Below are 108,898 nucleotides of genomic sequence, written 5' to 3'. Positions count from 1 at the left end.
AAGAACTGTTTACAGCTGTGGGCACTCTGTCCACAGCTGTCCCCTTCCCAAATGCTAAAGAAGTTGAAAAACCAACAGTTTCAATTCACACTGAACAGTGATCTTCTTACAAAGTTTTGGAAAGTCAGGTGAGATTCCCCCACTGCTGAAATTTTGTCAAGTGCCTTCCATTACTACCAGTTTAAGATCTACCCTTTGTCTCTTGCAGTGTGAACAGGGAATTGCCTCAGGTTGGAAAAATACTGGGTAGAGGAAAAGGGATGGAGAACAGGAAATCTTTAGACCAGTTTTGCCAATAAAGGCCCTATAGGACCTGTAGAAAGGGCCTAATAGAAAATTATCTATGGAGTTTGTGCACCTCTCATTTTATGGGGCTTGAGCAGTGAAGGTCTGGGTCTTACTCATATTGATATAAATCAGAAGAAAATTCCTTGAAATTAAATGAGTATGATAGAGTCATAGAGGGTGATGGATATAGACACAGATTGGTGAAGATCATTTACTTCAGTGCTTGTTTAGTGTGCAATGACAGCCCTGGAGGCAGCTGGCTACTAGAAGGATTTGGTCACCAACTGCATGTATAACCACAGGGGTGGGATTTCATAACCTATCCCAAAGTGGAAATTCCCCACTGTTATGTACACAAAAGTCTTGTGGATTGCAATGTCTTTTTCTGTCCTTGGAGAAGTTGAGACTGGGTTTGGGTGGAGCAAATATCGAAATTCCATTTCTTCTTTCAACTAAGTGACTTTCATCTCTACTGGAAGACCCATGTCCTGGTTGCCTTTAACCATCTGTACTGATGAGGAGGTTCGCTGAGCTGGAGAGCACTGATCTGATGGGTATGTACTGCAACTGCAGGAAGGAAAAGTGCACAGTGCAAACAGAAGCTGAGGAGAGTTTGTTAGAGGGGGAATCTGGTAATTACAATGTTACTGAATCATTTCTGCTTGATCTTCACACAACTAGTTTACATTATTTGCACTGAAATGGAGCCTGCTACCTCTCCACTCCGGTCATTGACAGTATTTTGTGTGCAATACTGAATCTACACAAATTCAATGTGCATTTAATGCATCTATCTACATGTTACTGTGAAAAGACAAATACCCCAGAACCCAAATAAACCAGGCTTTGTAAGCAGATCAGTAGTTCTAGTGCAAGGAAAAGTAGCTTGTTTTTACTGAATATGATAGATAGACTCCTTCAGAGATGATGACTTTATGTGAAAAGTTCTACAAATATTTCATGACCAGGTTACTGTACATTTTTTACTGTAACATGCAATTCACTTGATGTTCTTGTGCACTTTTTGATTTTTTATTTCATTTTATATGAAAGCTTTTTCATCCACCTCTCCCTTCCCCTTATTTATATAAGGTATTGTGGTTTTAACAGTTTAAATTTTGCATTGTTGTAGTAAATAACAGCTTTTGAATGTTATGTTTCCATCTTTCAAACAAAGTATGAATAAATAAATCGATTCTGAAGGACTATCAGCTGTCCTGAATAGCAACATTGAACAACGAAACACAAAAATAGCCAGGAAAAGTCTGAATCAGTCCAAGCTTGAACACTTAATAATTTTGATGTTTATCTCAGGGATAAGAGAACAGTAAGTATTGCTAGAGAGCAGACAGAGTTGATATGCTTTGCAAACCTTTTGGAAAATCTCACACATCCCCATTCAATAATCTTGAATATACTTAACAATTGTCTTCTGTTCATTTGTGTTTTACTCCATTGCTGCTTCAGTTCAGAGCCCCAGCAAGGGCCACTGCCTGCCCTGGGCTGGGAAGTTCCATGTCACAAAGGATTTTAAAAGCAATATCAGTTTAAACCTGAGGATAAGTGCATAAATATCTCTGTGTCAGAGGTCATTTGGAACAGTCTGGTTCAATGCTTCATCATAACTTAAAAACATGCTATTCTATTACATGGAAAATGTACAGCAACACACATTCAAATAAGAGACAGTTTAAAAGAAGAAAAAAATAAAAGAATTTAATATCTGAAATGTAGAAATTTGACTTTAACTCTCTTATTTCTATGAATTTCTTCAGAAATAAAATTTCTACAGAGGCTATCCATTTTGCCAAGTATTTTAATTTTGATAGAAATCTATATTCTGGTGCAATATGCAGCACTTTCAAATTTCCCTTCTGAATTCGAGCAGGAACATTTGCCTACAGCAGTCACTGCAATACTCGTGGTTCTTTCCACCAATTTCTCTGGTCATCCAGATGGAAATCCAGATCAACACCAAGAAGGCTCCTCTACATTGACAGCATTGAGACAGAGTTCAGCATCTGACTTCATCTGGATTACAACAGTGACAGAGGACTAATGGTGTGAGAAAGCACCCATATTTCTATGTAAAAGCATTTCCTTGTCTTCAATCCTGCAAATTCAGAAATAGTTCTCCCATTAACTTAAACGAGGGTACTGCCTCTGGTTTCTGTTAGAAAGCCTCACGGAGAGAGGCAGTTTCTTCATGGATTTTTTTTCCCAAACAGAATAAAAGGGAAAGACATCTAAGTGTATTCATATCTTCCTTTCTGGACCAAAAGCTCACCTGATGTCTTGAACCCTTAGATCAGCTCTTTGGCACCTTGCATGCAGTTGCAGGTATGTGCTGCCATTTCCTGCTCTCTCTCCTATAGGAGTAATCTATACAAGCTTGGTACATATATTAAGTGCTGGTGGTAGGCAGAAAGCAATGAAAGCCATATCTATTTCTGCTTTTTACCTGCTGCACTAACACGTTACAGCCATTTTTTTATGTAATTAAACACTAGTGGGTTATACTGTAAGGTTTGCAAAAAGAATTAGCTATTTTTAGCCTAAGAACAGTTCATATCCTAACAGAAGTTGCAACCTGGTTATATAACACCAAGACCCATCAGAAGATCAAAAATTATACTCTACAATTGCTGAAGATGATAAATTTTTCATTACTGCAATGCACTTAAAGGAAGCATTGACTGGTTTTCCCCTTACAGAGATACCAAGGGTCACAGGGAGCTAAATTAGCCAGAGACCAAGCCAAATGAGGCCACTTTTTATTGAATCCTGGGAGAAGTTTCCATTAACTTCAATAAGAGCAGGCCCTCGGAGATCACAGGTGTCCATTTTTTCCCTCTCCCTCCTCCTCCAACCCTGCAATACACTTCTCTTGACCTCAGTGATTTACCCCAGTATAACTGAATAAATACATAAGGCTGCAATATTAAACCTTTCAGAGCTCATGTTCTGTGCCTTAGCTCCACTTACCCCAGAGTTGAAGAGAAATCTAAGTTTAAAAATATCTCCTATTAACTTCTTTAATGCCAACTTGTTAAAATAATTTGGAAATTACTGGGCAAATAATTTGTAGATAGGTCTTGTGATAGCTTCTTAAAGTCAGGCAAAATAAAAGACATCTGTGAGCCAGAAATCAGAGCAGTGTATTCTATATGCTTTTTTATGCCTTTCATATTTTATGGGTTTGTAATCAAGTAATACAATTTTTCATTTGTTCTGTTGATGCAGAACAAACCCTGATGTGAAAATTCATCCTGCTTCCATTTGCACCAGCTTAACACTAGCTAATTACCCAGCCCTAGAAAAATTGCTTTTGATTTATATCACTCTAATAGACAGAGATTTCAGCCCTCTTATCTACCCACCAGTTGCAAATCAAACCTGTGTCCTACCCCGTGGGGCAAAAATAAACACACTGCATCAGCAGAATCTCCAAAATAAAATTACCTCCTTTCTTCCCATATTTTTTTCTTTTAATTCTCTCAATATTTAAGTGCAAGAAGAGCTTAAATCAATTCACAAGTGTGGTTTCTACATTAAATACCGTCCTTCCAGTGTCTTGCATGCAAAAGGAATTGACCTGAATATCTTGACTTCTCTGGAATTATTTCAAAGTATGAAAACTCTTTGAATGGGTTTAATTCATTTCATTTCACTGCTGTTGCTGCAGGGCAAACGTGGAAAGATCTTCCCACATGGAGGAGGTCTCCTAGGTGTTACAAGTGTGGCTATGAATGACCCACAGCCCTGCTCTCTGCAGCACAGACAATGCCCGTTGATGAAAGAGCTCTGGTTTGCCTCATGTTCCAAGCCACCAGCTTTGTAAGGCTTATTTTCAGTTTACACCTGTATACTGAGAGGAGAGTGGAGCCTGAGTAGCTTTCCAACAGTTACTAATTCACTCCAGCCTGACCACAAGGAAGAGGGTGTGATTGCCAGCCTCCTTCCCCCTGCTGCTTCACACTGCCAGCAGCTCATGCCTGGTGCCCAGCCAGATGTTTCAATCCACTCTCAGGAGCTGTGGTGCTCAGCGTGACTCCAACACCCCTGGCTAAAGATAGCTGAAAACATTGAAGATGGGTGGGGGTACAGCAGGCTTGGTGGGGATGGGTTTCAAAACCACCGGCCTGTAGAGTTTCTGTCCCATGCCATCGGCCTCCTTGCAGAAATGCGGCACCTCCGCCGACAGTGTGGCGGCACTCTTCCTCCACAGCCCCAGCCCCAGGAAGGGCGACTGGGACAGTGTGCCAGGGAGCTGGTACACCCCTGGCCCAGGGCAGGGGAAGGGGCAGCAGGTCCAGGCACCCACCCGACCTGACAGGACGCCAGCAGGGTCCTTGTCCCCAGCATGTGGGGTAGGCTCAGGGGGGCTCTCTGGACCACCAGTGTCAGGGCTCCGTTTGCTTTTCTTCCCCTCAGAGGGAGGAGGCTCTCCGGGGGCTCGGAGCCCCTCGGGGCTGGTGGGATAGGCCCTGGCCAGCAGGCTCTGGGCCGGCTGTGGCTCTTCCCAGAAGGAGGCAGGGAGTTGTCGCTTCCTCATGGGCACCTGGTCTGGTCTGGTGGCTTCAGGGTTTTGCTCCTGCAAAATCCGTTCCTCAGGGAGGCTGTCCTTCCCCGCTGCTGTCTGCAGCACCCTCTCTGCAGCAGCCCCACCATGGGGGCTGGGGTCAGGTGCCTCGGGTGGAGGTCTATGGCCCCGGTCCTCTGCCCCCCTGCGCCAGCCACACTCGGTGGGTTTGCTGGGGTGGCACCGAGGGATCCGGGAGTACTTCTGAGAAAATCGCTTGAGCTGCTTCTGCAAGTATTTCCTGTGGTCAACTGACCGGCGACAGGGAGCCGATTTATCCAGAGCCGCTTTGATGTCACTGGAGGCCAGGTTGACAAAGTTCAGTAGGGTTTTAACCTCGCTGTCTGATGCCATCTCACTGGATGTGCCCTGTAAAGCTTCCCATGAAACGTTCACCTTCAGGCAAACCTTGGCAAACCTGTGAAACACGACGGGCAGACTTAAGAGATCTCGGTTCAAACAGCACCAAACAAACGAAGGGAGGGTGGGGGAACATGTCAAGCTTCTCAGCCGCGCAAAGTTGTCCATCATCAAGCTCCCACTGGAGCCTCCTCATGCCTGCAGCCCACCACCCCACACGGCTGCCCCAGAACACACCAGCATGGGATCTAGCTCACAAATGCCTTCCAGCCCGGTGCCTAATCTTGTTAGATAGCGTCTAGGTGGAAAGAAGCTGGGCGGCCACTCCCGCCTCCCTGTAAGCAAGTGTGGACACTCACCCAGCCCGCAGCAGTTTTTCTCACCGGTGCTGGCAGCTGCAGTGTTGCTGCAGAGAAGAGCCCCTTCCCCTTTCCCACTAATCTCGTTAGGCAGGTTACCCACTCCAACCTCGGCAGAGGCAGCCAGGGCCTGCCAGTGTTTGGATGCAGTTTAGCAAGCACTTGAGCAAGCTGAATGAATATCGACTCCGTTGAGTTCAGGGCTCTCCCAGGCCAATCAGAAGCCACTTTGCCAAATACAAAGCATCCCAATCAGGCATCAGCCTCCCCTCCTCGCATTCTTTGCCATCACAAATTGTCACCATGGGGACAGCCACAGAAAGACAGCTAATAAATACAATCATTTCCCTGAGGTTTCTACCATTCTCCCTATCCTCTTCACCCCTACCAAGGCCTTTCTTTTTAAAAAATGACACAATCCAAAGGGAAAATGTTGCGGATGAGTTAGGAAAGTTTAGGCACCCTTTTCTCTGCACTCCCCAAAGCTGTCTGGGGGCTGATACTAACCATGCTTCATTGGCACAGGACAATGTAATACGGGGGACTGGGCTAGCCTACTTTTAAGCATTCCCCATCACAGCCCTTTTTTTTTTTTTTTTCAAGGGGAGGATGATGTCAGAAAAAGGTAGGGAAGGAACAAATCTCTAAAGAGATGTGCAGATATCCATGGAAAGGGAGCTTGAGCGCTCAAGAATCTTGTCTTTATGTTTGCCCCCTCAATTGAGTTACACAAAAGCTGAATTACCCATTCAAACTACCCGGACAAAAGGATGGAGTTGGATAGTACTCTTGCATCTGTAGTCAAACAGTTAGAGACTTAAATCGAGTCGTCATGATGGAGAAAGAGTTAGACAAAGCCCATAGAATTGCCATCAGCAAACATTTTCCTGTGTCATATTAGTGGGTCTCCATGACTCCCCCTGGCCTGGGGACAATAGCACAAGTTTGCACACTCGACTACTGTCACCCTGCCAACGCTGGCAAGGAGCAGAAACAGGACAATCCTTTAAGGGGAAAGCATGCCCGCTGCAGGGAAGGTAAGAAGAGAGGGAAGAAAAGGCGTGTGAAATGCTAATTGAGCTGCTTCCTTTACTGATACAGAGTTACGTGAGCCCTCCGCCTTCTTGCAGGCTTATCCCTAAGGGGTGGCAATAACTTAATAGCACAGTAAAACTAAGAGCTGGAGGAAGAGGAGAGCAGAAGGGCTGCCCTCAGTGTGCACCAGACATGCTGACTGCCTGTGTGCCAGCCTGGGACCTGCTGCCTCCCATGACTGCAGCATTGCTACTCCTGCTCTTCAGACTGCAGCCCCCTGTGGATGGGAACAGTGGAGAGAGTACAGACCTGTACATGCACTGTCAGGGTGATGCTGGACCAAACATGCATGCCCTAGAGAAAGCAAGGACTGAAGTCCTAGCCATTTTGCAAGTCAAATCCACCTTACTGATATGAGGCATCAAAGACCTGAGGACTGAGGATTGAAAACAGCTACATTTTATGGTTATTTTGCTGTATTTATATTATTCTGATTTTCCTTGGAGAAGGACAAAATCCAGACTGTGCCATTATACCAAACTCTGGGCAAAGGCCTCAAGTATGACTCTTCAGTGTCCCCGTGCTGGTGCACCCAGTGCAGCCATCCCTCTCCTCATAGTTTCTCCCAGTCTTGCCAGAGCCACATGTGCTGGTGCCCAGGCTCAGGTGTTTCAGATCTAGGAAGACCCTGGGGCCAGGACGTCCTGCAGCAGAATGCGCTACAGAGTCTTTGACACCATGGTGGGCTGTAACATGGTGGCTGATTTGCTACCATAGACATGCCTCTCTCTTCCTAGTTTCTACTCCAGAAGCAGTTCATTCCCTAGGAGACCTGGAGCAGCTAGCCCTGCCTGCACACTCTATCATCCACCTCACACCAGCATTCACATTTCTGTGCAAGCTTCTCCTTTTGGATGATTTGGGAAAGGTGGAGTGGCAATTTCTAGTCACCTACTTGAACATATATTTCAGGATGCACTAGCTGAGATTTGGCCTTTCTGTGACACAGCACAGATCCTTCTGTGCAGCTGAGGCTAAAGGAGAGGTTTTGTTTAGCTCATTGAAAGAGATGCACACCAGAAGATCACATCTCTGTTTGCAGGAACAAACTGCCTGCTGTGCCTGAGCTTTTGAACCCAACCTGGACACCATGTTGCACAGTTCAGTCTCCCAGTAGAGCTAGCTGGTTGTCCAAGGGATAAGGGGAAAGCGGAGAAACATAGGACAGGCGCCAGGGACCAAAGGATTGTCTCAGGATGTTAATGACCTGTGCTCTCAGAGGCCTGGGAAACTCGTGCCATGTATGTATATATACATATATGCATACCTCCAGTCACAGGGGCTCAAGACCCCTGGACTGCGCTCTGAAAATGAGGGCTAGTGGGTCAGTTAGACTGAGCAGAGAATATATGTCTTGCCTGCCTACTGGAGATTAAGTAAAACCCAGCACACCTCTAATACGCCCATTGCAGAAACTGTTTCCAAGCCCCCAAACTCCAGCCTTGCCTGTTCCCTCCTGGAGGAATGCTCACTGAGGCCATGGCTCCTTGGGCACCACATGAGAGTGGTAGAGGGGCTCCCCATGCCCCTCTGTGTTCACTGCTCCAGCAGCCCATTCCCCTGCAACTGGGTAACGGTTGGGAGCCAGAGGGGAATGAATCAGCAAGCAGGATTTAAAAACCAGAGCAGCCCACCCTTTCAAGGTCAGACTCAGGTTGAGCTGCACCGTGTTTCTCTAAGAGGCCACCGGAGCCCTTTTGTTCCTCGCTGCTATCTCCATGTTCATCCCAATGTACATGTGAAAGGAACAATTAACAATAGGGCACTCCTCTCCAAGGATCCAATGCACTTTGAAGTGTCCACTAACCAAAGGCTCAAGAATGATACATCATTTTCAACTGTGAACATGTCAAACTAGTACAGCGATTGAAAAAATGTCTCCACATGCCTTCCCAGCATGCAGACAGGGACCAGCTGGAGAGCCACTTCATATCTGACATGTCACCCCCTGACAGCTGTCTTCTTGGGAATTTTTGGTATGTAAAGTTTTCTAACTCCTGCTTTTTTAAACAAAACACAGGAATAAATCCTTTCACTTCAGAGTTGCATCCAGGCCACTCCTAAACACGCAGTATTTCCTTCAAGACTGAAAAAAAGGAGAGAGAAAAGATTTTTCTTGCACAAAAATACCTGGGAAGTGTTTTTAAAGTGTCACTCATTGAAAGTGATGTCACTCTTTAGATGCTTGCACACCAAGACATCACACAGCTTATTTACAGGCTAAGGGGGTCATTCAGCAAAGGTATTTCAACACCAGACTGGCCTGGAGTATGCAAGCAGACCCACTAACCATAATGCACACCATTAACTGGGAAACGGATCCCTCCACTCTAAGTGCTCTGAGCAGTTCAAATAGCATGAACACCCACATCACTGCTGTTATTTTAATTGTCTGTAAAGCAAAGAGCAACTCAATGAATAGCTGAGTGGTGCAGAGATGGTACAGAGGTCACTGTTTTGACATTAGTTTACTTAAAATTATTTTTCCTCACCTGAAATGGAACTTCTTTTTCATCCTAGCTCGAGCTACAGGTGTCACAGGGTTCATCCTGCTGTCAAGTTATCTACTGTACGTCTTACATGGTACACTTTCTGGGCAGGCCTGGACTGAAATCAGCTCTCAGGGGCTTCTTGTCCACCTTGATTTGGGGTATCTTTTTGTCTGAGGTGCAAATCTGTATGGTAAACACTGTTATCCTCATCTTTTCCTCATGGGTGTTAAAACCAGGCAATCTCCGTTAATTTAAAACAAACAAACAAAAACCCAACAGAGAACGTTTCAAACTTTTACTTGAAAAACAAGACTTCTCAACAATGGTAAAAAGAGGGGAGGGGAGGAGAGACCAAATTACCATTATTTTTTGGAAAATTTCAACTATTTTTCCCCATTTGGGTTACAATCCTGCAACTCCTTGTTAAGCCTAATGAATATGCACTTTGAAGGAAAGAGAAAATGGGGCTCCAATCGCTTTGAAACAAGGTAAGAAAATAAGGTGGAAAATTCCCAGATGGACCATCTGTGAATCATTCCTTTTCTTTACCCATTAAGGGCAGATAAAAGCAAAAGTATTTCAGTTGCACTTTATCTTTTCACTCATCTGCTGTTTCCTAAGCCCCTGCTCTGCCTTCACACTCAGAAAAAGAGGAAGGCTTTTGAGAAGTGCCAGGAGCCTGAAGGGAGGTGATGATGGCTCATGGTGAAACCAGAAGTATTGTTCTAGAAAGGAGAACCACTGGGATGGAGGAAGACTACTAAAGCTCTTCCTCAGGGGTCCTGATTTTTTATTTCTTGTTGACAACAATTGAAGTGGAAGGATGTTAATGATGCCCTGATGGCGTAAAAATGGAAGATGTTATTTAGCATCATATCACAAGAACTGGGTGACCTTAGGAGTGAATGCAATGGCAAAGGAAAGGATTGTAGTAACCATGCCTTGTAGGAGCCACACACCTCCAGCACTGATAGCAGGATTTTCTGCCACAGTAAAGATGTGTCTGGAAATGAGAAGGAAAAACAAGTGGTAGGATGAAAATGAATCCTTGTCCATCCAGTATGACCTTGAAAGGGGGGACACTGAGTTGTTCAGGCCTCCAAACAGGTTGTCAGAATCTGGCCCTAGCCTGGGATGTGAGCCTGTCTATCACAGGACCTGCAGCTCATTTTGAAGGGAAAAAAAACCTCTGTGATACCTTAATAAATATTTCTGGGAATTAAATTAATCTTTGAGAAAACTGATGTGGGAAAAGCTAGCAGCCTGGCTCCCAATCAAAGGACCTGGAAGGTATCCAGGAAGGGCAAATGGTGACCAGGGCTGCAGGCCTGTGGTCCTTGCCGCCACGGATGCCTGACAGTGTGTGCACAAGGGTGCAGCAAAAGCCCTCAGCATCCCTTCCCTCACCCCAGCACACAGGCACTGCACACAACAGCATGGTCATCTCACCCTGGCACTAACCCTCACACAACCTGGTCCTGCCCTTGAGCTGAGTCCTCTAAGCTCAGGGAGGGAGGAGGAAGGGACCATATGGGATTTGTCCACAGACTCATGCTGTCCAGTCATCCCCTTTGCTCTCCTTCCTCATATCCTTGTTGAAGCCAACACCTCTGCTCCCAGGAGAAAAGCAACCTGGCACTCCCACCAGATGAAGCTTTGACTCATTCCACTTCCCCCCCCCCTTTTTTTTTTCCTCTTGACAGTCTGCTTTGACCTAACTGACATCCTCTCCTTGCTTTCAATCCCCGATTTTCTGCACTTGGGGACGGATTTTGAGCAGGCACTAAGTGTTGAGGCCGTGCAGAGGCAGCGAGGGGGGGCTGCTGCTACCCCACAGCCTGCCATTCAGGCAGATGGTGGAGGGGGCTGATATGAATAGCTCCTGTCAGTCTCATAGAGCGAACTTTACAACTGTGCTACGTGTTGGACTGCACGTGACTAATGCCATTCTTCTGCAGGCTGCAGGCAGGACACAGCTGTTTCTTTAAGGAGAATTTTGGTTTTTTTGCACCAAAAAAAAGCCACCCATGGCAATATCGTATCTATGTACCCAATATTACACTCCATAATTAGGTGTGATCAAAGCCCATCCTGCCTTGCACTGCCTTTCTTTCTGGTAAATCAGATCATGTTTTAAAATGAGCCTGGTGTTGCTTTGGTCCTTCTGGAAATTTAAATCCTGCCTACCCACACAGCAGGTATGCACTGAGAAGCAGCAGGGCCAAAGATAGGTTTCTTTACATAATTCTGCAGTAATTAAGTATTTCAAGATCAGTGATGAATTCAGTGCCAAATGCTACCTGGAACTTCTGTTTATGAGAAATAATGCTGCAAAAAGTATTTGAACAATACAGATATGAATACGAGCATGTGAAAAGGAGAATACTTCTTCAAAGCTGCAAAAGAAGAAATGCACAGTGTGCTCTCAACAGGGCATGAGTCTGGATCTTGATCCTACAGTACAGAAGAGCCATGCCAGAGCAGAAGGGTAGTGCTCCTCCTGCCCATGTTCTGGCCATACTCATAGCCCTGTTCCCTGCTCCACTCTCTTGGACAGGGCTTCTCCACATCAGTGTTTCTGCAGTGAAAACTGAGATGCTCTCCACCTGGCGTGCAGTCAGAAACATATTCCTCTACCTCCTGCACCTGCACTTCCTTACCAGGGGGCATGCCCCTGTCTCACGGCAGGAGGGCAGCCGTTGGCAGTGGGACAAGGTGCAAGCAGGGCCAGGCAGTGCTGCCTTCAGCTGGCCCCTCTGCAGCTATCTGGCCATGAAGCTGCAGGCAGGAAGATATCTAGCAAGGCACTGTGTGTGGTTATATCCCTAACATTTCCTTCTGCCTACCCCACCTTCTGCATTTCCAGGCTGCCCATGAGAATTGCTGAAACTCAGAGCAGAGCAAGAGTTTTGGTTTGACTGGTGAATTTAGCCATCTTTGCTGCAGGCAGCAGTTTCTTGAGGAAGTAGAGCCTGTACCAAGTTCAGTGTCATCCCACCATCACAGTTTTGGAAATATCCTTCTCTGAAGTTGTCTTTATGCTTCAAAGGAGTGTGGAAAGCTGACAAGAGCTGCAGCTGAGGGTTACCCTGAGAGCCCCTAGAAGGGTCCCTGGGAGATGAGTGCTGGGAAATATATTTAAAACAGCATGTTGCACTTGCCAAGCCACTTGAGGATGAGGAGCCTTGCTTTTCTGTAAGGTGGGTGGAGGGAGAAACTTCCTTAGAAGAATCAATGGTTATCATATGACTAGAGAAACAGGCACTTGTCTGCAGTGCTGGCTGCTGCCATCATCTTTGCCCTGATGATGCCCAAACACGTGGCCTTCTGCTGAGCATCTTGAGGCTTAGCCAGTATGCCAGGGTCTCCCCTTCAGTGTGGTGGATTTGATTCACAGGCTGTGCTGACACAGGTAAGTGACCATCACCCTGGGAAAAATACCTGTCCATCACATACCTCTGCTCCAGAGAATAGCCTCCTCTGTCCATGCGCCTTTCTACGTGGTGCTCTGACAGTATTTGTACCATGGAGCCGCAGAGCAGGAGGGAGGACGCTCGCGACGGCAAGATCACGCCGTTCCAGGAAGAGAAGGTAGCACTGATTCCCAGCCCGGTTTCACACACCGGCGCCGAGGCCACTGCTGCGGTGCCGAGACCTGGCAGTGCCGCGGCACTGCCGCTAGAGTGCACTGCGGGGCCCGGCAGGACGGCCCTGCTCTCGCGGCAAGGCACTGCTGCTTGAACGGTGCAGGGTCAGAAAGGCCATTGAGGACAAAAGAATGATCCTCTGCGCTCAGGACACCCTGTCTTGAACGAGCTAAAAGGTTCAAAGGTGCCTGAGCAAAGCCCTGAGCAGCCTCAAAGTGCCCTCAGTTACATGATGCCCGAGTGCGCTCAGCTCCTTCCAGGTGCTCAAGTCCAGCTCTCCAGGACCAATCCTGCATTCATAAAGCATCAGGAAGAGTTTCAGAGGAAATTGGGATCTGCAGTACATATTGCCATGAAGAAACTGAACAACTCACAAAGCCAATATTAAGCAAAGCATCAGTGATCAGAATCAGTCTCTGCTGGAACTCAGGTGTTCACTACAGCAGTTCTGGACTTGTTACTCCTACTGAAGCCAAATTTGAGCTGGACATGGTTTTCTACAGGTGCCAAATTAGGTTGCCCCACAGGTTTTCTGTTAAGAATACAAGGGCTGGGTACTTGGAGCAGATGAGCACTCTGCTTGTCTGGGATATCACAGTGTTTGTGTCCACTGGGATTCTATACGTGGGTGTTGATGGAAGGCAGCAGGGTTTGGTATGTGCTCCTGCAGAATGTAAAGGACTTAGAATAGGATACCAATATGCTGAAGTAAAAAAAAAAAAAAAAGAAAGAAAGAAGGGTGTTTATTGGCCCTAACACAGTCTCTTCAGCCATCTTTTGCAGAGAGAATACTGATAAAGAAACAAAATTAATATTTTATTGTTTATGACAAATACCAATAAGAAAATTTTGTCAAGTTGGGTAGGCAAACCAATATTTGCAAGTCTGATGCCAAGTCTATCGTTTTCTTCCTGCCCCCAGTGGATCTGGTACATAGGAAAGTCTGTCACTGTTGCATAAGCGTGATCTGTGCATCAAGCTGCCATGCATGTGCAGAGCTCTACATGAGAGACAAGTGGTATTAGGGAGCCCAGCCTGATCCATCATGGGGACCACAGAAACTAATCCAGATAAATGATATTTTAAAGTAGCACTTCACTTACAAAATTCTATAATCAGTGGCTTATGGTGAATGAAAAGTATTTGTAGCTGTTTCTAATAGTAGCATAATGTCTATTATTTGCAGTGCAATTTGCACCTTAGCAACAAAATCTAATAGGCTTTTGTATCTGATGAGGCTTTTGTATTATACTTCAAATACTTAGGCAGAATTTGTATTATTTTCTTCATGAGGTATATTGTGGAGCCAGGCTGCAAGGACAGCAGAGAGCGGTACAAGAAATACTTTGTCTCAGCTGTGGCAACCCTCAATTTAGTAATAAGTAAACTAAAAGAAACCAGTGGATTACCAGTTTGCCAGCCCGGCTGGAGCAAAGCTTCGCATCTGCTTATCAGAGAAAGACTCATAGACCATAGAGCCGCCTGCACTGAAAGTAAACGGGAAAAGGAAGAGTCAAAACACAGGTTGCTGTCCTGCTGAAGTTACCTTCCCCACTACAAGTATAACCTTATGTGTGTTGCTATAGGTCCCAGTTCAGGGGAATACATGAGCACAAGCTTATGTGCAACTCTACAGATGTCAATACTGAACTAAAGAGACATTTCATCTCATTCACTAGAGCATTTGTTATCTGAAGGAATGGGAAAATACATCCCTGGTAAGATTGTGCAGTGTGAGGCAAGAAGAGGGTGTACTAGAACTGTGTGAAAACAAAGTACCATTTCCTCCCATCTGCTATTTACAACTTTGTTTGGGGCTATTCTGCATGCATAGCAATTTTATTTTGGTGCTAACAAAAGGAAGTCTGCAACTCAGAAAGATCTAGTTGTAATGCTTTCTTAGAAGAGATGAGGTTGATCTGAGGGAGGTAACATAATTCAAAGTGTCATCCATCATGAAAAAATGTTATTTTGTTGAGAAGAATTTGTTTACATTGCTGTTATAGTCACAGCATCTTTTCTTTAAGCCTGAATATATAGTACTGAGCCCATCAAAACAAATGCCCCAGTCCAGTTCTGAAAGCAGCCCGCTTACCTCTGAAGTCTCTCTCCACTGTGGCTGGAAGTCAGGGTGGCCAATTCATTTCGGTGCACTTGAGTACATATGTGCTTGCAGATCTGGGGCCCAGGAGAAAATTCAAGCCAGAGGAAGACACATATAAAATTATATTCTCTCTTGTTTGCTGGTTTGCAGATCACATCAAGTGTTCAGATGCTCTAGTTAGTGCCACGGTGTCTCCATCCAGGGCTGACTATGGGGTCTAAAGCAGAAACAAAGTAGGCAGCTGTTAAGGGCAACACACAGCTGACTGCAGCCAGATGTGGGCCTGGCAGCAGGATCAGCCAAGGTACATGTTTGTGGGGCAGTACAAATTTGATTTTGCTCAGCTTGCTCTTGAATCTCCAGCTGCTCTGCCTGGTTTGCAAACAGAGGCGAGGCATGTTCCCGCTGGAGCTAGAAAACATTGCAATAGGGCTGTTCCTGCTGTCCCATTTTGTTCACACATTTGATACATAGACAAAAGCCAAGGATTTAGAGATTTCCCAGGAGTGAGACAAATACTCATCCTCAGCCCCCTGAGCCTTCAGATACTGCAATGAAGCTTTTGGTACAAAAACTTTGGTTGCTTTCTCCTCCAAACAGCTCGGCTTTGATAAATGCAGCAAGACTGATCTGTGCTGTGCATCCCTTAACTGAGTTATGATGTATAATCCTCCCTGGAACAGAACATTTACATTCCACTGACCTAGTTGAAAAAATCCATTCATTTTAATTTATGAAAAAATTCTCCCAATAGAAGTGTGGGAGGAGAGATGCTCTGGCTTATTTGCTGTCTTTGCCTGCTTGGAACTAGAAGTGAAGTCCACCTCCTCAATCAGGATTTTTGAAAATGCTGAAGCTTTTCAATGAGTGTCTTGTTCATGTAAATCCAGCTACAGCTTCATTACCTCCCATTTTCGCTCACAGGATCACAAACAAAAAATATACCATCAACCTGCCCTCAGGGCAGTGGTTCAATTTAACACAAGAGAGAAAGCAAAGATTTCACTCAGACACCTCATTTCAATTCCCCCTGTTTCACACCTCTGTGGAGGCTGATGCTACAGAGCATGGGGATTGGGGAACTTTGTTGCTCATGGAGGAGGTTAGTGATGCATCTTCCGACATCAGCTGGCCTGAAGAGCACAGAGAGCATTGTTAGCCCGTATGCCAGCCCCAGTCCTGCAGTGCCCACAAAGGGAAAACAGCCAGTAACCTTTGTGAGAGCTGGTTGTGTAGCCCAAAGTTTGGCTGTAGGTCACTCCATCTGTCTCACTGAGCCAAACATCACATGTACATTTACAAAAGGGACTGAGTGGAGGGTGGTTTTGTATTTCTTCAGCATGGAAAAACAGATGGAAAGATATGATTCTATGATTCTATGTGTCATGTTAGAATTCCCTTTAGTAAAAAATAAATGGTCTCAACTCAGCAATGCTGTTCCTACTCCAGCCAGCCAACCACGTGGGAGGCTGTCAGAGCAAGGAAGTAGTAGGAGCCACCATTATTTTCTCAGCAGACTCTTCAGTTGCTACCAATGTTACTGTAGCCAATGGCACATAAAGCCAGTTCAGGAGGTTTTTGTACCGCAACAGCCTAGGATCAGGGGAGCACAATAATGTCCAAGTCATCTTTTTGTTCCTTTCTTAACTCCTGCAGAAAGAGTAAATTTGGGGCAGGTGGGCATGGGGTCCTTGCCCTGTTCTTGGATACTGAAACCCATCCAGCCTTATTCATGCTGGTAGCCCTGCTGTGGCCTAGGGGACTTCTCTTTCCCTGACCAAAGCAGGAGCTCCATGAGCCTCAGCAACGCCACAGTTCTCTACAGGAGCCTGTATGCAACCGGAGGGGAGATGTTCATATCCAGACTCTGCCATGAGCCCTGGTCTCAGAAACATCATATGCAGCCTATGTTCACACAGTGTTGCTGCACAGCATGTTGTCTCCTGCAGTCCTTCCCAAAAGTTGCCATGTAAACACAGGAACCAGAATTTCAGCAAGCAAGAGATTAAAATAAAAAATAAAACAAACATATGACATACAAAAAAAAAAAGCACACAACAACTGTGTAATTCTTACCTGTCCATATCATACATACCATGTAGTACTCCTGCTTTTTATGGTCTTACACCACTCTCTGGTTCAAAATCATTCCTGTATCAACTCCAGGAATGAAAAACTTCCCTTGTAGGTGCAAGTAAGCATCTGTGTCTAATGGAGATATCACAGGAATAAATTTGATTGCTAATGTGTAAGGGCAAGAACCACTGTGCTTTGAGGAGACCAGTGCCTTTCTCAGTTGTTGGTATTTTTAGCTTACAGTGAAACTCATTTTAGATGGAAAGTATTGTAGGTGTTTTCTTCATTACCAATGGAAATGCAGTGGTGTGTTCTCAGTAAGGCTCTGAATGTGCTTATCTCCAGCTGTTTAAGGACACTTTCATCTTGCTGAAGAAGGGCAATCCCTACACTAGACTGCAGATGCTGAGAGAGATACAGTATTGTAAAATGCAGGTGGCGATTTGTGGCAATAGAGAAATTTTTCTTTTTCTCCTGGAAAAAAAAAGCAGTCATTTTGCACTTTACCTTATGCAACATGAAAAAGCTATTATGGAAAGTAACCTTTCCGTGTTTTCTAATAAATGGATACCAGGAACATCAGGGGCACAATATCAGGCATTATAAACAATGGAAGGCAAGGAAAGGAGGAGGAATATTGTTCACAAAAAGAATTACCCCATCAGCTCCCCAAACATTTAAAAAAATTTATTTAGCAGTGAAACCAGCAATATTCACTTCAAATATTAGAACACAATTGTCAGCTTTTCAGGCCTAGACAACTCACAAGCTGTCAGATCTCCTTCCAGACACACAAACACCCCCACAGATTTGTCTTTTCCTGCAGCTGGACTATGGCAAGGTATTACAGCAAATGTTGAGAGAGAGATAAATGGCTATGTAATGATACAACTTTTTTTAAGAAGATAGAAAAGAGAAATAAATAAGAAATAACAATGAAACAATGTGCATCTTTGTGCAATTTAAGATTTGGAGGACTGTGGAAGAACAGAAGGAATTTTATATACCATTCTTCCAGGTATGGAAGTGTTGAGAAGAGAGCAGAGTTGTTCACTAGCATGAGGAGCCAACGCGTGGTAAAAGCAGTCAGCAGGTGGGAATATCTTTTCAGCAGAATCTTTATTTTCCATGGAATTTCTCATGATTTTCAGGAATTGATTTACTTGTAGTTTGTAGGGATTTGCTACTATTAGCCTAGTTTGTTTTCAGAATCAGCAACATGTTAAAGACTGTCATTCTGCAGTGGCACTCGAAGGGCTAAACTGACAAAAGGATTTCTGACAGAGAAGGCTGTTCCAAGATTTTAAACACACCTGGTATTTTGTGCAATCTAGTGGCCGTGGTGTCAAGATACTCACTAAGAAAAGCAGCACAGATACCTGAGTGTCTCACCTCTATGACCATGTAAGATTGATCCAAATAGAGGTCCACTGTGTCATACCCCAGACTAGATCCTGCTCTCTGTGCAGGGTCTCTACCAGTGTGAGCAACTCAGCATACCAAACTGGAGATGCTGCTAAATGTGTTTTGAATGAACAAACGATAGATCTATCAAGAGTCTGCAAGGCTTAGTATATTAGGTGAATTGGCATGGTATGACCCCAGGACATGTAGGAACAAAAACTGTCCTTGAACAATTTTTGTTGCTTAACATTTACGTGCCACCTTTAGGACAGGCTTGGTTGAATTCTACCACGGATTTCTGGCACAGTAGCCTCATCGTCTTGATGCAGATAGATTAGTTTCTTCCTTCTTTTCCTGCTCTTACTTTAGTTCATATTTATGCAATCATACTGGTCATTCTGGACCGTTTTGGTAACCCTGTTCCAGCTAATGGGTAATTACTGTCAGTTCAGCTGTGTCACATTGTGTCATTTTTGTTTCTTGATTGGGTGAATGAGACCTTTAAATGGGACGTAGCAAGTAATGAATACCCTGTTCATACAGTAGTGTAACTCTTGGTTTTGTGTGTAACTGGCTATGCAAACAAGATTACATCCAGGACAGTGCAGCCAGCCACCATGGGGTGAATGCAGCACACCAGCTGCATGGGGGAAAAGTGAAGTTTGAAAATGTCATTGCAGACCTCATCCAAATGCTCTGAATGAAACACCATCCTTTTAAAAAATGTTTGGAGGAAAACAATCTAACTGGCCCTACAAAATGATTAGCACTATTATCTGTGGGGTTTTTTTTTCCTAACAATGACTTTTTAAAACCTTTTAAACAGCTGTTGTCACCACTGGACTGAGTCTATTTTTGTTGTCTGCATGCCTTTCCCAGGAATAGTTGTTACCAAAAAATGAGTAAAAATAAAGAAAAAAACAAACAAAAAAATTTAATTGAACAAATTTAACAATTTCAGAAGTTTGGTTGGTTGGTTGGATTTATTTTTTTTTTCTAAAGTTTCTTTTGTGTTGTAATCCACAAGCGTGCATATCAACAACTCAGCATTTTTTTTGCAACTGTAGCACACAGAAGCCTTAACATACCAGGACCTCATTGTCCTTTGCTTTAGTCTTTTGTATTGATTGAGCTTCAATCATGAAAATCTGTTTCTCCAGCAGTTATAAAGTAGAGGGTAAATTTTCTAGATGTATCTGAAAAAGTAAGTAAGTAGTGTATGGATCACGAACATGGATGAATCCAGCAGCTTTTGGGGGCTTTCATAAATATTTACAAATGCTCTTTGCAGTGTTCAGGCAGCTGTAATCACCAGTAAAAAAGCTGTATCAGCCTGGTGTTTAGCAACTGTGGTAAGCATTAAGAGTCTGAATGCTTGTTGGCTCTGGAGAGATTGCTTGGTAGTGGGTTAATGATTTGCAGGCAGAAGATTTAGATAATCCATTTCCAAGAAAGCTTGTAGAAAAAATAAGTTCTAATTGTTGTGTATTTGGCAAGAAAGAAGGCTGCACTTTGTTTAGTTTCATCTGCATTTTGCACATCAGAAACTGAATAGCTTTCCCTTAAAAACTGCCATTTGCCAGACTTCACACTGTTCTGCTTCAGGCTGATGTAAGCAAGGCAGGAGGGTGTAGAAATTAATTTTGTCAGTGCAACTGATAGAGCTGGAAAAAGCAGGTAAGCTTTTGAACATGCAGATCATACTTTAGTCTGGAACAGGCAACAAGCTTCAAGCTGAGTTTAATTTAGTTGTGATAATCAATTAAACAACAATGCTGCCTACGTGCAAAGGCTGGTTGGTACCCATGGAGAAGGTGAAGAGTGAGAGGAGACATGATGAAGTCCTTCAGCCCAGAAAGAAACAGCTAACCCCAGAGCAGCTTTCTAAGGGGAAGAGGGGAGATTATTATATACCACAAAACATGTCTTTGCTGAGTTAGTAATATCTAATCTCCAGCAGAGATATAGGTAGTGATAGAGACAGGTAGGTGAACTAACCTGTTAAGTACATGTTATCTGCCAGTGACAAGGAAAATGGAACAGATCCTTCACAGTGTTATATCAACGCTGTTATATCAGATTATATTAAGTGCATCTGGTCAATGAAATACATCCAAGATGCCTGACATGTCTCTCAAATGCCAAGATGTTTATTCAGGATTGCAGGACAGAATGAAAGTGGGAATATATGTGACTGATATTGATTCAGTTAGGATCTTGCTATAAAGCTAAACACAATAAGCTTCCAGTGAGTTCAACTGTCTGTCTCTGTGTCCCAGGCCTTCAGTGCTGCTGTCCATTAGCAAGTCTTTTAACTTGGGGTGAGTTGCTAAAAAGGCTTGAACTACTCTGGGTCAGAGCTCCAGGTCCCTCTTCCTGATCTTCCTCTGCTTTTCTGCACCAGACTGCTTTCTGTATGGGTCCTTCTCTTTGTATTTTTGTTTGTCACCAACTGATATTATTTCTATCATTATCTTGCTACCAGCTCTTATTTAGAAGTAGAGGAAAATAGAATCTCTCACCCATATGTTTATCTTGCTAATGGGAATTATCCAAGTAGAAAATGAGTGCAAGGAACACTCATTTACCATGAAAAAAAGCAAGCTGGAAAGCATCAGATGCAATGAATGAACTCGCAGTGAATGAACTCCTCTTGCTAATGGCTGACTGGCCTTGTTATTAATATAGATATAATAATGTTAAGCTTCTCTATTAAGTCAGCAGACCAGGGCTATTGGTTACACTTCATTTCAAAGAAACAGGCTCATTTTTCAATTACGTTGTAATTCACAGTGTCTTTAAATGCCTGGAAAATGCAAGAAGTTCTTGCATCTCACTGAGGATGCTGAAAAGTTTCACTAAAACAAAAAATTCAGTACAGAAAGACCACATTTACTGGCTTGTGATACACTCTTTCCCTATTCCCAGATGCAGGGAAGAAAGTGATCACATCCATGCAGATTGGGAACCTAAGTCCATAATATGTAAAGCTCAAAGTAAGTAAAGATCATCCTGAGGACATGATTGAAGTTGCTTGCTTAAAACCCTCTGCCAGCATCCTCCAAACTCTGAGTTACCTGAGCATGCACAGCAGTCACATACTGGTGTGCAGCTGCAATTTTTGAGTGCCTGGTGGGGTGAGGTTAGGGCATCTTTATCTCTTCCTTGTGCTTCTGCGCCCCTGGTGCAAGCACTGGGTCCATTTTCAGTCCCTGCTTATTGATGGGGCATAGACAAGCTGCAGCCCATCCTGGGGCTGCTGTCCCTTGAGCCTCTGAGTGTGCTGGGAAACAGTGTTACCCCAAGAATGCTCTTAGTAATGAAAGCAAAATACAGCCCCTATTGTTAGTACCTGGATCACTATACACAAATGTACATATCTGAACCCCTCATCTTGCCCAGGTCTCGGCAGCACTCTTGCCTTTTCCTGCTGTGAACACAACTGCAGGGTCTGGCTTTCAGATACAGCCTGTCTCACTACGCCTGTTCAGGAGGGAAGCAGAATCTTCTTCCTTTGCAGTGTCCTTGTTTTTGTCTGTTCAATTTAGTGATGTTTTGACATCTGGGAGCTGAGAATCCCAGGGCATGCTGTATTCTCTCAGCTGGAAATCTTGTGCAAAGGAAATAGTTAATGGTTGTCCAGGAGGGTTAAGCATGACTGTGGACAGAACTGTTGGATCCAGCTTAAGCAGCAAAGACAAATGTAGTGGTAGTTGGCATCAGGAGAGCATTTCCCTTGCCAGCATACTCCCTTTGCCATAGCTTGGGGCACCAGACCACACGAGGCCTTGCTGAGCCTCCTCAGACCTCTTGGATATGTGTATTACCAGGGTGTTAAGGGATGCCTTCCTCTCACTATTGCTGGCAGAGGAGCTTGGCCCAGATCCTCAGAGCTACTGCCTTACCCTCATTTAATTTCAGTAGCCGCAGCTTCCCATGTGCCTTTCCTCTTTTCTATCAGCTGAAACTGGGGCCACGCTAAACTGCTGAAAACCCCTTAGGTGCCTTTGGGGTCTCAGCCTCTGGGCACAGTTCTGCAAGATGTAAACCAATACTAATAATACAACTAATAATATATGAGGAGACAGTGTGTGCTTTCTCATAATGTGGCAGTGGAGTCAAATCCACCCATTTTTCTGCTTTCGATGTCTCCTGTGTATAGCTGCACATTGCCTACTTCTCTAAGACACACACTAACCCCTGCGAGAGGAGAAGTTGCTTTTGCCTCCCAGCCAGGAAACAACAAAGATCTATTCCCTAGTTCCCACTGAGATAAACCCTCCTCCAAGGGCCTGTTGGAGGTACCAAGCAGTAAGGAATGGCCTCATGGTGGTACAGAACAAACAAGCTCTGCTAATTAAGACAAGGGGCTCTGTGGAAGATCCCATCTCTCAGTCCAAGGAGCAGAAAGCAATCAGCTGTTCTCTAACTCCCTTTTTCTGATTCTCCTGAGTCCCACCCAGTTGCACAAATAAGCTTTTTCCTTATACTCATCCCTGTATTTCCAAGATAGCTAAATCCTTTCTAAAGCTGAAGCTGTGGTTACTCCTCCAGCACACAGGAGGAAGAGACCAAACTTTGAGAAACTGTTGGACAAGCCACAGGTTGAAACCTGAAATTGATCCAGTTGCACAGCCTGTCCATCAAGCAAACATCCACTGCAAGTACAACAATTAAATATCTGCTCTACATTATTTGGAAGACCCAAGTGGTGGGTTTTTGTCAATCCTTGGCTGCTGACCAAAAGCACTTCAGTTTCTCTCTAACACGTTCTTGCTCACTTTGTATTGCACCAGTGAGACATCTCAACTTCTGCCAGCATGGCAGTAGTGATTTACTACTCACATTTTGAGTAGGGACAGGGCCTGAGTTATGTCCCTTATTCCCCCATCTCTTGGTCTTTCGTCTTCACAGACAGATACTGCACTGTGGACATGATCACGCCCTTGCCTGGTGTCCAGCTCAGTGGGACTTATTGTAAGAGACCTAGTTCCAGGCAGTGGGGACTTTGGTCTGCCAGTGATCCCCTTTCATTTGGTGATGTGGGGGTGCCTATTGTAACACTGAGCATCTCTGACACTCAGAGAAAGCACTAGCTGCAGAGAACAGCCAGTGACATTTCACCTCCCTGATTAGGAAGAAGCAGCCTTTTGAATTTGAGAGTGACTGATATTCATGACCTTTTCCTCTTAGAAGTGAAGGACTGTCTTTAAAACATGCTCTGCCTGCATCTGGGGATGTGCAGCGAGCTGAGCTGCTCTTGAAAACAGGACTTGAAGGGACTTCACTTCCCAGGGTCTTGGACTGGGACCAAGAACTTACCCTGTGAAGGGAGAGGAGTTGGGGATTTTGCTCAGTCAGGGCTGGAAATAACATGTGACGGATCACGGGTAGGCAGTTGCACATTCTATCTTGCTCAGCTGTGCTAAACATCAGGGCAGCCCACAACACAGGCTGGTGGTGGCAAGAGGGATGGCTGGCTGGAGGAGAGCTGCCAGAGCCCAAGTGCAGGTCCCACCCACTCCAGGACTGCAGGGCAGGACCTGACCCACTGCCAGCTGAGTGCCAGTAGCATGTAGCTTGCTGTCCTCCCAGTGTGCCTTGTGCTGCCATTGTGTGGTAAGAAGTGTTTCACCCACTGGGAGAGTTTGAGAGCTAATGCTGCCACCAGCTTGTCCCAGTAAAAGACTTGAAACCCCCATAGCTGTCACGAGCGTTTGGGTGGCTGGAGCCACATTGTGCAGATCCACCAATCTGTTGCAGTCTGCAACATGTGTGCTGCATGAGGAGCATGTGTGCTCTGTGCAGAAAACGCTTCCTTAGCACAGATGAAAAATCAGATGAAGATAAAAGTTATCTCCATGCACAAACTTATAAGGACAGCATGCAATTGAGCAAGGGGGTGGAGATTTTTAACCACAGCTACAGGGCTCTTTCTTAGTTTCCTACATACTTGTACATAAACAAATATTTGACAGACTGGGATGTGATTCTGGTTCCTTGTCAGAAATTGCAATGCCAGGATTGTTGCCTGCAGCCTTATCAAAATTACAGCAAGATATAATTCTTGATTAAATGAAGAATTAAATGATTGAAAAAAAAAACACAAAAAACTAAGAGCCAGAGGTGATCATAGAAATCTTATGATCAGAGTGAAACTTTTAAGCTTCAAAATGATGATGCTATAGAAAGGTTGGTAATTTCTGTGCAACATAAAAATGCCTACTCATTGTTACAGCATTATTATAATCATTGTCACTAGTAATGCCTAAACCAATGCAGAGTTTGTTTCCTGTCTACATAGTGGAGGGGAAGTCCTGAAAATTGCAGACCCACAGCTGAGAGTTAAATTAGGCTGAAGATATTTCTTACAGCTTTTGGCTCCTTTTAGTGTACCTCCTTTTGTGTGGATGTTCTTTTCAAAGCTGGAGCTCTGCAGCTGGAAGTAGTCACTGGGAAAGATCCAAGGAAACTTTGTCAAATACATGCATTAGCAACTAGTCCTGAGGCTCATTTGAGGCTGTTCTACCTACTTAGGCAGTGTTTGAAGAGCTTTCGGATAATAATGAATTTATGCACCCTACTTCATTTAAATACACAGAGATGCCATTTTTCAGTGCATAATCCTGAACTCTCCCATTTTGTTTTCCCACCAAACAGGAAGGTACTAAGATTCAGTCTGACCCCTTTCACACTGCTAATATGAGAGAATATAAGCTCCTACTTTGATGAACTCCCACAGGGATGACACCTCAGGATGGATTGTTTGGTGCAGTGAGCAGCATCTGAGGGATTAATCCAGGGACCCTTGTGCCCAGCCATGCTGGGGGGAGCACAGCAGAGGGGGCAGTGTGTGGCTCTGCCTTTGAGACCCCACCCCAGTCTGGGCTGCAGCTACCCAGGGGGCTAAACCCTGCGCTAGGGCAGGAGGCTTTCTGAGCTGACAGATGACAGTCTAGTCTAGTGCAAATAATGTAGATAATATAGATAGATAGATAGATAGATAGATAGATAGATAGATAGATAGATGTAATATTTATAATATAGACAATATAAGTCTAAGAAGATGGGGTTATGGTGAGGACTTTTTCAAGCATGGAGGAGGGTGTGTGTATTGATAAACACATCAGTTGCTGACATTCACAACAAATAATGGCTCTTACTTCCAACAGGCTTCCCATTTAGCTTCTTTTTAAGGGGAGTAAGTCTTTCCACTCCGTCACCTCCTTGTCCCAGTGGTGGACCTTAACATGCTCCCATACAGCTTTTGGGCACACACTGCTCTATGGCTTACATGTCAAGAAAACTGTTCCTGCCTGTGCAGAGGAGCCTTATGTGAAGGCAGAAAGTTACACACCGTGTACACATTCTGTGCTTACTTATAGCTTGACCTAAGGTTTTTATCTCCCTTTAGTTAATACAAGGGCACCTCCACATGGGGTGATGTGCACTCCTGGCTTGCAACACAGGGCTGTCTGCAATATAAAACTTTTCTCCTTCATGGCAGCCTATAAAGATGCATGAAGTTTCCTGTGCCAATGGCCAGGGCTTGGTTTGGCACAAGAAGTTCTGATTACTAGTTATATGACCCCAGAGATCTTCCCTCCTCCCTCACTTTGAATCTGGCCCAATCCAGACCTCTCCTCAGTAGGGAAAGTACTAAAAAGAATGAAAGAAACACAAGGAGAAAAAATGCCTCATTAAGAGGAGTCGCAGATGGCTATAGTGTATAGCAGAGAGCTGTCTGCAAACGTAGAATGAGCCCTGGACTGGGCTAACACTGCTCCCATCACTGGCAGGGAGTGATGAGAGTTGATAGACCACAGTCCACCCTCAGTCCCAAGTGCCAAGCTCCTTACCTCCAAAATGCTTTTGATGTTCAAAGTGCTTTTAACCAGTCCTAATTGCTGTGACAACTCCAGCCACTTCATACCCACCTATTGCTTCTGTACATCTGCCAGATGTCAGCTCCAGTATACCAGCACAGCACATTCCATGACCACCTCCTCACCAGGACCCTGTCTCTAGCACACTAGCCCTTCTCCTGCCTCAGACAGGCTTGCCAGTCATTGTTCTGGGAACACAAACTCTGTTCCAGGGTGCTTCAGAAACAGGAAAAGGGGGAAAGCCTGCTGCTGTGCAAAAGGTACTTGAGCAGGTCCAGCAGGCACCTCAATGGCTTTTTGTGGCTTCCCTCTGTGCAGTAGCTAATCCACAATGTGGATAAGTAGTTGTGGGTCATGAAGAGCTGACAGTACTGCCCTCTCCTGTGCTGGGGGGATCATGAATGGTGAACTTGCTAGGAGAGGTGGCTCTAGAGTAGCGTCTAGGGCCTGTGCACAATGCTGCCAGTGAGACCTCTTCCAATAACACACAGCCTGTGGCTCTTTTGCAAGAATAAGCACAGTGGGTGCACCCTGGCACATGAATATACCTTCCCATGTAATTTTAGCAGCCATAAATCCTGAGTCACAACCAGATGTGCCAAGTATTGAGTTCTGTGCAAGCCCCCAGACAGTGTCCACACCTGGAAGACCCAAGTTCTGGAGCATTTTGAACGCAGTCTCTAAGCCATGTTGTCCATAGCATGGTCTTTTACCCTCAGCAACCTGCTTGAAGAGGTTTTCTCAAGCACAGCAGATCTCCTGTTCTACATGTGCCCTATTGCTCTTCTTTTGAGCTAGCAGCATCCAAGCCTTCCCAGTGTCTTTCAACACCCTTTTTCACATCACCAGGATGAAGGATGGGAAGAAGGCTCTGCTATTTTTCTACACATTGACCAAAACATGTGCATCTCTCAGATTCAGGCAGACTAAAGTCACCATGTACTTCAGGAGCCACAGCCCCTCTCATGGACAGATGGATGCAGATGAAGCCTTGCCCATGCAGCTGAGGCTGACACCTGCCCTGTGATGTGAAGGACAAACAGCCAGGAGATCTCCTGCATCAGTGGCACTAGGACCTGGCAAAGCAGCAGTAAAACCAATTTGCTCAGAGGTCCATGTGGTGACAAACTTGCCCCAGCAAGCTGGTTAAAGAAACCTTGTATACCCCTGGCAGGCATGCCAGGATCCTTCAGCCTCTCTTGAAAGCACAGTGGCCTCCCAAAACTTTCCCCTCAGTGGATGGTTTGGTTGCTCCCTGTCTAAAGGAGAAAGTCCTTCCACAGCCCCCTGCTCCCCTCCCTGCCACTGCAACTTGCCTATAATTAAATAATAATGGATAAATGGAACATAGCTTGATGGTAAGTGCTTAAAAGATTTATCTTTGTGGTTTAATTTAAGACATTTTAGTATCAGCTAGCAGTTTCCAGCCATGATGGTAATTTATTTAAATGATTTATGTGGAAAAACAAGACATTCCACAGTGCCTCTAAGATGGCTCCTGGAGTGTGGCTGTTGCTGGCCTCTGTGAGCCAAGATACTCATTTACACCTTGTACTTTGCATCTCTGTGGGGGGATGATTAACCCTGATAACAATACCTCTTGCCAGGGATTTTAAGCCTTTCTGCTTGAACAAATATGAAGCTGCATGGAATAATTTAAAAAGCGGAGTGCACAGGAACAACACGGGAAAGAATTATTTCAACAGTGTTCAACACAGCAAAATGAAATTACCCGAAAAGAAACAAACTCTGGAAAAAGATTTCCGAGAAGTAAAACCAAAAAGTATTTAGGGACTTCAGAACAAAAATTGGGGAGAGGGAGCCTGGTTAATCCATACAAATATTCAGACATTAGATGCTACCCCATTAAAACTTTCAGAAGCATTGACTGAGAGCAGCTGCAGAAAGTACTTCCTTTTCTATGAAACAGCGGTGAGCCTAGATGTACTCTAGGTTACCCTGCTCTTGCAGGAGGGTTGGACTAGATGATCTTTTGAGGTCCCTTCCAACCCTTAGGATTCTGTGATTCTGTGATTCTACAAAAACAAACAACCAATTTAAAGGATCGCTGTTGCCTTTAGAACTGCTTGGTTTATCCATTTGCAGAGAAATATTACCATTTAAACAAGACTGCAGTGTACTAAAGGCTGACATCCCCTTTTTTGATCCTCTCAGTCCAGCCTATATTACTCATATTAGCTCTTGCAAGAAAGGAAAGCTCTCAACAAGCTCTACATTCTCTTGCAGGGACTCTGTGGTTGCAGTTAGGCTTCAGTGTCACTTGAGACAAGTCGGCAAAGTACCATCAAAGCATAGAAGATGAAGTACTAAGATAGCAGAGGTATTTGACATCTCAGGACCATTCTCCTCTAGTATCTTAGTGAACACCATAGGCATGAACGAGCAAGAAAACTCTGCACCCTGTATCTAGCTAAGCTCATGCCCAATAAAGAAGTCAGGATTTGCCTGCAATTTATCAAACTATGATAGTGACAGGCAATGCTTGTCACCAGGCATTGGTATTTTTGTTAATGACCTCTTCTGCATGAGTGATTACCCCTAGTCTAGAAATAGGGAGGATGAACACTATGAGGTGACGTGATTCATACAAATTATCTCAGATATTATGAAAAGAAACAGCGAATGAAAACCACACCATTTAGCTCCCAGGCTCAGTGTGTCCGCAAGTCTGTGCTCTCTGTTATTGTTTAAGTACAGGAAAAGGGAAGGTGTTTGAGGTAGGAAGATCTACATTCATTTTTTCTTATGTTCCTTCTAATAAGAAGGGAGGTTTATCATGGAAAGAAAATTTTATCCCTGATTATTGCTCAAAAAAACAATATAAAAGACTGAGCATATATATTTCTTCTAAGAAGTGTTGTGCTGTTCTCCAGTGCATGAAGAGAGCTGAGAGGGAAAAAAAAACAAACGTGTTTCTCTTTGTGCAAGGCATGGAGGAAGACTTATAAATTGGTCAGAGACAGCAAGTAAAACTGTACCTGGCCTCCTATAGCATGGCTGCTGCACAGGGAGCTGGCCAGCCCCCACAGCACCTTTGCTTTCTTCCAACTTCCTCCTACTCCCAAGATATTCTATGGAGACATTTTCATTATATGCTTGAGAAAGACATTTATGACAATTTTCAAGTCTTCATATGCATCAGTCATTCTTCTTGAGGTAGGAAAGGACTTTTGTTACTGATTTAGGGCTTAGTACTTAAAAATTTTTATATGGCAGTGCTAGGTGTATTAAAAACAGTTATATGTTTAGCACATGGAACCAAAATGTTGGTGTGTGTGGTTGAAAGCCAATAATAAAAGAAACTACAGACTGAAAATAAAGACTGGGGGGAGTGGGAGGAAGGAGAAAATAAATAAAAAGAGAGAAAAAAAAAAGCCCACACATCACTGTCTATACTTTCAAATGTCCCACAAGGAAATCCACAAATCCACTTAGTGGCCTCTTTTTCCTTCTGGATTCTGATTCTCCTCTCATTTACACAACTGTAAATACAGATTAGTTCCTTTGAAGTCAGAGGAGTCTGAGGCATTCAGACAGATGAAATAGGAGAATAATTGGTCCTTCTATAAACAGAGACTCCCCATCTGGCTAGATCCTGATCCTATTGATTTAGTGAGTATTTCCCATTGAGTTTAACAAGAGCGGGAGGAGCCATTTCATTCAGTTAAATTACACTTTCAGCCAGGTCTTCTGCTAACTCTGTGGAAGTTGCATTTGTCTGCAGTGCCAGAAAACTGGGGGTTTGATATTGCATGTGCTGGCGTAACTCAGCAACACTCTGAACAAGCAGGTGAAAACCAAGTTAGGTCCATTATTTGCAATGATAAATACCTGTATTATTTGTCATGAAAACACAGATTGCTGTTTTATAGCTTGAATTAGGCAAATCACTAGCAATAAAGTATCATCAGGCCTCCAGCTGAAAGTCTGATAGCTGATAGCCAGTTTGGAATATTAATTGGTGCAATTAAAAGGTAAAGAATACTTCAAGGAGATATCCTAAGGACAACTCTGGCCAGGCACCAGAACAAAGTCAATAAATAAGCGTCAAATGAGTACTAAGCAGAAAAGGCAATGGGTCTTGAATCATATTGATTCAGATGAAGGAATAAAATGACAGTGTCAAGAGGCTGGATAAAAACCTAAAATTCTGAAAAAGAGTATCAGCTATCAGAAGGGTTTGTTGAATCCTGTAAGTATCATATTTGTCTGTAAAATCTACCATCTTTACATTGTTATGTTTTTTTAACAAACACAAAGGCTTCTTTACCCTTTTCAGCAGAATTAATCTTTTGTCTTTAAAGACTATAGCTGGTGGAAACCTCAGTGATCTATTGGAATATGGGCTGTAGAGGGTGCAGAATTTGAAACCAAACACATGATTTATGGAGCTGAAAGTGCTAAATGTTGTTCTTCTGCTTGCACGCATTGCAGAAACTGACTTAATAGTCCTTTAATTCACCCAGCCTAGAGGTACAGCTCTTTCCTCTCACAATGCTATCTCCTGAGCATAGATAATACCTGATATTAGGACTTTTAAACATGGTCTAAATGCTGTAGCATATTGTGTTTGCTTGACCAAACCAGGCAGAAATCAGGAATGAAGCAAGCTGGCATATTGAGCTGAGATGGGGTGTTTCTGCTGGTGGAGTTTGGACTAATAGGACCACTGAATGAAAGCCCAGCTAGGAGGCATATGGTAAATTCATACTTACAAAATCAGTATATGAGAACATCAGCACTGACATATCGTCCACTTTGGAAGAAAACCATATAACCACAGATTTGATTGAGCTTCTCCTGGGAAGTCAATGTAATCATCACTTCCAAAACCAGGTCTGTTGCCTGTAACATACAGACATATTAAGATAGCTTTGAGCAGTTCAATTATTCTTACCTATAACAAGATTGAAAAGAAGTTTCTCAGGGTATTTTTTTATTGCTTTCTTTCCCTTTGTAGCAAGTGTTCTTGGCTTTAACAGGTTTTTTGATTCCCTGAGTTCAGGAAGTTACCATTTCCAAACAGTTGGGTCAAGGGCTTATTGTATCCCATGATGCTCTACAGAGATCTCTGGGACCTTGTCCCAGGCAGGCCAACATGAAAAAAAGGTGGCAGAGATCTGCAGAATGTCACCAGCTTCAGCTAGTTTATCAGCACATATTGCACAAAGCAGAACTTGCCCTTGATATTCTTTTGCTGTTATCATATTAGAGGGCTAAGTTATGCCCCCTAATATCTGTAAGAGGTTTTTCAGTTATCTTTCTGATGCAAATTATATCATTTTGCATTATCCACTGATTATCTGCAGTTTGAAAAATACAGCAGATTTTGAGCAAAGACTGTATGTCAGTTGTCTCCTCTGAGAACAGCATCCAAGTAAGCAAAATTGAAACAGCTCCATGATGAATTGAAGTTTAGCTGTAGCTCAAGGATGGAATCAGTCTGGGCGATAGAAAATTTGTCAGGTATTTGATAAACTGGCATTAAAGGACTGGGTGTGCCCAGCTCAGAACCTGCCTGTATACCCAGTCATCTTAAGCACATATATCCTCTCCCCTTCCTAGATGTCTAAATTTAGTACTGAATCATTACATTTAAGGGACCATCAGGTCCATTAGATGACAGCCCAGTGTGAGATCTGCCCACAGTTCTAATTGCACAACATGGAATAAGTTGCATCTGATTGTGGCAACACGCCGACAATGCTAAGGTTAATGAATTGAAGATGTAAAACAAAGAATGCTTAATGAAGACAAATTATGAGTGATTGTTTTACAAGGCAGCATTTAGTATTAAGAATAATCATTATAAAGTAAATCCTCTGCCCACCTCTGGCTGGGCTTTTGTAGAGGTGCACAGCATTTCAAAACAAAGTTGAGAAAAAGCAAATACTCAAAAGGTCTGAAAAGCAACATCAGTCAAATGTGGTATTACTGGTTTTAAGAAGCAGTGATAGGAATGTACGGGGGCAAAGAAGGAACAATATCGTGACTCTCTGCCTTGTAAATTTTATTACCATAATGTGGATAAACCATGTTTCTCATTTTGCTTGTGTTAATCTCAACAACTGTTTCCTTTGCAAGTTCAAGCTTTTGTATTTATATATATACAGCATAGACTGGGTCTGTAGTCTACAATTATTAATTTAATAGTGGTTCTGGACCATATCTTATTATGTAGTCAGATACACTGAATTATGACAGAAGATCCCTCCAGAAATCCACTTAGGGCACTTCCTCAAAATAAAAACACTGCCAGATTGTTGAACACCCAAGACAGGAAGGAGAGGAGCCTTTTCACCCAGTCCCATCTATCTCTCTGAAAGTCTGAAATTTTGACAAACTTACACAGTCTTTAAATTATGGAAGTCAGAGAAGATGTGGCTATGCAGGGCTCTCCTTCTTCCTCCTATGCTGAACAACCTACAAGGTTATAACGGGACCTCAACATGTCTAAAACAGGCCTTGATCACACACTAAAGGGCAGAGTATGAAAGGAACCTGCCAGAGCTGGAAGAATCAATGTTGACTCTTTCTCTTTGCCAAAAAAACTACTGATTCTCTATACTTGTTCCTGTAACTTGGCTGACAGGTTCATTGGACAGCAAGAATCTCAGCTAACAGTGCTGCTTCAGCCAGTAGTTCTTAATAACCCTGCCAAGGAATGATTTATAGACAGGTGCTGAACAATGCAAGAGGATATGCAGTTTTTTAATATATCACATCTCAGGACAGTTTGCTTGCTTACCAGTTGCCTCATGTTCTTTTCCACAAAGCTGCAAGAATACAGTCTCTCTGGAGTGTTTGATGGGTAAGAGGTGATCCATGAAGCTGGAATAGGACAATATATATAAAGTTGACTGCTCTGTGCGTTCCCTCACGTAGCAGCAGCTGTACAATAACATGGGTTCTTAAAATGTGACCTTCTAGAGTGAAGACTAGACCATTCCCCCTTGAAGTTAATTAAAAATCTCTTGTTCATCTACATGGAGACTGTATGCTTACCACAGTCAAAATCTGGCCCTCAGTATGTCCTCTTTCCCTAAGGCCATCAGTTTGTTTGGCTGTTACTGCCACGCGCACACATTCTTCTTCAAAATTAATAGCCAAGTCCTTCCATGTGACCTCTCTGCTTTGACAGACATCTATACCATGACCTTCTGTTTCAGATACACCACAAAATCTGGCACAACACACTCGCAAATAAAGGCAGTACAATAAAAATGGGAACAAAGGTGACTGGTTGGATGCTTACTGCTATGGTAAAACATACATCAAAAGAAGGAATAAGCTGTGTTGAATATAGGATAGGTCTGATTTACTATACTTTCAATCCATACCTTAAATATCCTGTGGTTTTGATCATGGTCTGTAATTCTTGCCTTAATGCAGTCCCTTTTATCCCTTTTCTTTATGTACCCTATGTCATCCAGATAATATCTAGGTGGAAATACCAGCCAGCACAAAGCATCTTGCAGGCTGGCAATTTGGGCTTTACAAAGTTTTCATGGGAGTTATAAAGAAGACACTCAGCAAAAATCTGCACATGCCTGATACACAACTAATTGTAACAATCCCACAAAATGGAAATAGAGGTTTCTCAAGCTTTGCTTATTGAGGCAGGAGAGAATGAAATGAGCTTTTTTCATTATGTTTTCTTTTCTCTTTTTGTAAATCACTTTCACAATAAGTGAAAGTCATGTTTATTTTGAAAATTAAGTCTTACCTATTTGGTGAGCAACATCAGGTAGGTAATGTTTAGAGGACTTACAGCCTTTTTCTTTGGTCTTCTGCAACATATATTCAACCTGGAACAAAAGGTCAGCATCCTTGAATGCAAAACATCACAGTCTTGTAAAAAACTACCCCACTGGAGTTCCGGCAATGCACTGAATGGGGAGAGAGCTTTGAATTCAGGCTATGGAGATTTCCTGGTTAGTTTTAGTGCAAGGGTGAGGAAATCCCCTGAGACCAGATATTGAAGGAGGGGAATTCAATCACTAAGGTGTTTCAAGGCTGGATTAGGCTGAAATACATTCATAGAATATGCTGACAGGTTTTCTCTGCGCAGGAACCAATTGTAAAAGAAGGGTATTTGTTTCTGTATGTACAAATCTAATTTCTGGTTATTCTGGATATACAATACAGAAATCACCCTACTTTAATAAATAGGAACTGGTTGAAAGGAAGAAGGCAGAGAGTTGTGGTCAATGGGGCAGAATCTAGCTGGAGCTCTGTGACTAGTGCAGTCCCTCAGGGCTCGGTGCTGGGACCAGTGCTGTTTAATATTTTCATCAGTGACCTGGATGAGGGAACTGAATGTACCCTCAGCAAGTTTGCTGATGATACTAAACTGGGAGGAGTGGCTGACACACCAGAGGGCTGTGTTGCCATTCAGCGCGACCTGGACAGGTTGGAGAGTTGGGCAGAGAGGAACTTGATGAAATTCAACAAGGGCAAGTGTAGAGTCTTGCATCTGGGGAAGAACAACCCCATGTACCAGTACAGGTTGGGGGCTGACCTGCTGGACAGTAGTGAAGGGGAAAGGGACCTGGGGGTCCTGGTGGATAGGAGGATGACCATGAGCCAGCAATGTGCCTTTGTGGCCAAGAAGGCCAATGGCATCCTAGGGTGCATTAGAAAGGGTGTGGTTAGTAGGTCAAGAGAGGTTCTCCTCCCCCTCTACTCTGCCTTGGTGAGGCCGCATCTGGAATATTGTGTCCAGTTCTGGGCCCCTCAGTTCAAGAAGGACAGGGAATTGCTTGAAAGAGTCCAGCACAGAGCTACAAAGATGATTAAGGGAATGGAACATCTCTCCTATGAGGAGAGGCTGAGGGAGCTGGGACTCTTTAGCTTGGAGAAGAGGAGACTGAGGGGTGACCTCATCAATGTTTACAAATATGTAAAGGGTGAGTGTCAGGATGATGGAGCTAGGTTTTTTTCCGTGATGTCCAGTGACAGGACAAGGGGCAATGGGTATAAACTGGAGCATAGGAGGTTCCATGTGAACACCAGGAAAAATTTCTTTACTGTGAGAGTGACAGAGCACTGGAACAGGCTGCCCAGGGGGGTTGTGGAGTCTCCTACGTTGGAGATATTCAAGGCCCGCGTGGACAAGTTCCTGTGCGGTGTACTCTAAGTTACTCTGCTCTTGCAGGGGGGTTGGACTAGATGATCTTTTGAGGTCCCTTCCAACCTTTGGGATTCTGTAGTTCTGTGATTCTGTGATAGGAAAGAATCCTAAATTGTGCCTGACTCTCCCAGTACTAAGGAATTATTTCTCCCTTTTTTATACCCAGAAGCCTTAGGCCAGTATATTAAAAATAACAATACCATTCTAAAAGGTTTGACTGTCACTTTGCTGAACCATGGTTTCTGGGTAATAGGACACAGATCACATTCAACCTTAAAAGGCTTGTGGTAGAAACTATTAAATACCCCAATTAGGAATGAGATGGAGCAGTCCCCTAAGGACCTTTGCTCTCTGATGTTCTCACTGCCACTGGAAGAATAAATAAATGCAAAGCCTGTCATCCTAGCTAATAACTCCCAGAGACAGGTTACAATTACGCAATGGGAGTTAGCCCATGTTTCCATGATGTTTTGCTATTAAATCTGCCTTTCTAAAAGGCTTTTTATGACTGCAAGAAAAAAAAGAGGTGTCAGACTCAAAGCGTATGACCCAACACTCTGGGTTTTGTGACAGCCAGCACTAATCAAGCACAGAAGACATTTTTTTAAATTATTTACTATGTTCCTTTGGAGGGGAATATGAATCAGAACTGAGCAGTCTACAGGGACTACAGATGCTCCTGGAGCAGGCAATGTCCTCAACAAAGAGGAATGAGGGGAAGGATAATGATTCAGCATTGCAGTGCCCCATGGCAGCAGACCTCACATGAGGCATTTGAACCCATACTGCTTTTACTAGGATGTTCTTCATGACACAATCTTGTCCTTCTACAAATCACTGCTTTATGAACACTCAGATTAACACCTCATTGCTCATGATTAAGAAAAACAATTATTTTGCATGCCCCAAATCTCATATTTAGATAAATATGAACAAACACAGTACTCCAGAGACCTTTTTTTAAGTGAAACTAAATTTTACACATATTTAGAGAAGATTACATGTGCAGCAATTTGGCTCCAGAGGTACAGAATGTTTAAGGTAGAAATTTTGCTGATGGGATAAGGCAGGAAAGGAAATTATAGGTGGAGCCTGCAAGGCTGGGAAAGGCAACATGTTAAAAATGTTTAATGCTTTTGAGGGTTGCCTGTCTATGCACGAATCAAAGTCAACTAAGGCAGCAGCCAGCGCTGAAGTCATTAGTGTCAATTACTAGTTCAAGGAGTTTAGAAACAGCAATGGAAATTGATGATTTAGGGCTTTTATAATGCCACAACAAGAAGTAAGCTACAGTGCTGGTTAAAGCAGCCAGTACGATAGATGTACTGGGAGGCAGGTTTATGCAAGAATGGAGAAACTCTGGCTTTCTTACGAAGATTTTCTTTACCTCCATCATATGTCTTTTATTAACTTTCAAGTAAAAAAAAAATAACTGGAAGTTTCTGTACAGACAAAATTGCAGCAGAAATAAATAGTTTACAGTGTGCAAAGATTCCAATTAGCTGCCCTGTGAGGGTTGATTTACAATCTCCTTGCAACACAGGAGCAACCTAAAAAGGCCAAATCTGAGGATCTGACCCTTGCTTGAAAAAAAAAAAAAATTAAAAATAAATTAAGTTATAACACTTCTCTGGCAACTTTTCTGTTTACAACCTCAAAGTGTTGTACAAACATTTACTTAGTGCAGACCCCAGGAGAGCTTCATTACTTTTCCCCTGCTCTGTTTTACAGGTGAAAAAATGATGCAGAGGTGAAGTGTCTTTCTCAAGGTCACACACAACCTGTCTTGTACCCACCAACCTCTATGTTCCTGTTCATACCATTAGATCACACTGACAAGTTAGTGTGACAGTTCCCAGTGTGAAATGGTCTCCTGGCAATGAAATGCGTAACCCATTGGTTACAAATTTGCTTGTACACCTTGTTTACATTTGCTTACTTTTAAAATACATCTTTCAATGATACGTTTTCAGTGAACAATTCCGATAGTTCATAATTTGTAACATTAAATCATGCCAAAGTGATTTTTTTTTGAGGTAAACTCTAATGAAATGACTGTTAATTCCAAACAAGAAGTTGAGCCTGTGATTTATTGAAAGGTTTATCTCTGCCAGATTTGCAGTTACACGTATTAAAAATTGATCCAGTTATATATATACTGCTGTAGTTGAAGTTATCAAGGTTATAAATTCTGAACAGTTCCCAAGCTTGTGGTAATACCAATTTTTAGTACCGCAGTATTTAGAATAACCTTCCTTTTTGCCCTAAAATGCATTTTTCTCTGCAACTTGTATCTTTAACCTCTGATATTTTCCTCTTCACAAAACACAAAGACATCTGTTCTACTTCTGTGTTTTAGAGATCACTGAGTAGTAGTATAATTTTTTTTTGTTTTCTTCAATGATTCATTGCCTTTGAAATCACTTTAAGGGCAGTGCATAAAATACTTCTTTGTGAGTTTACTACCTCTCCCAAAAGCAGTGGAAAAGGCCAGGCCAATATGGACTGGGTTTGAGATTATTCCATTTTTACATGTCTCACTTGGTCTGAAAAAAAAAGCCTGATTCAAAGGGTGGATTTTCAGCTTGACAAGTGTTCCAAAAGATCATGTATATTTATGTATGCAGTATGTGTACCTATGCACTGAGCTCTCTGAGCGGGTGACTCTTCTTTCTACTGTGTATGTCCCCAACCCCATTGAATGAAATCCCAGATTCCAAATCCTGAATTTTGGTGGAAGGTGAGATCAGGCATCCCATCTCATCTGGCCATGGCCTTGTTGAGGAGTACTGAGCACCTCCTAGGCCACAGCTTCTTCCATCCAGAAGAAATAGCGTCATCCACTTCATTATTCTCCATGGGAGCTGATTTTTCTTTTCCTAACTGTTCATCTCAAGCCTTCAGATTTTTCTCACTCTTGCATCTATTTTTCAAACATTTTTTTTTTTCCTATGATATATAATCAGTACTCACCTGACAGGAGAGTGTACTCAAGACTTACGAAAAAGCTGCTTTAAGACCGCATGATGATAAATTCTCCTTAATCCCAAATATATACGAAACACAGAGCAGGGCCCACAACAAGTTTTATAGAGAGTATTAGTGTCACAAGTTTAAACAGAATTAACAGGAAAAATAACATTCCATCCCTGAGGAAAAATCCAAGTAGTGCATAAGACCAAAATGAACATTCCTATGGGGAATTGATTATGAAAGAGCTTTTTAGTTCAAAATAAGGAAATAACTAGTCACTGCAGAACGATTATATTGATCAAAAGTAGTCTTCTGAAATACGAAGATCCAAAGAAGGGCCCAAGTAGAAGACAAAATGAAAGGAAAGTAAGCAAGCCCAAATTCATAAAGAGCTCCATCTTTCATTTGCAGCAAAGATTGTTTGTGGTCAGACTCCTGAGTAAGACAGATGCTACATGCAGTTGGGAACATTTGAAAACTGACTAATAGATATGATCCATAACAGTGCTAGATTTATTGGCCATGTGCTGTGAAAGCAGACCCTTTTGTTTTTCAGCAGAACTTTAGCTCACCATTTGTGAAGTATCTCCTTTGCCATTTTCACAACTTCCTACAAGATGTGATTAACCAAGATGCCAGTGCAGCTCAGTTCCTGCATGCTCACGAATCAGTGCAGTATTAATAAGATACCAGGTGAGACCAGTGAAACCTCCTGTTGAGCAATGAAAGTGAGCATGCTAAAAATATTTATAGAGAGATTTATTTGATTTCTCTACATGAAGTCCTCTATAATTTATCACATCAGCTCATACTTCTTCTGTTTTATTTTTTGTTTTACTTTAGAAATGGGCCTTTTTCTCCTGGCTTTTACTGTAAGCACATAAGAGATTTGGATCAATGATGGTTATCGGAGCCCTTCAATCCCTATGTTTAGCTATTTGTCCTATCTGACAAACCAGGAGACTTCTCCAGTTCTGCTGAGCACAGAGAGGTTGAAATTATATACATCTCAAATATATATGTATTGAGCAATAAGGTTACAGTATTCTCTTTGCAAGCACATACGGTGTCCATAAATACCTAGAGACACAAATGCACACGGTGCTGGGCAACCAGACAGTTGATTCTTCTGAGCTGCAGGAGCCTGATCTGCTTCTTTAAATCACAGTGAAACAACCCCCTCGTCTAATGGTTATTTAATTCAATCCAACAGGTCCCCTTGGAACAGGCAGGTTTTCTGTGAGAAGGAGTCAGGATAAAGGAGGTGTTTGCTTTGGTAGATGAGGATTGGGTTAGGGATCAGTTAAGTAATCTGGACATCTATAAATTGATGGGTCTGGATGGAATACACCCGCGGGTGCTGAGGGAGCTGCGGAGGTCATTGCTGAGCCACTCTCCATCATCTTTGGTAAATCGTGGGAAACAGGTGAGGTGCCTGAGGATTGGAGGATGGCAAATGTCACACCAGTCTATAAGAAGGGCAAGAAGGAGGACCCAGGTAATTATAGACCGGTCAGCCTTACCTCCATCCCTGGAAAGGTGATGGAACAACTTATTCTTGACACCATCTCTAGACATATCAAGGATGAGGGGGTCATTAAGAGCAGCCAACATGGCTTTACCAAGGGGAAGTCATGTTTGACCAACCTTATAGCCTTCTATGAGCAAGTAACTAGGTGGATGGATGATGGTAGATGTGGTTTTTCTTGATTTCAGTAAGGCATTTGATACTGTCTCCCATAGCATCCTCATAGATAAGATAAGGAAGTGTGGGCTTGATGATCAGGTAGTGAGGTGGATCAAGAACTGGTTGGAAGGAAGAAGGCAGAGAGTTGTGGTCACTGGGGCAGAATCTAGCTGGAGCTCTGTGACTAGTGCAGTCCCTCAGGGCTCGGTGCTGGGACCAGTGCTGTTTAATATTTTCATCAGTGACCTGGATGAGGGAACTGAATGTACCCTCAGCAAGTTTGCTGATGATACTAAACTGGGAGGAGTGGCTGACACACCAGAGGGCTGTGTTGCCATTCAGCGAGACCTGGACAGGTTGGAGAGTTGGGCGGAGAGGAACTTGATGAAATTCAACAAGGGCAAGTGTAGAGTCTTGCATCTGGGGAAGAACAACCCCATGTACCAGTACAGGTTGGGGGCTGACCTGCTGGACAGTAGTGAAGGGGAAAGGGACCTGGGGGTCCTGGTGGATAGGAGGGTGACCATGAGCCAGCAATGTGCCTTTGTGGCCAAGAAGGCCAATGGCATCCTAGGGTGCATTAGAAAGGGTGTGGTTAGTAGGTCAAGAGAGGTTCTCCTCCCCCTCTACTCTGCCTTGGTGAGGCTGCATCTGGAATATTGTGTCCAGTTCTGGGCCCCTCAGTTCAAGAAGGATAGGGACCTGCTGGAGAGAGTCCAGCACAGGACTTATATAAGTAAAGATATAAATATATGGATTTATTCCATTCAGGAGAGGGCTGTCGACAGGGCTGTAAACACGTTGTATCTGTCTCCACTGAGCATACAGTAAGAGCCTAAGGGCCTGTGAAAAGAAGTAAGGGGTGAGTACTCCTGAACGAAGGAGGCAGGCACTGACTGCCCTCTGTACTGCTTACTGCTCTTTCACTGCTCAGTCTTAGTTTCACAGGACTTAACCCCAGGCAGAGATTAAATGGCAGCTTTTAAGAGTTTAGACAAACTTAGTGAGCCCATTGCGTGCAACAAGACGTTTTCTTTCACAGGTGATTTATCTCCTTTGTGTGCCTGGAGCAATAAATACCCTGCAAATGAACTCCATGTGCACTTATAAAATGAAATCCACATTAATCTCAAGTATCAGAGACAACTATAAATTGAATGAAAGTGAAACAGGGTAAAGAGGGTTTGGAAGGAATAGCTCCATCACTGGCAACGCAGCCCTGGGCAGTCATCATGGCAACGCTGGCTGAATTCAGCTGCGGAGAAGCCCCAGAGAACCGACTCTTGGGTCACCTTTGACATGGCTGAACATAAAACTTCAGGTCTCCACAACCCACATGCAAGTCCTGAAGACCACTGTGGGGAATAAGTATCTTTGCTTCAAGAAGGAGATCAGTAGGAAAGCTGAATTTTTTGTCAACAGAAGGAGAAGCAAAAATTTTGGGGTAACTATTTTTACTGGATTATGAAATGTGCTGATATGCCTATAGTTTTCCTAATTTGAATAAATGTGTTCATCAGGGCCCCTTTTCATCAAAGAATATCATATTCATGTTATCTATGAGTGCATGGCCACTACATCCTATAGATGATAAACAGATTCAGTGTTTTATATATATATATTTACAAAGCCTCTTGAACTGCCATCTAAATAAGCATCATTTGCTATCAGATTTGCAGGACACTGATATTCTGTACTCCAAATCAGTCCCGGGTGAATTCCATCCCCACATCTCACCCATTTTCTATTACAACTAATCCAATTACCTCAGACTCTTATCTTCCTACCAGTAAGCACATATGTCATCTTCCTCATGCAAGTCATCTTGTAGAAATGTGAATGACCATATTTACGTGAGAGAAGTTATGGATCAAAGTGTTTAGAGGTGCAGGGGTTTATTATGGGTAAGATGGATGAGTGTAATTTAAACAAATGAAAAGGGAGAATGAATGAGTATCTGAAAAAGGCTAAAACTCATCCCCAGTTCAGAGTCACAATAGTACAAAGAGATGTTCTTGAAAGCAGATGGCTGACACTAGAGAAAGCTTTTAGACACAAATTTTCCCCTTTCCAAAAAGAAACTGGAGAGTGCCACTACTGATGGAGTTTCACACCTGCAAGTGCCAGCAGGCTCTGACAGTGCTCACCAGAACAATAAAGCCAAATCTGCAATATCCAGTATACAACATCAGAACAGCAGAATTACATTCCTACACATCTAGGAAAAGTGTGTGGAGTTGTACTCTGGATTTCTAGTTCACTGGACAGTGCTCTACAGACATGGGCACACACAGGCTGCTGCAGGTGAGAGGTTCCTCTCTCACCACTGGGACTCTGCAGGACTGCTGCTGTCACCTGGCCAATTTATGTAGTGGAAACCAGAAACAGCAGCTAAGGAGCTGAATAGATAAACAGCATAGTGTTTCAAAGAAAAAATAAGTTGTCCTTCACAACAAAGATACTTCTAAGACAGATAACTGCTTAGCACTTTCCATTAATGCCTGCATTTTGTACCTTTCCATTGGGTATCTGTTCTGCTCCTTAACACCATAAGTGCACTGGGACATCACTGCCTATTTGTCAGCATTTGTCCAGGGCCTTATTAAGTGAAGCACCAATATTAGCTCATCCCTTGGCACTGCAGTAATAAGCACAAGGAAATAATATTCATATTAGGCAGCTACCATAGCTTTGGATACAGAGAAATCAAAATGGATGCACTTGTTCATAAACAGATAAATGTTTCCTCTGATTATGGGTTTCCTCCCTGCTCATTACAAACAACTGTCAACTATTCCTGCCTATATCAATATTACTCATCACAAAGCTAACAGAAAGGCAATCCACAGTTGCTTCTATAATTTAGGTTTAGAGTTATTACAGCAGCACATGTCAGAAGAATTAAATGAGAAGGAGGGTATGCTGAATAAAGGAAAATATTATATGCAAATTGTGATCGTTCATGACTGAGTCACAAAAAAAGAATGTATTAAAAATCTGTCATGATTTAAACTTTTAACAATACAATGCTTTGCATTTACGTAATGACTTTCATCAGAGGATCTCAAAATGATTTGGAGGCACCGAGATGAATGCAAAATAATGTCAGTCTCACAGGGGGGCTTTGGGTGCATTTCTTTTCCAATGAGCAGTTAGTGGGGCATGATGCACCTGGGATTAGAAGCAAGGGAAAACCTAAGTGTCAGCAGAGGCCTAAGAGTCAGTTAAACAAGACTGGACCTTCAAGAAGGGGGGAGTCAGCTATGTGAGAAGTACCACACATTAGTGTTACCTCCTGGGGAGGGAGCATCCCCAGCCAACACTTCTGAGACTTCATGTCTGTGTGCTTAGGAGGACACTGTGCCAACATAAGATGAAATGTGTTGTCATTAGCAAAAATTGGCTACTGTTGCCTCAGTTATCTCTTTGTAACACCTTGCACACCGGTTATCTCCCACCACTGCATCAGAGAAATGGATGGGAAGGTTCCCCTCACAACAGTGGCTCCCAGGGGTTTCCAAGACATGAGAATGCAAAAAAACAAGTTGCAAACTTAATAGAATAGAATAAAATAAAAGCACACAGACTCTTCCCCAGCTCCTGCACAGACAAGCAGGACTAACAAGCAAAAAGTGGAAAAAGTTAAAATATCAACATTCAAAACCTAGTCCATTTTGAAATTGAAACCACAGACTAAATATGGCAAAGCATTTTATTTCTCCCAGCAATAACCATGTTTGTGTTGCTAAAGCAGTTCTGTCAATGTCTAAAAAAAATCTCCTATCAATAAAATCTCAGTTCCATCTTTAGCTTTCTAAGGTGATAGTGTTGTATTTTTTGTTATTACTGGAAATATTAAAATCCTTAACCTATTCCTTTGTGTGTGTGGGCAACAAAAAGAATCACAGAATCATAGAACAGTTCAGGTTGGAAAGGACCTCAAGATCATCTAGTTCCAACCCCCCTGTCATGGTCAGGGACACCTCACACTAACCCATGTCACCCAAGGCTCTGTCCAACATGGACTTGAACACCACCAGGGATGGAGCATTCACAACTTCCTTGGGCAATCCATTCCAGTGCCTCACCACCCTTACAGTAAAGAACTTCTTCCTTATACTAAATCTAAGTTTTCCCTGTTTAAGTTTTAACCCATTACCCCTTGTCCTATCACTACAGTCCCTAATGAAGAGTCCCTCCCCAGCATCCTTATAGGCCCCCTAAAAAGCGCTAAAAAGGGCTGACAATGATGGATCTGATCCATCCTCTAGTCCCCAAACAGGTTCAACCTCTGTTGATCCTTAATGATTCACTTCTAATACCCTTTAAAATGCCCAGTGACAGAGTACCTAAAATTATATCTATTATATACGTGTGTCTTTCTTCCCTCTGACTATATCACAGCGACTACAAATAAGCAGCAAACAAATATGTTGCAAACACAATAATACCCCAAAAATGTATTCACTAGCTGAGTATTAGTAGTGCCAGTGAAAACACGATGAGCCCCATCACTCATCACAGCAAGAAATCCCTTCCCCAAAGAAAGCACAGGAATTTTGTGACATGTTCCTTTATCCTTTCTCACGTAGGCTGAGCAGGGATGGTGGAAATTTAAAGCAAGAAAGAGCACACCCCAATCAGTGTGGAATAGAGTGGGCATTGATGTTAGGAGACATGGCAAAGAAACCTTAACCACCATCTTCCTGGGACCTCCTTAGAGCTCTCTCACTGTTTGATGAGACAAAGCAAGATAAAAAGTCCTCTAAGGTGTAAGTTTTTCAAATGGAGGAACTATGGACTGCCAGGCACTATATAGAGAGCTTTCTTCTACCTAGTGCATGTATGTGCAGTATGTTAAGATAAAGAAAGAAAATGATAGATCAAGGATTTTAATGTTTCCAAAAAAGAAATTAAAAACAGAACACTATAATCTTAGAAAGCTAAATATGAGAACTGAGGTTTTATTGATAGGAGATAATATTTTTAGACACTGACAGGTAGAACTGCTTTGGCAACACAAACATGGTTGTTGCAGAGAGAAATAAAATGCTTTGCAGCATCTCACAGCCTAAATTACATTATAATGTAGATTTTTGAACTTCCATACAGCTTTCATCTATGTTCTTTAAAGTTCAAGCAAGAAATAGAGCTATAATCAGTCCTGAAAGAGCCATATGTTTGGCTGTCTCCTGTACAAGGCAGGTGACAAGGTCTGTCAGGTAGTCAGTGTGTGTACCTCTTTAATAGTCAGTCTAATCCATGATCAACCATGATCTCAACTACTGGCCTAATTTAACAAGATTTTGCCAACTGTATACTGGGCTACATCAAAAGGAGCGTGGCCAGCAGGTCCAGGGAGACAACTGTCCCTCTCTACTCTGTTCTGGTGAAACTGCACCTGCAGTCCTGTGTCCACCTCTGGAACCTCCAACATAAGAAGGATGTGGACCTGTTGGAGTGAGTCCAGAGGAGTGGAAGATACTCTGAGAACAAGCCCACCTCTCCTACAAAAACGGCTGAGAGAGCTGGGCTTGTTCAGGCTGGAGAAGAGAAGGCTCTGGGGAGACCTCAGAGTACTTTTCCAGTACCTAAAGGGCACCTACAAGAAAGCTGGAGAGGGAATTTTTGCAAGAGCATGTAGTGATAGGGCAAAGGGGAATGGCTTTAAACTGACAGAGGGGAGATTTAGATTAGATGGAAGACAAAAAAATTCCACTATGAGGGTAGTAAGGCACTGGCACAGGTTGCCAGAGAAGTTGTGGTTGCTCCATCCCTAGCAGTGTTCAAGACCAGGCTGGCAGGGCTTTGGGAAACCTGATCTAGTAGAATGTGCCCCTGCCCATGGCAGGAGGGTTGGAACTAGATGATCTTTCAGGTCCCTTCCAATGCAAACCATTCTATGATTCTAAGAAGATTTTTGCAATATCTTACCAAACACAAAGATAACCTAACACCTATGGTCAGCAGGCAGATTCTAGTATATCTTTGCATACCAGAAAGCATCAGCACCAGTTTAGGTGTCTTTCTTCTCTTTCTTCAGATGGATACAGACCACACAGGATTCAAGACATTACAGCAACAGTCAACTGGATTGCTGGGCATGCCTCATGGTGACTTCAGACATAGATGATGCAAAAGACTTAAAGAACTTCAACACCCTGTAAAAGCCTAGAAACCACTGACAAACTGACAGATCTTCCTTCCCAGCTACATAGAGAACCACAGTATATTTTTTCAGGAGAGAGTACAGATAGGACAGTTTTGAATTAATACATAAAATAAGGGCCTCTGTTACATACCAAACAGACACTGACTGGGAGAACTGGGAGCTGTTACCAGTAATGCCACTAGGAATTGCCAATATTTGTCCCAGCACAATTTTTTTCAGCATCCAGACGTTGGAGAGAACCTCTGCCCATTAACCTCTGTGCTATCTGACTGCAGTGGATCTCAACAAAGAGCTTTGCTGCCAGTGATCTCTTTGCAATAGTTCACCGCTAGCAATGACTCATAACCAATCAATAGCTCTTGTTCTGAGATAGATGGGCCTATTACAATCCAACCTGCTTGCAGTCTGGCTCTTAACTCTTAACCTCAGCTGAAATAAAACATTCACCAAAATTCTGTTAGACATTGGCACAACTTCTATTTCTTTTCATGCCATTAACAAATGTCGCTCATTTGTCAGTGGCACAAATGATCACATCCATCTTACCACAATGGATGCCACATTTGTTAAACTTATTGTTACAGATAAAGTAAAATGGCTCTTTACCAAAATCCACTGTGGAGTTTATGAGTACACGAACAAAACCAAAAATAGCTTGGGAAGTGTTTCTAGCAGTATTTTCTTATAATAATTAATAACATCTTTGTGATTTACTCTCGATACCAAGGTCAGACAGAACTCACCCTGATGAAGTTTGGCAGAGCTTATTCACGTTTTTCCCCATGTCTCCTGCCCAAAGGAGTGCAGGTTTGTGTATTTGCTACAGCCTGGAGAGTCTCACAGGCACAAAGACAGGTTGGACAACCAACACCTGAGACCTGAAGACCGACATCTTTCTAGTTTCTGGTTCCTAACTTTTCAGAATGGGAATCATGTCTGTTAGAAACAGAGGTAAGAAGTAAGAGAGAGGCAGCAGAAAGAAAAAGCAATGTTCTATGAAACGGACCATCTTTCAAGCATTTTTTTATGACACACTGTCAAATATACAGACTTACAGACAATGGTGTTAGTCACCAATTCAATCATATTTTGCTGGGCATAGAAACTCTTGGACTTTCAGTTTTGGGAAAGATTCTGAAGTTTAGGATTCACTAAACTGTCAATCAAAATTAGATCAGTCAGTCCAAGCAATTAGACAAAAATATGTGCAGGTTTCTGCTTGGGGGGGGGGGGGGAGGGGTGTTAAAAAAAGAAGCTATAGTGATATTTTTTCTTAGAAATAGCAATTCTTCATCCTTGCCTTTCAGCTGGAGCTACTTACACTCTTGTACATTTTCTCTGCCTCGTCCTTATCATCTCTCCATTTCCATAATGGTCTGGGCAGTCATAGTTCTGGTCTTATTCTTTCTCCATCTATAGCAACCTCAAGAATAGACAAACACAACCTTATTAGTGGTATGGAATAAACAAGGTATCTTTTCAGGGCTTATTAATGTTTGATGAAGTTTTATCACCTGATCAGCCATTTTCCAGTGGAGCAACTACAGATCATAAACTATTAGGCAATTGTACTCAATTTCCACCATAAAGCAGATAAGGAATTCCTCCTAGAAATGTGTAATCAGCCCTGCTATTGGATCTGCAAGGGAGCCAAAAGGAGTTAAAGAGTAAATGTGAAGGCAGTGCTTACATACTGTCTTTTATACACTCAAATAACAAGGATTTCATCTTCTGAAAAGACAGACGAAACCTAAGCAGCAATGAATGTTGAGTGTAAAACTGATAGAGCACTTAAGTGATTCCTGCAACCTGCGGTTCTCTCAGGAGCTAAGGACGTCATTGTAATAGCCACAAGAGACTAAAAATGTAATATATGTAAGGAGAAGCAATGTGCTGTGTGAACAATTGATAAAGCTGAAAAACCCAGACATATTTGGGGCATACAAGCCCTTCCTCACATCTCTGACTTCTCTGGACACTTTAATAACTAATCCCACACATTTCATCTTTACATTGAGAAATAAAGAACAGCAAATCCATTTGCTGAAGAGAATAAATGTGAGAAACTACCAAAAATGATCAAACAGGAGGCCCTTTTATCACTAAATGCAGCATTTCAGAGCTAGAAAACTGAAAAAGCAAGAGCAGGTTTACATGACATATTAGCCACAGCTCTTCTGGCTGTGAACACAAATATGCCATGTCCTCTTATTCAGGTGCTGGAGCACAAGCTGAAGATTATGTGACAGAACTTTTTGTGTTGGTCCTATTCTAAACTGGATCCATTGATTTTAGTTAAGGTACCAAGGGAAAAGAGACACTCTGCCTTTGTTTTCCAGATGCAGTACAATTGCCCATATTTCTCTGAGGGAAAACTTAAAGTGCACTTCTTGAAATTCGGGCACCTTTAAAACTTAAAACCCACTTCCAATATTTAACTAACTGTGAATTTAATATAATGAAAATTAAAGAATCAGTTGTTATAACAATTTATTCTAGATGTGCTCAAAGTTTGGAATCTTTTCCCACGAGATGGAATTATAGAAGAATTAAACAATCAAGTCTTCTAAAAATCAAATCTGTTACTTGTATGTGTAAATACAATTAAGGGTCCTAGTATTTTTCTACATTCTTTAAAATAATTGGGATCACCAAGAAGAACCCTCTCCCCTCCCTAGCAGCTGATGTGTTGAAGAACTGCAAATTCCTTCACTGTTTCTACTGCTGCGACCTTCATTATTTTGGGATCTCCTAAAAACTTCCCAGTAAAGTGTGGATTCCTGGGTAGAGACTTTAAATCCAAACCAAATAAATTTGTTTTCCACATGTTGAAAGCACTGCTTTAGATATAAGGAGCAATATAAGTACCTTTGATTTACGGAACAGAACTTCGTAACTCACAAAGTTATAAACCAGGTGTGTTTTTTGCAGCGTCAGGTGCTAGGGGGGTCACTCCTCCTAACTCGCATACCGAGAGCTCAACAAGCTAGATATTTATTACACACAAACATACATATTCATTAGATTTCACAAGCATAGGAGGGGATTTTTCAGAAGGGGAGGAGATTGTTACAACTAGTTCTAAGAACTCATTAATATCATTCCCCTCCCCTCTACGCCTGTGTACTGCCATCTGGTGGTCTTGGGCGGTGGTCTTCTGGATGAAGTAAGAGGTCTTCCTTGCCATGCACTTTTCACCCTTGGCACAGTTTCACCAGCTGGCAACTTCAAGTCTTATAGAGACTAGTTGAAACAGGTTCTTTTCAGACATTCATCTTCTTGAGAGAAAAGGGTCCCTGATTTTGAACAATGTGTTTCGGCTACCTATTCTATTCTGAGTTATGGTTTAACCACGACTAGCAAGAACAAGAACACACCTGTTCCCTATACTAAGTCAATCAATACATAGTTTGAAGAAAACAACCTTTTCCTTAGTCCATTACTATTCCTCGCATCATCTTCAAAAGAATAGTAACAAAAATATTTCCAGTGCAAGCCAAAGTGATGCTGTATGTTTATCAGCCCATCAATGGTATTCTAGACTCACACCCAAAAATTAATCAGAGAGAAATTGTGCTTTCAGGCTGCAGAGGGCTTTGACATCTCCACGACGAAATGTTTTCTGTTTATGCTTGGCTAGCATTTCACCAGGTCGGATACACTTCTTGTGTTCACTGACTTGCACCCAGAAATGTCATTAGCAAAAAAAGCTTAAGTGGATTCCTCCTATATCTGATTGACCACAAAGCTTGAGAAGTGGTTGCCTTTGCTTTTTCTTCTGCTGGCTCCAGCTAATAGCCTGCTCCCATGTGTCCAAAGACATAGGGACAAATTCTGCCTGAAGTCAGACTGGTGAACATCTATTGATTTTAATGAAGTTTTGACAAGTCAACCTGGAAGAGAACCTTCTGTGCCCCCTGAACACTTGAATGCATGTTGTAAACTTAATCTACACAAAATAAATAGCCTCTTAGAGACCATTATGGCTACTTAAAGGAGTAGGATTATATTTGTTTGTACAGCTAATCAGTGTTGCAGTCCCTGCTAATGTTTCCTATAGGAGTGTTAATCATGATTGTTCTGATTATAAGCAATTGTTTTAAAAAAAAGAAACAAAACCACGAAGCAAACAAGATAAATACTCTTCTCTGATATTCAAACTGAAGATGAAAGGGAAAAAGACTAATGGTCATCACTCCATTGAGTGCTAATATTCATCTTAAATTTTTGAGAGACAGCTCATATGATGCTGTTTGAACAGCCTTTTCCCTTTTTCTGAAAACAACAAAATCTTTTCAAATAGCTTATTAGTTTGAAATGTAACACTTACTTGTAAGGCACTTTTCATCTCCAGAGCAACATCATGGACCTTTGCGGATCACACCAGCAAAGGATCTGGCATTGCCCCTGATTTCTTTGATGTCCTAAATGCATCTTGCAGGACAGGAACCCATTACTGCCTCCGCCACCAAATACAGTGCAGCCAAATCATTTTCACAAGGGAACTGTCAATTACCAGTGCAAAACAGAAAAGATGCTGATTACCCGGGCTAAACTCTGCTCTTGTTTGTGTCAGAGCAATATCCCTGATTACACTTGCTTCCATGCGACTGTGGGTCGAGTGTGGCTCTGTCTCCTTAGTTCCCTGGTTTCTTTTTGAACCACAGGAACAACGCTTTGAGATAGCTACTTGGACAATTGCTAATGGTAGGAAAATCCAGTTCTTCTGACATTAAGGCATTGTAAATACTGGAAGAAATCTGTGTTTTATGTTTATGGTGTACAATGCCTAAAGCCTTATCTCTCATTCTGTCAGTAACCAAGAACTATGTATACAGATAGTGCAATTTATTATGTTCTGTACTGTGACCAAGTACTGAAATACCTTCAGGAAATCACCAGAAAGCCTGAAAAGCTTTGCTGTCCCTTGTGACTCCAGCTCACTAAAACTATAATTGAATGAGCACAATATACTGAGCACTGTGTGTTACACAGTAGACTTACAAATAAGGACACCATTTTTTCAGCATCATTACAGAAAATATATTTGCTCTACAATTACTGCCTATACCCATGGTCATAATGTCTCTGCTTTTCTGTATTCTGCATTACAAAGCCACAAGAAGGGGACTTAAAAATAAATGTCAAGGCTCAGTAAGTCTACCTCAGCTCAGGTGTAACTCCATTAAATTCCACTACGCTGCTTTCATTTGTAAGACATTGTTGGGCCTGATAGTCCTGACATTTAAACCAGTGTCTGTTGGGGCTGAAATGAATGGAGATATGTTGGTGTAACAGTGATATGAAAAAGAATTTTAGCCATGTATCAGCTAAGAAGTTAATGTATTTCCATTCCTGCTTCACTGAGCAGATTCTTATGAAACTGATTATTAAAGCTGGCCCACCAAGTTCAAGAAATACAAAGAAAAACTAAAATCCATGTTCTCAAACTCATTCATGTCTGGGTATGAAATATAAAGACTGGGTCCAACATTTTATTCAAACCCATTTGATTACTGCATTCAAAACACTGAAAATAGGACCCCTGTGCCACTGATCCAACCACAGACGTTTATGGTCATTGTGATACACACCAGTACAAGCCAAACTTGCCGCAACGGCCACCATTCACACGGAGCAGGTGTTCTGTGGAAGGTGCTCTGTTGAAGCAAAACCATCTTCATCTCCGATTTTCCCCTCTTTCCGTTTTGTGGGGCCTTGATATTGGCGGATGCTTCATCCACTTTCCCCTAAGCACTGTTAAGCATTTCCACTTGCTTTGTTGTTACAAAGAAACACGAATGCCATGAAACATCTTCCTTATTACATCCCGGAGTCACCTCACAGCCTGCGGACGCAGCAGAGAAAACTCCTGCTGGTCACGGGACAAGACCTTGCGTCACTCTGGGGAAACGAAACAAATCAAACCACCACCACGACGACAACAACAAGGCCAGAAAAATACAACCTAAAAGCCACCTGGTTGCAGACTGGGATGGAGCTCCTCCAGGACGCGGGGGTGCCGGCCTATCCCTTTATCTCCCCCTGGGCCCGGGCCCCCTGCTGAGTGCGGGAGCGGCTCCTCTCTGGCCCGCCGGAGCTCTCCGGCCTGCCATGTCCGGTGCCAGCCTCGCAGGGAATGAGCGGAGGGCAGCCGCCACCGGAAGGAGCTCGGGCGGGGAGGGAGAGAGGAGGGAAGCCAAGCGCGCAAGGGACTGCACGATGGGCTTGAAAAATCACTGCACCAGCGTCGGAGGGCAAGGGGGAGATACAATCCCCGGGCTGAGCAGCCACGCCGCTCTCTCCGCCTCTGCTGCCGACTCCGGCAGCGCCCCCAGCATTGCCCGGCCCCTCTACCCCCGAGCCCGGCTCCAAACTTTTTCAACCGCCCGCTCCCCGCCGGGTCTGAGGGAAGCCAGGGCTCGGCGGTGAGCGCCGGCCGCGGAGCCCCTGCGCGGGCAGGCTGCTGGGGGAGCACCCCGGGGCGCGACACGCGGCTGGCGGGAGGCAGGCGGGGCGGGGTGGAGGCACGGCTCACAGCGGAGCCAGCCGCCACTTGCAGGGCGTTGGGTTTTCCAGACCACCCATTCCCCTCCCCACCCGCCCATCCCCCTGCTCCCACCCCCCCTCCTTCCTTCCCTCCCTCTCTCCTTCCCTCCCTCCTCTGCAGAATTAAAGTTGGGACAGTCGCGCTCCGGGGATGGGTGCGAGCCAACGCCTCTGCTGCCGTCTCGCTCTGTTCCCTCCCCAGGTCGCCCGGAGCCCGCGCCCCGCCCGCCCGCCCAGGAGGGATGCTGCTCCGGGAGCTGCTGGGGCTGCTCCGCTGCTGCTGGCCCTCCCTGCTGCTGCACTGTGCCCTCCACCCGCTCTGGGGCTCCGTACAGGTAGGGATGCCGCAGCCTGCCCGGAGCGGTGCCGGTGCCGGGCGTGGGGCAGCGGGCTGAGCGCCGGCGGCACCCCCGGAAGTGCGGGGAGCCACGGGCGGTGGTCGCCCGGGCTGCCCCCCGAGCGGGCAGAGCTGTTGCTCTTCTCGGCGTGGTCTCCCCTTCGGCAGCTGCTGCGGGACGGGGCACGCGAGGGGTGGGCGGCGGGCGCCGAGCCCCGGGAGCGCTGAACTCGATGTTGCCTCTGAGAGCAAGATGTAGTTGAGTTTCTTCGGCGTGCCGGCAGGCAGGAGCTCGCAAGTGCATTTTGCTGTAGGTGGCAAGATGCGCAGAAAGAAGCAGTGCATGGAGCGAGGCTCCGACAGTCTAATTTTGGTAATGTTTTGTCGTGGGGTTTCGATGTTGGTTGCGAATTGAGAGTTCTCTGAGTAAAGGGCTGCATCAGCTTCTGCCAACTCCTGCGCTGTGATGTTGTGTGACCTTGATTGTAATGTGGGGTGACTAGCAAGATGAACTGGGGAAAATGGGTATACGGTGAGGGAGAGCACCCATTCAGTTCAGAGAATCAGAACGGCAGCAAAGCTCAACTCACATGTGTCACTTTGATATTTTAAAGTTTATTTATAATATATGCTTTCAGAGAAGTGACTGATGAGACAGCCAAGTGCTGTTCAGGAGCAGAACAATTACAGTTTCTTTCTTGGAGAAAACACAGTGGAGACTCCACGTCTTTTACTCGCTGTTCTAAACTTGGTGACTCCCAAGAGATTAAAGAGAGATGTTGTTTGGTTTGGCATCTTGTCTCTTACCATGGATTACAAAGAGGATTTGCGCTCCTTACAGACTAAAATGAACATACATACAACAAAATAACCTCGTTTAAACCAATGCCCCCATCATAAACGTCTTTGCCAGAGCTACTATTGTGCTGTCCTGCTCAGGATTCAGGTAACTAAGCTTAAGTTAAAACTGTAACTTCATTTTTAAAGGAAGGGCAGTTGTGTAAAAGGAGAGGTATTCTGCAACCTCTCTCCTGTAATCAGTCAATCAAGCAGACAAAAAAAAAGAGCATAAACATCTTTCTGCCAAACTACTCAGATGATCTAAGCCAATCTTTCAAAGATAAGTACATTTGTAATAATTTGAACTGCCAAAGTGAAATGGCAAAGCCGGGGGGCCCAGCCTTTCCTTGCAATAATTTGGAAGTTTTGTTGTGGCATTCATCAACTGTACTTGTCCTGTTGCTTGCTATTCTGTGGAAGGGCTATCAAGACATCTGCTCATACTCAAGTTTGTTTCCAACTGTCCCAAAACTACAATGTAGCTAAGGCTTCCATCAGCAGGTACCAATGAGAAGGGCAGGTGTGGGGGGCTCACCAGCATGCCGGCCCTCCTGAGACCGAAACTCCCTCAATCTTTGAATTCCTCCCTTGATTCTGTTCTCCATATGGAGTCATAATCCTTGCTCTATCTTCAGAGTCTCACAAGCTGTACTCTACTGATTTGGTAATGTCAAACCGTGTTGTGTCCCTGCTCCATTTATAGCACCCAGTGTATTTTCTCATGTCTCTTCTTGCAGTCCCTCTTCACCCATTCATCCATGCAATGACCTATGTGTGGCATAGCTTTCCCTCCCACATCTTTGCATTCTCTCTTCAGGCCCTTTCTTGAGGCACTTAAGAGAGTTAGCCAGGTGCTAATCAGAGGGGAAATATTTATCTTATTAAAAAAAAACAACCTGAAAACAACAACAAAACCCAAACCCAGAATCTTGTCTTACTAGCATCATAGCTGGCACTGTGACAAGAAGGGATGATTCTGTCAGAGACTTTTGACATAATTAAAAAGAGCAGTAAATGTCATGATAAATAACATTTTTTCTGGTTTCATAAACATGGATCTGCATTAACTCTGATGTGAATTATGCAGAGCCATCCCGGGATTTACGCAGCAGTGTTGAGATCTCATCTCTGTAGGTTGCTTCCAAGAGACAAAGCTCTTGCCACATCAGCAGGCTTTTGGAGATCTCTGTGCCTTTTCAGTCAACTGCACTTTTCAAGCTTTCCTTCTTTTACCTGATTTAAAAAGTCACAAAAGGGCCACCCTCGGGGGACTGTTATTAATCCTCTTTTCCCATCCCACTGTGTAGAGCATGCTAGTGGACTGCTGCAGCCCTATGGGACTCTACTGAAATACTAAATAGCTCTGATGACATGCAGATTTAATCTTCCACTCTCTGCAACACAGGCCTAGGACCACCTCCTGAAGGAAATCTCTTATTAGAAAGAAAGGCATCACAAGCACAAACTTCAACAGAAAGACTGCAAAAGGAAACCACCAGTTACCACTTTGTTTTCTTTTTCCCTGGACGTTTGTGGATCACTTTCGTTTTCATGAATATTTAAAAACATTTGTCCTTTTTGCAAAGCATATTCATATTAAATGTACAAATCTATGAAGTCATCTCTTTGTATTTTCAGGGAAGGGCAAAAAAGGCATTGACTAGAAATCCAGGCGACATGTATGTCCAAACTAGCCAACTGCAGAGTGTGTTAAGAAAGCCCCATGCCAAACAAGAAACCAAATTTTAGACAGGGTGAGGAGACACATGTTTATGGCTGGAAGGTGCAGAAGTAACTAGGGAGCAAGCCCTGTGTGGTCTGTTGCCGTAGATGACCCCTTGCCAGGGCAACTTCTGTGCTACGAACAGCCAAGTGGGTGTCTGGTCAGTTGTTATCTGCAAAGTGCTCCCAAAGCCATTCTGGGGACATGGTACCATCCAGCAGAGCAAACAAGCAGTAAAGTTTGAGGCTGGACCTGAATTAGCAGACCTGATCAGAAAAAAGATGAAGCTCTTTCAGCATGCCTTTTTTCTCTTGCCATCTCCTGTAAAGGCAGCTTACCTTGAATTGCAGATAGTAAGAAAGAAACATGGGTTAATTTATTTCATCATCCTCTGCCAGAGCAAGATTGTTCCCTAAAATATAATTTCTAGTGATTTTCTCTGCTTACCTTTAGAAAACCAAGTAATAGCCTTCATTCCTTTCATAAGACTAATAGACATCAACAGTGGGATTTGTGTTTTTTTTGGTTGTTGTTGAAAAGGAGCCAGATGTCTTTTTTTTTTCTCAATTCCATCTTGCTACTGTTAATCTTCTTGCGGCAGGCCTTGACAGTTTCTCTTCTCCTCAAGGCCCTCAACCTTTATTCAAGTCTTTCCTCTTTCAGCCAACTTACAGTATCTTTGTTATTTTAAATTAACCCACTAAGACAAGCCCCTGGCAAGGTAATATCTATGTAGTATCTGTGTAAAAGGTAATACAGGTATCTTCTAACAACCAGGCATTTTACTGAATGAACAAGAGAAGGGGAAAAAAAGAGGTGATAAAGCCCATGCTTTTAGATGTCAGTTCTTTCGCAACCTTTTAAAAGTGGTGATAAAGGTTTGGACTAAGGTGCTGGGAGACAAAGCAACTTTTTTCTTTCACCCCCCACCCCCAGAAGTAGTATTTTAAAACTACAGAGGAGCAGGGAGTGGCTGGGCATGTATAGAGTTAATCTTGTCTGCAGAGTAATTGAGAAAAATATCCACTGGTTTCTGAGGCCACACTATTACCAGCCTAAGGTAGGAGAGCCTCCAGCGATTTAAAAACAGTCAATAGTGCTAAAAAAAGACAGAGCAAGCCTTTGGTTCTGGTTGATATTAAGTTAGAGCAATAAGCCAATGTAGCTTTTCCATACCAGCACCGTCTTCAGACTTACATACACAAAGCTGATTCTGGTCTGTAAATGAAGCTGACTCCAAGTCTGCTCACTGTTGTTCCTCCCTGGCTCTATCCTCTCCCACTGCACTGGCTCCTGTAAGACTGTAGCAAGCCACAGGATTCATCAACTGGGCAATTAGGTGGGGGATGATCACTGTAGCTAGGAATTGATAGTTGCTTCCTAATCAGATGCCAGGGCCAGTGGAAGGATGTTCCCTTGCCTCCTCTCTCAGCACCGTAAATGTGGTCATACCAGTACAATTAGGAGGTAGCCCAGGTATGCTACTGTCACCACATGGACTGGGCACTCTTCCTATAGGGCTTCTCTTGGGAGAGTCCCCAACACCCCAACCTAGCATGTGAACAGTGTTGGAACAGCTGGAGCAGTATGGAGGATATTCTGCTGTGCCTGTGATCACTTACTTTAAAAATAAATAAGCCTGTTTAGCAGACAGATTACCAGCCATGAGGGATTATGAAGCCGAGTCACTTTGATTCATTAGAGCATTCAGAGAGTTTGTGTAAATTCCTGGAGGCTGTCTGGGATGGTCCTTAGCCATCCTCTTACTGTTACCTGATGGAGAAAGGGAAAGTTGGAAAGCACTTGTACTGAATTTGTTTCTCCCTATGTTTGGTAATAGATTTTGACAAGCTGTTTAAAGAACTGAGCCTACTGACTTGTGCTGTGCTTCCAACTCAGCTGCACATAGCCTTCTCTACTCTTTCCTCCCTCTCTATAATATTTAATCAACAAAGCCCTACCTCCATTTCCCTGAGGCCACAGTAATGCGTCTTTCTGCATTTAGAAACCTCCTGCGCATGTGAATATGTCCTTTGTGCGGTGATGTTGTTTTAATTAGCCATGTCTCGTTTTGCCCAGAAACGCATGAAATGACTGTGTTCAGTTTTCCTGCAGCCAAGAGGCAGCACAGCACCCTTGGTGCCCAGCGGCAGGTGGTGGGAGAGGCTGTGTTGGGATCTGGTGGCTAAGATTGAAAGGGGAGAGGAGACAAACTGTGTTCCTGGAGCTGGCAGGGGAGGGGAAGCAAAGCTTGGGCAGGAGAGAGGAGGGCAGAGAAAGTAACCCTGGGCAACCCTGGGAAAAAGCAGGGTCAGAAGAGGTCAGAAAACATGGCACAAGATATCCTCTTTGTAACAACCAACATGTTGTAGAAAAGAACTAATTAAAGAAGGTAATGTTAGGACAAAACTGCTAGGACTATAATATGCTCAAGACCAAACTGTACAAGACAATGGTTAAATGCTATCATTACTGTCCTTAGCTTCAGATACAAGTCTGTCCAGGTGGCCTCCTAATGCTACATTCAAAGTAATAGATAACATGCTTAGTCATCTTTTAGACTTTTTCTCCTTAAAACTGTGTACAGTATTTTCCATCTGAGTATCAGTCCATTCAAAAAGAGCTGGCTTAGAAACTGCTGAAGTTAACACCTCTCAGAAGCTCCTGTGATATTCAGCAAATATCCTTTTCATCAGGGATTTACTCCATTTGTAGTGTTAGATTAGGAATTTTACTGAATATTCCTTAAATCCCTAGTTATGTAAATAATACTGATGGCAAGAAAAATATGCTGTTAACGACTAGATCAAACTATTAAATTGTATACCAATCATGGCTAAATCATTGTCCATTGCAAAGCGATGCCTACACTTGGGTTTTGCAATGCCTCATCTTCAGTTTTATTGCTAGACAACACTGCCTGTTGAAAAGGCTACAAGTCACAGTTTGTGGCATTTTCATTTTGACCGTGTCATTGCTGTGGAGTGAACTGTGGGCTCCTCTCCTCTTGATGGGAAGTGAAACACCCTGTGAAATGCTCTCTGAACATCAAAGGAGGCTGGCAAAGCAGAAGAGAGATCTCCTCTGGCTTTCAGTTCTGCCGTAAGGAAAATGAACATAATCCTGACCCAAACTGTCATGTGATTTTTATTAGCTCTCTTTGGCTTGCAGCAATGACCCTGTGAATAATGTATGCTGCTAGATGGCTTTCCTAAGGAAAGAAGGCTTACGCAATCAATGTCTGCCGCTACCTGCCTTCTACTTACCCCATAATAACTCAGAAACCAGCTGGCCAATTTCAACCAAGTTTGAGGGAGGGAAAGTGGTCTTGAAGATAATCGTGTTAAGTAAAAAAATAAAAATAAAAAATGCGGACTGTGTAGGGAAGAGACCTCTTCGTAGTGTCTTTAGGGAGGAACGTGAGCGCAGTTCTCACACAGGTCTGAAGTGCCCCTTGGGTATTCAAGTCCAAGAAACACATTCATGGAAAATCAATTTTCACTGTTTCTGCTGCTCATGCAATGACTTGTTTCTTCACAGATCACTCAGGGTGAGCCCCAGAAGTCATGCTCCAAGCCTGGAGCAGAGAAAGTCACAGAGAGCTGCCAACAGATTTGCCAGTGCAGGTTACCACCACTGTTACCACCACCTCCTCCACCTCCACCGCCCCCAAGGTTGCTAGTGGTGCCAAGTAAGTAGCCACTGGTACAGTTGTGGTGCACTGAGGGAGGGCAAAGCAATGGGGATGTTTGGAGGGACGGAAGGAGAAAGGATGTGGGAGAGGACACAGTTAGCTCGTCTTTCATTTTCCACTTAGCAGATGAAAATGTTCTCGGTAGAGATGGAGGTTTGTTTTCTGATCAATGAATAATGCTTGGCTTTTGGAGGAAAATCAGCAAAATTCCCTTCTTTCACTGTATTGTATGTGATTCCCTAGCTTTAAATGGTTCTCTAATACCCTAGCCCAAGGAAGTACTTTGCTACAGAGATACAGCACTAATTTCCCCTTGAGGTACCTGGCCTCCTGTTTCGCCAGGTGTGCAGCTTAAATGTCTGGGTGCTCCAAAGCAAATGAATTTGTAAGCAGGAAACATTCAAACGCTCTGACTAGACGATCCTGCAGGTTTGGCTGTCTTTGAGACACTGGACCTCTACTGTTTTACTATAGCAGTGAGTCACATGCACTGATTTTACGTTGCTTGTAACTCTAACAGAAGTCAGAGGCGTGTCGGTAGTCAATGGCAAGTAAGCAGTTTTCTCACTAATGCACATACAGGCTAAGAGTCATCTATTGCTCTTCATACAAATCAGTGCTCCCAGCCTTTATCCAGCCCACCCGAGCTCCTGCTAATTTCCAGCTGTGCATTCCCATGTCCAACACACATTGTGCCTGCAGTTCCTGCTGGCTAGCTGGGCCAGTTTTCTTCCACATCAGTATTCCTGTGATCCCTGACACGCAGATCCTTTCTGGAGAGTGATAACTGTGCCAGTGGTCCCCAGAGAAACAGTCCCTCTGCAGTGCAGAGCTGGGTGCCGGGAGGTGGACTGAACCTTGCACACTTTCAGGTCCCGGGTGTTTCGTATTCCAGCAAATCTCCTTAATGTCTCTGTATTTTCACAAATTGGTCTCTCCCTAAAAGGCTGCCTATTAATTCTTCACTCTGCTTAGATAAACTCCCCTGGGAACAGTGTTGCAAAATGTATCTAGCATCCTTCTCAGCGCTTCCCAAAGGGAAAATAAATCATTAGGTAGCATCATTCAGTTGTTTGTCTTTATTAGCATCATCCCCAGATGTGCAGAAGACACGAAGAAGGCTTCTGCACAGCTTTTAGGCCATTCAGAATTTGCAGTGTGTTTTCTGTCAGGAACGTGCTTCGTGTTTGTGCCATGATGCAGAAATTTAAGGCTGAGGCCAGAAAAAAATAACAGTGAAACACTTGGGAAAGGAAGTACAAAGACAGCTTGGAAAGCAGAGATAAAGGTTATTTATAGCAGGAAAAATCTCTTTCAATGTTCAGCAAAATGTCATGAAAAATAATATTGAATATTCCCTTGATCTTTGTCTCACAGTCAGAAAATGAAGTACTTTGCCAGTCTTTTTTCTTTTGCCTGGGGTACCCCGTTGCTGTGAGGGATCTGTGTGGCAGAACAACGTTGGCACAGGGACCAGCCCTGCTGCTCAGCTGTGCTGGAGGAGGGCACCACTGCAGGCTGCCTCCCTCCCTCCCTGGGCTGCCATCAGGCAGCTGCTCTGAGAGTGTGGATTTGTCCCCTGTGAAGTGGGAAGGAAATCATACCAGAGAAAAAGAATTCTGTCATGCACTGCAAAAAGAGGAAAGAGAAATCAAATGGGCCTGCCACTGGGGTAGCCTGGTGCTTACTCAGGCTGGATTGCCAGGTGCTAACCCAGTTCTAGAAATGAACTATATAAATCCAGATGACTAATATTTAAATAAGTTATTTCATTTTCAATGCAATGTAAAAAAAAAAATAGATTACACATTCCTTTCACCAGTAAGCTTTAGAGTAGCAATCATGTGCCTCATCTAGAAAGATGCTTTCATTATTATCAGTTGTCTAGGCACTGTGATTTAGCCCATATGTACAGCAATCCCCATCCTTGTGAGAATGAGCAAGCCTCATGGTTAAATATTGATGTTACAGACACCGCTTTTAAACAGCACTCAGAGGAGAGAGCAGTAAAGGGACAAGACAAGCTATTATTAAGTAGTTGATACCAGACTTGCACCTCGCACTATTTAAGTGATTGAAGTACTAGAAAGACCTCTATAAAAAGCAGTGGCCCAGGAGTTGCAATTTTTTTGCTTTTATGAGATAACAGTGTATGTGCCATGAGGCACTGCATAAAGATGCTGGCATTGCTCTTTCAGCTTTGTGAGCCACAAAAGACTGCAGCCTGCTAGGTACTGTCCTTAGAAGCTCTTTTTGCAATCAAACTGAATGTTGTTGGAGGTTTAGATCATCTGTACATCCTTCTAAAACAGCTACTCTGGTTTGGGCTTGGCGATCAAAGCCAATAGATTAAAAAATTCCTGTCTATCCAATTACTACAGACACTGACAGCTCAGTTATATGCTAAATGAAGTCATCTGGGATTCTTCAGTGTGTGTCCTGTCTGGTCTCCAGCTGCTGCTATAGAAGAGCATGAGACCCTCTTTGTGTCCTCTCTCAGTCACACGTGAATGTTTTGCAAACCCTTGTTGGATGTATGGGATGGTACTAGGTAACTATTTATGAGCAGCTGAATGACTCCCTGAAAGGATTTTATTGTGCCTGGGAACTTTCAGGAGAAATTACAGTGCATTTAGTGTGTCTTTAGACATTTTGATATTGACAGCTTGATCTGGCTACAGATCTTTAGCTCTGCTTCCTGCGGATATATAAATACAAAATCTGTCAGATGTGAACTCCAAAATTCAGGAATAATAACTGATAAATGCTGTGTGTACTTTGGAGGACAGTAAGCTAATTCTCTCCACAGAAAATGAGTAGAATCACACACAACTTAGGAGTCAGTCTAAATACATGAGTGGTGGTAGAAACGCCAACTTTCAAAACAAATGGTAAGGCATCTCAACATTACAGTCACGTATTTACAACAGGAATGTGTGGGGTGTGTTTCAGTGCACATATCCTTCATACAACAGTGTGAATATGGGAAATTAAATTAGCTTATGTGGCCCATATATTTCCAAATATCGACAACAAAATAATGGTCTGGTGAATTCAGAGACTGCCTCTGTCACCAGAACTCCAGGACCCAGGGAGAAAGCATAGGCTGGTTTTGTCCTCCTTCAGCCATAGCTCAGGCCTCATTTTCCCATGTTTCTAACTCCTTTGCACAAACCACTGGCATTTCTGATGTCCTTCCAACCGTTGTTCTTGCCTTCACTGCATCCAATATGTAGTTGTCATGGGACTTTCCCTCATCACAGTGTATCCATGTGCATCCACCTCACTAAGCAGAGGACTCCTGGTCTGCCCCAGTGAATCCATCTGCTTTACAGTGTCTAAATGGAGGCTAGGATCTGCCACGCTGGTCCCTGTGGATTGCTAGTTCAGCCTTGCCTTTTTCTGTGAAGTGGGACACACGGAGCATTTCAGTTTTGAGTTTCCCAAGATTCTTTTGAGATGCAGCTTGTTAGCATCCTGCTGAGATACTGCTGTCTTGTTTGGTATAGATGTGTACCTTTATTGAGGGTCTTCAATGAGAGGTGCTCCAGCCCGTGGTAGAAGTAACTAGAGTGGTGGGGACTGTCAGGAGACATGGTCACTGACCCAGTTGCGGTTTCTCCACTGTGTGGCATATTGATGTTTTTGCAGTAACTCTTCTTATGCAAGCAGCAGCCTGCTCTTCAACCTGTGCCTAGAAAACTGCTCGTTGATGTAGTGAAGGGAAAACTCATGAAGGTTTGAAGGGCTAAGGCCAAATAAGCTTATATTCTGACAGCAAAGAAAGAAAGAACTTTAAATGAAATTGAGTCTGTTCCCTATATGTGGCTGTAATGACCTGAATGGAGATAAAGAACTTGGCCTTTAATTAACTGTGTCTTTCCCCTCCTCCATTTGCTTTCCTCTTTGTCTCTGGATTTCAGCCAGGACTAGAGCAAGGTAGATAAAAGTACTTGTTTAGGCAGCATTTCAAACCCAGCTTCACCGACCCATGAGATTAAGCTAGTTCAAACAATGTTGACCCTTCAAAATGTAAAGTACTGCTGTTGTCAACCATTAAATAGTTTGTGAGCACACAGGTTTCTCCAGGGGCATTACAAAGAAGAAAGGAATTTGTTTGGAAGCAGAAGCAAGGCTTTCAAAACAGGAAAGGGTTAAAGATACATAACACTGCAGTAACTGTCAGTTTTAACCTGTGGAAGGTTTGGGGAAAAACACTTCAGAAGTGACTTCAAAATTGTACAAGGAAGAGAAAGGATGTTTAGCATGAAATCCTCGTTTGCTGGGTATCAGCATTTGCTGTCTCTGTTCTACCCATCTCCCACATTAGGTGAAGAATCTGTGGTACTGCCATCCGTTATCTGGGTGATGGAGGTGCCCAATCAAACATTGCTCTAGTCAAAATTTAGAGGAGGAAACTTAAATAAAAGTTTTAATCTAAGATCATTACAAGCTGTGCTAGTATTGCTGAGTCTGGATACATGCACCAACCTCTGGCTTGTTGGATGCTTGCACATAGATACACAGCGAAGTCTTTACAGCTCGTGACCTCAGTGCAAGTTTGCCCTGAGCTATGAGTTGAGATAAAGCACAATTGAGTCAGTTCAAAGCCAAAGTGAATGACATCACTGCAGAGGATCTTATTTCCAGGCTGTAATTGTATAATTTTGTTTTCCAAGGTGAAATCTTTATCTTTAGAGAGAGTCCATCTAATTAATTAATTATTTGGGCTGGTGAAGATTCCAAAGTAAAAATGGCCAACTGTAGGAAGGGTGCAACTTTTTGGCAGCTACATAAGCACAGACATACAGCTTAATTTCAGAAAATGGGCAGTGTCCCATCAGTGCAAGTGGGAAAGCTAAGGATATTTGGATCTTTCAGGACAGATGATCACAGTATGTGTATATATATGTAGGCAGGAATCTGAAGTATGGGAACAGTCTGGAGCTTGTTAAACTTGGAGTAGGTTTTAAAGCAACTAAAATGTGCAGATTTGGCTTGCTGACTGTTAACAACATAGCATTTCACAACAAGAACTTGTTACAGAAATAAAAACTGTCTGGCTCTGGAACATAAAAGAATAAGAAATGTTTTTTCCTTAGGCTTTTCTGAGACCTAAATCCTGGTGGTAGAACAGACAGGGTGACCTGGTGTGGGTCCAGAGAATGAGTTTAAGCCTCATGTTGAGCACTGTCTCCACATGGCCGTTCAAGCAGGAGAGCTGAGCATGTTCCTGATGCTCGCTGTGTTGCTTCTTCTACTACCTGGTAGAGATGTTGATGTGCTTTGCCTACGCAATGCCAGAAGGACTTCTGTCTTTGGCAGAAGTCTATGATTGTCCCTCAGGAGCTGATGGGAGGTTGTGATTGAAAACTGAATTGAACCACCACATGTTTTAAAAAGTGAGGTGCCAAAAAATTTGATGTGGACAGATTGGTGTAGTTGCTGCAACATGGGCTGAGCATCTTGGAGAGCTCAGACTTTCAGTTTCCTGTTGGGTGGGCCTTTTGTCTTGTGAGTGCTTTGCACCTTTCCAAACAGCCATCGCAAATGCAGTTCTAACCCTAAAGGCTCAGCTGGAAGGACCAGCTTTTACCTATTGCTCTTCTGCCAAAAAGACCAGTTCTGAATAGTTTTGAGATGTTTGAGCACACTTGAGGAGTCTTAGATTAACTTCTCCCAGTTGCTGATGCCCAAAGGAATTGTTAGCAAACAGATGGGGGTGGTTTTGTCTTACAGTATAGGGAAGATATTTTCCTACTTCATACAAACTAGCGACTTCATACTTCATACAACATAGAGACTACCAAAACTGAACAGTAGTGGGAAAAGAACTACAGTAGCACCAAATGGCAGGGGGTACATTGTCTCCTGTACCAAGACGTTTATAGTAATAAGAGCTACTGTGAGAGAATATTGTTTTACTACAAGTCTAGTCTAGACAGTGACTTTTTTTAAATGCAAGCAGAATGCTGAAACAGGGAAGCCCTTTCAGTTTTGATAACACAGCTGTCATACTGTGAATTACAGTCTTGTGTGAGAGTATTGTTTATAATTCACAAAGCAAAACCAAAATTTGATTCTTGTCTTCTCCCACATACACTTTTATTTTACTGAAGGGCTGTGACTCTAAGAACTGACAGCAGGATTTTGAGGCTTTCAAATCCAAATTGAAATCCAGCCCTGCAGCCTGGAGTCATGGATAAAGGCACATGCAGAGTCTAATCCAGGTCCCCATGGTGTTATTTTCACATCGCAGACACTACTTTCTCTGTTAGCAGAGTGAACCAAATCATTAAACATCCAAGATGGGATTTAGGCAGAACTTGCCCACCTAAATCAGAAATGCAATAACTAGATTGCCTGCCTCAAACTGCAGGTGCCTCTGATTTTATCAGACATAAAGACTTCAAAATCCTCGGGTTTTTTTTTATTTTTTATTTTTTTTTTTTACCTTTAGCATAGTTATTTCTGGAATAAAAGTTACAAGTCCTCACCTCCCAGTCAAAATAAGAAAGTTAGCGTGAGAAGATAGCTTACGCAGCAAACAAATATGAAGTTTGAAATAGTTTGGATTATCTGGGATGTTAAATTAAATCTGAAGAGTTGGATTAGTGACTAGAACGCCAGTAAGACTGGAAAGGTTCATACTAATACCTTAATGATAGAATTCTGCCTTCACTTGTGCACCTAATATGCCCTCAATTTGGGCTTTTGTAAACTCACTATTTTTGTAAAACTCTGGTTAGATCAGACTGTCATTCCCAGCTTCCACTGCTTTTCCAGTTCAATGTTTTTCATCACCGTAAATTCTGAGATGTTTTATCAAGTCTAATTTTTATTTAGGCAAGTGATGAATCTTTCCCCTGCTCTGGGACCTTGCAGATTTATTTTGAAATTTCCATGCAGGAATAAATCCATATTATGGAAAAATCCACTCCCTTGAAAATGCGCTCGTTCATACATTTTAAAGTATTTAAAAGTAAGAGCCTCAGGCCAGATTCTGCAGTGCAGGAATCACTGTGAGTTCTGTTAGCTACGATTAAAAGCATTGTCTAATTTTGAAAAAGGAATCATCAGATATTAAACTGCTGCTGCAGTAGAACAGTCCTTTCTGCTCCGAGATGCATGCTCCAAGAGCTGGGTTTCTTAAAATTTTTGTTGTTTTCAGCAAAAGGAATTGGCCAAGCTGAAAACATTTCCTGTGTGGATGGTGGTCCATTTGTACATCCCAACCATTTCACTGATGAATAAGAGAACAGATCTTCAAGGAAGTTACTGATGAGTCAGAGGCTGCTGATTTACAAGTAACTGTGGGGTCCCCTGCCTGTTGCAGGAGGAGTTGTGCCTCAATTGAACAAGTCAGAAGTAAACACTTTATTGGCACAAACTGTTCTAGCAGGGAGGGCCAAGCAGCTGACACTGGTGAAGCAGACCCACAGAAATGTATGTTCTGGTAATGGTTTTGTGTGTTGTCTTTGTTGTAAACATGACACAAAGGTGTTGCACTGCCTGTATAATTGCAATTTACATGTAATTTTTAAGTGAACATAGCAGATCAAAGAAGCAGCAGTCTGGATATTTGGGATGTTATCCCAAAACTAGTACATAGTGTCCATTATTATAGTACAAAGATAGGTTAATAAATGATGCCACTGCAAAAATAGTCATTAATAATTATGCAAGTTAACACTTACACTGGTAAATCATACCACATTATATAGTAGCAAGATGTGAATTCCCAATTGTTATTAAAATTAATTGTTTTATAAGTTTGAAGTGTCTTTTAAATGGAGCTGATATTTCACCAGTTCATTGATTAGAAATATTTTACACAAAAATCTGTTCCTTGACAAATGCTACTATTACACTGGACTTTTACCAGCAGCACTGCTACTATTAAACTGGACATTTACCAGTGGATCAGATTCTGTTGGATCATTCCTGGACATCTTCCTTTCCTTTTGGAAGCAGTGCATAATCTTATTTCTATTATAATCTATAATCTGCTAATCTATTTTGTAGCCACTGTCAAAGGAAATGACTATCAGTGGAGCAAAGGGGGGATTTGGTTTAACCCTCTGCAAGCTGCAGATACTGTACCTCAGCGGAGTATCATTCGGCAGCATTGGCTGCCTACTTCTGTAGGCTTCAGAAGGGAGCGATGGTGACAGACTTGTCTGTAAAGCCTGAAGAAAGTTCAGATAGAAACCAGTAACCAATTTGCTTGCCTTTAGAACTGTAAGGTAGCCTCGTGCATTGTCTTCTAGCTTTCAGAGAGTTACACATGTACTGAGTGGTGACTGAGGACTTCACATTGGGCATTTGGCATGGTGAAACTGCTTGAGCTGTTAATATTCTATATTTTATGGACACTGCATAAAAAAATATCAGTTGACAAATGTAATTTTCTTTCTATTAGTATTAAATATACTCCTGGTTTGGAAGGCATTTGGCACTTCAGTTCCATTTTACTCTTGGAGGATCCTTAATTTTATTTCTCTTAAATTGAACCTGAATACAATTTGAAAAAGGAACTTGAGTGCACTAGGGCAGGGGAGTTACTAATTGGACTTTTCAGGGACATTTTTAAGTGATATCTGTAGCCCTTATTTCCACCAATAACTGAGCCACTGAAGTGATACAATGATACATGTACATACAATTCACGTGTACAATAATACAGTGAATATCAAACAAGAGGATTATTTTTATATAGATGCCCTACACTATCAGAAGTATCTGCTACATAGTCAACCAGCTGTTCCCTAAAACTCGGACACACAACTTGCAGTATGGTTTTCTTTGTAAAGTGAACTCTTTAAAGCCATTGAACTTACAAATCTGAAGTATACCTATTAAAGTCACACTCTTCATATAGTGCCTGAATGCCCAATAGGCATACCACTAATTTTTCAGAGATGAACACAAACCAGTGTCTTAGAAACTGCTGTTACTAACACATTAGGAAAATAATCAAAGTATTCCCAAGTCTTCCACAATCTGTGTTAGGAAATTCAGTCTGCAGTTGGCTGAAGCTAGTTTTGTAGCTGCCTTCCCTGAAGGTACTAATTTCAAGAAAGTTTCAGCTCTAAGATGTGAGGCTTGTCCAATCTTTTCTATTATCTGGAAGTTCCTGAGCTCTTTAGAAAGCCGCTAAAGATCTAAGAGGTAGTATCTTAATCATTCTGGTAGCACTGAATTTTACTCACATTTCATAGCCTACGCCTTTGATGGCACCACCCATTTGATTACCATTCATCCTGAAGAAGTACAGATCTGAACCTTAATTCAATCTGTATGTAGAACATTATACCAAGAAAATCTCATCTTTCTGTGGGATTAAATCTGCCATCTTATTAATCATTTGCTGATGAGAAACTGATCATCAGTGTAGGAGCTTAGACTTCTGAAATCAATTTCAGCTGTTTGAATTTCAGCCTCTATCATCCCTCCTTTGAAGGCCTATTTGCTGCAAGAGCTGAAAGATGGACAAGCTTTCAGAAGGCTTGTTGGTGATGTGCTGTGACTCCTGCAAAGGAGACAACATGACCACGTTGTGGAAAATGGCAAAAAGAGTCCAGGGTGCTGCTTTCCCCTCTGACACTGACCTGCTGGGAGATCCAAAGAGAGTCAGCTACCCTATCAACTACTTGGAGTTATCATATCTGAAACTGAGATACTTTTGCTCTTCTGTAAACTTTGGATTTGGGATTAGTGGATGTCAAGGACTGAAGATTACTGTTATTATTAGGCTCAAATGTGAACAGTAATTGCTATAGACTTGATCAGCTATGTCCTGTCCTACCACTCATTGAAGAGGAGGCTGCACTACCACACAGCAAGAAGGATAAAGCACCTACTGTGCCAGGACCCAAGAGGCAGAGCCTATGGCCATGCAGTCACTGCATGATAATGAAAGAAAGGAGGAAGCCTGAGGGGCTGGACAGGAACCCATTGTGCAAAACAGCACTATATCATGTCTTATTTCTTCTCTGTCAATGACAATACAGCTTCAGCAAAATCCTTACAAAACAGGATGTATCAGCAGATAAGGGATTTAACAGCCTGGAAGAGCAATCACTCTGTGTACTTACAGTGTCCATATAAGTGCCACTGCCACAGTACCTTAACATGCTCAACTCTACATGACTTCACAGCACCTCTTGGGGCATAGGTTTCATCCCAGGGTGCCTGAGGCTCAGTAAAGCAAGGACTAGTTTTTTAAGGGCTTTTATCATTTACAGATGTTAACTGAGCTCTCCAAACCATTTAACTACCTGCAAGCATTGTAAGCCATGGCCCTCTCCACCGTATTTTGGAGAGGACACATGCTTTCTATGTGCTTATTTACTAAGCACTTCCTTGATGTTGATATGAGGTAAGCAGTGAGTGGCAGTGAGGGAGGACGCAGGGAGGATGAGGCCAGTTTTCTATTCATGTATTTGCTCCTTGGCAGTCACTTCTTCATGAGATGCCCTCTGCAGCTGCACTGCCCCATGCAGAGGCCTGTCTCCCTGAAATATCTTGCAGCTGGTGATGAGCCCATCTTCTGCCCTGAAACAGCCTGAAAGTAAGCCATCTTGACTGGGAGAGATAACTGTCTAGAAGGCTTATTTCATATTGTGGTCGATCTGGGAGGTGATACTGGTTATGTGATTGAGAAGGAAAGCAATGTGGGAAAATGCATCTCCTGTCCCCAGTGAGTTCCAGTTTGGAAGTGACCCTTTACTTCTTTCACTGGTCCCTAGTTTGTCTGATGTCAAATGCCTCAGGCCCAACACTGTTAGTCTGCAAGCAAAGGTGGCCCTTTTGCCAAGAAACTTGAAGAAGTCTCCACGTATTTGATTCATGGCATCAAACCTCCTCCTGCCTGTGTTGAAGTTCCTCATGCCTGCCCTGAGCTGTGTGGGGCTCAGCAGGCAAGGTGCTCACCTCAGCAGATGCCAAAGCAGAAGCTTCTGATTTTTAACAGAAGGAAGCTAGGGCCTCACACAGCGGGGCAGCCAACTGGCTCTTCACAGGAGCAGCCACAGGACAAGCATACCTGGGGTATGCTGGCAGGGGATGGGCTGCAGTATTCGCAAGTACTTGCAGTCTGCAGGACTAACTGAAGCCTATTACAGGTGTTAAGTTCATCCTTAAAATGTGTTGAGAGTTCACTCACCTCTGTGTATCATACTCATTTTTAGATCCTCTCTAGGAAATCTGTGGCAGCCAAAGCAGGTTGAGGGAGGGATGTGTATAGATATCTGTATGTCTGTGTATGTGCATTGTGTTTGTGCTTGCTGAATACTGATAGAAATATGCTAATATGCTTTCAGGTTCAGAGTGTTGAAATGGCAAAAGCAGACTTAGCGTGAAGGTTCAGGATGCTCTTTCAATGCCATAATGTGATGAGGTCCCGTGGCTTGCTGGGGCAATCAGGTGATCCTCATCACTGATCTTTCCCTGCTGAAGAATAGCAACTGCTCTGTGAGCACGTCACTTGCCACCAGAGAGCCAGACTGTGTGTTTGTGCAATGAAGTGGATGGTACTATGCTGGCACATCTCTGAGCCTCTCAGTAGTGCTTCTGTTCAAAAGAACTGAGAATTGCTGTCCTCACGTCAGTGCTGTGCTGCTGTTGTTCTAGGATTGGAGGACTGAGACTTCTGTCCCTGTCCATGGGAAGGAGAAAGGCAGGCTGGGGGTGAAGATCTTTCTAGAAACACCCAACAAGCAATGGGGAGAGCTGAGGTTGGAGCCCATGTCCTGAGAGGAATTTCTCTCTTCTATTCATGGTGACATTCGGCCTAAATAGAGAGGTTAAAGTCTGTATTCTAAAACTCAGAAGATTAAACTTAAGGTTGTATATCTACATACCCAACTTGAAGCATTTGGCTTTCTGAGTGCTCAGAACCTCTGGAAATCAGGCCACCTTCTAAAACGAATTCAAGCATACTAATTTAACAGCAAATTTTCAGACCAGAGGCACCAGACACCCACTGATCTGATCCATGACTCCCTTGTTTTGGAAAGCATGCTGCAGGTACGGCAGGGTTCGCCCGAGTGATGGCTGTCACATGGCGGGAGTGCATAGGACTATCTGGGGTTGTTCCTAGGACTATCTCGGTACTGCCCAGCCTGGCTCTGATCCAGGTTGCAGAGAGCAAGGAAATCTGAGGGTGCCCACGAGGCTCTCCAGAGTGACGGTGTTGCTGCAGGGAAGAGGCTGCCTTGCAAGGCACAGGCTTCAGTTCTCATTGTCTCGGGACAGAAACTGACAGGGTGTGATTTAATTGGACTAAAACCAATTCAGTCCTTTTTGCTGAGGGAGAATCAGATGGTGAGGGAGAACCAGTGTCTCAACGGGAGACTGCTGTTTAGAAAAACGTGACAAAGTCAGATCAGCGGGCCGTGGCTGACGTGAGTGTCCATTGTAAAGATAAATGCCAGAGCCCTGTGTTAACACAGAAGCTAGCTATGATGTAATCTCCTTAAAAGCCTTTTTTCCACAAGGTCTTTAAATGATCATGCTTTAGAAAACAAACTCTCCCTCTGTGTTTGCTAACCCTACTCTCCTCCAAAAGACCTTGGCAGCTGAATCCATATTTCACTCCTATTTACAGGGTCATACCTCAGTTCTGGCAGATCCGATCAGCTTCACCAACAACCTAACTGCATTAAGGCTGGCAGATCTGGCCATCAGCTTGTCAATCTTTTGGAGCAGACTTTCCCTTCCTACCATTTTTGATAGTCTTTTGACTGCTCTCCTGTATGCATCATTTTCCTTCCATAACCATGTAGGACTCTGAAATGTCAGTTTCATCTGCAGCCTTGAAAAACTGATACAAGTTACCCACAAGCTTAGCATCAGCCCTTCCTGGGCACCTTATGGTATTCCACCTCATTTCTGTCCATAGGTCTTGACCCCACATAGCTCCTGGGCCCTGCATCAGTGTGCCAGCTTGGGACAGAGATCTGGCACCTGCCTAGGAAGTCAACAGGGGAGTTTGCTGCTGATACCCCTGTAATGTAGTTAATGACCACATCCAGTGTTTACATCTACTCCCAAGGAGGAGGCAACATGATACAGAGGGTAGGACTGGCCAGGAGTCAAAAGACATTTTGTTTCCTGGCTTTTTCACTGAGCTTTGCACCAGCTGCTTCCTTGCAGTGTGCTTCACTGATGCCTGTGCGACCAGTACTTTCATCTGCTATTATTTTTATTTTGGTCCTAATGATATATTCAGTTTCTAAGGGACTCCCAAATCTGCCAGGGAAAAGCAGCTGCATGAGACCTACAGACAGCACAGCAACATGTATAATCCACTGCAAAACCCAAACCTGAATGCATGTGGGTTCAGTTAACCTCTAATGCTAAGATCATAAGCACCACACTTAAAAATCCCCACCCAGCTCCTCTCTTTTTCACTGGCTGTATCCAGGCTCAGTTTTTTTCAGTGGCAGTTCCAGTGTAGTTTCTTGCTGTGAGCCATGCACTCCTGTATCGCCAATGACCTTCAGAAAACTCCTGCAGAGCTGCCCCTTTCCTCCACCTCCTGCAAACTCCAGTCTCCAAAACTAAGCACAAAACTGAGCATGTTTCTTGTTTCAGAAGGGAAGTATTTCTAGAAAGGGGGAGAAAACTCAGGAGATCAGGGAACCAAGAGCGTAGAATAACAGCATCTATAGTGTAAAAGCTGTGGGGGAGGGAATTTCTCCAGCATCATCCCACACGTTTTTATTATAGCAGAAGTTCCTGCTATCTAGTGATTGCAGTATCGTCCTTAAAAGTGTCGTAGGAACATATGCACAGAGCAGCTGCATGATACAAACTTGTCTGCAACATACTGCGATAAACAGAAGTATCATCTGCTGCAGGAATAGCTGATTTCCACCAGTATTATTTAACCTAGCTACTCCAGAGAGGCAGTAACAGGGCAGGCTTTATGCTGAGCACAGCACTATTGCCTGGTAGTAGTTGTTTACCCAATTAACTCATGGCACTATGGAAGTGACCCTATATTTACAAGCAACAGAAAGGACACAGATCTATAAGGAAGTAAAAACAAATGAAAGAAAATCCAACATAGGTGGTTTGTTTTTTTTTCTGAATGACAATTTGCCCCCAAATTAGGTGTTTTTTATTTTCTTTAAGCCAGTCTGTTGCACATTGTGTGCAGTTACAGCCCAGGGTGGTGGAATAGGATATTGCTGCTTTAAAAGCATTTCTTTGGTCTTTCATCACTGGGTAGCATCTTCCTCCTGTGCCTGTTCTCTGTGTAGGATCACAAGGAACAGGTCCAGCAGAGGAGCTTTCTGGGTCACTACTCTTTGGAGACTGTGAAAAACCAAATTCTTTCCATTGTGTTCGAATTTAGTGGAGATGAACGTGCCCAAGTGCACTTCAGCTGTTATTTAAGCTGTCATTCATTGCTGCTTTATATTCCTGCTGCATTGACCCAGCCCCTTGATTTAATGATGGCTGTTAATAGATCTGACTTTCTGTAGTGCCCATCATGCACCTTTTCCCCGTGCTGACTCTCTAAGTAGCAGCATCTCTATCACTTTGGGCAGAACAGCCCTGGGAAGCCACAGTGCAGTAGGAATCTCATATTTTATTGTCTTTGCTGGATTTAATTCACACAACACTGTTTTAGTGTTTGGAGTTCCCCTTTAAAGTTTGCTCCGTTTCTGCTTCTCAGGCGGAAGCAAGGGCAAAGCAGCACCAGGGCTGGGCCACATCCCAACCATTGTGCTCAGAAACTGCCAGAGCACTGGACATTTAAACATCATAAAATCATAGGGGACCATTATTGCAGCTGCCACTGGGAGAGAGGAAGTCTGCCCAAAGCCCTCTGGCCAGCAGTTAGATGGGTTTGGGTTATGACCGTGGCTTATTGTGGGGCAAAGAAGTTTTCCCATTGCAGTTGTGGCCAAATCCAGTTTATCTTCCTTTAGGATTTAACTTACAGTGTGTAAATGCAGCTGGCAGTGGAACCTGTGCCACCACCAGCTCATGTGATTGAGGCTAGATCTGCTCAGACTCCTGCTGTCTTGGATTTACCATAGCTGAAATCTGAGAATGCCTCTACCTTGCCCTCCTTGAGTCTGCTCATAGTCTTTGTTCTGCATTTGCCATGCAGTCTGGAGATGGTGCAGAGGAGGATTATGGCCTCTTGCAGGCTGTTTTCAAGGCTGTGGCCAGCCAGCTGGGGAGGGGGTTGACCCAGCTCCCAAGGCTCCTGTTGATACCAGCATAGCCTTTGGCACTTGATGTGATGTGCTCCTGCATCTCCCCTTCAGCAATTCAGGTGTGGCCTGGTGTGTTGTCTGCAGGCAAAAACTGTGAAGGGAGGCTGATGAGATGATTTTTGGACCTGCCAGAGAGACAGCCAAGTGCGTCCATTCATATTTTATAGCTCCTATATCTTCAAAATGAATCATTTCAGACACATACAGAGGTGTTCCAAATGTGAATATTTGCTCTTATGTGTTCATCTGGTGCAAGGAATCTCAAGTGCAGGGAAGAAGGAGAAGGAAAAAATTAGCTGGTAGAGTTTCTCGCATTCTCTCACCAGCACTTACTAATTAATCCTGTGGAGCCACTCAGAATGCAAGCACGTTTAAAAAGCTGTTGGCAGCAGTTTCACTTATATGGATACATGTGTACACCCCTTTGTGTACACCCTATATATGCATATGTTAAATATATATCTATCATATACATATCACTTCTACATATATATGTCTGTTTATACACATACATATGTTCAACACCTTGCTGTGTTCAAGGCCAGGTTGGACAGAGCCTTGGGTTGCATGGTTTAGTGGGAGGTGTCCCTGCCCATGGCAGGGGGGTTGGAAGTGGATGATCTTAAGGTCCTTTCCAGCCCTAATTATTCCAGATTCTATGTATGTGTATGTATATATGTATGCATACATATGGTGTTTATATATATACATATATATACACACAAACACCAGGGAGTTCCTCTGACAGCATGCAGAAACCTGATGTGGTTAGACAAGTCTCTTCATCTGTCAGTGGAAAGTGGCAGTCCTTCCTTCTGTAAGCCAGAGTCCTTCCGATCACCAGCCTGAGCATTGCCTTCTGTGGGTAGCTGTGGATGCAATGTGAACATGAACTCAGGTTTCCTCTGGCCAACACAACATCCCAGGGCCTGTGTGTTGGGGCAAGTGTGAGGCTGGGGAGAGTGGAGGAGATGCTGCATGGCATACATGTATGCATGGCTTTCTGCTCTGGGAGGGGCACCAAGGCCCGCCATCTCCTGATCAGCCTCTTGTCCCCCATCCTCACAGGAAATTTTGCCCTCAGATCCAATGAATGGATATGGTTCAAGGGGAAGTCATACTTTGCCTATTCTTGAAATGTCTTTTAGAGTAACAGCTGAAGATCTATATTTGTATCAGGGTCTACCAGTACCACAAACTCCATTAGAAAGTTCTTTTGAAGGATTTGTTTTTCCCATGCTGGCTACCTCTCACTGTTAGCTGCCTTGGGTACACAACTGTTAGCTGCCTTGAGTACACACAGCACGTTCCTACCACATAGATCATACAAACACATCTGTAGTGGTTCCTATGTGGCAGGGTACTGCAGAGGACACACTTGAGCTGACACTAACTTGCAGATCTCTCCACATCACTCTGGGTTAGATAACAAAACCTGCATCCAGAGAGCCCACAGCCTCCAGGGCTCTGGGGATTGAGCTCCTGACCTTCATCAAAATTTGGAGCAGTGCTTATGAGCATCATCGTGCAGATGCTGGGACAAGGTTCTCAGTTGGTTCTGGTCTCACAGCTGGGTGCACTTCTACTAGTTTACATCACTTGAGCTCTTGGTCCTTTTTTATTAGCTGCCTAGAGCTTCACTCTGACGTACAATTAAGTTAGTCAGCATTAAGTTAATCAGCACTCACTTTGGGGTGAATGTGCGCTGCTGGAAGGAGTGAAGGTCCCTAGCATTAAAGTAGACAAGAGACCTCAGGCTCAGCACTGAAATCAGCTTTCTCAAAAAAGATGTGGGCACGTAAGGGAGGCTCTCCTTGTTTCTCGTCTTTTACACAACACAATGCTTATAAAAGTGTCCAAGCCTTGGTCTTTGTGTGTGGGTGTAACTGTTCTTCTGTAGGGTTTCCCCTCCCAGAACCCAAGTTATATTTCAGATTAATCGGGGCATTCACTGGACTCCTCTATTCCACAGGGGTCTGGACACCTTGCTGTGAAGAGACCCAAATTGCAACAGATTGAATGTTCCTCTCCATGTTTAACTGGAGTGTCCTGGAAGTCTTTCCATATACCTTGACATCTGAAATCACATCTAAACCTCTTCACATTTTCTGTACTTGTTCCTGCATCCCAGTGCCATAATGGCTATAGGAACTAGTGGATTCTCTCTGTCTTTCAAATAGAGATGCCTACGTGCAAATTATGCAAATGTATCAAAATAATAAAGCAAATAAGAGGAGACTAGAACCCTGCCTTAGCCAGCAGATCAACAGGTCTCTGTGACGTACATAGAGGTTGGTAGAAGCCTGCATCTCCAGTTCTTTTTAAGTTCCAACCAAGACTGATAAAACACTTGAGGCCCTTGGAGTATGAGCCTGCCTTTAAATAAAATCCAGTCTTGCTTCCTAGCATGATAATTAAAAGTGCATGGCTGATTCAGACAGCCGTGCAATAGCAAGAGGAGTGCTGCAGGCATAGACATGGCAGGGTTTAGCCTGTTGTTGAGTATACAGTATTAAAAAAAGGCAGATATCTTATAAAGATGATTACGCCAGCACCGTTGACCTTTCTGCAAGAACAGGAATAAAAGCAGGAGGGGAAACAATAATCAGTTTTGATTTATCTCAAAAGTGCTCTTCCTTTTTTAGGCATGAAGCTATTGCTGCTGTAGAAAGGTGAGGGAGGTCGCTGTCACTCTTCTATGTCACGTCAGTGCACACTCACCAGCTGCTTGGAGCTGAGCCTGTGAGTGGATTGACACACTCAGACCTCAACCAGAGACACCTCCCCTGGGACTGCACATGGGAGCATGGGTCACTGCCTCCCTTAGATATTTTCTGGCTCAGCCCTGTGTTTGGTTTGTGTTTTGTTTTGCTTTGCTTTGTTGGGCTGGTGGATGAGTGAAAGCTGGTGGGAAGGCATGCCCTGATGCAGACTCCCTGGCTCAGCACCGCTGCTGAGGACTACACAGAGGCACCAACTGATCCCAGAGTAGCCCCCATGATGGAGCACTTACTTTCTCCTGACAGACTTGGTGTTACTTTCTAATGGCCCAGCATTCCCATGCAGAGCAATTAGCCTACAACCCATACCACAATGGAAAGTAATAACCCTGACCAAATTAATGTTAGGAGTACTAGATTTCCAAAATCTGAGCTTTAGAAAGTACAGCCATGACTACTAAATATAACCTGAGGGAATATCCAAGGATTCCAGTTCCTGTTTCTATATTCTGTTGCAGGCAGTACAAGTATGTGTGCTTTTATAACATACACAAAGTAATTTAGTGCTTAATCCAGAAAATTAAAATGGCTTTGTGGTTGGTTTTTGGTTTGGGAAGCTCAGGACAATTTTGAGTGTGACCCACTCTGAGATTTGCTAAAAAGAAATCAGAGGTTTCTTTGTAATTTTATGTAATTTTATGAGAACCTCCTTTCTGCTCTATTATTGTGCCAGGGCATTGAGGGAAACCCTCTGTAGCTGAGCTAATCTTTCCTGGTATGCACATTTCTGGCTGGAGCCATGTGTGTACAGATACCTGCTAACATTAGAACTGGAGCTGTGTCTTTATGCTGAGCCTTCAAAACAAATCTAATCAAAGAAAGCAACCATGTAAGATTTTTGTGGTGCTGAAATAGCCTGCAGGATGCCTTTGCTCTAAAAGTACGTTTTCATTAATTTTTTTTTTATTAACTTGGATCCAGCCACCTGCTGTAGGTCTGAAATGGGTCTGTTTATTCATTGTATTTATTTAGGCCTGGTGCTTTTGGGAATAGCAGAAGGTGCTGGCCCTCTAAGAGTAAACCTAACCAACTGTCGTACTTCATACATTTTAAGGCCAGGAGAAAGAAGGCATGGTGCTCGTGCAGACCTTCCAAAGACAGAGAATTTTCTGACTTACATAATTCTTACTCTGTGTCCAATCTCTTTAGCTGAATTTAGACTTACTTATTTTAGGAAAAATGATCAGTCTACCTTAAACTATTTTTTTTTCAGTTAAATACCAGAGCTGATACACTACTGTAATGGATAGTTACCCTTAATGATAATAATTACCTGTTTCTAATCTATTCACCTTTCCTGAGTCATTTACAAACTCTACTAGTACCCAACACCCTATTCTGGGGGGAGGAAGTCACTCTTAAAAAAAACACATTGTCTCAGCAATGACTTCCCATTTATAGGAGTTTGAGACATACCAGTTGTCAGACTTTAACTCAGTTTCCGTGTGCTACACTGCATAGCTCTATAGTTTCATAAATCCAACATCATGTGGAATTAAGTTGAATATCATACCAAAGACTAAAGTTATCACACCAGCACCAGTACATCTATTTAGCAAACCAGTAATCTCCTCAGAAAATATCTACTTAGTTTGACAAGATGTTTTTTCCTAAACCTATGCTGCTTAGCATCAACTATTTATTACAATATTTTATTAATTGAGACATATTTTAACTTGTGCAGCTGTTTGTGATGTGTATAACTAGAAGTTCAGAATATAGGATATATTTTGCTCTATTTAATTCTCTTCTCTGCTTAACTGAACATGTAGATTTAGACATTTCCATTGAATGATTCATTATGCAACTTCATTTAAGGTGACCCAAATTCTCCTAGAGTTTATGTGATTGCACACACTGCAGTAGGGGTCTCTTCTGCCTCTGCAACACACTGATACTGCTCATGGCATTGTCTGTTGCTCACCATCCTTTAGGAAATGTGTCCCCCTCAAAGCACAGGAGAAGGAATACAGCCCTGAAGGAAAATATTTTAATCAAGTGCCGCCAGTATTCCTTCCAATGCAAAATATCGTTTGTATGAGTGGTACTTACATAGACATTTCCTACATATTAGACATACAATTCAAAGACAATGTAATGAGCAAGAAGCTTGTCAACTGTAGTCCTCTAAAAGCAATTAATAAATGTAATAAAATTCCTGTTCTTTTAAAATAGATTCCCCCTTCCTCGCTCCAAGGTTACAATGATCGCAGCTGCAATACTGATGGGTAGGCACTGCTGTGGCTCCCAGTAAAGCTCCCCTAATGGGGTTTGAAAGCCTGCCCTTATCAGCATAACACGCTTCTCTAAAACTAAATCCGATGCAGCAAGAGATAGCTAATGCAGAGGGAGAGGATATTTTCTATGTGTAGCAGAGCTGAGCACCAGGTTGTGGACAACACTGACACAGAGAATTTGGTCATCTGAGGGCCATGACAACTAGAACCAACCAGAGGAGTTGATTGCTTAGGAAAAAATTTACATCTTAAAGGTGAAATATTTGCATGTCTGTATCTGTCTGTGGCCCTGACTTAGTGCTATTGCATGAGTGACTGAAGCGTATCTGATTATACACTATTCATTTGGGAGAACTCATGTATTTTTCCACACTCTTTTTACAGCTCCCAAATCTACCTTTTGTCCCACTGAAGAAACATGGTGGCCAGGCCTGGTTATTATCATTGCAGTATGCTGCGCCACGCTAGTGTTCCTCTTTGTAGTTGTCATCATTTGCTACAAAGCCATAAAAAGGTAAGACTCCAGATGCTTTTACTGTGCTTAGGGCAGTGCAACCCCACAAAGCTTGATCCAAGGCTTGGCTGACACCTTGTTTTGTTTAAAGACATCCTAAAGGCAAAATGCGTCCTGTAGTCAATGTGTGTTTTCATTGTAAAGTCACTTTATGTACCATATCCTGCCTGTTTAAATGGTGAAGTTCAATGCACAGTCATGTCTATGAGGAGGAGAAAAACTAGAAATGCGATACAGCCACAATGTTCAGATTAATAATAATTTCCCCAAAGCCAAATTGCTGAAGGTTGCTGCAGAATGTCAATAGCTTTGGCTTGGCCAAGTGTAGAGGTAGAAAACACTGTCTTACCACTTCTGGAAGTATTCAGAATTTACATGTGAGGTTTTTGGCTCAGGCCCATCACTGATTGTAGTATTTCAAATTGATGCAAGTTCTTTTAACTCAAACTCTAGGGTAATTTATATTGGTTTTCATTTGGAGGCTCTACTTCCAGTTTCTTCTTGCTTCTGAATTCTCATCTAGAGAATCAAATGTAAAAGCTGTCTCTTTTAGTGTAAAAGCCAATGTAAAGCCTATGTACAGCATGTTGCTGTAGTAAGCATTTCAGCTCACTGTCGTTGTAATAGATGAGCTTGCATAGGCCTCCAGCAGTTAGAAAGTATTGTCTTCAGTTACATAGAAAAATGGGAGTGGGAATAATTTTTTCATCTAATAATATTTCGTATTTCTGGTGGAAGAAGTCAAAACTTTTAACATTTCTGTATGAATACTCCAACTGCAAGTCCAAAGTGTCAGTTTAGAGAAGAAAGTAACTTGGGAATTGTATCCTGGATGGAGGGAGTTTCTTTCCTCCTCTATTGGTTTCAGTGTGGCTCTGACAACACCCTACAGTCATGGCTTCATGGTGTCACTGTTTCATACAGTAGGTGTCTTGCACAGGAGCTGCTAGTACAGCCGGGTGACCCAGCTGCAGTAGAGAATGCAGCATGCAATCCATAACTCTCCTGAGATACTGCAGTGACAAATGAATTGCAGCTTGGACTAAAGTTTTTTTTCAACTTTGTGATTTTTGAGTGATACTAAAAAAAAAAAAAAAGGAAAAGAAATGAAAAAATGAAAATATCTTTCATGGAAAATGTTATCTGCATGAAAAAAACTGCAAGATTTTTGGTGAGCCTCAGTGGGGATATCACAGTGATGGAGCATTGCACATGCTTTGTAGTTGTCTGAAAAATTTATGCAGGATTTGGAGGATAATGTATCCAAGAGCATAAAAAAGGAAAACTTCAAATGAGAAGACAGAAGTCTGTATTTGATTTCTTGTTAAATTTACATAAGTATCTTTGCTGTTCTAGTTTAGCTAAAATGAATGCTTATTAGTTTTAAGGATTTGGAAAGCTTTCAATCTACTGACAGCACTTGTAAAAAATCATTTATGGAGGACTGCAGTTGGAGTCCAATTAGATTGGTATCACACTGCAAAGTCTCTTACTTGTAGTTCCTACATTGTACAGCCTACCATTGGCTGCTCATAAGGGATTGGTCCAGTTCCATGTGTAATTCTATTAGTTTCAAAACCAGTTATTGCGCTTACCTTCCTACTGCCAAATTGTGAATGATTTCTGCCAAGGCTGCAAAATATACCTATGGGAGCAGAAATTCTTCAGGGCAGTTTGTGCCTAGTGAAGAATTGCTTGTCAAATCTGGTGCTGGTATATGGGAGGAATTGAAAAGAAATGTAAACAGCAAGTTTAGAGCTGCCTTGAAAAGGCTTTGGGAGTTCACATAACAGTCTTATGCTTTGTGTTGGTGAAGAATAATACTGATACTTGATGAAGATACCCATTGTTTGTCAACAGTCTGAATATCAGCATACAAATCAGCTGCTTAAACAGGCATTAGGTATACAGAAGAGTGAAAATTCCTCAGATATACTTATTGTTGACATTCACACTGCTGACAAATGCTAAGCTAAAAGCTGCTCAGACATGGGATGGACAGCTATAAAAGAAAATCTTATTAATTATATTTTTACAGGGCAACTAGAGCATTCCTTTTCATCAATGAGTCCTTCCTGAAACAGCTCTGCTAAAAGGATGCCCTGAAGTTCCTAGCAGCATTCCCCAGTAGTTCAGGGTCCTTGATCTACTGTAAAAGATATCTTTTGATAAATGCTAGGAAATAAGGTAAGATGCTTCACAAGAGAAGCATCTCTGCCTTCAACGCAGAGTATTGTTACATATTGTTGAGCTAGTGTGAGAAGTCCTTCACTCTGCTTATTTACTGGGAGGCAGTGGCGGCTAGAGAAAGAGTAAGGGGGTTAATTTGGGTGATGCTGAAGCCAAGGGTCCCTCCAGTGTATTCCCAGCCTCTGGTTCCATGCTCTGCCCTGTCCTTTTCCACACCCGTATTCCCACCAGCTGGCCTCTTCAGTCATCCTCTCAGCCCTTGTTCCTGTGCATCTCCTGGAAGTGGCACCTCTGTCATTGCAGCATCTCTGATGGATCTGTCTTCTCCCCCCACTGAAGAGATGCTGAAGACTGAAGTAACCGCAGTCACCTGGTTGTAGGGTGTAGCAAGAGTTAAACGTTTTAGTAGGAAAATACAGGCAGAGATTTATTTGCACAGAGCTTGGATCTGTTGTATTAATCCCTCACTTTCATAAGAATCAAATTTCAAGTAGAAAGAAAAAGAAAAATCCTATTGTGCTCAAGTTAAAATCTCATTTACTGGTTTCAAAGGGCAAGACCCAATCAAACTCTCTCATGTCTGCTTTTCTGTAGCTGGAAGAGAGGGAGTGACTGGCCTTGAAGTATCGTAACTCCACTGTATTTTTATTCAGTCTGTATAAAAAATGTTTCTTGTGGGTTGTTTGTTTTCTCTCGTAAAAACTAAAACTTCAGCAGATCTCTGATTTTAGGCAGATCAGTGCTTCTTTGTATAAAATGACTACCAGAGCCAAGCAAGCACACTGCTACCTCTATCTCTGCATCTCCCCTGGAAATACTGATGTTCTCCCAATAGTAAGTGGTCGTAAGAAATGCTGAATTCCATTCCAGTGGATGGACTTGACCTCTCTGATCCCTGAGGGAACTAATACCATAATGTGCCAATCATCTTTAATCCTCAGGGAACTACTAGACAGGTTAAACTATTGGGAAGATATATATGGGGTGATTCTTCAAAGGCTTTTAAAGCAGTCTCTAAATTTCCTGTGTGTGATGCTAGCATCTGCAGTGCTGGACACTGTATGACTGGCATACCAGGTACAGGTGTGCTGCTGCATAGATCAAGCACCAGAAGAGATAGGATGTGATGCTGTGTTGTGCTGCAGCATGGTTACACACATCATGATAGCATCCTCAGTCTGGCAGTGGAGAAACAGCTATTTTCTCTGGTCTTGGTGACAGAGAAGTATTTCCTTTTTTAAAAAATGTAAATTTTCTCCTAAGAAACTTTTCCATGGCACATTAGAAAAAAAAATTAAGGGTTGGCACTTAGCATAGGCAGTAATTGCAGTCTGACATCTGTAGATTTCTAGAACAGCCTTAATCACTGGCTAAGGCTGAGGTCCGCTGTAAGCAGAGGAACTTTTGTGCTCATTTCATGGTTAAGGAAAGTGATCTCACAACCAGTGATTTCAGTAATACATAGGAGGAGCAGATGAAAAACAGCTTCAAAATCTGGAATACCTCCAGGTAGTTCTCTTCCATGTCTCTCTGTGTAAAATCCTGCCATTCTTTCTCTTTCCCTGGAAGACTGTCACCAAAAAGTAAAAGCAGGATGTCCAAGGACAGTTCATAAACTAACACAGAAGAAAGCTGGATCATTTCAGTATTACATGGTTTGTGGGCTTGGGCAAGTGCACCGTGAATGCCAGCAGCTTTAACAAATACTCATCTGGTATAAATCAGTGTGGACTCACAAACAGTCAGTGGAGATCAGTTTCTTTAATCAGCTCTGGGATGGCTGTTTTTTAAGGGATTTTTTTAACATCTCCAAGTACCTGAAGAATAATAATAGTAATAGTAATGAGTAAGACAGTAAGGCTGGAGGGGAGTGGGAAGTAAACACAGTAAAGAGGATTAACAAGAGTTGTTTGGTAAATAAGCAACTGACATTGGGGGTAGAGGGACCTGAAGTGTATAATCCTATTTCTGCAGTTCATGGTTTGTTAGTGTCTATGTGAAGAATAAGATAGTTACATAAAAGAGAAAAATAAATCCCTGGCTCCCTGTATAAATTAAGATACTAGAGCCATCTCTGAAACCTCTAAGGGGGAAAGCAAAACTGACCCTCCTGGTCTCCATGCCAGCTGATGCTCCAGCTATGCAACATGGCAAGACGTGTTTCTGATGGTTTTCCAGCATGTGGAAAACATGTATTTAATATTTTCAGAACATCCACACAGTCTGAGATGATTCATGAGCAGCCCATTGTGCCTAAGGATGTGACTCCTTGGCTCTGATGGAATTTAGGTAGGATGTATTCCTCCGCTCTCAGATGTACCACAGGGTTTGCTGACAGTCCTCTTGCTAAGTCAGCAGAAAAACCAGGCTGTGGGAGTGAGGCTGTGGTGAGCGGACACACTCATGGTGCTCAAAAGAAAGAAGAAGAAGGTATGTGGGGGCAGATCTTTGCATCTTTAGTGCAATTTGTTGACCTCAAACTAGTTCAGCTCTGCAAAAGGGGTCGACCCCTGAGAAGTGCCATTTAAAAGGGCATACAGTCTTCATCAGGAAGACATAAGAATGTCACTGAAGGCAGTTGAAATACGAACTTCAAAATAGTGGAAAATCTAAGGAAAAGACCGCCATACTGTATACTGGTTATTTTTTCCACAACTGGAAAAAATATACTGGTAAAAATATACTGGAAAAAATATACTGGTTATTTTTATCAGCAACAGGATCAGCATCTACCACTGAGCATCACTATCCAGGTCTTCAGTCACCTCTAACCAAAGCCCAACATCCCCTTGGGTTGCTTAACCTCTATGCTTAGTCATCTCCCAGTGGTGAATCCTTGGACTACAGATGATCTACTAATGACAATTTAAATACTCTGAGCGATCTTTCTGCAAAAGATCCCATTTTTTAATCAAGAAATGAGTTCATGGAAGCACTGAATGGTTGAGGTTGGAAGGGACAACTTGAGATCCTCTAGCCCAAACCTGTACTTTAACAGTCAGCTACAGCAGGTTGCCCAGGTCAGTGTCCACCTGGGTTTTGAATATCTCCACAGATGGAGAGTCCACAACCTCTCTGAGTTCTTGTTAGTTTTATTGTGTTCTTTCAAACTATCACTATTTATTAAACTAAATGTAGCCTTGCTTGATGGAAACTGTCTGCTAGTACAAGGAAAATCAGTTGTTCTTCCAAACAGTATTGAAGTCTGGGTGTTGGTTATGCAACAGTTTCCAGGGTAGTATACATGAGACAAACCTCAATTTTAAGTAAAATAGCAGAAATATTGCTGCTGCTAACTAGCATGCTCACTTCGCAGATCAATGGCTGAGGAGTAAAGTGGATAAAACAGCCTTTCATTTGGAGAGATAGCTGAGCCAACTCACATGGGTGGTGCTGTGCAGCAGTTTGCTTTCCTGTTGCCTGTGCAGTACATGTTGGTCAGATAAGCAAGAGGATCTGCTCTTCAGTGCTGTCAGTCTGGGATTTTTATAATTAATACATGTTTGCATAACTATTATAGTGAGGGATTTCTCTCTCTCTTTTAAGTTATACCAAGATGTTTCTCATAACTGGGAATACGGGAAGCCTTCGGAAGGCTGTAGTCTTTAGCATAAAACAAGTGGTCCAAGTGTTTCACAGAGTCCTCTCCTGTGGGTCATTTTGCACTTGTTCACTCCTGATTTGTGGTATATTGACAAAGATGCCAACGGAACTCTGCAGAGCATTATGGTCTATCCTGCGATCAATTAACTTTTCACTGTGACCAGAAACAAACTTCCCACTTTTCTCTTCTGTGCTGCAGATGAGGGTACCAGATTGAATGGGCAGAAGTCTTGCAGTAGATTCAAGTATTATACAGTCACTGCCTCCATGCAACTCTAATAGCTATGGGTGGGTTTTACAGGCTCATGCCAGAATATAATGCTCAGGCTGGTCTAATTGTATTGGTTGAAATATTCCTGTTTTACTCCAGCACAAATTGAAGATACAAGTGGATACTGGAGCTTTGAAACGTACCAAAGAGTTGCCAGGTGTACCATGAGTTTATTATTACAGTTTTTCTTGAAGCCATAACTTCTGAAGAAATCTGAATAAATCTGAGATCAGGGTTCTCTTCGCCAACTAGTCTAAAAACTGACTTCACACTCAAGGCTCTTACATACCCAAGGTCCTACAAGGCAAAAAAAAATAGAAAAGGTTTCTTAGAAATCCATTGAATTCTTAACCTAATCATAGTTTTTACAAGCTGACACAAGAGCATTTGTGGCTGACCCTGCTGGTGAAAAGCCACAGCTGTGGCTGAGATGTACCCAGCACAATGTTTAGGGAAATTTAAAGAAAGTTATTGGCTTGTATCTGGGATATTTGAGCTTAGGACCGTGTTTGTTACAGCCTGCAAGAGCCCAGCAGCACCCTGGGATGCCTGGGGCAATCCTTTTTATGACTCAGAGGAAAATGTACCCATGGTAGTAGGGTGGCGGATCCATTACTCCATTACTCTGTATCACTCAGAAATTCCCTCTATACAACGAGAATCCCATGGGAACCTGCTGGGTGCTTTTATTGTATCCTTTTGCTTTCCACAAAATATTTGCAGTGCATCTGGAGTCAAAGCAGTAAAGCCTGATTTCTCCAGTGGCTGAACAACTGCATCTTCCAGTGGGGTTAGTGGACACAGTGGATTTGCAGGAGGTCTAAAACCCTAAAAGGTAGAACAAGAAAGCCAGGAAAGTATGGGAAAGCCCCAGAAGTTCCTATGTGCCCCACACTGCCCCAGGCAGGCTCTGCCCAATCTCATTTTGATCTTCCTCAGGGTTACAAGAAACCAAACCCGCCTGTGGAGCAGCTAAGCACCAGTCAGTCCCCTATCCATCACACGCATTCAGCCACCTTCAAGATGACTGGGACTGTTCAGCGCACCTCTCAGCCCTGTGTCCATGCCCCATTGCTCCCCAGTCTCTGTCCTTTCTTCTTTTCTGCAGAGGTTTATTTCCTGCATCACCCCCACGTTGCCCTGAATTTGACCGTGCAGAAGATACCCCTCCCCACTGGACCTTTCAGCATGCTTCTGGCCAGCAGCCCTGGGTTGGCCCTGCCCTTGGCTCTTCTAATTCATGGCTTCTACCAATTTTGACTTTGATGCCTGGCTCTAACGCAAAGTGCGGTGTGCAGAGACCCAAGGGAAAGGCAGAGCTCAGGGAACAGCAGGAGCTGCGCTCAGACATGCTTCCTTCTGTCAGCCAGAGGTAATGAGGCATCTGCCCATGGCAGTGTTATTTCCCACTGTAATCTGTGTGCATAGTTTCACACCTTTGTATAATTAGTCACAACAAGGTGTGCAAACAAGATCTCGGCATTTCCATGCCCTCAGGTGTTGATAAAGAAAGGCTCAGGGAAGCTTGTCCTCACTAGCTGGTTTCATGGGTCTCCACTGCTGTGAAGGGAGGTCAAATCATACACACCGCTGCCTTGCTGTGCTGTTTGCTGCCATGCAGCCACACTGCCTGGGGAGTGAAAGGATGCGGACAGGGTCCCTCTTTGCAGTGCTTTGATGCTCCTCTAGTGCACATAGATCACTTGCAGCCACTCTCCAGCCCATTGCAGCTGTGCTGCCACCACTTGTGAGGCTGCGTGGTCTGATTTCTGCTCCTTCTGTCCTTCCTTCTCTGCACCCCCCATACTTATTGCTGACTATTCATCATGCTTTGGGGTTGCTAAGCAGCACACAGCTCCCTGCTCAGGAGAGCCTTATGTGGAAGGCGAGACATGTAGTAGGTCCACATGGTCCTGCTCTGCCACATGCTTAGCTCACTCTGACTCTTGTGTCCCGTCTGTCAGCAGGCTCGTGGCCACTCCCTACAGTATGGCTGGGCTGGAGAATGATGCTCTGGTTTGTCTGTCTTGGAGAGTTGTTGGCAAAATGTCCATGTCAGTGCTTGTGGAGACAGGCATCATGACATCCATTCCTTAAACTAGTGCCAGGTAATGGAGTGAAGCACTAATAGGGTCTGATGTGTAGGATCTGATCCTAGCTGTGTGCAGGGAACTGTGTGAAAACAGGGTCATTCCTTATTCTGGCCTTTAAAAAGAGGCTATACAAGGAGGCAGAGAAATGGTGCCACCTTTGGTGTCTGCTTCTAGAGGCAGTAGCATGAAACCTTATGAAAGACGTTAACACACCCAAGCAGGGGGAACTGCAGGCTAACCTGGTTCTTCCCTTCAGTTGCTCTGAGCCCTGAGAAGCAAGCTGAACTGAAGTCCCTCCTCAGAAATTGTGCAGTCACAATTGTCTAAAGCCAATTGCTCCCAAAATCACTCCCCAAAAGCCAATTGGTCTCTAAAGCCAAACAGCCCTAAACTGCACAAAACCAAGTCTTTGTGTAGACATCAAGGTATTTGACGGACTTGCTGAGTGCTCTGCCTCTGCATGGATTTGCCCCATTTGCACACCTAGAGCACGGGAAATCTGTGACCACCCTATGCTGTCCACTTAAAGTGAGTTTGCATTTATCTTGTAAAGAGCAGGGTCTGGCTCTGCAGACTCTTCTTTGTGAGTGAAGTCAGAAGCTTGGAAATTAGTGGTCTTGCTGTAGTAGGTGGCAGAGACAGATTGCCTCAAATGCAAAGTGAGCTAGATTGTTGCAAAGAACAGTTCATTTTACAGGTTTTTATTTTCTTCTCAGCTCTTTACATTTGTTTGTGTTGCAGACACTTCTATTAAAGACGTTTCTATGCCAGAATATCTGCAGAAATGTTGGTTCATCTGCACAGAAGTTAATCATAACTATGTAAATAATTTTGTGAAATTCTGTTTAAATGATTCTGTGAAACAGCAGTAGCCTTGTTCTGCAGGGATCAAGTCTGTCATTCAGGTTGTTGCCTATGTTAGCGAGGGAAGAAATAGCAAGGTAGTTATCTACATTCAGCAAAAATCTGGGCACCAAGTAGCACAGATCAGCTTTGTTTGGGGGATGGAAAAGTCCATTGCCTAAAATGGCAATATCTACAGTCACTTGGCTGGTGAGAGGCATACTGTCCGAGACAGCAAGAGAGCAATGAAGAGCAGCCCTTGCTCATCTCCTCTCCCTGCCCCTTATTATTCCAACCCCACATTTTCCAGCACTATTGCTCATCCTGACCTTGAGCACAGGACATCAACAGCCAGCCAATTTATAGGCATGGTATTCCTGCGCCTTTTCCCACCTCTACTTTCCCATGCAATATTAATACATTTTTCGCAAGGACAACTTCTAATTGGGAACCCAGGTAAATAGTCTTTTACTGGCCTCACTGTAGCTGAGCAGAAGCAGGTAGGTAGTTATCATGTCTTGTTCAATGTATATGTTTAGATGTGTTGTCTATATAAAAAAAGCAAGGTATTGATCAGGATTGATACAGATGGGCCCTTGAAAGCCGTGTTTCTCCAGATTTCCTAATACATGTTTGTCAAGCACTTTGAGTAGTGATAGGTGTTGTTCGGTCTGTTTCAGAAGGACTAGAGAATTTTAAGAGAAAGGTCTCTGGGCTTCCACTGGTAGTTTTGTATTTCTGAGTGGGACATAAGCAGAGGAGTGTTTGTTGCCTTCATGCCAGCACCTGTGAGAATGTACATGTCTCACTTTTGCGTGTGTCACACGTGTGCAGAAACGAAATCTCAGACTTGCATAGTCATTCAGCTTGTGGCACAAAAGCCCAGGGATTGTGCACAGTCCAGTTTGGGGGCAGCCTTAAATTGCTGTCCAGCATTACACAGTCTCCATGACTTTGATTTAGTCAGATGCATAATGCCAGTAATACATCCAGTCTGCTCTTGTGTGGAAGATGTTCACAGAGGGGCTCCAGGAAATGGTATTTTCTTCCCACTTCTGATCTGCACAAAATGGCGGGGGGGGGGGGGAAGCAGGAGAGTGTACTGCTTTCATTATCAGCAGTTACCCATTCCCAGCCACCATCCAGACCCAGTTGCCATAGAAGAGCAACGCACCCTGTGTCCAGCTCTGACCATAGGTATTTCCTTGATCGCTGAGAATCAATCCCAGGGAAACTGAGGCTGCACCTGAAAAGATTTCTCCTGTTACACTGGTTGTTTAAGTTCCCTGAAGCAGTTGATATTCCATCTTTGATATTTCAGGATGGCAGCCGAGACATCTGAGTAACATGGAGCTGGAGCAAGGCTCTTGAGTTACCCTGTCTATCCCCGGTATTGTGGGCGCTGTGGCATTTGGTCCTTTCCGTAAACATATCAGTGTCCTTCTTGAAGCTGTATAGTTTTCCCGCTCTCCTTTTCCCTCTTCCAGCAGTCTCTGTTCAAACTGTTATTCTTCTGAGAGTAAAAGAAACTTTTCTGCATCTCCAGCCTAAATTTAGCTATGGGTTCTTCCTATTTCTTCCTTTCAAATGCCCTTTCTGGAGTTCCTGAGATCAATCCCATCCCCTCTTTCTTTTCATTATACTGGGTTTTTCAAGTTTGCTTATTGTCTTCTACAAGAAATAAGGACAGAAATTTGAGCTGTCTACTATTTGTAAATTATAGATGTGCAACAGAGTTACATATAATCTCTGTTATCTGGGTGCTACACATATACTGAGAAACCCAGGCTGTTTCTGCATTGCTCACTTAGCATGAGCTGAGCTCCGTGAGCACACCTTAGCTGCCTACACTGCTCTGTGGCAGGACAGGCCTTTGAGGAGCAGGAGTGTGCCCAGCTCACCCCCAAAGGGCACTGCCAGTGCACAGGCATGGCCACCCTCCAGACATGTTTTGGCTTTGTTCAAAGCAGGGTGCCTTCATTCCATGAATGTAATGTCTTTTTTTTTCCATTTAGAGGCTTTTTGCCAGGCTGGAAGGCTGGTAACATAAGCTCATTTTTTACATTTGGCCCATTCATTTTTTTCCTTTTGTCATAAAAACATATTGACAGTGTATTCCGTGCTGAGAACGCCCAACAGATAATGGCAGCTGTAATATCCCTTCAGTCAATAAAACCTTTTAAAGCTCATTATAGGGAATGCAAAGAATCAGTTGTAATGTGAGGGGTCACTAAAAGTACTTTTATCAATTATGAGAGTTAATAGACCAGTATCCTAATAATAAAGCTACTTCTCTTCCTTAAGGTTGTTTCTGTGTAGGGGCGTAATTCTGAAGTCAGGTTAATTGAAGACTTAATAGGAAATGTAATTGTATCACCTTAGTCTCTCAGGACAGGTCTTCCTCTGTAATATCAAAACAAATCCTCCAGCAAAGTCTGTGGAATTACTCTGACTTTGCACTGCTGACAATAAATGAAGACTAAACCCCACTTCTTAAATTTCTCAGCAACCTACTGCAGTCTGAACAGGCCAGATCCTCCCTTCAGATAGACATCATTCAAAGGGGGAAGTTAGAATGTGACTCTCTTTCCATGACACCGAAAAGTCTCTCCAGAGAAATGTCCTTCTTTAACATGGGTCCCATATGTGTGGGCCATAGCACCAGACTGTCCAGCCCAGGTTAGTCATTAGGCAAGGCTTGTTGTGGGCAGCTGCATAAAATCTTATGGCTGTGTCCCAGAAGGCAATTGTTGTTAGTGCACTGAGCTCCTCTAGCAGGGGTCCTGTTCACAAACCAGTCTTAGAAAGTAAGTTTGCTTCTCCCATCAGATGCTGTCACAGGAACTGATTCAACTCTGAAGGCTGGTGGCCGGCATGAATCAAACAGATGTTTGATGAACGTCCCCAGTACTGAGATGCAAACAGCCTCCATTCACATTCTCTATGTTCTTATAAACATTCAGGTTATTCAGAGAGATGGTCTAGTTATGGAATAACATTACAAAATTCATTCTTCCATTCCTTCCCTGTATCTGCTAACTCAGGATGTTTTTGAAGTGTTGACTGTAGCCCACATATCATCTCTTCTGGTCTTCCAGCAGTGAAGTCTAGCCAAGAACTCTAAACATAGCTCCCATAGGTACTGCTAGCATCAAAGCTTAGGGGACGAAGCTGAGTGAAAATAGACTTACAGATACTTATCCTGTTTCTTGGGCAACTTTTGTAACCCATGAAGATGCTGCTGCAGCTGGATCTCTACTGGTATGTAACTAGCTTAGATATTTCTGCTGTGTGCTGGAGGCACATCAAGACAGACCAATCCAATGAAGCTAAGCAGCGTGTTGCATGAGACCCACATTTATAGAAAATAAACATGTCCAGTGAAGACAGGCTGAGAGAGTTGGGGTTGTTCAGCCTGGAGAAGAGAAGGCTCCAGGAGACCTTATACTAGCCTTTCACTACCCAAAAGGTAGTACCCAAAGGGGTCTACAAGAAAGCTGTAGAGAGACTTTTTACAAGGACATGTAGAGATAGGCTAATGGGTAATGGCTTTAAACTGGAAGAGGGTAGATTTAGATTAGATGTAAGGAAAATATGCTTCACTATGAGGGTGATGAGGCACTGGAAGAGTTCGCCCCAAAATGTTGTGGCTGCCCCATCCCTGGAAATGTGCAAGGCCAGGTTGGATGGGGCTTTGAGCAACCTGGTTTAGTGGAAAGTATCCCTGCCTGTGGCAGTGGGGATGGAACTAGATGATCTTTAAGGTCCCTTCCAACCCAAACTGTGCTATGATTCTATGAAAATTATTAATTTTTATGTGTTAATAGCTAATGAAATATTCATGATATGGAGAAGAGCTTTGAAGTCATTGCACATACAAGCAATACATCTTCAGCTCTCTTATTTTCTGATTTGCTTCTTCCCTTCTGCCACTTTGCCCCAGGGGGTCAGCAGACACACATGTGACCTAGCCCATGCCACCACTGATGCAGGGGGGGCAGGCAAGCTGCAATGATGCTCGATGGTCTTATTCTCCTCAAAGCTTCAATAAGCCTATAAGTAACAAGGCATAATAAAGTCCTGTTTAAATGAAAAGTCTGGTCATCTTTTGTTTGAATATATATAGAGATTTGAAATATAGAGAGATTTTCTGAAGTGTGTGCAAGTGAGACATGAGGTGAAACCCTCCCCTAGTACTCTTATCAGACCTTACAGACAGGTCTACACCAAATTTACACCAGTAGCCAAAGCTGGCAGGGAGAGTTTCGTGAAATATACAGAGTTTTGTTACTAGACATGATAAAGGGTCAAAACCTCTGTTTCCTCTTGGAAGTTTTCTAAAGACAGTACATATAAATTATATTTGAAAGTGCATCGTTACATTCACCTTTACGCAGGACTCTGCAGAGAACCGGTACAAGCCAATATGAATTTCTTTTATATATAAGATTTATAATGTGATCAGAACCTCATTTGAAATTTAAGTTTGACATGTGAAATACGCTATTAAATGGTGGTTTAATGCTTTCTTGATTTTAGGACTCATGCAAATTAATGCATGCATGGTGGAGAGGTCATTATGGACTCTGACGCATGATTTCAAGCATGTACTAAGCTGTACAGAGTTGCATGTTCCTTTCATTAACAGATGTTTGGCATGAAGAGAGCACCAATTTGTTTGCTAAACATCAAAGCACAGTGTGTAGCAAATCATACTGTAAAGCAATGCAAAGCACTTGTTAGCAAACAAGTTTCACCTGCCACCAAGTAAGTATGTCAGATATGAATAGTTCCCTACTCATTCCTTCATTAATTTGAAACATCCCTTTTACGAGTGAGGAGCAAACCTGGAATGGAAATGCATAAATACATGGCTATAGCACTTCATCTGAAAGGGGGCTTGGCGTATTGCATATAGGAAGGTGATGCATAATCTAACTCATCAGGCAGAAAATGGGATAAAAGCTTTCCCCTTGGTGTGTAAGAAGAAAACTTACATGTTTGGATATCAACAGTCAATGAAATTTGAGGTAAAAAAGAGTTAGTGACACACAGAGCTAATGGTACAAAAAAGAGCTACTGCCCTAATGTAAAAGGGCAGTTGAAAAATCACAGCAGGCCAAAATGATTTTGCATTTTTAAATACATAAGTCAATTTTAATCACTGTGACACGTGCATACAAGTCTCCCAAGCCATGCTTCCAAAGTGTGTTAGTGCCCCTGGTGTAGTAGCACCAGCAATCTCTGCCAATGTCTGCAGATAGGTCTTACCATCTTAGGAGAGTCTACAGACTGCCTGTGTCTGTGCTGGAAGACCAGCCTGGGGAAGGGAAAGAGCAAATGGCAGGTCTTGGGGAAGAGAAGCTGAAACAAAAAAGGGGGAGGAAAGGAAAAAAGATTTTCAGGAGAAAAGAAAGTTGATCTTGGAATCAGTTCTAGAAAAAAGGAAAAAGATAAAAATGAGAGGAAGACATTTTTAACATGAAGAAAGAAGAGGGAAGCTAGACAGGGAAAGAAAATGGAACTGAAAAGAGTAAGAGAAGTATTGCCATCAGATTCTCCATGCCTCTTGTCAGAGTTGCGGCAGGGTGGATGAGTGCTTTACAATGTCACGAAAGACAGGCACAGGACCTTGTGACAGATACAGACTGGCACAGCATGTTAATGGCTGAAAAACGGTTCAACAAACCCTTAGTCTCAACAACTCTTAGTCCCCCTTCCTTTCATCTCCATTCTCTAACAGCTGGAATCGTGGCTAATATTAACAAACCTTAACTCTTACTAGCTGAAAAGACACATATGTATCACAATCCTGTAACTCTCCATAAATCTTTCATTAATACTTTGCTGAAATTAAATACCATTAACCATTTTTTATTAATTGTTGTTTTCTTAAACTGTCAAGAAGAATAGCACAGACTGACTGTTGTATTACATTTATCTATAATTTTTGCTCTCAGAAGTTCCTTAAACTCAAGGCACTAATGTCTGCAATATCTGTGTGGAAAGCATAAAGCTTTTTCCTCCTTCTATGTTTAAAGCTTCAGCTTTAAATAAAGGTCTTTTGAGAAGTCATGGAGAAACACCTACATGATGTAACATGGTCTTTCAGGAAAATTTTGCTCAGGTCTCCCTTGTCAGAGTCACGTTAAAATCACAAATAAGACAATTTTGCTCCATGGTGCGCAGATGCATGTTAGTTTTCTGTACTTGCTGGCCATTCCCTGAACTGTCTCACAATTAGCGTCAGTGGTTACCAAATGATTACCAGTGGCCACCAAACAAAATTAAAAAGGTGGTTGGTACTGGGGGCTGGTAACTTGCTTTCAATCTGTATTGACAAAGAAGATGTTTATCTCTGTCCTTTCTTCTCCCCACAACCCTGCCTATACATCACCGAACCTGGGATCACCCAAGGAAACCAATGAGAAAAGAAGAGAACGGGACCAGTCAGGCCGAATATGCAATGACCTCATCTCAAAACAACAAAACAGTTGATAACAATGCAGTTGTATAATCCCCAAAACCCCACAGGAGGTGGTAAACTTTCAAAGCACACACTCGGGAGTACGCAAGGTGGGTGAAATAAGGCAAAGAATGGAGTTCTGTGGCCAAGGTCTTCATTTCAGAAATAGCGCACGCAGCAGTGATTCAGAAGAGTAAAGCAGGCTGCTCTACAGGCTTGCTGCTTCTCCAAAAGGAGGATAAACTTGCCCACCCAGGCTGCCTGGAGAAAAGGCCTCACAAAGGCATAAGCATTGCATGCTGCATCTCGTGAAAGCTGTGTCACGATGCCTCACGCTTCTTCTTCTCTTCCCCCCACTTTTAAGTGTGAATTCAGTGTCCAAAAAAAGCTGCTGAGGTAGGATCTTTTGAAGAGAACATGGTCTGCCAGAGTGACAGCAGCTTATTATAAATGGGTCTGAGGGCCAAGGGTGTGAGGTGTCACCTACATGCTTCTCCAGCCTGTGCAGTTCTGTATGCTTATAATTCATTCTTATCATTCTTATTATTTCATTATTAAAAGAGAACAAAGGTTACTGTAAAGCCACTGAGCAACCAAAAATTGCATGAACTTGTGACTTACCCCAGGAAATTGATCCGCGGTGTGCTGACTATGCAATTTCCATGGCTGAAGACTTTGCAGGCAAAAGAAATCAAAATGTAAGATTTTAGCAGTTAGCATTGCTGTGGAAAGAGAGATGTTATTAAGTGGTGCTTTGAATGTTATTACTTCATAATCATCCTCTATTTTTGCATCACATATTTTAATCTTTAAAAAAGTTTTCCTTTGTGAAGTTCTACATGTTTCTCTGTGTTTGCATCATGCTGATTCCCCAGGGGAACACCTACAGGAAAGTTGTTTACATCTTGACATGAGCATTTGGGCAGGATTATGTTGAAAGGACTAGCAGTGCTTTCAAGTCCTCTTCATCCACTGATTAGTGTTGTTTCCTGAAAGTGTTGAGTCTCCTGAACTGACCCACTGAGGACATTGTAGTTCTGCCTTGGAGGACCACTTCTGAGGGTCTGATAAGCTGTTTGTGCCCATTTTAACTCAATCTCTGAGTCCCCTGGGCAGAGACTGCTGTTGTGCCAAATTCAGTTTAACAGCTTAGTGTTCTACTTTCCATGATGTGGATTGCAGACTACTTAAAGAAAGCTGAATCCACCCAAATTCATTTCACATAAGATCTCAGGTTAGACTCAGTAAATAACCCTTAAGATAAAGGCAGTGAGACTAGCCAAGATGCTGGTCTTTCCACGCCTCCTGAAAACTTTCCTTTTTTTCCACCTCCATGTCTATGTCTCCATTTACCTCTGTGCTGAAAGTAGTGATGCAGTGAAAGACAGATTTCCACCCTGGCTTCTTGTCTGGATATTAAGCTTTGATACCACTCAGTCTCCATGTCTGTGAGTAACTCCCAGGCAGGCACCCAACCAGTCTCACTGCAGGATGTGGCTGTGCCCTGGCTGCCACATCCCTCAATACTGAAACACACCGATACTTTCAGTTTTATATAAGGATGTGCCTGAACTGCAGAAACCAGACCTTGATTTTGAACGCATTCCTGTCTGTGGTTGGTCTGTTGCCGGGAGTAGGGCTTGACCTGATGGTAGAGGAAGATGATGTTCTGCAGACCTTCCCCAGTATAGCTCTAGGATGTTCAAATCAGCAGTTTCAGCTCAGGCCCATCTGTAGTTTTCTATTACCTTTTGAACAATAGGGTGTATGTAAATATAAGTATCATTTCAATGATAAAATGAAATGCTGCTATATACTGCTGTTGAGGAATATATGGAGTTATTAAGTTAGCTTTTTAGTCTGTCATCACTATGTAAAAGTTTAGCTATATAAAATTATTTTTTAAAGATTAGACTTTCTTGAGAAGTGAATGAAATTACAAAAGTGAAAGGGAATAAGTAACCCTTTGCCCAAGAGTATGATCATTCCCTGCCATACTCACGTTGTGTGCTTGCACAAGACACAGTGATATGTTCTTAGATCCCAAGTGGGATTAAAATGACAGAATTTACACTAGTAAAGTGTATCCCAAATGTTAATTGCCTAAAGCACTAAGTCCCTAAATACTATAACAAAAATATCACAAGTATATTTCAGGAATATATTTTAATCTATAACATTTATTTTGGTGTAGTTACTTACATTTGCCTTTCTGTTTTTTACTGCAGTTGTTTCTGCCTAAACATGGCATAGTTTGAGACTGGTTGCATGTTTAGCTGAGAGTATAAAGTATGAGTGCAGTTGAGTTCAGCATGATACGCTCAGGATTAGCACTTTCTCCTAAAGGTTGTTGATTTTAATTATTTCCTAATACAGCTTTAAAGGCATGTTCTGTAAGGCCAAAATCACAAAAGGGATTTGTAGGTCATTATGTCTATCAAAATGTGTCTGTTTTTGCAAGAGACAGTCTAAAGAGATGATCACGGACACTGTCTGATTTTGAGTTTTGTCAATGGCAAAATGTTCTCTCTAGAGAAAACCCTGGAGCATGACATAACACAAAAAAACCCACCCCAGGTCCCATGAGGTTTTCCTCAGGAGAACATAAACAGTAAAAACTCCACGGAGAGCAGGGAGGCAGAGCATTTCAAGGAGCAGCACATGAGGACTAGGATTTATTTTCAGCTCTGCCACTGATCAGCTGTTTACTAGCAAGTAGTTTTGCCTCCCTGTGCCTCAATTTACCCATCCGTATAATCAAGATAAGATAAAAATACCAGCTCTGTGGCAGTATTTTGAGAAATAAAGATGTAGCTTATTTGCATAGGCAGATACACACTATCCTTATATCCAACCTGCTATTAAATAAATGTATTTGGGTACATAATCACCATAATATTTCTTAAACAAACATTGTCCAGTGTGCTTTTATAATCCATTGGCCACAGAAGAGCAGCAGTAGACAGGCTGAAAGCTGCTACTCTGCTTGTCCAGAGCTTTTGCTTTCAACACTGACACAGCTGCATGGCAAATCTTGCACAGGGTAGTGGGGTTTTTTTTGCCTTTAGATTCCTGCCCAAGTACAGTTGACTACATTGCACCAAAATGTACGGTGATCTACAGAAAGTCACTTGGAAAAGCATACTGGAAGCAAATGCAAGTCCTCAGAAAAGAGGGGCTAGAACAGCAGTGTCACTGAGGAATGATTTCTAAAGTTTGCTGGTATGGTTTCAGGTCATGTTTGACTCTCTACAGACTACTTGCAAAGGTCTTCTAAAAGAGGCTTCTGTGCTTCTTTACTGAGCTATAATTAAATGCAAAGGGAAAGGAACAGGCTTGATGGATAAGGGCTTCACTAAGCAGTGACCCTGCATGTGGGGAACTGGCAATCGAAGATGCAGCTTTACAAGTATTTTGAGTTTCTTTTTAGCCACCAGAATATCAGGGGTGGAAAGGTCCTGCATAGCTCCATTCACAGAATAGCCAGATCCCCAGCAGATGCAAAGGTGGCCAGTTTCTATGCAGAAGCTAACTGATCTGCTCTGACCACTTCCAGACAGACTCAACACACTGCTGTGTTCAGTCTGAGGGTGAGCATCAACTCAATTTCTTCTCAAGGATCACCACTAACAGGCACACACAGGGAATGCACTTTAAGGGCCTAAGCTGCAAAGTGTTGAGTTTTTTCAGCCCTTAGCAACGCCGAGAAGGTAGAGCTGAAGCTCCAGCCCTGCCACCCTACCTAGCTCAGACCCGATACAGCGGTGTGCCCAGGAAAGTATCTGTACCTTGGATAGATGATGCGAAAACAGACAAGGAAAGAGGAAAGATCTATTAAGTATAAGATATAAATATATTGATATGTATCTATACAGAGACCTAATTGTCCAGTCTTGCATGCCATATGGTCACAGCATGTGAAGCGAGTGTGGGCCTCCTGCTTCAACCAGGTCATGACCATAGATGCTGCCAAACAATGGAGAATCAGGCCTATGGTAGATATGTATTTACAATACTCCCTGCACCTGTACAAACAGAAATATGTAATTCTAAACTGCAAAATATTGTGTTTAAATCAGTGCATGAATGTAAATATTCTAAGATCTGCCTTCTTAACTGTGTACCACATGTACAGATGAAAATGAATATTGTTTATAGGAAATCTGTATCAGTGGTTAAATGACTAAAGAGAAAAAAAATATCAGAATTAATGTTGTCATGTTTCTCAAACAAGCCATTAATGTATATTTAGTATTTAAGGATATTGCTCAATAAGTATGTTCCGTACCAAAAACTGTGTTGCATATACAGATTGTGCAGTACCCTATTTTAAAAAGGCACCACAATTAATTTTTATTTTAAATAAAAATGTACTTGTAAAAAGTTTCTTGTGTCCTGTTGGTTATGATGTTGAGATCAGTCTGCACATTGAAGAGAAATGTTGAAGGGAAGAATGGCTTCAGGGTCTTTTACTGCCCAAATTAATTCTGCTTCCTGAAATACTTTCTGTTCTGGTTTTGGAGAAGCTTGTAGCTCCTGCTCAAACCTGTGTCTGGCTGGGGTTTGGTTCTGTCTGGCCTAATCCTGCAGTTTTAGTCCCAGATATGTGCACTGCTGGTGCTTCATAAGTGAAGGAAGTGCACTCGTATATTCCTGCAGCTCCCCAGAGCTCAAGAAACCCCTTATTTTTATGCCAAAAGTGCTGTAAGTTTCCCTAACAACATACTCTGCTTTTAGACTGATTGATCTTTTACATTATACTCTGTACCATGCTTTATTTTGGTACAAGAGATAATGTGCACCATTTCTAACTCCCTGTGTGGACTTCACCCTCACCTTTCCACACAGTAAGAAAAGCAAATTATAGACCAGTCTTTAAGGAGATCAACACTGACTTGCAGTGATTAAACCTGGATCCTTTGGTGGTTCTTCTCCTCTTCACCACTCGCAGTTTTATGCCTTTACCAGAGAGAGGTGAAAAGCACAGTCTGTGTGAGGTCCTCTGAAGCCAAGGAGCCATCACAACATGAATCCTCCTTCCCAGCAGAACTCTTCCTTCCCCATCCATAGAAGAAGCCTAAAGTAACTCCCCAGGGTGCACCAGGTGCCTAAGTGAGGTCAGCTCAGCTGGAGAGGGAGGGTATTGTTTTAAACGGGGAGGCAGCTTGGTTTTCTTTAATTCTTGTGACCACTGAGAAAGAAAATGCCTCTGGAAGGCACTGCCCCCTGCTTTAGGCATCAAAGTTGCCAGGTCAACATCTGTACCTCCAGACAGCATTACTTTGAAGAAGACTGCTATAACTGGGAAGAGACCGCTGGGAAACCAGTCTGCAGGAAAAGGTAGGGCACAGCCCCAGTGAAATTCAGGTGAGGTTCCACAAGTCCTACTGACGGTGAAGATATCAGCCCAGAATTCAGTGCCATTTGTCTGAGATCTCATCATGCTTTTGTCATTGTCACAGGAATCAATAATGCATGTTAAAATACGACCCAAGTGCTGGTGCTCTTCAGCAGGCAATGGGAGTATTATGTGCAAACCTGATTAGTCCAGAGCACAGCAGAAGAGCTCCAAACCTAAAACCAGGGTTGTGTCTTGAGCATAGCTGAAAACACTGCTAAATAATATGAGTCACAGCATCTTGCCATGCTGAAGAGCCTGGTGTTGCTTGGTGTGCTCTTCCTCCATTGCACAATCACTGGGAACCAACATTATGATACGAAGACAGAAATTCGATTACTGATGTTTAGTATTATTTGGAGAGGGAGCAAGAGATTTGTAATGAGAGATGCAGTGTATTCTGTGTTTTTGGTAATACACAATCATTATCGAGTTAATTTCACTGATTTCATCTGGACACATGTATTGCGAAGCTCTACATCATTTTAATAGATGTCCAGTAAAATTAATTTCAAATTACAGCTTTCTCCATTTCTGAAAGATGCTCCAATTTGGGTATGCTTGCTTCATGCAGATGTAATCTTTGCCCCCAGAGCAAACAGATGGTTGAAAAAATCCACAACTGATGTTTTAGTAGGTATTAATCTTCCCTTGCTAAAGTGTTAATAGATACTTCTTTTCTATCAAAAATATCCCTTCAGAGCTGATCTTCCATTTAACAAGGATTTTATTTAAGCCATTTCCTTAATGTTCTTTTGTAACTCTTAAACCATTTTGTAACTGTTATGTCTTAAACCACAGAAACAATTGTCTAATTGCAAACTAACAGAGAAGTTGCCCTTGAAAGTCGCCTGAATATAATTCATTTTTTGAGTATTCAGGAAAACGTACTGTGAATAATAATACCAAGATTCCTGGCAAGTTCTGAACTTGTTTTGTTTTGGTTCTCATTAAAACAAAAGTACTCACTGCCACATTTAAACACTTGTCCTCCTGCACCTGTCTTGCACCGTGGCACAGTTTGGTATATCCATAGGGGTTAACAATTCCCTGATTTGACTGAGCATTTGAACAGTGCCTGTGCCTTGCCACTGTCCTCCCAGTCCAGCCCGTCCCAGTGTGAGCAACCATGCAGTGCTGCAAGCCCTGACAAGGGCTCTTTACCTGTGGCTAACATGGAGTATATGGGATGTCCTGGCAGCCACAGAGGGAGGCAGCAATTCCTGCATGAAGCATGCAGCCCCTGAAGGGGAATTTTCTGGGGAGAGGGAGGGATGTGGCAGCTGCTGGGCACAGGATGCAGCACGAACACCCACTTTGTGATGCTGCTCCAGTCAGTCACTGAATAAGTTCAGGGATAGCAGCAAAACGGCTGAGGATGGGGGTAAGTGGTCAAACCCCCTTTATCACATATTATGAAATTCCATAAAATATTATGCCCATGAAAGAGCCATTATTGCAGTGAGCAGAGTTTCTGACCAGCTTCCAGTGCTGCAGGGGAGGGGGCTGGATGTGCAAATGTTACACACGCAGACCAAGCTTTGCCTCCCTTAACAACTTGAAAACAAAATCCTACGGGCTTTAATTTCTACCTCACTGTATAAATGGCAAGGCTTTAAGAAGCTGATTTTATCATAACTGCTGGCTAGATACATCAAATCTTTCTGGCTTGTTGGTTTCCTTAATCTGTGAGCTGTCATGAAAAACCCCAGTTAAATAGTATTTATATATATCTGCCTGAAAGTGTTTTATATTATATATCACTGTGCCTGAAAAAGAAAGACGGTCTCTTTGTAAATAGCAGCTGGCTGTTTTGCTTCCCTATGAGTTGATATAAATTTCATGAACTTGTTTTCTTGCCGCACAAAAAGAACTTGGAGTCAGAACATGAATAAATTTCCCTTTAAGCTCAGCATTGCTTCCCCCTGCACATACAAACAGAAATGCTTTCAGTATTTAAGGTTTCATTTAACACAGCCATAGTCGGAAGCAGAAAATATAAAGAAAAGCAGCAGTATGGCAGACACATCCCAGTGAGCAAGCCTGTGAGCCAGAGACAGCCTTTCCTATTTTGATTTGTAATTTGAGGATAATTCAGTTAGACATTTCAAGCAATTTAAACCTTTGTGCATTGTCCAGCACAAAAGCATGAGCTATTCAGCAGCAAACTAGACCTGACAGCCTTAGCAGGCCAAGTAGAAATCCCGATGTTTCAAATGAAAAGCTCTCACCTAATTGATGCCTACTGAAAAATTAAAAAAAAAAAAACAAAACACAAAAAAGGGGTGCAAGGGGGGACAAAGGGGTGAGAGAAGTGCAAACACCAAAACCAGGCATAGATCGTGGCTGGGGGTTTCACACCTCATTTGCTTAACAGAATATTTTCAAGACCTATATGGCCCTTTTAGAGAGATTAAAACACAAATGCACCTGACCACCCATCTGCTCACCTTTCCACCTGAAAGGCAGGCAGTGTTTAGGAGCAAAATGGAAGCAGAATGCACTGGATGATCTGAAGGTCCTTTCCAACCCTAACCATTCTATGATTCTATGACCTGCAGCTGCTTATCGCAGCCGGATGTCTCCTGCCTGAACTCAATAGCACTGGGGCATTGGAAGGCCTCGCCTTGATGCCAAGGTCCTGGCAATGTACTCATGCAGCAGAAGGAAGTCCTGCCTGAACCTGTGGCCAGCTCAGGGATGTCAGGGAGAAGTCGGGGAGCAGGCAGACCTATCAGGGTGCTCATTTCACACAAGGCAATGCCCCTTGCCCAGCATAACATGTGGAGCTGGGTGCCTGCTGCTCTGATCTCCCCAGCTGGCCACCAACAGCCAAGCCCTTGCAGGGGTGACCATGGAGTGCATGGCTCTGTGCCCCCAACACCAGGATATTGGCTGCTTGGGTGATAGCTCAGCAATGTTAAAACACTGTGTATAATGATAAGAATGCAAGAATTTCAGGGGGAATTTCAAACAAGGATGTTTCAGAGCCTTGTTTGCTTTACACGTACTGTCCCTCTTAACCTCTGAATCCAGGAGGAGGAAAGCTATTTGTCTTTCCACAAACAAGCTGCCCTAGAAGCAGAAGGTCACGCTAACCTATCGACCGGCTGGCTGGCAGGCAACACAGCTTTGATGAACACATATTTGGGCTGCTCAAAGTCATCCTTTTGGTAACAACTTTTAGAGGCAGGTGAGAAAAGTATCATGAATCATCAAGTAAAAAGTTTTCTGGCAGGCTGCATGCCTTTGGTGTCCCTTCAATGGCTCCTCACTGAATTTCTAGAGCAGAAAACTCACCTCCAAAACTTCTCAGGAGTGTAACACCTATCCCCTCTTCATTTTAAGCATTATGTGGGACCAAGTTTGTACGGTAAAATCCCTAAAAATGCATGTAGTACACGTGGATACCAGAGTCAGTGGTAATTTTTCCTATTTGAAGATGTGGTGTCCAGTGTGCTTATAACCTATTCAAGTGGAAACAGTTTGTGCAGAAATCTTCCCTGCTGACTGTCTGCTGTAAGCTAACCTTTGCATTTGTCTAGGAGTTGCAGAAGAACAATCCTGTTGCTTCCAAGAATGATATTTGGGAAAAAGATATTAAAACACAACAGCAACTTCTGACTGTTTTATTGAGACTCTCCAGTTCCTCAGCTCTTCGGGGAAGGCATAAAATTTGACAAGCAGATCAATGCCTTTATTGCAAATTACAAGTCTCTGGAAACTCAGTTTCCCTTCTTTACAGGCAACTTGAACGGAACAGGTAAATCCTCTGAAAAGTCTGCCTGTGGTGAAATTTCTTCATCTCTCACATTGCTACTAAAATTAAGACACTGAGTTTCAGTCAATTCTTGTTCAAGAATTAATCAGTTCTATGTTTGTGAAGAAAGTCAAGTGTGGAGCTGAAAAAAAGCAACTCAACTGCTTTGTATTCAAAACCATAGTTTTGAGGGTCAATACTATTTACAAGTTCAGTTCAAAATTAGCAGTAAGTTTTGTTCAAAAAATTTGCAATAACAAAAGCTGGATGCTCTTATCTTCGTATATCTTGGTAGAAACAGACATTAGTAGAACACAAAAACCACTTAGCAAAAATAAACAGTCTCAAGAAAGGATAATCTTCCTACTCACTGTGCTAGTAGGAGTTAAGGATATTTTCAACATTGCAACAAAACAGGTGATGCTGATCAGACAGGCAGGTAGAGACCCTCAGCAAGAAAAATCCTTCAGAGGAACGACCACATCAATCTGCTCCACCCTCCTCTTTCCTGGTATCTTCCTCTTTGCAATGGGCAGTGCATAGACAAATCTACAGTTCAACAGCTATTCAAACATGCCTCCTCCATGTAAGCACAACAACATAGACACACAGATATATACATAGAACCAGTGCCTGTCTAGAAGTGAGTAACAGCTATTTGCAGTTTTCCATTATATGTGGGGCAAACTCATTCACGGCATCTTTCAAAGCAAGCTTTTCTCCCTGCCTTAGTCAACGAGGCCAAATTGGTATTATATGGTTCTCCTTTGAAAAATGACAGGAGAAAAGGAATGAGATATGTCTGGGTTTATCCTTTTTCCTAATGTTTTTAAGTACTGATGGTGCACATCTGAAATTACTGAGGCTTTACAGGGATGGAGGAATCTACCCAAATGAACAAATTACAGATCCAGCCTTCAGGGCTGAATAGCCCTAGCCTGTTTGGTGTAACATGGGACATGGCTCCTGGGGTCTGAATTCAGTGATAGTGAGAGGGCAGATGTTGCTCACAAAGACATTTCAAAAGGGAGGTTATCATTCAGTGATGCCAGACACCCATCCTAGGGGGAAACAATGCAAATGAAGGTAGCAATAATAATAATCATCATAATCATAGTAGTAACAGTCTATCCGAAATGGGACATATGCATACAGTCTTGTACAGAAAATCCCACCTCATTCTTCAAAACACGGTGGGTTAATTAATAGGAAACAAGACTTCAGAAAAATTGAAGAAAAACACCGTGTGTTTGTTCGTGTATGTCTGCATGTGTGTGTAGGCATACACGTGTATGCAGTTTAGTCCGGCTTAAGTAGAAAAAATGTTATTCTGAAAATAGCAATTCTCAGGCAGACGATACCCTTGAGGTCCCTTGCATAATCTGGTCAGGCATTCGCTGAACAGGACAACTGAAAAGCCTATGGTGCATCCTCCTCACTCCTGGTTAGCAGCAGCGCACACAGCACCAGCTTCCACAGCAGCTCTGGGGTTACAGCTGCTTGGAGTCTCAGCTTCCCTCTCTGGAGACAGAAATCCAAACTGGGACCTCACAGGGATCTAGAGAGCACATGGAAGAGAAGCCCAGGGTCCCAGCCCAGCTTTCTAGCAAGGTCTTCTCTCCATTGTTGAAGTGAACATGGAAATGCAGGTAACAACCATATTAAAACATGAAGTCCTCCTCCCCATAACCCTTTTTTTTTAATTTTATTTTTTAGGTTAAAATAATCTGCAGCAGCCATAAGAAATCTTAAAATCTGGTTTTCCTCCTGTTTTTGAGCAGTTTCTCATGTCAGGGCAAACTACTCAGGCACACAGTGGGGAAGCAAACACCCTTTGAACTGCCTCGCCTCTAGGGCGAGGGGCTGCATCGTCTGTCCAGACTGGCTGGTCACATGCCATTGACAAGAATGATCAGGGACACCTGAAAAGCCAGTTCATCCCTTCTGATGGCTGCAGTCTGTCACCGCCACCTGAATTCAGCACACATTGCACAGACGTGCCCTTTCTCCAAGGGAACCGAGCAGCTGAAAGCAACATGACACTCTATCAGCTTAGGAAAGCTTAAAAACAACCAGCAGTGAGTTTGTCTATGGGTTTTCAGGGATTTTTCTGCCTTGATTTACATTTAATCAGCACAAATTAAAAAAAATCTAAAAAAAAAAGAATCTAAAATGTAGCAGGTACCAACCCACCTTTCCCAAACATTTCAAGCTCTCAAGGCTCATTTACTCCAGGAAAATATGCCTTTATTCCAGCAATGGTGATGTTATTTGTACCATAAACAGAATATTTTAAAATAGGTGTTTCACAGTTATTTTTCAAACCCGGAAACTACTCTTCTGTTCACACAAACAACTTGTATATACAGAGTGAGATCTGCTTTGTAATTGGTCAGATTATGCATCAGCACCTGTAGAGTTTGCCTGGAAAACAATCATAATAAAAAAAACTTGCTTTGACCTGTATTTATTTTCAACTGTAGCTGTGTTGAGACAATGACCTGTAAATGATGTGTAAGAACAAGACAAATCAGCTGAGGCTGCAAACTCTTGATGCTAGATTGGAGAAAGGGATTCTAACTGTCAAAGGCATTGCAAGAAGTACGATGCCCATCGAATCATCCTGGCTGCCAACTATTAAGAATCTGCTGATACTGCCAGATCTGAATAACTGAGGAGGGGAAGCAGATTTGTGTGGTTAATGTATTTTATGGGGTGGTGCAGTACATGTACTGATTTCAGTGTCTGGGCCCCCATGGACTTGGGTGGCGTGGGATCTGGCTGGTGGTGGGTTCATGTTCAGGCTTTTAGGACCAAAGAAGAGTGCTGTCACATTTCATGCAGAGTTCTGGGGCTTGAAGTAGATAAGAAGATATTTGTTAAAGCCAAAATAAAAAGGATTTGTCTGAAATATCCTTTTGCATAAAGGATCACATTTTAAAATGACACTGGAGATAAAAAGTTATACCGTGTTACATTCTGCACATTTGCCATGGTTTAAACCCAGTCAGACAGCTCGTTCACTCACTTCCCCCCCCCCCCTCCCTTCTTGCCCTCCCCCTACTCCTGGAGGGACGGAGAGGAGAGTCAAAAAGGAATGCAACTCCCACGGGCTGAGATAAGAACAGTTTAGTAACTAAGGTATAACACAAATCACTACTGCTACCACCAATAATAACAATGATAAAGGAAATAACAAGGGAAGAGAATACAACATCTCACCACCAGCCGACCGATAACTTGCATGCCCCCCAGCCTGACCAAGCACCGACCGATACCTCCTCCAACCCCTCAGTCCCCTAGCCCTTCCAGGTAACTCTCCGTTACCTCCTGGGCATGACGTGCTGTGGTATGGAATACCTCTTTGGTCAGTTTGGGTCAGGTGTCCTGTCTCTGCTTCCTCCCGGCTTCCCCTCCTCCCTGGCAGAGCATGAGGTTCACAAAGTCCTTGGCCAAACCAAAACATCATTGTTATCAGCTCTGTTCCCAGCCCAAAAGTCAAAACACAGCGCTGCACTGACTACCAAGAAGGAGAAAAATGACTGCTACTGCTGAACCCAGGACAACATTTTATACCTAACATAATGTGCCAGGAAACAGACTAAGGTGATGCACAAGTGATGAGATTCTTATTCACAGAAGAAGGGAAAAAAACCCTTCAGTAATGAAGACAGAATTCACGCACATATCATATGATAGTTATAACTAAACTAACATAAATTAGACATCAAATTTGGACGCTGGAGAATAACCTGTATTCCACATTTGTTATGATGATTCAGAACAATGAACTTGACCCAAAAAATGCTACTTATGTGCTCTGTGTTAATAATTACTATTCAGAGAATTCCCTGATGGATTAATTCAACTTCCTTTCTGCAACAGCTCCAGTCTCCTTTTATTCAGCATGTTCATTTTATTCCCTTTTAATTAAATGTGATTTTCTCAGCAGATGCCTTTATTTTTCAGTTTGAATGTTTGACTCAGCAGAGCTGAGCGATGGGCATCCCATCCCGCTCTCTGACTTACCACTCAAGCTCTGCCTCGCAGCGCCATGCACCAGATGCAGCCATCCTCAGAGA

The 108,898-nt window shown here is 42.9% G+C and overlaps 2 protein-coding genes across 5 annotated transcripts; one reads left to right on the top strand and one right to left on the bottom strand.

Moving 5' to 3' along the window:
• Positions 1 to 3,469: 3,469 nt before the first annotated feature.
• Positions 3,470 to 6,901, bottom strand: FAM181A (family with sequence similarity 181 member A). The gene has a single exon (XM_057413430.1). The coding sequence runs from the start codon at positions 5,399 to 5,401 to the stop codon at positions 4,355 to 4,357; it is 1,047 nt and encodes a 348-aa protein (XP_057269413.1). The 5' UTR covers positions 5,402 to 6,901; the 3' UTR covers positions 3,470 to 4,354.
• A 45,463-nt stretch (positions 6,902 to 52,364) lies between these two features.
• On the top strand, positions 52,365 to 97,117 carry PRIMA1 (proline rich membrane anchor 1). 4 transcript variants are annotated; one of them, XR_008972656.1, is made up of 6 exons: positions 52,375 to 52,707; positions 53,031 to 53,163; positions 59,269 to 59,419; positions 80,063 to 80,192; positions 93,732 to 93,959; positions 95,610 to 95,724. XR_008972656.1 is itself a non-coding variant. In XM_057413432.1 (5 exons), the coding sequence occupies exons 1-5, from the start codon at positions 52,394 to 52,396 to the stop codon at positions 93,745 to 93,747; spliced, it is 744 nt and encodes a 247-aa protein (XP_057269415.1). In that variant the 5' UTR covers positions 52,375 to 52,393; the 3' UTR covers positions 93,748 to 94,998. The 4 variants fall into 4 exon arrangements, 3 of the variants coding, with proteins under 3 accessions (XP_057269416.1, XP_057269415.1, XP_057269414.1); XM_057413432.1 differs by lacking the exon at positions 95,610 to 95,724 and having other exon boundaries at positions 93,732 to 94,998; XM_057413431.1 differs by lacking the exon at positions 93,732 to 93,959 and having other exon boundaries at positions 52,378 to 52,707; positions 95,610 to 97,117.
• The last annotated feature ends 11,781 nt before the right edge of the window (positions 97,118 to 108,898 follow it).

Source organism: Pezoporus wallicus, unplaced genomic scaffold (assembly GCF_028554395.1).
Source record: "Pezoporus wallicus isolate ANWC-B61680 ecotype Strahan unplaced genomic scaffold, APGP_CSIRO_Pwel_v1 contig_3017, whole genome shotgun sequence".
In the NCBI taxonomy this organism is placed as follows: Eukaryota; Metazoa; Chordata; class Aves; order Psittaciformes; family Psittacidae; genus Pezoporus; species Pezoporus wallicus.
This window is presented reverse-complemented; position numbering and strand designations above follow the sequence as displayed.

Excerpts from the sequence above, each read along its gene's own strand:
- PRIMA1 (XM_057413431.1), top strand. The coding sequence starts at position 52,394 with ATGTCCGGTGCCAGCCTCGCAGGGAATGAGCGGAGGGCAGCCGCCACC. Across the intron at positions 52,708-53,030 it reads AGGGAAGCCAGGGCTCGGCG|GTCGCCCGGAGCCCGCGCCC; the intron begins GTGAGCGCCGGC and ends TTCCCTCCCCAG. Across the intron at positions 59,420-80,062 it reads AAGGTTGCTAGTGGTGCCAA|CTCCCAAATCTACCTTTTGT; the intron begins GTAAGTAGCCAC and ends CTCTTTTTACAG.
- FAM181A (XM_057413430.1), bottom strand. The coding sequence starts at position 5,401 with ATGATGGACAACTTTGCGCGGCTGAGAAGCTTGACATGTTCCCCCACC.